The following is a 125,336-nucleotide window of genomic DNA, read 5'->3' as shown; positions in this document are numbered from 1 at the left end:
TACCAACCTGATAAAACAATATGAGAAGGAAAGTTCCAGCCAATCTCATAAGCACATACAAAAATCCTAAATGGAGCAGTAGCAAATAGAATCATGCAATATAATCCAAGATCAATTTAACATTGAAAACAGATAGGAAAAAAATATTCTAATTGATATATAAACTACATCTGGCATCCACTCCTGGTTGGTAAATACTTTTAGAAGGTGTCCCATAGAAGGACACCTTGCTAATCTGATGGTGGATACTTAGTAAAAGCTAGAGCAAATACTATGCTTAATGATGAGATGTTGAAAGGTTTTCCTTGGTGATCGTGGGATAGGAAAGGATAGGTATTGCCTAGACTCTTAAGGCATGTGTGCCAGAGGCCCCAGCCAGGGAAGGAAGGCAAGGGAATAGGGATTAAAGTCAGAGGGTTGTGAATAAAAAATAAATAGAACTCGATTTGTGAATGAAATGGCTAGGTGTGAAATACAAAAAATACTGATAAAGATTATTTAGCAGTCACTGGAAAGAGAAAAGGAGGAGGGAGGGAGGGAGAGATGGAAGTAGAGAGGGAGGAAAGGAAGGGACGGAGGGAGGGAAGGGAAAGGAGGAGGGGAAAACAAACAGCAACAGCAGTTACCACTACCACCACCACCAATAACAACAAAACAACCCATCCAAAACAGCTGGGTACTTTTTGAAACAATTCAGCATTATGATTGAAAAATCTTAGCATACGAAGTCTTTTTTTTTTCTTTTTTGTCCTGGGGCTTAAACTCGGAGCCTGGACACTGTCCTTGGGCTTTCTCAAGGCTAGCACGCTATCCTTGAGCCATAGCACCACTTCCAGCTTTTTCTGTGTATGTGTATCAAACGTAGGGCTTTGTGCGTGCTAGGCAAGCACTCTACCACTAGGCTGTGCTCCCGACCCCATGCAAAATCTTGACTGTTTTATCCCTGTCACCAGCCCTTTACAAGAACATGAGTATAGCTTGCTCTTCAAGAAAGTAATTTGGTAATTTCTGGAGGTAGAAGTCAGACTGCTTTGCCCAGAGTGGCTCCACTTTCTAAAGCAAACATTTGCTCCATTTTGAGTATAAATTCTGAGGCACAATGATGCTATATCTTGTGCAAATAACCAACTACCATCTGTCCAGCATGAACGATAAGAGACTAATTAATAATGTATTTATGTAAATCAAAGGTTACTATCTCATGCAATTACACCAAGAACACAAAGACATGTGGTTTTATAAAAGACATCCAGAAGTACCAGGCCAGGAACTTACCAAATACATTACACCAATGAGTGATGGCCCCCTCTCCTGGATTGCCCAGCAGAAACAGCCCCTAACGGTGCCACGGCACCCATCAACCTGCAGACAGGTGTCATGGATTAGTAGGTGACAAACTCCATTGCCTCCAGTGCTTCAACTCAGCATAATTTCCCTGCTTCCTTGCCGTGATCCAATTAAATGATGCATCTAGATGCCAGCTGTCTGTTTTGACACCCTTCACCTCAACAGCTCTGTTGTGGCCTCCATGACATTAGTATCTAACCATACTGAAGGACTATCAATCCAGCTCTTTTCTCTAGCAAAGCCTTTGTAAATCTTACAGCCCCTTTCATTAACCCTTTCTCAACTCTTCTGTGACACAGATGTCATTATGGGATGTGTCAGTCTAGAAAGAACTTGTGAGTGCCAGTGGTTCTGGAAGCATGTGAAATAGGTAATACTTGGCAAATCAAATGCAATGAAATTGCTGTAGCTTGTGAAGTTCTTGTTACTGACTGCTGACCGAGGAAGGACACAAGCATGTCGGTTTCTAGCATACCTCATTCATGAGTGGCACGCAGCTATAGCCCCAAGACTTGAGAGGCTGAGACAGCAGGGTTTGAGACCAGACTGGGTAACACAGCAAGACCTAGTCCCCATCCTCTTCTCCCTAAAACAAACAAAACATAAACATAATCACCATATGATTCGACAGTTGCATTAATTAAAAATTATTCAGAGAAGTGAAAAATTACACTCACATACACTGGAGTAAAATCACTTTTAAAAAGTCTGTAGGCACTATGTCTGCAATAGCTCAAAACTCAAAAGTGAAACTATGATATAACTCAGCAGTAGAAGTCTGCCCAGTGTGCCTAGGTTTGATCCCTAGTGCTGCAAAAAAAAAAACCCAAAAAATAAAAACAGCAAAGACAAGTGAATCATTAAACTATGCCACATCCTTTTTCCACAAGGAAAAGGAACCAAATACTACTATAAACAAAGTTTTATGTTTCTTGCCCCCATTGAAAAGTAAATTTTTACATGAATGTTTAGTAATGGTGTTACTGAGGGAAAGAATAGCTGTCTTGTAATATGTGGTGAAGCTCAGCAAAACAGTTTTCCTGCTCTAAAGGCCACTAGCATGCCTCTGAAAAAGCACTATTTGGAGCCAATTAAATTTGGATGTTTTGTTTTGTTTTTTGCTAGTCCTGGGCTTGAGCTCAGGGCCTGAGCACTGTCCTTGGGCTTTCTTAAAACTAGAGCTGTACCACTGGAGCCTCAGCACCACTTCCAGATTTTTTCTATGTATGTGATACCGAGGAATTAAACCCAGGTCTTCATGCATGCTAGGCAAGCACTCTACCACTAGGCCAAACTCGGGGTCCCAGAGCCAATTAAATTTGTTTTTTTAATCTGATCTCTCTTAAAGTAAAATGTAAAACAAAATGTAAAGCATTAGCCTTGATGTGATCTTTCTCAAAATGTCCAGGGAAGTTTTATACTGGCATCATATTCCCAGTGACCATCCTAACAGCTCCTTAGAGGAGCTATCTGAATTCAATAGCTGCCAAGAATTCAATAGACATTTTGGTCCAAATAATCAGGGATCATTTTTTTAATTCAGCAGTTTAAAATATTAGTCATATAGAAAGCTGGGCACATAATGGCTCAAATTTATAATTCTAGCAACTCAGGAGATTTGAGGATTGTGGTTCAAAGCTAGCCTCTGCAGAAAAGTCTGTGAGAGTCTTATCTCCAATAAATGACTCAAAAAAAAGCTGAACCTAGAGTTATGGCTCAAGTGGTAGAGTGCTATCCTTGAGCAAAAGGAGTATGGTATTTTAGACATGTGTATATTATGTTTCATCCCAAATAACTCTCAGTTGCTTTCTCTTTCCTTCCTCTCAAGCAAGAGCTCAAAGCCTTGAGTTCAAGCTCCAGTACTAATACAAAAAAAAGTATATATGGCAAGTAATTTAACCTATTTTAGATATTCATAGAAATAGTACTAGAGAGTATCTATTCCTATTTAACTCAGCATGGTTGTTTTTATTAAAGAATTTATTAACATTGATTTTTACATCATATTTCAGATGACATATTTAACAAGTATTCAAGAAGGGAATCTCCATATACAATCCCTGGCACTTAGATTTTAGAACATAATTAAAATTAGGCTGAGGGCTTGTATATCATAGATACATATTAATCAATGTAATAAAACATGTCTATAGAGTCATAAGTTTTTATGTCTATGTAGTTGTGTTTATATTTCCAATACCATGTCCATAGCATTGGGTACACAAATATTGAGTCCTCGCTTTTGTACTGTTTGGATCTAATAGCGACATATTAAGGATCAGCATGTTTTTAGTCTAATTTGTTATATATATATTAATAATTCAGTCTTTTCTTGGCAAATACTCTTCCTTGTGTGAGAATTCCAGTTGTTCCACAATTTTACCAGTTTGTGGCATTATTATTATTATTATTATTATTTTACCCATCTAAACACATACGTAGTGGTGACTCACAAAGGTTTTAATAGGCATTTCCCCAATCACTAATGACCCTGACCACTTTTTCATGTTATCAAGTATAGCTTCCAGTATAAAGTAGATATTCATGCATTTTGCCCATATCCTATGTCATTTACTGTTTGTAATAAAACCATTTTATACATTATCTGTATATAATGAAGAACAACAGAACTTTGTATGACACATGTGTTAGGTCCCTGACTTACCTATTCCTTTTTCTACCTTTTCATCATCAGAAGTTTCTAGTTACTTTCACTGGTTACTGCTTTCTGTATGTTTTTGATTTTTTCATTTCTTAAATTAGCTTTGACTGTACAAAGGCATTTCAATACAGTGGGTCAGTTCATGAGTATATCTTCATCAGCGTCATCCTTCTGCCATTCTCCATCTCTCCCAACCCTACCCTTCCCCTCCTAGTTCCATGGTCACATACGTACATGGAGTATTAGGACTGTATTTATCCTTCATTCTTCCCTCCATTCATCTACCCCCTCCCTTAAGCTGCTGCTTCATGTCTTCTTCTGTCTTCTTTACATTTTCCTTCCATCGAGTTACAAAAATGGTCTCTTGTTTGTCTTTTTTCTTTCTTTTTTTTTTTTTTTTTGTGGGTCATGGGGCTTGAACTCAGCCTGGTCGCTGTCCCTGAGCTCTTCAGCTCAAGGCTACCGCCCTACCCTTGACCCAAGCCTCGCTTCCCATTTTCTATAGGTTAATTGGAGATGAAAGTCTCAGGTTCTTCCTCAGATCTCAGCCTCCTGAGTAGCTAGGATTACAGGCATGAGCCACCACACCCTCCTGGCTTGTCTTTTTCTCTAATACCTCTCTAGCTTCACTTTGGATGGCTAGGTCTACAATCCATCTGAAGTAACATAATATATATATATATATATATCATATATTATATATATTATATAGTATCATGTATTGTAAGATATATAATATTATATATATTATGCGAGTCAGGGACCAATATTCAGTTTTTCCATATTCATGTGTAGTTGTTCCACTACTATTTATTGAAAAGGCTTTTCTTTCCCCATTCACATGACCATTTATGAAAAAAATCAGTTTAATAATAAATGTGGGTCTTTCAACACTTACTGTTATAATTCATTGATCTGTTTGTTAATCTTCATGTTATCGTGATGGTTTTGTTTGTCTGTGTTTATCTTTTTTTTAGATAAAGTAGTTTCTTTTCATTTTCATATTGATTTTAGACTCAATCTGTCCGTCTCTTTAAAAGGTCTTTGCAAGATTATATTTGAGACTGTGTTAATTAACTTGCCATCACTATAACTAATGTTTGACAGATAACTTACTGAGAGATAAAGGTTATCTTGGCTCATGCCTTCAGAGGTTTTCGTCTATGATTGTTTGGCCTGCTTGTTTTGAGTCCTGTGCCAAACAGCACAACTTGGCTGATCTCCTCAGTTAGGCACCAGTGGTTCACACCTATGATTATAGTGACTCAGGAAGATGCAATCCAAGCGATCCAAGGGTTTGAAACCAACCAAGGTAGAAAAGTCTGCAACACACGGTTGATGAAATAACAAGCACAAAGTAGGACTGGAGGTTTACTCAAGGGATAGAGCACTAGCCAGGTAAGCAAGCCAAGAAAGTGTGAATCCCTGAATTAAAACCCTAGGACCAGCAAATACAAAAAGTCACCTCTGAGCTGGGAGTTTGGCCTAGTGGTTAAAGTGCTTGCCTAGCATGCACAAAGACCCGGGTTTGATTCCTTGGTACCACATACATAAAAAAAAAGCCGGAAGTGGTGCTGAGGCGCAAGTGGTAGAGCACTAGCCTTGAGAAAGTGCAAGGACAGTGCTCAGGCCCTGAGCTCAAGCCCGGGACTGGCAAAAAAAAAAAAAAGTCACCTCTGAAATATCCCACTGCCTTCTAATAGCACTTCATGGAGCCAAGACTTTAAGGAACCCCTCTGACTGCTCCCCTCCCACTCGACTCCACCCACCCATGAAGGTGGGTTTGTTTTTTTTTTTGTACTTTTCTTTTTAAGCTCTTCGCATATTTTGAATATTGATCCTTTATCCTTTGGAATGGCTGGGGTTTGGCTGGGATTCAAATCAAATGTGGATGTTTTTCATGGGTAGAGCATTAAATCTGTAAATTGATTTTGATGTTATTCTGACAATCCATGAGCATGAGATGCAATTTACCTTTTAGTGTCTTCTTCAATTCTTTAAGGTTTTTACAGTTTTCATTGTAGAGAGTTTTTTACCTCCTTAAGTTTAATTTTTTTGCAGTTTTAAATTATTATTATAAAGTGATATGCATAGGAGTTATAGTTATGTAAGTCAGATAAAACATATATATCTTATTTCAACTATTTTTAAAGATTTTTTTCTAGATTTCTTGCTCAGCCCTTTCATTGTTAATATATAGAAAAAGCTTCCAGTTTTTGAGAGTTGATTTTTTTTATCTGGCCACATTTCCAAAGGTGTTTATCTTATCTAGAAGTTTTCTAGTATAATACTTAGGGTTTTAAATACAGAATCATGTCATCAGAAGATAGGGATAATTTGACATTTTCCATCCCTATTTGAATCTCTTTTATTTCTTTTTTTAAAAACCTATTTTCTTCTTGTTTTTTGTTTTAAGTATTATTATAAAGGATATACAGAGAGGCTATAGTTACATAAGTCAAGTAAAGTGTACATTTCTTTTAAGACAATGTCACCTTTTACGTTCTCCCAGTCCTCCCTCCCCCTTATCCTACCCCAGTTTTCTTATTCTTGCCTTAGTGCCTTAGCTAAGAATTCTTTTCCACTGTTCTAGCAAGACTTTGTTAAGAATCTGTTAATGGCTCAGAGCCAATGGCTCACACCTATAATTCTATAAGGAGGCAGAGACATGAGGATTGCAGTTAGATGCCAGCCATGGCAGAAGAACATGGAAGACTCAATGTCTAATTAACCAGCAAAATTCTAGACTGTAGGTGTGACTCAAATGGTACAACACCATCCCTGAATAAAATGAATGTGAGGTTCTGAGTTCAAACACTCTACTGGCTTAAATAAATAAATGGTGGTGTTAGCAGTACATCCCACAGCCAGCCGAGATAGAGGCTCCAATTACTCCTGTTTTTGTGAGCTCTGGCTACACTGAAGTTTTGCAACTGATCCTGGTGTACATGAAGTGTTTTGTTAGAAATTATACTTTGGGTTGCAAAGACTGGGCGACAGAGTATGCAATATTTGATTTGTTCCTGTCAGTGCTTTCTATGGTTATTTGTCAATTTATATCCCCTGTATAAACTATAATCCCAGCCAACACTGAGTAATTTCTGCTGTCTCTTGACTGGGCCCTCTTATCTCATGGGCAGAAATTGCATTTCTGTGATTAGTGATGAGGTTGGATGCCCTCACTTGCTGATAGGCCATTTGCGTTTCCTCTTTTGGACCACTGCTCTTTAACTCTGGTACAGATTTGATGTGTCTTGTTCTCACTGATTTGTTAGAATTTTTAATATATCTTGGACACTAATCCCACAATAGTAATAATTATATTTACAGGAATACATATTTATTTTGGACCTAAGAATTGAACCTAGCAACTTGCACATGCCAGGAAGCCTCTTTACTACTGTGTTACATCCCTAGCTCCAACTCTATTATTGATTTATTTTGTATAGTATTGGGGCTTGAACTTAGGCTCTGGGCAATATCTCTTAGCTTCTTCACTCAAGGCCATCATTCTATTTGAGCCACAACTGCATTTCCAGCATTCAACTGCCTGGGCTTGCTTCGAACTTCAGTCCTCAGACCTTGGCCTCCTGAGTAGTTAGGATTACAGGTGTGAGGCATCAGCATCTGGCTCTGTCTGATCACTGAGATTATTATGGTTTTTTTTCTTACTGGTTCCAAAAATAGTGATATGCCTTATGAAGACATTGTAGTCTCAGCATGCAACAAGGCACAGGGGACCCCCTTGTCAAGGGTCCCCTAACAGTGGCTGCGTCCATAAATGAACACACACACCCTGCTTCTGTCCCTGGAGATGTGTGAGAGGCGTAAGTAGTGGATGTTGGGCGGGGGGAAGGAGTTTCTGGGTTCTCAGGCCACACTAGACAGGGCAGAGGCTGCCCTGTGGGCCAGGACTGACTCTCAAGATACCTAAGGAAGTGAAGAGAAGTGTTGGAACTCTCTGAGAGCTCCAGGGTATCATAGAAACCCGGATCTTGCACTTGATGGAACTGGATACCATGTGCAAGCTAGAGTGACCCACGGTGAATAGGGACTATGTCTGTGTGGCTGCCTGACACACATCAGGACTCAAAAAATGCGTCAGTAATGAGTACATTTCTTTTTTTTTATGAGTACATTTCTTTTTGGACCATGTCACCCCTCCCCTCATTTTCTTTCCCAGTTTTTCCCTCCCATTCCCCCCCACACACAAGTTGTCTAGTTCATTTTCCACATAGCGTCTAGTGAGTATCACTGCTGCATTTGTTCACCCTCTGTCCCTTCATTTCTATGGCCCCCCTTACCCTCCCAAAGACAGATAAAAAGACAAGAAAACGAAAATAGAGCAATGGAGAAAAACTCTCGTTTCCATTTCCTGGAGTTTATTTTCTATGATCAGAGGCACGGAGACATTATGCCTCTGAGTTCTTCCACTAGGGATCCTTTGGATGTCTAGCTTTTCTGCTCAAGGCTGGAACTGCACCATCAGAGTCACAATTCCATTTCAGGTATTTTTCTGGTTAAGTGGAGATGAGTCTCATGAATTTTCCTGACTAGACTGGCTTTGAACCCCAAACCTTACGTCTCAGCCTCCTGAGTAGCTAGGATTACAGCACCCTGCCAAACTGCTTCTTAAATGAATTAACAACCAATCTATTATTAAGGATTGGACTGGTATCACAATACTGAGAGCTGGTGGGTGCATAGTGAGACCTTCCATCCTTTTTCCTTCCCTAGTGCATCCCCCATGCATACCAAGGTGGCGCCTGGAATAGACGGGCCAGAGACTGTGTGGACTGGGTTACTATGGAACTCTTGGCCTCAATGATGGTGGGGTAGGTGCCATAGGACCATGTCCAGGGAGAGTAGGAGGCCATGTGGGTACACCAGAGATGTAGCCTGTCCTGTAGATAAACCCTAGGCAGCGCTGCTTAGGGGAGCCTGGACTTTATGCTCCATGTCAACCCAACTTGGGGTATGGGCTGCCTCTGTGAAAGCACAAGACATCTGAAAGACTGTCCCAGAGATGCCAGGCTGACATCAACATTCAGCACCCTCCACACTTGGTACTAAAAGAGGAATGTGGACCGCACACACAAGCATTCGCAATGCAAGCACAGGAGACACCATCTCCACAGAGCTTACATGTGGGAACAAGTTGTTCTGCAAGTGGGGATGCACACTCAAGGACAGAAAAACTGGCAGAGATGGCCATATTTCTCCTCCATGCCTGGGAGGGAACCCGGACAAGACTGAGCAAATGTTAATGGAGCACTGACCACGTCTGAGAGCTATGCCCAGGTCTTCATGAACAACTATATATTCCATTTCCCATGAAAGGAAGGCAAAGCTGGCCAGAATATGATGCCAGTCAAGTTTCTGGGCCACTAGGAACAAAGGCAAGAAGGAGGGACAGAGAATGCAATCAAGAACCCAACATATATTCTACAAAATTAAGAAAAGCGAGGGAAGGAATGAGTACAGAGGAGTGAGTGAGGGTTGAAAGATGTTAGCTGGGCCCTGGTGGTGCACACCTGTAATCCTAGCTGCTCTAGAGGCTGAGATTTGAGGACCATAGTTAGAAACCAGCTGAGGCTTGAAAGTCCATGAGACTCTTATCTCCAATTAACCACCAGAAAACCAGAAGTGGAGCTGTGGCTCAAAGTGGTAAAATACTAACCTTGAGAAAAAACTCAGTGGTCAGACCCTGAGTTCAAGCCCCATGAACAACAATAACACAAAAGTGATATTGATCAAGACATGCTCTATTCATAAACTGCTTTGCTGAATATCAACTCCTTTGTACAATTACTTAAAGACAATTAAAAAGAAAGTTTTAAAGCTGGGCTTGCCTTATTCCTAAACTCAATGTTTTCTTGGCAGGCTTAGCCCTGTCTGGAACCCTCACTTCGGGGCACCTAAAGGCTGCCCTGAGCTAATAAACAAAAGAAAACAAAGAATTCCTGAGCCCCTTTACTCAGTTTCTCCCACCATCTTTCCTTATCATAGCTACAGAAGAGTGGCTGAATCAGTACTATTAATACATACCAGACAATATGAATGTGAAGGAACAGCTTGGAAAAGCTGTTGTCTTAATAAAGTAGTAGCTAGTGAAATGCTTGGGATCAGACATAAAGATAAACTGTATCTAGGTGAAAGTCTTCACCTCCAGCAAATGGGCAAATGGGACCAAGGCATATTTGCAAAGCAAGACAAGGTGCTGGGGCCTGGCACTGCAGACTCATGCCAGCAATCCTAGCTACTCAGGAGGCTGAGGTCTGATGATCATAGTTAGAAGCCAGCTTGGGCAGAAAAGTCCATGAGACTCTTTTTATTGTTTAATTTTATAGTTGGAGTGATGTACAGAGGGGTTGCAGTTACCTTCATCAGGTAGTGGGTACATTACTTCTTGAACATTGTTACCCCTTCCCATGTTTTTTTCCTACTTTATCTCCTCTTACCCCTTCCCACTCATGATAATAGCTTAAAAGCTGTGTACATATGGCCCTATAGGATGAGGCTAAGTGAATGAACTCCAGGATAGGGAAACAAGAGGTTTACCTTTGTGATTGTTGTTATAAATGTACTATGTGAAGCTATTTCTTTTCTCTTCTTCTCCCCTTAAGGTTTATCTCATGTTGTTACTGTATCTGACTTTGGTACCTGGTATAGTGTATACATATATATATATATATATGTATATATATATATATTTGTGTATTTGAAAATGGGAAGGTAAGGGAGAAACAACTCTTATCTCCAATTAACCAGTAAAAAGCCAGAAGTGGAGCTGTGGCTCAAGCAAAGCATTAAGTGAATATGCCAAGAGAGACCATAAGGCCCCGAGTTTCAGCCTCAGTACATCCCACAAACAAGCAAATGAAACAAAACTAAACTCTAGTGTGCTAAGATTAAAGAGATTGCCCAGCAGTCTAAAGGCCTTGCTGCTTTGCCATAAACGGTGTCTAGGCTCCTCCCCTTCTACCTAGTCCCTCCTCATTTCTTCATCAAGGTCATGGAAAAGTGGTGCTCCTGGCAAGGCAGGGCAGACACCAGCCTCTCCTTTAAATCCATTTGCCCATCTCTCTCTTTTTTTTGTCGTAATGTATAGAGGGGTTACAGTTATATTAGCCAGATAGAAGGTGCATTACTTCTTTTTTTAAAAAATTATAATGTATAGAGGGGTTGCAGTTATATTCACCAGTTATGTCTCACACATTGATACCCTTTCTCATGTTTCTGTCCCCATTATCCTCCCAATCATCTTGTTTTCCCCCCTTCCCTTTCCTATTTCAAATAAACAAATAAAAGCACATACAATATACCAGGTAACAAAGTCAGATACACTAACAATATGAGATTAACCAAAGGGCAACAAAAGAGAAGAGGAATGACACAGTATATTAAGAACAGCAATTATACAATATAAAGCTCCTGTTTCCATATCCTGGAGATCCTTTCATTTAGCCTCATCCTATATGACCTTATGTGTCTAGGTTTTTCACTATTGTAATTCCCTGCTAGGAGAGTCCTAGGTTTGCACTAATTATTACAAATGAGGGAAACCACTGAGCCTTTATTCCTTTGGGTCTGGCATACTTCAATTAATATACTTTTTTTCCAAGTCTTTCCATTTCCTTGCCAATGGGGTCATGTCATTCTTTCTGATCATTTACCCATATTTCTCAGAAAAAAACTCTGATTTTAAAGCTGAGCATAGAACATTCTAGTAAGGACTATATTTCCCAGTCTTCCACACTGCTAGAGAAGATCACATGGCCACGTCCAAGTCAATAGGAAAGAAACAGAAGGGTGTGAACATCTTTGAAGAGAGAATGTGTAACCCCTCTTCCACCTTTCTTCTTTGTGGTTGGTGGGAATACTGTCATCATGGCTGGAGCTGTAGCAGCTGTTGTGAAAATATGTTGCAAAAGGAAAGTACACATAGCAAACAAAGGACAAGAAAACTTGTGGTCTGATCCCTAAATCTGTACAACAAACTAATAGGACAAGTACACATATACAAACAGTAGAGCAAAAAAGAAAGACCATGGGTTCTTGTAGGGGTCATGGCCTGGATTATTTCTAGGCCAGTGTCTCACAACTTTAGCTCCAGTGACTTATTGTCACACATCACTGTCTGTAGGATGTTCACTGACCTGTACCACTATACCAGTGACATCTCCACCCAACTGTGACAGCCAAACATGCTGTTGTCCTCTGGGGTGAGGGGAGTGGGGGGCATGGGGAGGGGAGTCACCGCTGATTGAGAGGCTCTGGTCTCTATTAATCCAGTCCAACAGGAATATAATCTGCATGGTGAAATTAACTTGCAAAATATATTTAACCCAATATATTAAAATGTTATTGCTTGTCATTGATGGCTCGGAGTATGGTGGCCTCTAGACCAACGCCCTCCACCCTCTGAGGCCCGCTGGGAGGGGCATTGGATGGTGACAGAGTCCTCCCCAGAGTGTCCCATACCAAAACAGGTACAAATTACAGATGCTTTCTCCTCAGCCTAATGCCACCTCTAACTTACCTGGACCATTCTGGAACTCCTCCTACTCATTCCTCAAAACTATCTTCTCAAAAGGCAGACATGAGCTGGGCACTGGTGGCTCACACCAAGCTACTTAGGATGCTGAGAGCTGAGGATCATGGTCCTGGGGCAGGAAAATCCATGAGACTCTGGATCCTCCTCCTCCTCCTTCTTTTTTTGGCCAGTCCTGGGCTTGAGCTCAGGGCCTGAGCACTGTCCTTGGACTTTCTCAAGGCTAGAGCTCTACCACTTGAGCCTCAGCACCATTTCCAGCTTTTTTTTCTATGTATGTGATACCAAGGAATTGAATCTGGATCTTCATGCATGCTAGGCAAGCACTCACCACTAGGCTAAACTCCCAGCCCTGAGACTCTGATTTCCAATTAACCACCAAAAAACTGGAAGTGGACCTGTGGCAAGTGATAGGATAATAAGCTTTGAGCAAATAAGCTAAGGGACAGCACCCAGGCCCTAAGTTCAGTTGTTGTTCCCTGGGCTGGAAACAAGAGGCAAGTCTTCATGGTGTGCCTGAGGGATCTTCAGAGCCTGGGTGCTGTCCCTGAGCTCTTTTGCTCCAGGCTATTATTCTACCACTTGAGCTACAGCTCCCTTTCATCTTTTTTTTTTTTGCCAGTGCTGGCTTGAACTTAGGGCCTGAGCATTGTCCTTGGGCTTTCTCAAGGCTAGAGCTCTACCACTTGAGTCACAGGACCAATTCCAGCTTTTTTCTCTGCATGTGGTACCGAGGAATCGAACCCAGATCTTCATGCATGCTAGGCAAGCACTCTACCACTAGGCCAAACTCCCAGCCCCCTTCCATCTTTTTTTGCAGAGTGCTGACGGAGCTGGTTAACTGGAGATAAGAATCTCACAACTTTCCTGCCTGCGCTGACTTTGAACCTCCATCCTCAGATCTTAGCTTCCTGAATAGTTAGGATTACAGGTGTGAGCCAGCAGTGCCCAGCAAAACACACACTATTTTTTTTACAAGCTATGAAACAATAAATTAATTAGGACCTGGATGCCCCTTCCCTAGCATCTAGGCCTAGCAGGCTGAAACCTGTTGCAAAAGAGAAATTGTTTCAGAATAGCTTGCTGCTGTCTTCACTAATCCCCGCTAGCTTCCATAACCTTCCTGCCACCCTAGGGAGAGGATGTGCTCCAGCAACCTGATTAGGAATTGACAACTAATCAGAATGTTGTGGGATCCAACCAATAAGGTATAACCTTCTAAAACAATGAGTCAGAACACTACCCGGGATATAAGAACCCCTTGACCCAGAGCCACTAAGAAAACACAATACAGAGGAGGGATTCATGAAGATAGAGTCACAAAGATAGCCACCTGGAGAAGAGAAGGTGAATGGCTGCATCCTCCATTGTTCTGGATTTGCTTTGTGAAACTCCTGATACATGAACCTGAGGAGGCCAGAGCAGGACATCAGCATCACCCAGGATCTGGCAAAGATGAGGGTTGGGGGGAATCTCCAGGCTGCTCCAGGCCCTAGAGGCTCCCGCTAGAGGGGAGGCTATGGCCTTTGAGAAAGCCTCAGTGGCTCATTAGTGACCCATTCGTTTCCTCCTCTGATCCAGGCCCTGAGCATCACACTGGGGGACTAGACAGCATTGTGGCTGTCCACCCCACAGAATGACACAGAAATCCTCAGTAACTACTCTCCTGCCAGGACACATGGTCCCTACCTCTGGCAGACCTTTCCAAAAAGCGAATCATAAAGGTCACCCTCTTTTTTTTTTTTCTTGTCAGTATTGATGCATGAACTCTAAGCTCTTGCTCAGCTTTTTCACTTAAGCCACAACTCCACTTTCCTTTTGGCAGTTAATTGAAGTTAAGTCTCATAGACTTTCCTGCTTAGACTGCTTTGAACTTGGGTCCTTAGATCTCAGCTTCCTGAATAACTAGGTTTACAAGTGTGAGCCACCTACTTTTAATCTCCCCTTGATTACCTAAGTGTGCCTCAACACCTCTGAGTGTGAGCCCATTTTCTCTGCCTAGAACCATTTTCCTTCCAGATGCTTCCTCCACATCCCCCAGAAAGCTTTCTCTGATTATCCCCCCCTCCATCCTTCCCTCTCTCACCCCACCTCTTCCCCCCCTTTCTCTAATCAGTTCTAGGGCCCACGCCCTGCCTTCTCAGTTTACATTGCATTTACACAAGCAAAACTTAAAAGATGCCACGATTTAAGTGTTTATCCCAAGGGAAACATAAGAATAAGGCAAAGGGACCCAGGATGCTGGGGTCTCCGCTCAGTGCTTGGGTTCCAAGACATCCAAGCAGCTCCTAACCACTGCTGGGCTCTGGAACTCACCCCAGGCTGAGTGGAGCTGCCGCGGGGGATGGGGTGGGGTCAACCGGACTCTACTTTCGGGGTCCAGGGAGAGGGCCGGACCCAGTCCCACCACGCCGCGTGCCCTTGGGTCCTGCGCCCTGGAGGCCCTGGATCCCGGGAAGGCGCGGGAGCCGGAGAGCCGGGCACCGCGGCCACGGAGCCGGGAGAATGCCGAGGGGGCGGTCCGGCGCAGGCCCCGCCCCCGGGCCGCTCGGCATAAATGCGGCGAGCGGTCGGACAGTACCGGTTCCGTGCGTGGCGTTCTGGTGACCGGGAGGGACCGCGCTCCACGTCTGCTCGCAGCCGCGCCTCGCTGGGCGCGCCCCGGGCTCCAGCCATGCTGTTCTGGCACACGCAGCCCGAGCACTATAACCAGCACAACTCCGGCAGCTACCTGCGGTAAGGCCACCGCGGGACGCCCCGGGCTTCCACGCCGCTCGCCTCCTTCGGGGGACGGGAGATCCTTAGAGGCCCCGGCCCTGGAGCCCAGCGGACGGGCCCGCGGAGCCGGGGAGTCGGGCCTGGGGGACTAGAGACGCGGAGTCCGCTGCCATCCGGGCCCCCTCCCCAGGACCCTGCGTGGACGCGGGGCGCACCTGCTGGCCGCCGGGCCCCCTCCGGGTCGCTTGGCGGCCCGCGCTCTCCCTCCCCGCTGGTGTCCGCAGTCAGGGAAACTTCCACCGCCTTCTCAGCCGGTCCCGGGACGTCCTGCTCTTTGCTCCGCGGGGCCGGGGCCGCGCTCCCAGAGGCGCCCCTTCTCCAGCGCCCGCGGCCGGTCCAGGTGGTGCGAGGAGCCGCCTCGCCGGGGGTGGGGGCGCCCCCTCCCCATCCGGGGTCGCCGGTGGGTGTCACCCTCCCTTTCCGGGCAGAGATTTGACTAGGGCTCTTCAAAAGGCAAAGTAAGCCGGCCTCTTCGCCAAGTTCTCCGCAGTCCCCTGTCAGGAAACAGGACCCCCGGTTTGCTTCAGTGTCTTTTCTCTCCCCCCCCCCCCCCCCCCCGCCATGGTGAAGCTGGCTGGGTGTTAATGGCAGGCATGTCACTTTCTGAACTCGCCAGAACCAGCTTCAGCCTGTTTTTATTTCCATCCTAGTCACAGTTTATTAAATGTGCCCAATTTAACCCAAGGGGCATTTGACACGGGCGCGGGCGCAGAAAGGGTGAACCGAGAGGCCGCAAACCTCCCTCCCACCGGCCAGAAGCCGCAGCTGGGGAACCTGAGGTGCTCGTTTTGGCTCCCCAAAACACCCACTCCAATTTAATGCGACAGGTTACTCGCAGTTCTGGCTTCTGATAGGCATTTGTCTGGAAGTCTTCTCTCCAGGCATCCTCCTTCTAGAAAGCAGCCCAAGGGCTGGCTCTACTGAATGTCTGCTGCGTTTATTCAGGGTGGTAGGACTTGGCCCAAAGGCTAGGGTCTTAGGACAGGGGGCCCTCCCTGTCGCTGGGGGGCTTGGCTACTGCCAAGCCACGGGAGAATGTTAATCTCCACAGACTGTCTGCTTACAGAGACTGCTACAACCCAGGATGTTGTATTTGCCTGTGCATTACAAATTGAGTCGGGGTTTTGTCTACATTTTGGTTGGTAATTCTTAAGTGTCCTGCCATATCTTATAAATGAGTCTGAAGGTGACCTTGAGTTGAAGGTATTGTAAAACTTCCTGGCTACCTGAGCCATCATCCCAGAGGGAGGAGTTTTGTTGATTTGAGAGGTCCAGCTTTGATATCTGTGACTGCAGAGACGTTTGTTTGTGGAATAAGGACTTTCAGGATTTCAGTGTGGAGAGAGGGGCAAGAGTTGGGGATAAGAGCCATCCTAGTTTCTGGGGGTGACTTGGGGAAACCAGGGATAAGAATATCCCATGCTACTTCAATTTCACCACCTGAAACTGGGATTTTGCCTTCCTGTAGTTTGACCTCAGTGAAGGCTAAGTCTGAGGTCAGAGCCTATGTCCCCGGTCACTCACCAAAGAGAACAGGTATTGTTCTTCCTCTTGCTTATGTGTACGTGTGTGTGTGTGTGTGTGTGTGTGTGTGTGTGTGTGTGTTGGCACTGACTCTTAAACTTAGGGTCTGGACACTTTCCCTTAGATTTTTTTTTTCTCTCAATGCTGGCACTCTGCCACTTGAGCCACAGTTCTACTTCTGGCCTTTTGGTGCTTAATTGGAGGTAAGAGTCTTAACAACTTTCCTTCTAGGATGGTTTTGAACTTGATTCTCAGATATCAGCTTCTTGAGTATCTAGAATTATATGCATGAGCCATCAGTGCTTGGCTTTCTCTTTTTTGTGGTACTGGGGATGAACCTTAGCTTCATGCATCCTAAAGTGCTCTACCACTGAGCAAGCACTCTTCACTTTTCTGTATTTTTATTTTTGATTATCTCCACCCCTCATAGAACTTCTGCACATTGTCTGACCTCACCAGAAGAGTGGCCTTTACCCTCTTCTTCTCCTTTCTGTTTGATGTTCTGGAGACTTTTATTTCTTGGCAAATAAGGATGCCAAGCTTAAAACGAGTTACTGTTGAGTGATGGGTCTTAACTTTTTTTTTTTAATTTAAAGGCTGCAGCACATGGATTATTAACTTAACATGGTCTGGGTAAACATGAAATTATGCAACCCTCAGGTGAGCAGGACTGCCTGCTTCTCCTCATATTCTTAGATAACCACTTTAGCTAGAAAAAGGAAGGTGTCCTATAGGCAAAGCCAGGTCAGCCCTGTGGCCCTTTGTCCTCTTTGGGCAGCAAGCAGTGGCAGGAAAGCTTGCTTAGGAAGGCCAGGTGTGTCCAAAGCTGAGTTTTGCTTCTGAGAATTGATTTGAAGCCTTTGAGGTGTGTGCTGGGTCTGTGTTTCATAGACACTCATTTATGATGTAGAAGGAACAGGTCGTACCTGTGGCTCTGTTTATGTGGTCAAGTGGGGTCAGCTGGTCTGATTCATAACTGGAACTCCACGAAGGGTGGAGGGTTATCAAGATAGGGCATGGTGCTTTTTTGGCACCTGTTTCTGTGGCACACAGAGATCTCTCCTGCTAATATGTCGCTCATGTTCTCAGGTATTTCCTTGTCCTTTTGGAGGGTGCTTTTCTGAAAATCTAGCTACTCAAAAGGCTGTATGAAGACATCTTGGGTCCAAGCATTTGATTACAGCCTGGGTAATAAAGTGAGACCACTTTAGAAATAAGTTCCTTAATCACTAGCTGATAGAAGAGGAAATTTGTTTATTGAACTCGGGGCCTCATGCTCTTGCTTTGCTTCCCTGATTCCCTCCTCCACCCCAGGCTCTTATCCACTTGAGCCATACCTCCGCTTCCAGCTTTTGGCTGGTTAATTGTAGGTAAGTCCAAGGATATGTTTCCATAAACTGGCTTCAAATCCTGATCCACAGTTCTCAGTCTTCTGAGTAGCTAGGTGTGTATCACCAGTGCCCAGTAGAAGCTCTAGAGGTGGAATGAAAGAATCATTGGGCATCTTAGATTTTCTATTTGAGGAAGAAAACTGATTGAAAGCAAGGTTCTTTCTTTTGCATTTTGGGGAAGTCAGGATGATTCTTAAAACAAGGCCAATGTTCCCTTTCAGTCAGGGATGGAGGGGTGTCTCTATTTGTGTGAGTGAAGCTAATGATTTCTTCTTTTGCATAGTTTTCTGAGCTTCAGGCTGTTCTGAGAAGTGGGCTGATAAATGGGAGAGTTTAATTAAAAAATAGCGGTTTGTCAGATTATTATACTAAAGTCAAGTTTCAGTGAGATGCTGGGTACCATCCCCAGGGCTGAGGGAGACCGGGATGAGGGTGGAGAGGGAAGAGTGGGGAGGATGAAGCCAATTGATTCTAAAGGTCACATCCTTGCAGCTCATCTGTGTCTCTTGGAGGATTTGTGATAGGTAATATTGACTTATTGTCTCCAGTATTCTGATATATTTCAGTATTCTGATATATCAGAGTTTACCCTGTTTGAAGCATGTGGCATGCCTGTGATTTTAGGGTCAGAAGTGAAGCTGGCCTGTTGCCATGAGCTCTGTCCAGTCACCTTTGTACTGTGATCTGTGTCCATCTGCCCAACTCAGCTCTGGCTTTGTGAAGAGGTTCCTAGAGCCTGCTCCTGACCATAGCTTCCTGTGTATTGCAGTGATGTGCTCGCTCTGCCCATCTTCAAGCAGGAGGAGCCCCAGCTGTCCCCTGAGAATGGGGCCCGTCTGCCTCCCCTGCAGTATGTGCTGTGTGCCGCCACATCCCCGGCTGTGAAGCTTCATGAAGAGACCCTGACCTACCTCAACCAAGGTAGTGGACTCAGACTGTGAAAACCAAGGAACCAGGGTGTGGGGGTAACATTTGAAGCAGTGAGGAATTGATGGGAAAGACTTTGGTTTCAATTATTAAGATGTGGGTAGGTGAGGCAGGCTGGCTAAGAAATAGAGCTTTGGTGTCAGGTACTGTCCCATTGCCTTTGTAGCTGTGCAGCCTCTCTGAGCAATCCTATGTGAGTTAAACTGAAAAATGAAACCAAGGGCAGCTGGGAACTGGGGTGTAGGCCAGTAGTCCTAGCCACTTGGGAGGCTAAGACAGAAGGATCTCTGAGTCTTGGAGCACTGGGCTAGCCTAGAAACATAGTGTGATCCCCCCCCCCAACCTAAAACAAAACAAAACAAAACAGGAAGCCAGGTGCTCATGGTACATGCCTAAAATCCTCACTGCTCATGAGGCTAAGATCTGAGGATTGTGGTTCAAAGCCAGCCCTTGAAGAAAAGTCCATGAGACTCTTATTTCCTATTAACCAGCAAAGAGCTGGAAGTAGAGCTGTGGATCAAGTGCTAACCTTGAGAGAAAAAAGCCAAACAGGAATTCTAAACCTTGGTTTTTGTGTATGAAAAGTCTATAATTTGTTAGGTTTAAAAGTATGTCAGTAAATAGAGTGTCTGGGTCAACAATGATCAGCAATGGTAATTTTCCTTTTTTTTTTCTTATTTATTTGTTTATTCATTTCTGACATTGAGGCTTACTTGTTGTTCAGACTGGTCTCAAACTTGTGTTCCAACTGCCCAGGCCTTCCTAGGGTTACAGCAGGTCCTAGTTCCTTTTGTCAGATACTTGTGTGGTGTTGGTGTCCTGGTGGCTGGAGTTTTGTTTACTGTCATGATAATGCATGTGTTTAGCACAGCTTATCACTCCCCTCATTTACCTCTCTGCTTTCAAATGGGAAGTCCTGTGGGTGTAAAGTCTGGGTGCAGTTTGGATGAAACTGCCCTGAATTTTGGAATTTCCCCCTGTGGGGCTTTCTCTAGAGAACTGCATTTGGGGAGCAGTGGAGATCCATCACCTCCATCTGGCTCTTCTGTGGGCACTAACGGCCCAGAGGTCCTGGCTGCCTCCCACTGTGTGCAAATGGATGAAAGGAAGGCAGGGCTGGTCTCTAAGGGCCTGCTTGTTGGTCTGGTGCACCTGGACTCTGAGCTACAACCATGGAGGCCTAGGGCCATATGGTGGTTGGTGCCAAGCCCAGTGGAAACACACCTCTGTGAGTCTATGCTTGTTTGTACAATGACTTCTGCCATTGTTCTTTGACTTTCATGGAAGGTCAGACACTACCAACTTTGTCTCTCTTCCTGCTTGGTTTTGTTTTGTCGATCTTAGGGCTTGAACCCAAGGTCTGGTCATTGTCCCTAGCTCTTTCACTCAAGGCTAGCACTCTATCACTTAGAGCCACAGCTCCACTTCCGATTTTCTGGTAGTTAATTGAGTCTCACAGACTTTCCTGCCCAGGATAACTTTGAACTGTGGTCTCAGATCTTAGCCGCTTGTATATCTTAGCTCCTGTGCATGAGCCATCAGCACCTGGCTTCTGTTTCTTTTTACTTTCTTTCTTTTCTTTTCTTTTTTTTGCCAGTCCTGGGGCTTGCACTCGGGGCCTGGGCACTATCCTTGGTCTTTCTCAAGGCTAGAGCTTTACCACTTGAGCCACAGTACCACTTCTGGCTTCTTTCTTCTACTGGGCGTTGTCCCTGAGCTCAAGGCTACCACCCTACTCCTGGAGCCACAGTGCCCCTTCTGCTTTTCTAGTGGTTAATTGGAGATAAGAGTCTCAAGGACTTTAGAGCCTGGGCTGGCTTTGAACCACCATCTTCAGATCTCAGCCTCTTAAGTAGCTAGGATTACAGGCATGAGCCATTGCACCCAGCTGTCCTCACGTTTTACTTGGCTTTTTCCTCTACTGCTGGCTCTACGACTGAGTCATACCTTCATTCCCAGGTTTTTTACTGGGTAATTATAGATAAGAATCTCATCGATTTGCCTACCTAGATTGGTTTGAGTCCTTCAATTCTCACATCTCAGTCTCTTGATTAGCTAGGATTAGAGATGTGTTTGACACCTCCCCCCTCCCCCCTTCCCCACAACTTTGAGCAGTTTCTTTCCTCTTTCGGTCACTGCTTTCTTGATTAAATTTAGAAAGATGGAATTACACCTACAGAGTCCAGTGATCTCAATATGCTCCTTGCTCTTGGCCACACCCCACAGTGTTCTGAGTCTAAGGTTTGGCCACTAGATCCAGACATTGAACATCTGCCCCTCCTCTGAACTATAAGACATTTGATTGTTTGCTGTGCCCAACTCACTGACACTTCTGGAAGTGTTAGCAAACTAGGGTTGAAAAATTGTCTCTTGCTCAATATAGATGTAAAGAGCTGTTCCCACAGTGCCATTGGTCTGTATCTTTAGATATTAAGAAAAATTCTTGTTTATTTATTGGTGCTGGGGATGGAACCTGGGATCTCCCAATGTGAGGTCAGCATTCTGCCACAGAGCTACAGCCTCAGCTCTAGATCTTTTTGAAATTATACTTTTCTAATTGTTAATGGCATACATGTTCATTACTGAAATTTTAGAGCATTTAGAAAAGTAAAAGGAAGAAAAGTAAAAAAAAATCTAATTAAAATGGACTCTAGTTTCACCACTAATCTGATTTTTTCATATTTGTATAGATATAAAATTATGATCATGTGACTAATATATGTCCCATTTTTGTTTTACTTACAGTCTTGTGAACTTTTCTCATGTCATTAAAAGAAACTTTGGGGACTTCCATGTTTGTAATGGCTACATAAAATGAATTTTACATTTTCTCACTTTGGACAGTCTCTTGTTGTGGTCAGGCAGCTTGCAGTTGTTGGGAATTATACACCAAATACCCTGAGTTAGAAATCTTTGTCTGAAATCTTGGGTATATTCTGTGTATATCCCTACTAAGTGGAATGACAGTACTAAAGGATTTGGACTCAGGTTGTTGGTCACATTGCCTTCTCAGAAGAATGCCCCAGTGTCCTCGACAACCAGCTTCTGTGTATACTTTTATCCCAATACTGGATTGTCTTCATCTGCTTAGTGAAATATGGAAATTTATCTTAAGCTAGAAGTCTTATGATTACTACTGTAGTTATGTATTTTTAACTGTCTAGTGATCCCCTTTGTTTCTTTTTAATTGTGTCACTTGAACACTTAGCAATTAAAGAGAATATCATTGGATTTAAAAATTTTGGTGCCTGTTCCAGAATTTTAACTTAGGGCTTAGGCATTGTCCCTGAGCTTTTTTTGCTCTAGGTTGGTGCTTTACCACTGGAGTCACAGCTTCACTTCTAGCTTTTCTTTGGCACTTAATTGGAGATATGAGTCTCATGGAACTGGGAATGTGGCTTAGTGAAGAGTGCTTGTCTAGCATGTATGAAACCTTGGGTTTGATTCCTTAATACCACACAAACAGAAAAAGTCAGAAGTGGCACTGTGGCTTAAGTAGCAGAGTGCTAGCCTTGGGCAAAAGAAGCTCAGAAACAGTGCCCAGGCCCTGAGTTCAAACCCCAGGACTGGCAAAAACAGTAACAACAACAACAACAACAACAAAAGTCTCCTGGATTTTCCTGCTGAATTGGCTTGGTGCCACAATCGTCAGATCTCAGCCTCCTGAGTATCGAGGATTACAAGTGTGAGCCACCAGTGCTTGATGATCATCCACTTTTTAAGTACTGGTTTTTAAGGTATTGTCATAACTGTATGTGTGTATGGGGTATACGGTATAAGTTTTCTTCTGGTGCTGATTGTTGAACCCAGAACCTTGGACTTGCTAGGCAAGTTGTCTTATCATAGAGGTATACCCACAACTCAGTGATTATTCTTTTTAAAATTTTCTCTATAGAACTCTATATTCTTTGTTTAAAAGCAGGGCCTCACTATTTTTACCAAGCTGAGCTCTACCATTTCATCTTCCTACTTCAACCTCCTGAACACTGGGTTTACAGGGCCTATGCCACCTCATCTAGATCATTTATTTATTTATTTATTGCCAGTCCTGGGCTTGAGCTCATGTCCTGAGCACTGTCCCTGGACTTTCTCAAGGCTAGAGCTCTACCACTTGAGCCTCAGCACCACTTCTGGCTTTTTTCTATGTATGTGGTACCAAGAAATCGAACCCGGGTCTTCCTGCATGCTAGGCAAGCACTTTAACCACTAGGCCATACTCCTGGCCCTAGATCATTTATTCTTATGGATCAGTTTTTACAAGTTTTCAGACTTCCTTCTATTCGTTTTGTTTTGTTTTTCCCTGGTCCCAGAGCTTGAACTCAGGGCCTGACCTCTGTCCCTGAGCTGTATCTTGTCAGGGCTAGCATTCTACCACTGAATCACAGCTCTACTTTGAGCATTTTTTGGTGGTTAATTGGAGATAAGAGTGTCACTTTCCTGCCAGGGCTGGCTTTGAACTTTAATCCTCAGATCTCAGCCTAAGTAGCTAAGATTATAGACATGATCCAGTGGTGGGTGGTGTGTTTTTGATTTTTTTTTTTTGGCCAGTCCTGGAGCTTGAACTCAGGGCCTGAGCACTGTCCTTGGTCTTTCTCAAGGTGAAAGTTCTACCATTTGAACCATAGCACCACTTCAGCCTTTTCTTTTTTTTCTTTTTCTTTTTGCCAGTCTTGGGCTTAAGCTCAGGGCCTGTGCACTGTCCTTGGATTTTTCTCAAGGTTAGAACTCTACCACTTGAGCCTCATCACCATTTCTGGCTTTTTCTAAGTATGTGGTACCAAGGAATCGAACCCGGGTCTTCGTGCATGCTAGGCAAGCACTCTACCACTAGGCCAAACTCCCGGCCCCATTTCAGCCTTTTCTATGTATGTGGTACTGAGGAGTCAGTTATCTTGAGTGTGTGCTAGGTAAGCACTCTACTACTAGGCCAAACTCCTGGCCCCTTGATTTTTTTTTTCCTTGAGCATTGATGAAGTCATATGATATTATTTATACAATTTGTTATATTAAATATTATACTTATAGAACATTTCTGTTATTAGTCAAGTATCTTAAACATTTAAATATCTAAAAACATTTGAAATGTTTCTTCTTTCTAGGAAGGACAGAATGTTTTCATCTGTGAAATATATATGCAATTATTTTACTATTTCATTTTTAGTTGAATGGAAGCTTTGTAACATCTAAGCTATATCTTATCTTTTCATGTGCATGTATGTGAGTGCATAAGTGCATGTGTGTGTGTGTGAGTGTGTGTGTGTGTGTGTCTGTCTGTCTGTCTGACTGTGTTTGTTTGTCTGTGTCTGTACTGGGGCTTGAACTCAAGACTGGGGCTCCGTCCTTGAGATGTTTCACTCAGGACTGATGATTGAGTGAATGCTTGAGCTGCAAATCCACTCCTGGCCTTTTGGTGGTTAATTGGAGAAGAGAGTCTCACAGACTTTCCTTTTTAAAAATTTTAATTTAATTTATTGATTTTGTCAGGATAATATATAGAGGGGTTACAGTTACATTTGTCACATAGTAGGTGCATTACTTCTCACACATTGATGCTACTTCTCATGTTTTTGTCCCCATTTCCCATCCCCCACCCCTCCCAATCATCGTATCTTCCCTCCTTCCCTTTCCTATTTCAAATAAACATATAAATGTATATACAATATACCAGATAACAAAGTCAGTCTTGACCAGATTGGCTTAGATTTGTGATCCTCAGATCTCAGCCTCCTGAATAATTAGGATTACAGTAGGCTTGAGCTACAGGTACTTGGCTATATCTTCTGTTTATAACACTGTATCTCAAGCTTTAAACCTGATATATTGCTAGGAAGTGTTTTGTGACTATCCCGAAAAGTTTAAAAATAGGAGTGATGGGGCCGGGAGTTTGGCCTAGTGGTAGAGTGCTTGCCTAGCATGCACGAAGACCCGGGTTCGATTCCTCGATACCACATACATAGAAAAAAGCTGAAAGTGGTGCTGTGGCTCAAGTGGTAGAGCTCTAGCCTTGAGAAAGCCCAAGGACAGTGCTTAGGCCCTGAGTTCAAGCCCCAGGACTGGCAAAAAAAAAATAGGAGTGATTTTTTTTTCCTATTTTCCCCATTATCATTCTTTCCTTTGCTATTTTCAATAAATGTTGTATTACATACCTTTTTTTGTGAGAAAAAGATCAGGATCCAATTGTAAAAGTAGATTTGAGGGGCCAGGAGTGTGGCCTATTGGTAGCGTGCTTGCCTAGCATGCATGAAGCCCTAGGTTCAATTCTTCTGTATCATATACACAGAAAAAGCCAGAAGTGGTGCTGTGGCTGAAGTGGTAGTGCCCTAGCCTGGAGACAGAGCTCAAGGACAGTGCCCAGGTCCTGAGTTTAAGACCCAGGACTGTCCCTCCCCCCCCCAAAAATGAAAACAAAAACAACAAAAAAAGTAGACTTAAGCCAGATTTGGGAGTATACACCTATAATCTAAACTACTGTAATCCTAGCTACTCTGGAGGCTGAGATCTAAGGGTTGCAGTTTGATACTAGTTGGGGCTGGAAAGTCGGTAAGATTCTAATAATCTATCAAACTACCAAAAAGCCAGAAATGGAGTTGTGGCTCAAGTGGTAGTATGCTAACTAGCCTTGATTAAAAGAAGCCCAGGATCTGAGTTCATATCCCAGGATCAACACACACACACACACACACACACACACACACACACACACACACACACACATACACACACACACACTTACTTTGGTGATGAATGTTTCTTGTATTGTATGTCTTATATTTATTGCATTGTTTCTATATGCCTATCCATGTCTTCATCCTGGTAATAATGTGTTTAAAGTTCTCTGGACACCTATAAATCAAACATTTATTTATTAACCCTCTGAAAACTATTTCTCAGTGCAATTTATCTGGCCAATTTACCTTATTGTGAAAAAAAAATGTAGTTAGGCCAGGACCTTACCTTAATAAGCCTTCTGACTTCAAACCTGTTGGCTGATTTTTTTTTTTTGAGGGGTATTACTAGTGCTGAAGCTTGAACTTAGGATCTAGACACCGTTCTTTAGCTCTTTCTCTCAATACTGCACTGTACCATGTGATCCACAGCTCCACTTCTGGTTGTGTGTGTGTGTGTGAATTAGAGATAATAGTCTCAGGGACTTTTGTTCTTGGGCTGTCTTCAAATCTCAGTTCTTAAATCTCAGCTTCTTGAGTAGTTAAGATTACAAGCATGAACCACTAGTTCCTGGATGATGGCTACTTTTGAATGTGAGGAAAATACTTTAAAAAAAAATAAAATCTATCCTCTTCCTCTGGGGCAAAACAGTATTTTTAGGGATTAGAGAGTTCCAGAATGAAGACTAGCAAATTCTTGGACAACTTCTGTGTCCATGTCCAAAGGTTATATGGACTGTGGGCAGCCTCAGTGGGTGGGCAGGGGAGAACTGCAGGCAGTTCAGGCTTGGAGATAAGATAGAAGATATGGCTTTGCAGAACCCCTTACTATGGAAAGAACCTTGGTATTTCCACCCAAACAATGCTTGAGTCTTAAATGGAGTAATGAATGATTCCTGGAGTCTTGCTTTCTCATTCATTCACAAAAATAACAGGGGAGTGTGTGTGTGTGTGTGTGTGTGTGTGTGTGTGTGTGTGTGTGTGTGAGTGTGTGAGACGGATGCATAGTTCTGTACCAAGAGAAACAAGCTGCTCTCAAAGGCAGGAATGGGGTGAAGGGTGCTGCATTTCCCTACACATTTATCCCAGGAGCCCCAAGTGCTCCAGGATGAGTAGGTTTGCAGCATCTGGTGTGCAGTGAGTGGCTGAAAGGTAGAACAGGTAAATGGCTGAGTCAGCGGGAAGCCACTCTAGACCCTTGCTGCCTTCTGGCCTTACCTAGAAGCTTCACTCTGTGAAGGAAGTGAGGTAGTCCCTGTAGAGGACACTTGGAAAGTATTCTGATTTCTGACAGTATGATGAATAAGAATACTTCCCTGATTATATATTGGGAGTTAACAAAGTCCTCGGGTTGAATTTTGACAGTTTTTCCTCTTGTTCTTTTTTTCGGGGTGGGGTGTTGGTCATGGGGTTTGGACTCTGGCCTGGGGGGTGTGGCTGGGCTGCTGTCCCTGAACTCTTCAGCTCAAGGCTACTACCCTATTCCTTAAGCCACAGCAGTACTTCTGGTTTTCTAGTGGCTAATTGGAGATAAGAGTCTCATGGTCTTTAGTGCTCAGGCTGGCTTTGAACCTCCATCCTCAGATCTTACTCAGATCTTAGCCTCCTGAGTAGCTGAGATTACAGGCATGAACCACCATCCCTGGCTAGTTTTTCTTCTTTTTGTTTGTGTTCATTTCCTCATTCAGAGATGACTGGGGGTTGGCTGTAGGACCAAGAACAACAATGGAAACTTGGTGTCACTTTGGGACAGATTAAAAGCCAAAAGATGTGCTTATCTTCTCTTTTTGCATAGCCAGGCAATAGACATAACCCTGGGAAGCAGATATTCCTTCGGCATGGTGTTAAAATGCCATTTGAAAATGTGGTTAGGGAGAATGAACAAAAGGGCAATATTTACCAAGAAGCATCACTTTGATAACCTGATTTATGAAGTGATAACCCTTTTGTACAGCAACTTAATAATAATAAATAATAATAAAAATAAAAATGTGATCAACTGGGCACCTGTAATCTTACATACTCAGGAGTCTGAGATTTAAGAATTGCAGTTTAAAGCCAGACTGTGTAGAAAATTTCATGAGGCTTTTATCTCCAGCTAATCAGCGAAAAGCTAGAAGTGGAGGTGTGGCTCAAGTGGTAGAACACTAGACTTGATCTGGAAATACTGAGGGATAACTCCTAGTCCTAGAGTTCAAGCCCCAAGACTGGCACATACAGAAATGTGATCAAGCCTCAATTGGTAGCACAGGGTTATAAATGCAGCACTTGTCTATAGTCCAAGCACTTGGAGGTGGAGGCAGGAAGTTTGTAGTTCAAGACTGGCCTGAGCTATATACTGAGACCTTTTCTTAAAAAACAAAACAACAAAAAAAGAATTATAAAAAGCACTGGAATTTTTCACATGATGAACATTTTTAGGGTGATATACCTGTGTTTCGCACTATAGGGTTTATGTAGGACTCCCGAATTCTCTGTCTCACTCTCTTCTGTCTCTGTCCCTGTCTCTGCCCCTTCCCGCTTCCTCAGACTCAAACCCAGGGCCTTTGCATGCTAGGATATGCCACTGACTAGGCCCCTGCCCTCACGCCTCTTTTGAAAATATCGAGATTGTACTATTGCCATTGTAATCTGAAAGATAAAGTCAGAACTCACTATCCTATCCCCCTCCCAGGCTGCACAGTGGGTGAACTATGTGGGATAATACCTGACTTCCTGGAAAAAGAGGCTACCTTCCTTTTCTTTTCTGCCTGCCTTTCCTGGCAGGCAGGGTTCTAGGCTAGACACTTCCAGGATCCTGTTTGCCTTCCAGAACTGTGATACAACTCCAAGAATTGTGGGTAGGGCCAGTAGGGGCAGTCAGGAGGGACATGAAGGAATGGAGCCAAAAGAAAATGTCTCCATGAGTAGAATCCCTATTACTAGTTGCTACTACCTCTCCTTCTCCTTCACCCCTCCGTCTGGAGCTGCCTTCACTGGAGGCAGATAAGAGATCCCGGGCCCAAGGCCTGTCTTCCTGATTGTAAAAGGACAGATGCTGCTGTTTTCACTACCTTTTCTGAGAGATCACCTAATCACTAGGATTTTGGATTTCCTTCTCTGTGCAGTCAGGCCAGTTTCACTTTGGAGTAGATTTTGCCTGGAGAATTAAGTGAACAACAGCTATCCAGAAAACAGAGAATGCCTGGTTACATTTTTGCTTTTTCCCAATTATATCAGTGCCTTTGAATTTAAAGAATGAGGCAAAGGATTAGTCAGGTTGTTGGTTATCTTTTCTCCTGCAGCTGAAGTTTCATTTCAGATTAATTTTTAGCCTGAAGGTTGAGAATATAAACTGGAAAAAGTAAAGGACCCTGAAGTACATGGCTTTTAAAAAAATTGTCTCCTTTTTCATCTTTTTTTTTCTGATTATAAAAGTGGTACAATGCTCATTGTCATACAGAATAGCCAAATAGAAAAATAAAGGTTTTAGGAAACTTTTTTAATGTATTTTTTTATTAAATGATTTATTAACATTTATTTTTACATCATATTTCAAATAAGTTTAACAAACAAGTGTTCAAGAAGGGAATCTCTATATACAATCACTGGTACTTAGTTTTTAAAACTTAATCCAAATTAGTGTTTTAGGAAACTTTTGATAGTCCTGCCTCCTTGATTTTTCTTAGTGATACTTTAACCAATACATGACTAGTTATAAGATATATACATATAGCAAAAATACACATAAACACACATTTTTAAAGTATATACATCACTTTTTAAGAAAAATGGGTGCACGTGCGTGCAAACACACACACACACACACACGCACACACACACACACACGCCTACTCCTCCTCCTCCAATATAAGAATACACTACAAAGCCCTGAGACTCTTTTTTTTATTGTAATTAATAAAAGGGTTACATGATATTTGCCAGATAGAAGGTGCATTAATTCACATATATTGATACCCTTTCACATATCTTGGTCCCCATTACCCTGCCCTCCACCCTCCACCCCAGCCCTGAGACTCTTATCTCCAATTAATCACTAGAAAATAGGAAGTGGGGCTGTGGCTCAAGGATAGGGCAATAGCCTTGAGCTAAAGAGCTCAGGGACAGTGTCCAGGCAGAGTTTAAGCCCCATGACCCACAAAAAATATATTTTGGGGACTGTCTAAATTCAAAAATGTTTGCCAGGCACCTGTAGCACATACTTGTAATCCCAGGCATTCAGTAGTCTGAGATCTGAGAATTGCAGTTTGAAGTCAGCCTGATCAAGTAAGTCTGTGAAACCCTGCACTGGCCTATAATTCAGCTACCCAGGATGCTGAGATATGAGAATTGGGGTTTCAAGCCAACCAGGGCAGGAAAGTCTGTGAGACTCTTATAGTCACTCAATTACAGAAAAAAAAAAAAGGAGCCAGATGTGGAACTGTGACTCAAGTAGTCAAGTGGTAGAGCACCAGCAGTGAGTGAAAAAGCTCAGGGATAGAACCCAGGCCCTGAGTTCAAACCCCAGGACTAGCACCTATACACAAAAGAGAGAGAGAAAGAAGCAATTCTTTCTCACATCTCAACTCTCCATATAAGTCTGTGAGTTTAGGGTTAAATTAATAAAAATACTGTTAGTTTGCTTGGGTCATTGACTGATTTTGTTTATCTTCAAATTTCATTTGAATGTATGTATGCAGTGCAGTATCTTGGGCTAGACATCATTTTTTTGTTTGTATACTGGTACTTTTTTTGAACTGGGAATGGTATCTTTTTTATAATGTTAAGGGGCCAAGAATTTGGCCTAGTGGTAGAGTGCTGCATGAAGACCTGAATTCTATTCCTCGGTACCACATACATAGAAAAAGCAGAAATGGTGCTATGTCTCAAGTGGTAGAGTGATAGCCTAGAGAAAAGCCCAAGGACAGTGCTCAGGCCCTGAGTTCATGCCCTGAGACTGGCAAAAAAAAAAATTAGAGAGAATAATGTTAAAACCTTCTATGTTCTGGAAATACTTTAAAGAAAAAGCAGCCCACATTGTAAAGTCAAGAATAAACTGGGCTCATCCAAGCTGAAATGAATCCCCACCCTTGCTGGGACCCACTCACCATCAGTGGTTTGTGGGGGTGGGGTGGCAGGCAGAGACCAAGTTCAGTACACTTTGCTCCATACAAATGGGACTCAAAAGTTTCAAGGCCATCCCATTTAAGGGCCAGTTACATCAGAGGGCATAGACACTCAAACTGCTACCTTTAGCTGTTTTTCAGAGGTGTTTGGAGAAAGGAGAAGGAAGAAAGGTCAGTAGAGAGTCCCCACTTCACTCTTTGTAGACTGGGCTTCTGAACCTTGATTAGAATGGCTGCTTGGAAGAATAAGAGGACTTTCTACCCTGAGGGAGAAGGGCGATTTGAGTTGTGCATCAAAAAGCCACTCTACACAAGAAGCTGCCATGATTGTCCCAATCCCCTCATTACCCCTCAGAGAGAGAAGGAAGCCAAAAATAAAGTTTCATGTTCTGCCTATGCCTCGTGCCTGGGGTCTGCTGGTGTGTGCCCAGGGACCTTGACCCCCCAGCCCAGGGATGGACAAGTTTGGAGCTGGAAGAGACCACAGAAGAAGAACAAATGCCCTTTTGTGGTGGTTAGGAATGGGTTCTGTCCCATTAAAAGTCCCCATGGAAGTTCTTCCTGTGGAGCCACTCAGGAGAGAACCCCATTTCCTGTGTTGGAGGCTAGAGATGGACAGCTGGCCTTCTTCATGTATTCTGTTTTGTTCCTCTATTTCTTTTGTGGGGGGGGAGGGGAGGAGTCTGGGGCTTGAACTCAGGGCATCATACTCTTACTTTTTTTTTTCTCTCAAGGTTGGTGCTCTACCACTTGAGCCACACCTCACTTATGACTTTTTAATGGAGATAAGAGTCTCCTGAAATTTCCTGCCCATGCTGACTTTTATCCTCAGGTCTCAGTCTTCTGAGTAAACTAGGATTACAGGTGTGAGCCACCAGAATCTGGCACCTTCTTCTCTTTCATCACCTCCCCTCTCCCCTCCCCATCTTCTTCCTCCCCTGCCTTCTTTCTTCTGACACAAGGCCTTGATACACTGTAACCATGTCTAGCCTGAAACTACTGATTCTCCTGCTCAGTCTTCTAGGAACTAAGGCTAGAGACTACAGACTTGTACCCTACATCTGGAAAGACATCATGTTCTCCACACCCATGGTCCTGTGGGAACTTTGATTGCTCTATCTGCCAACCTCTTCAGACTGATGGTGAACCCAAAGCCTGGAGGGAGGAGTAGACTTGTCACCATGTGTAGTGGGTCCTTTCTTCTGGATTGGCTCTGGCAGGATGTTGCCACTGTTCCTAGCGTATGGGGTCCCTGCCGCCTTTGAATGAGAGAGGCTGGAGGCATCTGTTGTCAGCCAGCAGTGATTAATTCTCAGGAGAGCATGGTTACTTGCCATACTGGGAGTCTGACAGGTGAGGGTGTGAGAGTTCCTGCCCTTCTCCACCTCTCGCTTATCCATGGCAGAGATGATAGGGCCATGCAAGGAAGGTGTGAGCCTCACCCCATGTGACTCTGGGCTTTGCAGATCGACCTTGTGCTTAGCCAGGAAGGAGCTCTGGGCTGGGTATGCCTAGATGGGGAGGTGGGGGATGGTGCTTGACCTTCTCTGTCATTCTTCAATCTGTGACTGGGCCTAGCAATTCCCATGGGGTGGTTAGAGGAGGTGATTCTCCTGAATGGAGGGAACAGCCATAGGAGCTCTAGGAACTCAGGACAGACAGGATTAGATTCCTGAAGTATGTGGGCCAGAAGGAGCCAAAGATAGCATCTCTGCTTAGCTTGCTACTCAAAATGTCTAGAACCAGCATTCCAGAGAACTCATTGGAAATGCAGAGATTTGGGACTGTGGCCAGATGATTCATTCAGAACTTGCCCCTTACCAGGTGGTGATGAATATATTAAAAGTAGAGCAACATGCTTGCACTTTTCTACACTACTCATACTTGATAAGGGAGGAAACCAAGGCCCCCAAGTGTGCAATTCCACATTCACTTGTTTAGCCAACTAAAAATACTGTACCATCACTGCAGCTTCCTTTAGAATACCTTTTCCTTCCTAAAAGAAACTCACAGCTCTTAGCAGTCAATCTTCATCCTCTTCCTTTTTCTCTGCAGGCCCTGGGCCATCATTAATCTCTTTTTTTTAATTAAAGAATTTATTAACATTGATTTTTACATCATATGTCATATGACAAGTTTAACAAACACGTGTTCAAGAAGGGAATCCCTATATACAATCACTGGCACTTAGTTTTTAGAACTTAATCAAAATTAGGCTAAGGGTTTGTATGTCATAGATACATATTAGTTTATGAAATAAAACATTATGTCTATAGATTCAATTTATTTGTATTTGGATATTTGAAATTTGATAGGGAAGGGGGGAAAACCAAGACGGGTGGGGGGTGTGGGCGGGGGAGGGAAACGGGTACCAAGACATGTGAAAGGGTATCAATGTATGTGAATTAATGCACCTTCTATCTGGCAAATATCATGTAACCCTTTTACTAATTACAATAAAAAAATAAAGCAAAAAAAAATAAAAAAAACATTATGTCTATAGAGTCAAAGGATTAATCTCTTTTTAAGTTTACCTCTTCTAAGCATTTCACACCAGTGGTGTAATGCTTATGGTAACTGGCCTCACTTTGCATTGGATCCTCCATAGAAGCCACATGAAAGAACTTCCTTTTCTGGAGGTACTACTTTATTTAGCCCATCTTTTTTTCTTTGCCAAAGGTAGTTGAATTGTTCAATGTTTTTGGAATCTCAGAACTCATGCTTTGATGAGCCTTCCTATGCAAGTCCTGGTGTGGAACTGTGTCTTCAGCTTCTCTGGGGCTCTGTGTAAGAGCAGAATTGCTGGGTCAAATGGTGAGCATGTCTAACATTTTGAGAAGCTGCCAGACTGTTCTCAGAGCCACTGCCTGTTGTGTATTTCATATTCACCAGTTATCCACATCAGTACTTCTTATTTATTAGGCATGGATGTTGGTGAGCTCTGCTGGTGGCTACTACTGGCCTCCTGATGCTTATACCTAGTAGAGCTGGAGGCTCCACCTGTAACAGACCCTCAAACTGGAACCAGAGGCTTATGCATCCCCTCTGGAGATGTGCCTTATGCTTCGCTGCCACCAGTCTCCCTGCCTTGCAGCCCTCTAGAGGGCAGATCGCAAAACCACCCAAAAGTTCTTGAGCACACAGCCCTCATCTACCCTAACAAATTGGCTCTCTGATTTCTTGCTCTCCCTGGGAGGGAATTCTTGGTCTGGCCACTGACTCAGCTGGCCCAGTTATAGCATAGCTGGGCTCTGTGCTGAGAAGGCTGCTCCTGCCCTCTTCTTCCCTCAAGCCTTTTTTCTAAGAGGCTGCTTAACTTCTGTTGGAAGATTAGTCCCTGTATTCCCAGTACATTCTTAGGTACTCACACCTTCAGGTGCAAGATGAAGAGGAGGCCCTATTGGTCTTAGCAGTAACTGCTCCAGAAAGTTCTTTTGTCCCAAGATACTGAGACAGAGAATGGGTATGCCCAGGGCAGGAAAGGGTAGTTAGCCACTTTATATGAGGCAGTGAGAAGTGAGAACTGGGGTGATCTTGTTTCATCCTCTGAACCTTGCTGATGGGGTGGGGTGGGGGATGGGGCAAGGAGGGGGTCTGGGGCTGTCCCAGCCTGGCACAGGGTTCTCCTGGCCCTAACCATGTCCCCAAATCCAGTGGACCTTTGAGGCTGGACAGAGAGGGAGGGAGGGGTGTCTGCTGGTGAGTCACCTTTCTACTTATCTTCCAGACTTGGTTTTCCACTCCATTCTCTGTCCTTTGTCCTACATGGTAGCTTCTTCTTTTTTGACTACAGAATTTACTTTTCTGGAATTTATTTTTTCATCAAGTTGATGCATTTACTTGGTGAAAAATAACAATGGTAGCAAACAGCTAAGTTCCATCTCTCTCCCACTATGCCCTCAGGTACCCAGTTACTCACAGAGGCCAATTCTGTCTCTGTTGCTCATGTAATGCTTTCTTTTCTTTTCTTTTCCTTTTTTTTTTTTTGGTTGGATGTGGGGCTTGGATTCAGGGCCTGGGGCCTGGGTGCTGTCCCTGAGCTCTTTGCACTCAAGGCTAGTGCTCTACCACTTTGTGTCACGGCTCCACTTCCGGTTTTCTAGTGGTTAACTGGAGCTAAGAATCTCATGGCCTTTCCTGCCTGGGCTGGCTTAGAACTTCAATCCTCAGATCTCATCCTCGGGAGTAGCTAGGATTATAGATGTGAGCCACCAGTGCCAGGCCTCATTCAATTTCTATCTGCTGATTATAGCATCCATTAGTAGATCTTGAGTATGATTGCATTTGCCTTAGGTAGTTTTCAGTTTATTTTTTACCTTTCTACACTATTTGAAATACTCTTGTAAAAAATAGTTTCCACCCCAAGAAAATGTATTTATTCACTTTGTTGTATCAGTGTAGGTTTGTAGTATTTATTTTTTTCCTGTTATTACTTATTTATTGCTCATGTTGACAACTAAGAGCCCCTGCTGTCTGGCTTCTCTGTTACCTCCTCCTTTTCTCTGAGCATGCCCTCTCTTTTGTCACTGTGAGCTGCTACAGGCTCTCCTGTGTCCCCCTGCCCTCTGGGTACTCTGGAAGCACCCCTTTCCCTAAAGAGTATCTTTTTTTTGGGGGGGGGTTAGTTATGGGGCTTGAACTCCAGGCCTGGGTGCTGTCCCTGAGCTTTTTCCGCTCAAGGCTACCACTTTGAGACACTGCATCACTTCTGGTTTTCTGGTGATTCATTGGAGAGAACCATCTCATAGCCATTCCTGGGCTGGCTTTGATCCTCCATTCTCAGCCTCCTGAGTAGCTTCTGAGTAAGGATTACAGTGGGAGCCACTGGTGCCTGACCTGGCTTATCATTTATTTATTTTTACACACAAGCAAGATTTTTCTGGGGATCTCCTTGTGTGCCTGGAATACTGCCCAGACTATAATATTTGAAAGCTAGAATAAGGTAAAGTACTGGCAGGCAACAGCCCTTCAGGATTAGGGCTTAGGTCTGCAGATGGCAGGGCCTTTCCCCTTGCAGGACATTAAGTGTGAGTGCTCTGTGTAACCACCATAGACACTTATATAATACTGAACCTAAAGGGACCAGACTATACATGGAAGGCACTCTGGGTATAATATTCTGCCTCTGCCATTCTTACAGAACTGTTGGTGTCCTGTCCTCCATTCTTTGGGGGGGGGTAATGATTGCTTTTACTTTGTTTTCTGTGTCTGTCATTTTGATGGTTTATTGAAAATAGGGTCTCTCAAATTTGTCTGACAAGATTGCCTTTCAGTCTCAATCCTCACATCTCAGCTTCCTGAGTAGCTAGGATTGCAGGTTCCCAGCATATCCAAATATTTTTAGGCATCTGTACAGGCTGTTCTAGTGTCCTGGTGATAGAGTGGCAGGCTCTCGGCTGTGTGCATTTTTAATATTGATAGACATTGTTAAAATGTCCAGTAGACCAGGATCCAAGATCTCCCCTTCCTAGCACTGGTTGGGAAGGGTCCTCTTCCTCAGGTCTTTGTCTTAGGAGTGAATAGCAGTCTGTTATATGTATTTTTCCAGCCTGATGAGAATCAGGCATTGGGTTGTTTTCATTTGACATTTCTTTAATCATTAGTGAGAGTGTGCAGGATTTCACGTTCTTCTTGGTTTGGATCACTAGCTATCTTGTTGCTTTAGGGGATTTACTGTCAGTTTGACCACCGTTAATGAGCAACCTATCACCTGCTCCAACTGTAGAGAGAGTTGAGGTTTGGGGGCAACGTGAGGACTGGTCCAGGGAAGCTAGATGACTAGAAATGAAGTTTGCCTGAAGAGAGCTGTGCCCTTCTTGGGTGGTTTGTATCTGGTTCCTAATTATTATAGCAGAGCAATTGTGAGATCTGATGACCCCTTGTACTCAAAATAGTCTGATTTGTATGAAATCTTTGCCACTGCCCTTGGACCAGGTTTTGGATATTGTTGGATTGCTTGAGAAAAGAAGAGGGAGAGACCAGGTTTGTTGAATGCCTGACAGGGGCTAGGCACAGTGCTCTCCCCATCTTTGGCCCTTAATTGGTCAGAGTCAGAAAAGACAAGTGCCTTGAGTCTGAGCTCTGCCCTGAGGAAGGTAGAGGACGCTTTCCCACCCAACCCTGTGGCTTTTGGACAGGCTCTGAGCCTCTGTTCTGAACAGGCAGTGGGCTCAGCCCATAGTGCTAGTGGGCTAAGGGTAGTAGGTGGAGCCTGACTGCCCCCAGCTCCTCCCACTCCCAGGTCACCTTGGCTCAGGAAGTTGGGTTGGGAGCTACCTGACAGGGCTAGTTGAAATTCATGACGTGGTGCTCTGTTCCCTCTAGCCTTGGAAAGGCCTTTAACACTTTTGAAATCAGTGGGAATTACCTAACCACCACCTGTACTCCCCCATCCCCCCTCATTGACAGTCTACATCTCCTTGCCAGGCTGGCACTGCCTTCTCCCCTCCAGAACCCCTCCATTAGTGTTAAAGGCACCACACATTCCAGAGATCAGAAACCTGGAGGCTGAATGGAAGCCAGGCTCCAAACCCAGGAGCTTTCCCAAGTTTTCATGCCAGCTGCAGAACTCTCAGGATCACTGATGCTACTTAACTGGAATTTGTTTTGCAGTTATTTATTTATAGTGTACTGTAGATCTTTGGAGCCCATGGGCCTATGATTCCAAGAACACTGTTAAGGAAAAGCAATATTCTGGATGCACTAAGCCCAGAGCTCTACAATTACTCAAATTTACCTATGCCTGTATGCACAATAGTCTGAGCTCCCTCAACCTGAAATTGCAAGGAATAGGTTACATTACTCTCACAAAAACTATTACTATACATATACTAGTAGTATGCACCAAATATCTCAATACTGTGGGTATTTGATTCATTTTTTTTTCAGAATGCTTCCTACAGTAAAGACATGTCGTGTGTGTGTGTGTGTGTGTGTGTGTGTGTGTGTGTGTGTGTGTGTGTGTCTGGGCAATGTCCCTGAGCTTTTTGTGTACAACGTTTGCTCTACCACTTGGGCCACAGCTTCACTTTTGGCTTTTTGGTGTTTTAATTAGAGATAAAAATCTCATGGACTTTTCTGCCTGGGCTGGCTTCCAGTTATGACCCTCAGATCTCAGTCTCCTGAATAGCTAGGATTATAGGAATGAGTTACAGGTACCCAGCCAAATATTCCTTCTTTTAACTTATCTATAATTTGCGCTTTATCACCTCAGCTTATTAGCACATCGACTTTGCTTGGCTTTTGGTGCCTAGATAAGCCATCTTTAAAGAGATCACTTGTAATACTGAATAAAATGTTAATGTTAATGTTAGAGAATAACAGTGAGGAAAAAGTCTGTTCCTGTTAACAGGAGTGTCTGAATATTTCCATCCCAGCTGCTGCTGGAATCCTGTGGGTGTGAAACCATGGATTCAGTACATCAGCTGTATGGGGGTTGAGTGGGAATGGATAGAAGGGAGAAGACAATAAATGAGGCAAAAATAGGAGAGAATCAGTGTGCTTTACTGAGAACTATGATTGTCTTATGTATGTGTGCGTGCATGCACGCATGCACGTGTACAAGTGCACATGCCTCTGAGCCTGTGTGAGCATATGTGCATGAGTAGTATGTATGAACAGACTCTTGTGTGTGTATGCTTATGTTAATGTGTATTTGTGTGTGTGTGTGTGTGTGTGTGTGTGTGTGTGTGTGTGTGTGTTTGAACACATGGTTATGTGGGGGGAGAGGGGGAAGGGTGGAGAGAGAAGGAAGGAGGCTATACTGATGTAGAGCCATGAACTTGCTTATACCCCCAATAAAGGTGGTAAGGTGTGAGTGAGATAGCACGAAAGGGCCTCCCCCTCTCTCCTTTTCTCTTTTGTGCCTTACCAGGTTTTGAACTTGGGGTCTGGTGCTTTCATCCAGCTTTTTAGCTCTGGTGCTGGTACTCTACCAATTGAGAAACATCTCCAGTTCCAGAACAGTGGGTTTTTAAAAATTATTTATTTATTTATTTACTTTTACTTTATTTTATTTTATTGTTGGGGTAATGTATAGAGGAGTTACAGTTATAGTCATCAGGTAGTGGGTGCATTACTTCTCTTCCATTGACCCCTTCTCATGTTTTTGTTCCTGTTTCATTCCCCCTAAATTATTTTTTAAGTAGTTGTACAAAGGAGTTGCCATTTAACAAAGCAGTTGTTTGAGGTCAGCCCTTTCAATATTCTCACCTATCCCTCTCCTGTCCACCCCTTCCCTCAGTCTTCTTGACTACCCTTGACACCACACACCTCTTTTGAATGCCCTCTTTCTGGTATTTTCTTTTTCTTAACTTTGGTTTTGCCTTTCTGAGGAATTGCACTATTTCAGTTTTTCCTTGAATCTACCAAATTTTAGTTAACACATCTGTGTACACTAGATACCACCCAAATGTGTTTGTTGACTTACAAGTTTATAAGCAAAATCTAGCTTCCCCATATATTAAAAAAACAGGTATTCTTTGTATCTCTGGACCTGACTTACTTAACCTAACATAATATTTTCCAGGTCTTTCCTTTTTTAAGAATCAGATAGTACACGATCACTCTTTCTCCTGAGTAAAATTCAGTGCACCGTGGTTTCTGACGCAGCTGAGCCTGAGTGCTGTGTGAAGAGCATGGTCAGTGTGCTCCCTGTACTTAGCATGTAGCATGTAGCTGAACAAGTTGGGGAATGGGGTACAGTGACTGCCAAGATTTGAGCCCAAGGACCCCGCCTTTAGAGAAGAGTTGGTCAGAAACAGAGCCAGTATAAATTAGCATAGCCACCAATCCACCTGCTTCTCTGCTATATTGTGTGTGTGTGTGTGTGTGTGTGTGTGTGTGTGTGTGTGTGTGTGTGTGTGTATGCATGGGCTGGATTGTGTGTGTTACATGCATGGGTATGTATACACATGTGTGACTTAATTCCAAATTCAATAGATAAAATGCCATACACTCAACATACGATTTTCAGCCTTGCTAAATTTGCTTCTGATGTTAGCTCTCTCTGACTTGGTTGTTCTTCTTGCCCCAGAAGCAAAGCCAGTCATGTGAAATTTATGCTGGTGACGTCCGTGTACATGCAGAAATGTCTCCCCTATTCCTATTTAGCTATAAAAAGAGCAGTATTTTGATTGTCTTTGATATAATCATTGGTAGTTTTGTGTATGTCAAGTGTCTTCCACCTCTGGACGTTTTCTACATTGTCACTCTCCCTCTCACCTTCCAGCCTTTGCCAGTACTGAGGCTTGCACTCAGGGCCTTGTGCTCTCAATTGTTTTTTTTCACTCAAAGCTAGAACTTTACCATTTGAGTCACATAGCTTTATGCCTGGCTTTTCACTAGTCAATTGGAGATAAGAGTGTTACAGACTTTCCTGCTTGGGCTGGCTTTACCCTGTGATCCTCAGATCTCAGCCTTCTGAGTAGCTAGGATTACATGCAGGAACAACCAACACCTGGAACGTGTACATATATATTATATACACATGTGTATTTTATTACATATGTATATATATATAAAATGAAAAGTCCAGGATTAGTTGTCATCACTCAATTGATTTCTCAATATAGTGTGAGGTAGGATTTATTTTCCACACGGATAACCAGTGTCCCTCATTATTCTATATTCAGTTTCTACATATGTGGATCTAGCTGGGCTACTTAGTCTGATTTTGGTGTTCTGTTTTCATTACAAGAATGACATGGGTTTAGTTACCATAACTTTACAACGTGTTAAGAGCATTGTAAATGGTATGGGAACAGTTACTCATGAGTTGACATGGTACTTGTGATTAAGTCTAAACCTTTAAGGTCTGTCTGGGTTCAGAGAACCAGGTTCATGGGCATTGAATATTTGAGCTGCAAAGAGAAGGAAGGGCTTAGTGTTTTGAGAAGACTGAGAAAAATATGCCCATAAAGGAGCTCAGCCAGGTCCTGCCAGATGGATGGCAACTAGATGAAGGTTATTTTATTTGGTTTTTGTGCGAGTTCTGGGGCTTGAACTCAGGGCCTAGGTGCTATCTCTAAGCTTTTTCACTAAAGGGTGGTGATTGACCACTTGAGCCACAGCTCCACTTCTAGCTTTTTGGTAGTTAATTGGTAATGGACTTTTTGCTCAGGCTAGCTTTGAGCAATGATCCCCAGATCTCAGCCTCCTGAGTAGCAAGGATTATAGGTGCCATGCTGGAGGTTATTTTGACATTATATATATATATGTATAATATATTATATCTTGTATTATATGTATATAATGTATGTATATGTACATATATAATGTACATATAATTCTAAGGCCAGTTTTTCTCAAGCATAACATAGTTTTATAATTATAACTTTATAATCGCTTCCTTTAGCGATGTTTTCCTCTTAAAGAATTGTAGGAAACAAAATCTTCTTTTTTTTTTTTGCCAGTCCTGGGCTTGGGCTCAGGACCTGAGCACTGTTCCTGGATTTTCTCAAGGCTAGGGCTCTACCACTTGAGCTACAGCACCACTTCTGGCTTTTTGCTATGTATGTGGTACTGAGGAATCAAACCCGAGTCTTTGTGCATGCTAGGCAAGCACTGTACCACTAGGCCAAACTCCCGGGCCCAGGAAACAAAATCTTAACAGGGGAGCAAGTTATGCTGTAGGTCCCTGAAGGCAGAATGGAAGCAAGTGCCTTCCAGGAACAAGTTGAAAGGGAATCACGTACAACTGCCTAGCTTCATCTAACTAGCCATGTGAGCTTGCACTAGGTGGATAGCTGCTCTGTGACTTTACTTCCTCCTGCTCAGTAGGACTTAGGATTCTAAACATTGCTATTGACTTGTTCGGAGACTCAGGGGAGTTAACACCTGTTCATATTACCTGTTAATACCTGTGTGCCTCATGAACGACACTTTTAGTTACTGTTTGCTCCAAGTCTTGCACTTTTGCTTGGGAATCCTAGCTTATTCATTCTTTCCCTTGATAACTGAAATTCTGTCCACTCTTCAGATTCTCTCTGCCATGTTCCCTCCTGTTTGATCTTTGCTTCCCTTCCTTATCCTCCTGATACGACTGAGTAGCATCCACCTTTGCATCTCTTTTATCTCTTGGTGAGATTTTCAATGTCTGTTTTATCTTAGCCTTTTTCCTGCCCTACTTGAAGATTATCCAGAAGACTGCCAACCCTTTGAGGACAGGAGTATGGTTTTATACATCCCATAATTCCTGCAGTGACTAGAAAGTCACAGGGAAGCATTTGTTTGAGTGCTTACTGTGTGCTGGACAGTACAGTGATGAGCGGAATAGACATGACCCAGGTCTTCACTGGACTTTATAGGGGTCCATGGCTCTTACTCATGTGCAGAAGCCATGCTGATCTGGCAGCAGGGTCTACATTCTCTGGATGAGTCCAGATTACATGATATAGTGCATGACTGTGGAGGAGGGCCCACTGGGTGGCACCATGCCATGGGGAAGAAGTCTGTTTACCCCTCCCCCACACGTTGGGTTTGGGGCAAGCTGGCTGGATTTCCACCTGCCTGAGCTGAGCTGGAGGTGTAGTGTGACAGGAGAGAGGCCCTAGGGTGGGACTGTGTTGTGATGGCATGATCCTGGCCTGAAGCCCTACTCAGTGCATCTCCTCTGCCAGGGCCTGGCCCTCAGTGAAGGCTCTACCTGCCCTCTAACCCTCCTGCTTGGCCTGAGTTGAGGCTGCTCCTCAGAAACTGGGGTCAGTGCTAATTGGTCTCCAGAGCTGCCTGTAAATTCACATAATGACCATTTGGGCCTTGGGCCTCTGCCAGTGTCATCTACGTTTTCATCAGGGGAAAGTGGAGGACACTGGAAAAACCAGTTTGGGTGTGGATGGTGCTTTGCATGTCCATGCAGGGAGTGCTGGACTTTTGGTTCATGAGCCAGGAAATGTCTCTTAGAAAACCACCTTTTGCAGAAAGTTAGATGAGTTGAATTAGTCAGCAAGTGCCCTTAACGAGTCATGTTCTCCAAGTAGGCAAAGTAAGGCAGGATGGGTTTGGGGCTCGCTCCTCTTCTCTGTGATGAAAAAAGACACTCAGCAAAACCCAGAGCACTGTTGGGTCTTAGATTGAAGAAGCATTTGCTGGTCGTGTTCTAAGATAACCCTGTGAGAGCCCAGAAGGGCCAGGCTGAGGAGGCCTGGCTGGGCTTGGCTACCATCGTGTTCACCATAGTGCTGGAGAACTCTTTGGTACCCACACCAGCTGAGTTGCCATTCCCCTCTGTGGCACTCAGCATGCAGTTGTTGCTCCTCAGATATTTGGGCAGAATGGTTTAATTTCCTATTTATCCATTCCATTATTCATTGGCTTATTTCCTGGACTGATAATGACAGAAGAGAATTCTCTTAGAAGTCCAGGAAGCTGAAAGATTGTTCCTACATCTGGTGTGACTTTCTGGTGGCTATAGGCATTCCTTAGCTTGTGCCACATCACTGTGGTCTCTGTCTCCATGGTCACTTAGCATCCTCCTTTCCTCTGCCTTTGCTGTATTTCGAGCAGATACTTGTCATCAGATTGAGGGCTCACAGAGATTTTTTTCCTTTGTAGTATTTCCTCTCAGAACCCTTAATTGTATTTCCTAGGATCGCTTCTAGCTGAGTGCTGGTGGCATGCCACTGTAATTGTAGCTACTCCGGAGGCTGAGGTCTGAGGATCTCCATTCAAAGCCAGCCCTGGAAGAAAAGTCCTTGCAAATCTTGTCTGCAATTAACGGGTAAAAAGCTGAAAGTAGAGGTATGTGGTAGAGTGCTAGTCTTGAGTGACCCTGAGTTCAAGGATCCTGCTTCCCCCACCCAAGTTTAGCCCCTCCCAACTTTCAAATGAGAGGTCAAACTCCCACTTCCTGCGATTAAGGCATGATGTACTTGTCAGAGACCACCATTCAATCTACTAAAGGGGAAGAGTCTACTTTTCTAGTCAACTGCTTTCGCCAGTTCTGGGGCTTGAACTCAGAGCCTGGGCACTGTCCTTGGACATGTCTTGCTCAAGGCTAGTGCGCTGCCACTTCTGGCCTTTTCTGTGTATGTGGTATTGAGGAATGGGACCTAGGGCTTCATGCATGCCAGGCAAGCACTCTATCACTAGGCTATAATCCTGGCCTAATCAATTGCTTTTTAAGCTAATGTGTTAGCCTGTTAGGTTTCAAATTCATTGTTAGCAGGTTTTTTTTACATACATGTGTTTATAATTTAATTTTTTTATTGTAATGTGTAGCGGGGTCACAGTTACATTTGCCAGACAGAGGCTACATCACTTCTCACACATTGACACCCCCTCTCGTGTTTTTGTCCCTATTTTCCTCCCCCACCCCTTCTCAATCCTCTTGTTTTCCCCCGTTCCTTTTCCTATTTCAAATAAACAAATAAGCATATATACAATATACCAGGTAATAATATGAGATTAACCAAAGGGCAACAAAGAGAAGAGAAGTTAACATAGTACCTTAAGAGTAGCAATCACATAATACAAAGCTCTTGCTTCCACATCCTGAAGATCGTTTCATTTAACCTCATCCTATAACACCTTATGTATCTAGATTTTGAGCTATTGTATTCCTCTGCTAGGAGAGTCCTAAGTTTGTACTAATTATTACAAATGAGGGAAGCCATTGAACCTATGTTCCTTTGGGTCTTTTACATTTACTTGCAAATGGGGCGATGCCATTCTTTCTAATGGCAGCATAGAATTCCATTGTGTATGAGTATCACATCTTCATGATCCAGTCATCTACTGAGGGGCATCTGGGTTGGTTCTATATCTTTGCTCTGGTAAATAGTGCTGCAATGAATGTGATTGTGCTAGTGGCTTTAGTATGTCCTTGTTTCTGGACAATTGGATAAGTGCCAAGTAGTGGAATTGCTGGGTCACAGGGGAGCTCTATGTTTAGTCTTTTGAAGAACCACCATACTGCTTTCCATAGTGGTTAAACAAGTTTACATTCCCACCAGTAGGGTAGTAGTGATCCCTCCTGGCCATATCCCCACCAGCATCTATTGTTATTGGGTTTTTTTGATCTTGACCATTCTGATTGGAGTGAGGTGGAATCTCAGAGTTGTTTTGATTTGCATTTCTTTTATAGCCATATAATTTTAAATTTTATGGCTAGATTTTCTTTTCTGTTGACTTCAGGTTCAGAAAATCTTTTCCTCTGAAGTGTGTGATAGTGAGCTAAAATAAAACCATGCAAAGCTGCTTTTTAACATTGATCACTTAAAGCTGTACATGTTTGTCATGTACAACATTATGTTTGAAACATGTTCATAATGTGATAATTAAGTCACATGGGGTATGAGTGGCTCATGCCTATAATCCTAAATACTCAGAAGGCTGAGATCTGAGGATCACAGTTCAAAGCCAGCCTGGTTAGAAAAGTTTATGAGACTCTTATGTTTAGTAAACTACTCAGAGAATGCTAGAAGTGGCTCAAGTGGTAGAGTGCTAGTCTTGAGCTCAAAGAGGATCAGGAATAGCACCTACGCCCTAAGTTCAAGCCCTGGAACTGGCAAAATAAAAATCACACTAATATATGCATTGTTTTATATGTCAGCAAACTTCAGAATTCAGTAGGCTATTGTTAACTGTAGTCATTATATTGAACTTAGTCTTCCTACCCATCTGAAATTTCTATCCTTTCTTCAGTATTTTGTCTTCATCTTGACAAATTCATTATTTTATCTAGTAGTACTTATTTTGCTGTTTGCTAGACGACAGTCGTCTGTGGCTTAGTGATAGAGTGCTTGCCTGGCATGCACAAAGCCCTGGGTTCAATTTCTCAGTATCACATACACAGAAAAGAGCTGGAATTGGCACTGTGGCTTAAGTGGAACAGTGCCAGTGTTGAGCAAAAAAGAAGCTCAAAGACAGCACCCAGGTCCTGAGTTTAAGCCTCAGGACCAAAATAATAATAATAATAATAATAATAATAATAATAATAATAATAATAAAAAGAAAATAAAAGAAAAACAGCCTTGAAATGGAATAAAATTTCACATACCTGTGTACATCTGTATGAGAGATAAGTAGGAAGATAGATAGATAGATAGATAGATAGATAGATAGATAGATAGATAGATTTATGGATTAGAGATAGAGGTGAAATTCAGATCTAGTTTTGTACATTATTTTGTGCCAGTGCCAGGCCTCAGGTTGATAATGTATCATCATTATATTAAATGCCAGCATTGAAGTATATCTTCTTAGGAGTCTATAATTATTTAAAAAATAAAATAAAAAGGATGCCAGGTGCTTGTTGCTCATGCCTATTCGGAAGGCTGAGATCTGAAGATTGTGGGTCAATGTCAGCCAGTCAGGTAAGTCTGTAAGGTTTGAACTCAGGGCCTGAGCACTGTTCCTGAGCTTTTTTCTTTCTTTTTTTTTTTTTTTTTTTTTTTAAGACTAACAGTTTACCACTTGAGCCACAACTCCAGTGTTTTGGCTGGTTAATTGAAGATGGACTTTGTTCAGGCTGACTTCAAACCATGATCCTCAGTCTTAGCCGCCTGAGTAGCTAGGATTACAGGTGTGAGCCATGGGAACCCAGCTCCATTTATATTCGTGTGCCAGCTTGTGTTGGTTATATGTCACTGAATAGAATCTCCATACTCTTTGAAATACATGGAATTCTTTTAACTGGGGAAAATGCTTCTCATTCTGCCACTAAATACAATGTTTAACAGGCTTCTTGGTTCCTTTACACCTGCTCTCAGGAATGGCATGGTAAGTTAAGTGGCTATGCCCCCCAATGGAGATGTGCCCTAGGATTTTAATGCTAACTGTATGTTCTTGGAGTCTATCTCTTCGGCAAATGTCAAGGTACTATCACTGAAGGAGCCGCATGGTATGTTCCTTGGGGTCCCCTAGATCCCACCAGGCTGAATGGACAGTCAGAGTATGGGGTTAGTCTAGACTTTCTTCTGTAATTCTTCTGACTTTGAGGCCTGCGTGGCCACAGAAGGTATTGAGAAGACTGCTAGCTGGGTGAACCCCAAATTAGGACACTCAGAAATAGAATATGTACTGTTAATCTCTCTCCAGGTCAGTCCTATGAAATCCGACTGTTGGAGAACCGGAAACTGGGAGATTTTCAAGATCTGAACACAAAATACGTGAAGGTCAGCCTTGAGCCTGGGGCCTTAGGCCCTGGTACAGCCACCTGGGTGAGGGGTAATGTTGGTGGAGATGGGGAAAGACCTCAGAGGGAAAGAGGGGGCCTTACTTCACCCCCAAGCTATAGCTCTGGTTCTCTGGAGCATCCTGTCCTAAGATTATATAGCACCAAGGGCTCTGAAACCAGATCTGAATCAGACATTTGTAGTTCAAGCCTGGCTTCGCCAGCCTCTGAGCTTCAGTTTGTTTGCTCATCTGCGCAAAAGGTCCATCCATCACATATGCATCAAATATTTTTGTAATCCTGGAAATAATGACATTTTTCTTTAGTCTTCCCATTGGTAGTATGTGTGGGTTCAGAGGAGAAAGCAGTACATAGAATCAGAGTTTCAGGCAGGAAATCCCCAGAGGTGGGCCTTGAAGTGGGTGGGGTCCCCTGGCTGAAGACAATGAAGCAAGTTTCCCGTGGTCCTCCACTGAGCTGTCCACCCCCCACCTCCCCTCCACAGAGTATCATCCGAGTGGTTTTCCATGACCGCCGGCTGCAGTACACAGAACACCAGCAGCTGGAAGGCTGGCGGTGGAGCAGGCCAGGGGACAGAATTCTGGACATTGGTGAGTCAACTCAGCCAAGCACTTAGAAGCCTTTATGGGGCTCTTTGTAGATGCCCTGTGGATTCGAGTTTACAGGGCATTTATTTGAACACATTCTTGCACTGTGTTAAGCCTCATGGGAAGCTGGACATGGCAATACACACCTGTATTCCCAGCTCTCTTAAGAGGTTGAAGCAGGTGGCTCAAGAATTCAAGGGATAGCCTGGGCTACCTAGAGGGGCCTTGTCTTAGAAAATCAAAAAAAAAAAAAAGGAAAGAGAAAAGGTTGGAGGGAGAGAGAGAAGGAGGGACAAAGGGGGGAAAGAAAGAAGGAAGGAGAAAAAAGAAAAATAAAAAGAAAGAAAAGAAATGTTGGAATTCTGACTAGCTCTTAACCTTCATATGACTTTCAAGTGGCTAGTTCTGCCTTCAAGAAGTTCTCTTTATCTTTGAAAAACAATTTTTTTTTTTGGTCATGAGGCTTGAACTCAGCCTGGGTGCTATCCCTGAGCTCTTTAGCTCAAGGCTACTACCCTACCCTTGAGCCAAGCCCCACTTCCTATTTTCTAGAGATTAATTGGAGATAAGAGTATCAGGTCCTTTTGTGCCTGGGCTGGCTTTGAACTTTGATCCTCAGATGTACCTAGGATTACAGGCGTGAGCCACCTCGCCTGGCTGAAAAGCAATTTTTTTTACAGAATATAAAGATCTTTTATTAGAGAAGAATTCCAAGAAGGCTCTGTAGAAAAATACTCAGTTGGACAGGATTTTGATAATGGAAGTGGAAATTTGGGATTTGGGTACTTGACCAAAGTGCTTTGTTGCAATCCCTGAGGTTAGATGCACCTTAGGAATCAGCCAGAATGGTAATGGGGTGTGTATCCCCATGGTGGCAGGGAACACTTCCAAAAGGAAATCATGTCCCATATTTCCACAGCAAAATCAAATGACTGTTCACATAAAAAGGATAAAGTCTATAAAGAGCTTCACGGCAGTTCAAGCCAGGCTGTGTGCCAGGGAAGTTCTGCCACACTTTCCAGGGCTTTTGGCAGTGCAGATTGTGCAGGAATTTGGCCCTGTGTGGCTGATCCTTGTCTGAGTACTGGGAGAGGCTGACAATTGCATTTTGTGTGTGTATGTGTGTGTACACAGATATTCCACTGTCTGTTGGTATCTTGGACCCCAGGGCCAGCCCAACCCAACTAAACGCAGTGGAGTTTTTGTGGGACCCTGCGAAGAGAGCATCTGCCTTCATTCAGGTGAGTGATTGAGTGAGTGAGTGAGTGAGTGAGTGTTGGAGGCCATCTTGTAGCTTCTCAAAACCAACCCATCCCTAAAGGTCTGGATGGGCTCCTATTCTCTGTTGCTGTGGGAGAGAAGAGGCACGGGTGCTGCTTCATCTCAGGCTAGTTGAGAAAGGACTTGGAATATTGTAATATTCTGTTTGGACTTAGTTTATATAGGGAATATGTGAACTTTCTCCAAACCAGCATAAATAATTGGAAAGTAAACATTTTCCCCATTATAGTTGCTGTTAATTGAATGAGTTTATTATCCATGTCTACTGTCATCTCCCATTGTGTGAAAAGTCTCCACCAGGCTATCTGGTCAAGCATGAGGCTATGGATTTGTAGTATGTTTCTGGGCTGGATCCTGGCTCTCTCATTGAGTGTCACTTTGTTTTCATGTGGATACTGAGGCTTGGACTCAGAACCTCCCACCTTTGCTTAACTTTTTCACTCAAGGCTGGTATTCTACCACTTGAACCACACAAGGCTTGACTCCTGGTTTTTTGCTGGCTAACTGGTTATGAGTCTCACAGATTTTTCTGCCCTGGCTGGCTTTGAACTTCTGTCCTCAGATATCAGCCTCCTGAGTAGCTAGGGATGGGATATAGGTATGTGCCACCAGTGCCTAGCTTTCACTGTGTGCTCTTGAGCAAGTTCCCCCTACCCCTATTTTGATCTTCTTATGTCATACTGAAGCCACTAACCCAATACCCATTCTATGGTATTCACTCAAGAAAAGTTACTGATACAGCCCATTTTCCTTTAAAAAAAAAACAATATTCTTTTTGTTGTTGTTAGTATTGGGATTTGAACTCAGGACCTTGTACTTGCTAGGCAACTGCTTTACCCCTTGAGCCATACATCCAGTCTTATCATACTCTTACTGTATAAAAATTCTTATAATGCTGTCATATTATAATAGTGATGTATTTTGATTTATTGTGGTATATAGCAATAAATCTGTATCACACCTTCTATGAAGCAAGCACTTCTCAGAGATAGAGATGGTCCCAGTATTTTGGTCCTACACTAGTCTTGCCTGAGGAGACCAGGATGGCAGGGAGTGGTTAGGGCTGTACTGGGTTCCCTGCTCTCAAGTCTGTGGGATCTGTCAAAAAGCGGGTGCCCTGGGTGAGAGGTAGGGGAGGGGCTGAGGTCAGTGGTCTGGATCAATGCTGAGGACGTAGATAGTCAGACTGAGCCCCCCTGAGACAAAGCTCAGAGATAGGAGAAAGTGTCTTGTGCAGGTAGAGGACAGGGAGGCCCTTGGTGTGAGGGAGTGGGCCCGGTGTGGGGGACTGCTGGGAGGAGGAAGAAGGGAGGGACACCTTTATGTAGAGAACAACCTTGGGGGTTGGGGGACACATCTGACTACCCACCAAATGCTCCCCTCCCAGGTGCACTGTATCAGCACAGAGTTCACCCCAAGGAAGCACGGGGGCGAGAAGGGAGTACCTTTTCGAGTTCAGATCGACACGTTTAAGCAGAACGAGAATGGCGAGTACACGGAGCATTTGCACTCAGCCAGCTGCCAGATCAAGGTGTTCAAGGTGAGACCCTCCTTGCTGGGCCCGCAGCCACATCTGCCTGCAGTGACCCTGCTGTTCAGAGAGGTCCAGCCAGAAACGCAGCACCTCAAAGGGGGAAAAATGAAAACCTCTCAACACTCCAAAGTGTTAATCGCAGAGAAACATCCTTATGTCTTTCCTTTCTTGTATCTCTTGTCTCTACCTTTTATCTCTGGTTATTTCCTGAAAATGGTAGGCAGCATTCCAACTCTTTCCCATATGCCCTTGGGGCAGGGGTGGGGGGGAGGTGGGGAATGGAGTCATGTAGTCATTCTCCTCCTCACTCTCCTCACATAGGGATGACTGGTGCCTGCAGGTTTAACCTGTCTTGCTTATCTGGGTGGCTCTAGCAGGTGCTTTGCAGAGTAGGAGGTAGAGCCACTTTCGCAGGAATTGTCTTGAATGCTAGCCCCAATAGCCCCAAGGCCCATGGGGCGCCCTATGTCAGTTTGAAACCCAATGAAAATGTCTGCCAGTAGGAGCTCAGACAGACACATTAGACAGACCACTGTGTTGTTTTGGTGGACCTGAGCAGGGATAATTGCAAATATAAGCAAATGTCCACAGGGGACACATCACAGCCTGGGTGGACACAGGGCCTGGCATTCTGAGCCTGGCAGGGGTTTGGGCAAGGCACCATCTCAGCAGCTTTGGGGGAGGAAGCAAGAATGGTGTCTGTCCTAAGGATCCTGCAGTGAGAGATCTGATTCCTGACAATTGTTGACAGAGGACTCCATGGGCCTGGCAGTACTCTGGGCAAGGCCACCTTGGGTCGCCTTTGGGGGGGAGGAGGGGAAGGGAGAGAGAGAGAGGGGAAAAGAGAGAGAGGAAGAGAGAGAGGAAGAGAGAGAGGAAGAGAAAGAGGGGAGGGAGAATATTTGCTTGCCTTTCTTGCTCTTTAAAACCTGGGACATAGAAGATCAGAAAGGAAGGGCTCAGAAAAGCTGGCTTCTCTGCTGCATTTGCTTCCTGATGCTGCCTTAAGACTATACTCAGGAGCAGGGTAAGTGACTCATACCTGTGATCTTAGCTGCTCAGGAAGCTGAGATCTGAGACTGTGGTTGGAAGCCACCTCAGGCAGGAAAATCTGCAAGATCATATCTCCAGTTAACCACCAAAATGGAAAAAGGAACTGCCAAAAGTGGAGGTGTGACTCAAGTGACAGAGTGTAGAATAAAACTAAGGGATAGAGCCTAGATCCTGAGTTCAAACTTCAGTACACACATGCAAACCTGTACACATGATTAAATAATCACTTGAGCCCAGGAGTTTACACCTGCCTGGACATTATAGTGAGACTTTGTCTCAGATATCAAGTGATGCCCCCCACCAAAAAAAACCCCACAAACCTCTAAGCACTGATTATCTGACAATGCTGGCCATTAGAGTCTGGCGTGGGCTTGCTGGCTAATGATGTCAATGTTCTACATTTTCTTTCTCATCCTTCCTGCACTGCCCTGATCCTTGCTCCTTCTCTATTTTTAAGAGTCCTGTGATTACTCAGGGCTGCTCAGATAATCAAGGTCGCTCTCATCTTTGAATGTGGCTGGTAGTTAGTCCAGTCACCCTGAGAAACAACCTGCATCCTCCAGAGCAGCAGCTCCCTTCCTTGCTCAGCATGTCTATTTCATTCTGTCATTCTCCCATGTACAGTGGGGATGAGATACTGTGCCAAGTATTAGACTCTTTTGTTCCCCCCCCCAGTCCTGGGCCTTGAATTCGGCCCCTGAACACTGTCCTTGGGCTTTCTCAAGGCTACAGCTCTACCACTGGAGTACGCCACCATTTCCAGCTTTCCCCTGGTTGTTTCTAGCCCCCCCTTTCCTCCATGCCAGAATCTTGGCCATGAAAACTCTGCCTTACCTGAATTCTCCCAAAGAAGGTGCTGGTATCCCCTTTATGGGGGAGTAGCCCCTGATGACCCAGAATTAGCCTTCCAGGCTGTCCTAGGAGGTATGCTTACCACCCATTTCCCCCACGCATAAAAGCAGGTGACAGAGGTGTTTTTGCACCAGGGCAAGCTGACCCAAAGTATCCCCCTTCTCTTCTGTCTCATTTACCCATTTGAGTTACTGAGAGCCCCTATGGGGTGGTACCACAACCTGTATAGCTCTGTATAAGGTGTCAGAGTTTCTGAAAGAAGAGACCAGCTGTGCCCTGTGCTCTGACCCGCCAGGCCCACAAAGGCCTCATAAGGGGAAGTGCTATGCCTCCCCCCATATGCTGGCCTGGCCCTTGCCTCACTGTAACCCTTCTAGCCTTGGGTTTCAGGGTGGGGAGAAGGGGCCATACGAGGGACAGGAATTTGGAGGTGGAGCAGGGTGGCTTCCTTGGAACCGTGTCTGGCTCTCACACTGCCACTGGCTCTATTCCACATGATCTCCTGTACCCCTACCTCCCACAGGCATTACCAGGAGGGATTGTCTCTCTAAAACCCTTTGGGCTGGAAACCAAAAGTGTCAGCAGGGGAAAGCATATGCTGAAATAAACACCCTCACCCCCCAGCCCCCCAAGGAGCCACAGAGCCTATGCTAATTTTTTTGTGTTTCTTGTTTACCTCCAATGCTTGCTAAGTCAGCCCTCAGTTCCCAATCAGTAAAGGGGGATAATAGTGGCTGTGAGGTCTGGACTCCCTTTATATGAGGGGCTTGGGTTTCCTAGGCATGGAGGACTGGGGCCTTCCACTGTAACTTAGTCCTGGCAGGTCTTCCCTAGGAGGTCACCCTTCCCCTGTGTGTGGAGTGTGAGCCAGGGAATCTGTGCCTCCTCAGGTGTCTTCACCAGCTGAGTACAGTGGCATGGCTCATGATCCCAACTCTGGTGGTTGAGATTATAACCTGACACAAGGAATTTCAAATGTGAGGCCAGCCTGGGTTACACAATGAGTTCTAAGCCTGCCTGAGCTACATAGCAAGGCTTTGTCAAAAAACAAAAACACAGAACAGTAAAAGAGATTATCAGTAAGTAATCAACATTTCAGAGAACATAAACCCTGGCCAGAAGCCACCCATCTTTTCCTTGTGCTGTCCAATGGCTGCCCTAGGAATAAGCTCATTGTGGTTTGTCCCACAGTGCTTATCCATGAGTATGTGGCCATCTGTAGCAACCTTTTCCAGGTACTTCCCAACAAGCAACCAAGAGCCAGGCTTGGAGTTCCCTCAGGTGAGAAAGCATGCCAGGCATAGACATATGTTAGCGTATGGAAATAGTGCTGCCCCATTTGGGCCATCCTGCCTCTGCTTTGGGGTCTCAGGGCCAGGCAGGGAGCCTGTTGGCCTGGAGTATTCCCTGGCTTTTTGTGGACTAAGTAGACCCTGTGCTATATGCTTATAGCCAAAGGGAGCTGACCGGAAACAGAAGACTGACCGGGAGAAGATGGAGAAAAGAACTGCTCAAGAGAAGGAGAAGTACCAGCCATCCTATGAAACCACTATCCTCACAGAGGTGAGCCCAGGGACAGTGCTGAGCCTTCCAGCCCAGGGCCAGGAGGATGCCAGCTGTTCAGTCTTGGAAGGTCACCTTTCTGGGTGGATGAATGACTCTTTTTTTCAACTGTGGTGTGTACCTTGTGTTTGGAGCTCCCTGTCCACCCGAGACCTAGACACAGTTCAGATGTCACTCTGAGCTCTATGCTGCCTTTGACTGTGTTTTCCCATCTCAAAATTTGAGTACTTGTATTATTTTTATTATTTGGGTTTTTTTGTTTTCGTTTTTGTTTTTTTGGTGGGTCATGGGGCTTTAACTCAGCCTGGATGCTGTCCCTGAGCTCTTCAGCTCAAGGCTACCACCCTACTCTTGAGCCAAGCCCCATTTCCCATTTTCTAGATGTTAATTGGAGATAAAGAGTTTCAGGTCCTTTTGTGCCCGGCTGGCTTTGAACCTTGATCCTCAGATCTCAGCTTCCTGGGTAGCTAGGATTACAGGCATGAGCCACTGCTCCCTGTAAGTACTTGTATTATTTTGAAAATATTCATTTCCCATGGTTCCAATCTCCAGAGTGTGGAAGCAGAAGTATTTTCCCATTTCTCACTTCTCCAGGTGCCTCTGATTCTGGGCAGATGTGATTTGCCTCACTTTCGTTGCACACAGGGCAGATATACACACTTTGTCCTTTTGTGTGTAGGTGTGTGTACCACAATTCACACACATGCATGTACTGCTCTGTCCTGTGCGTTTGCATCAAATAGCTTATTGGGCATCTATTCTCAACCCCTTCATGAACAGCTTGTAGCGTTCGTGTGGTGCCAGTGTGCTCCAAAGAACCAATCCGGGGCCTCGTGTAGACTAGGCAAGTGAGTAACACCCTGAGTCCCACTCCTGAGTTTTTCACTTTGGGTGGGTCTTGACATTCTGGCTGTCTGCTGAAGCCATCCTCAGGCTCAGGGGGACTTCTGAGGTACTTGCTGCCATGGGCCTCTTCTTCCTCTTTTCCTCAGTCACAGATGGCTCCTGCACTTCGACTGGGCTCTTGTTTTCTTTTTCTTTTTGTGTCAGTTGTGGGGCTTGAACCCAGCGCTCAAGGTTGGCACTCTACCACTTGAGCCACAGCTCTACTTCTGGTTTTCTGGTGATTAATTGGAGAGCTTGTGTCCTTTTGTGCCCAGGCTAGCTTTGAACCTTGATCCTCAGATTTCAGCCTACTGAGTAGCTAGGATTACAGGTGTGAGATGCTGGTGCTCAGTGGCTCTATTTTCTTTAAAGAACAATTGCACTGTGTCCTGCAATGAGCTACCTAAATAGTGCTTACATTTTGTGCTGTTATAGTTGGACTTACCTCAGAAGATGTGGGCAAGACTTGTTCAGGCTGTGAGAGTTGAGGCTGAGTTTAGAATGATGTGTGGGCATAGAATGTCCAAGAAGAAGATGGCTGGTTCTTGACTGTGCACATGCAAGATGCACATATATATAAAAGCCATTTGCACGTGAGCATTCACAGTAAAATAAGACAGCATAACAACTAACATAGTGCACTTTGGTGTACTGGCATTTTTCTGCCTGATGGTAATTGTAAAGGACAGTGGCTAAGTGGCCTGAGACAGGAAGAGCCCTGCTCTCCAGCCAGCCGAAGAGTGGCCAATGTCAGGACTCCATTTCTTCTCATAGTTGGTCCCTGCTGTGTTGGTGCCACTGCTGAGAGTGTCCTCTGCCTAGTGACATATGCCTCTCCCTGGCTGAGCCTCTGCTTCTCAGCTCTTGTGTTGGCTTTCCAGATCAGAAGGTGCTGGTGAGCTTTATGCACTACAGTGGCTGCCCAGCCATGGTCACAGAGCCTCTTATTGGTGGAAAGCCTTCGGTTATGACCTTGAGAGGTATGGGTGCCCCTTCTATCAGCTCATCAGCGTTCCTGGGGCCAGAGGATTTAGCATCAACAAATTCCAGCCCAAACCTACAGCAGTTAAATATTTACCAAGCCTGGAAAGTTTCAGATCTGCCTTCACTAGCATGGAAGGGAAGGAGTGCAGGAAGGGAAGGGAAAGGAAGGGAAGGGGAGGGAAGGGGAAGGGGAAGGGGAAGGGGAAGGGGAAGGGGAAGGGGAAGGGAGGACTCAGTTCCCCCAGAAGGCAAGGCCTGCAGGGCTGGGCTCTTTGGGAAAATCCTGAATGGCTCATTTTTTACTTCCAAACTAGCAGTTCTGCAAGGCTTACAGTATGTGTGCTTCTGTGTCTCCAGAAGCCCAGAAGGATGCTGACATAGACACACACACACACACACGCACACAAACAAGTGCTGAAAGGAGCTACTCTTGGTAAAATGCAAAACTCCTGCCTGACAAGTGAAGTTTGATTTTTACTTTGTTTTGTCCTTATTTTTTTGTTTCTGTTGTTAGTTTTTCCCCAAGTAGTATGGGTTTTAGCACTGAATTATTTTACTGTTCATGTTTTTTCTTCAAAAATTGCCTAATCTCCTTATAGTAGTCATTTACTCACATTGGTCTGTACCAGGAAAGCCTATTTCTGAGCAATGAACTTCTTTTGATTTTCCTCTTTGCCTGTGATCTCAAGAATTACAAGATTGTGGTTGTTTTCTTGTTTGGCTGCCAGGAAGCTCAAGAAAAGAGACTCATTTCACCATTTACCTGCTCCAGAATACCTTCTTTAAGTCTCTGTAATATGGTTTTCCATTCATGGAACTCTATTAACCCTTCTCGTTGTGGATCAGTATGGACACTCAGTGAATGCTTGCTTCTTGGGGCCTGAGGAACAAAGGCCAGACCTTCTGCAGCCTCTTGCTCATCCTGAGGAACACTACCAGTTTTGTCATATTGTCTTGTCTCTCCTCCCACAGTGTTCTCCATGGCCAGATGTGGCCTACCAGGCGAACAGTGCCCCATCCCCAAGCTACAATGGCTCTCCCAACAGCTTTGGCCTTGGCGACGGGTATGTCCTACCTCCATTCTTTTGCGGTCCTTGTGCTAGGTTCCTTTCTTGATCTGTTTGGGCTTCAGTGTGACTAAGTGGTGTGATAGTTACCATATTTAGCCCACACACTTAGGGATCAAGTCTGGGGTCTTGCTGATATTGGGCTAGTGCTCTACCCCTGAACTACTGAGCCTGTCGTTGATATTTGGATAACAGGGTCGCACTATAGCCCAGGCTGGCCTTGAACCCCAGATATTCCTGCCTGGCCTCCTGAGTGCCTAGCTCCCTGAGTGCCCAGCTCCAGGGCCCATGACAGAGCTCCAGGGCTCTGTCAAATGCCAGTGGCTCACACATATAATCCTAGGTACTCAGAAGGCTGAGATCTGAGGATCAAGGCTCAAAGTCAGCCTGAGCACTAAAGTCCATGAGACTCTTATCTCTATTTAACCAGAAAACCCAGAAGTGGTGCTATGGCTCAAGTGGTATAGCACTAGCCTTGAGCTGAAGAGCTCAGGGACAGAGCCCAGACCCAGAGTTCAAGCCCCAAGACCGACAAAACAAAACAACAAGAACAACAAAAACAAAAACTTGAGGCTCTGCAGGTGTGTTTCAGGGTGGGATGGAGGCAGAGAGAAATTCTGGCCAGGTGCCTTTAACAAGTGAGGACAGAGCTGAGTGTGTTCTGGCTGCCTTGTCCCTGTGGACTAGAGAACTTTCTTACCAATGAATAAACAAGGTTGCCCATGAACTTGATTTTACCAAGATAAGGTCTTCCCAAGAAAGTGAAAGAGACATAGAGAAAGGATCATATTTAGATTAGGCAAGCCTACTGTTTTTGTTGGCTTTGTTTTGTTTTTAAGACAGGGTCTCACTGTATAGAACCCAGACTGGCCTCAAACTCATAGTTCTTTTGCCTCAGCCTCTGGAGCGTTGGGATTACAGGGCATATATCTAAGCTCCCAACTCAAACCTTGTGTCAACCTTTTTGGAGATGATTTTTAAAAAATTTCTCTGCACCACACCTGGGCTTCCCAACTAAAGAGGGGGAATGAGATCCTACAGAGTCAAGAAGAGAACCTACAATATCTGTACTCTGCAGAGAGTTCAAGGACAGCCAGTGTTGCTGATGGCTGGCACAAGTGTCATCCCTGCCAGGGTCTGTATTGTATTTTTTGCTAGTCGTGGGGTTTGAACTCAGGCCCTGGACACTGTCCCTGAGCTCCTTTTCCCTCAAGGCTAGCCCTCTACTACTTGAGCCACAGCACCACCTCCAGCTTTTTCTGAGTATGTGGTACTGAGGAATCAAAACCAGGGCTCATGCATGCTAGACAAGTATTCTACCACTAAGCCATATTCCCAGCCCTTTATTTTTTATTTTTATTTTTTTGCCAGTCCTGGGGCTTGACCGCAGGGCCTGGGCACTATCCTTGGACTTTCTCAAGGCTAGAACTCTACCACAGGAGCCACAGCATCACTTCTGGCTTTTTCTATGTATGTGCTACTGAGGAATTGAACCCAGAGCTTTGTGCATGCTAGACAAGCACTCTACCACTAGGCCATGCTCCCTGCCCCTATTTTCTTTTTTAATGGTAAAGCCATAACACTTATCATTTCCACCATGTTTGAGTATACTGTACAATGGCAGTAACTATGTTCCCACTATTATAAAACTCATCTCCTCCATCTGATAAGGTCAGTTTGGAAAGGGTCTTTCTCTCCCTCTCTTCTTCTTTCCCTCCCCTACCACTCTCTCTTTATACTGGTACTAGGGCTTGAAGGCACAAGATCAAGGCCTCCTCCTTTTACTTGGCTTTTTCAACTCAGAGCAGGAACTTTACCATTTGAACTACAGCTCCACTTCTGGCTTTTTGCTGGTTAGTTGGGGACAAGAGTCTCAAAGACATTTCTGCTCTAGCTGGCTTCAAACTGTGATCCTCAGAACTCAGCCTTCTGAGTAGGTAGGATTGCAGATGTGGCCATCACCTCCTGGCTAGAGGATCTTTTTCTTAAAGAGCAGGTGCACAAGTCTTATCCTTCCTGAGTCAGTGCTTAAGGAACTCCATTTGTTTTCTTTCCCAATTGGCAAACCCTGATAGTATTGTCTGTATGATGCCAACCTGCAGACATCCAGTGTACTGGTTTGCTGATGACTTTGGTTTGATTGCAGCTTTCCAGGCTCTGAATTACGCAGACAGGGTTTGGAGCTGCAATCAGCCCACCTTCTCTTGGACTGGGGCATGGGATGGAAACTCCCAGTGGGAATCCATCTGCTTACCAGCAGGGGTGGCATCCATGTTGCTGCTAAGTGCTGGGGTACAGAAGTTGTTGGCTGGGACCATGCTTGCTGTGAATTTTGAGGGAATGGGCATTGTGCATTGCTCATCATGCGTTCTCAACTCATTTCATTTAAAACAAGTCTCGCACCTGACAAGATGTAGGTCCCTGACTCTGTCTCCAGAAACTCTCCACCCTCATTGCCTGTCCATCTTCTGTTACAGCAACAGTTCACCAACCCACCCGGTGGAGGCCCTTCCCTTGGGCAGTGATGTAAGTGTGTGCCGGGCTCTGGGGCTGGCGGTTCCCCCAGGCTGCAGGCAGCCTCTCAAGGCCTCCTCTCTCTCCCGCAGCACCTGCTCCCATCTGCCTCCATCCAGGATGCCCAGCAGTGGCTGCATCGGAACAGGTTCTCACAGTTTTGTCGGCTCTTCGCCAGCTTCTCAGGTAAACATCTCTCCATCAAACCCCACAGGCATTTAGGAAGTACTTAGCAAGACCAGCTGCTGCTCCCAGCTCCCAGGAGCTGTCTTGGGGAGTGTGAGATCCCTCTCTCACTGTGCTGGCCTGGGGCCAAATGGTAGAGGCAAGAGATGCCACAGGCCAAAAATGCTACCCCTCTGTGTTCTAGGCAAGTGTGACTTTACAAGGACTGTTTGGATAACTTGAATTCTGATTCCCTCACCTGTGGGCATAGGTGGGTCCTGGCCTGTCCAGGAAGAGTCTTCTTCTACAATCAGGGAAATGTGCACTCAGGACACCTTCATGTTTCCCACCAAAATACTGCTTGTCACCATCTCTAGAGCACAGCCTGGGATTTGTATGTGAAGTGAAAGGAGAGGCAGGACAGTTGCTTCCTCCTTTCTTAAAAGGCAGGAGCAGTGGGCATTCGTCCTCTAGCATTGTCCCTGTGAGCCGTCCTGGTGTTAGGTTGGAGGTGCAGAAACAAACAACCAATGAATGGAGTGGATTGTTCTCAGAGACTTGAGCTTTTGAGTCAGTACAAAGGCATGAAGTGGCATAGGGGTGAGGATGGTCAGGGAAGGATCCTGACCCGGACTGGTGGGGAGGGGAAGAGGAGGAGAGTTTCCTGAAGTATCCTTGAGCAAAAGCTAGAAAGAAGGGAGGGAGGAATAAGCAGGCTTTGAGGAAGAGCTTTCCAAGCAGAGAGAAAGTACAGAGGTCAAAAGGTGGGCACCTGGTGTGGTCAGAGAATAGATGACTGAGGGGGCTGAGAGCAGAGGCGATGAGATCAGAGAGACCATGGGGGACATAGGCTGACTGAGGGCCTGGTAGAACATAGAAAGGGAAGCCATTGTGCCAGTGGAATTGTACCTTAGACAAGGTCTGAAAGTGAAGAGCTTTCCTGGGCAGTGGGATCTGGGGATGGGGCAGTTGGACTTTAAGAAAGATCTTGCTTCTCCCCCACCTCCCGATTGTGCTAACCTAATTCTCCTCTGTTCTAGGATATTGCCACGTTTCTCTGCCCCTGTCCCTTAAAATATGGAGTGGGGGCTGGGTGTCAGTAACTCATGGCTATAAATCCTTGCTACTCAGGAAGCTGAGATCTGAGAATAGAGCTTTGAAACCAGCCCAGGCAGGAAAGTCCCTGAGACTCTTATTTCCACTTGGCCAGCAAAAAGCTAGAAGTAAAAGGCACAATGCCTATGCGCATCTGATCATACAAACTAATATTTATTGAAATGAACTCCAAGAAATGGTAACAAGAGGTTGTTTCTTTGTTGTTTTTGTTTTCTTTTGTCTTGTCTGTTCCCTCATAGGGTTTTGGGAGGGCAAGATGGGGCATAGAAATGGAGGGAGAAAGGGTGAACAAATAGAGCAATGGTACCAGCTAGACACTGTGTGGAAAAATGAAGTCTACAACTTGTGGATGGAGATGGGAGGGAAAACTGGGAGAGACTGAGGGAAGGGGTGATATTGACTAAAGAGAAATATACTCTTTACCTGACTTATGCAATTGTCATTGCTCTGCATATCATCTTTATAATAACAATAAAAAATTCAAAACAAAAAACCTGAAAGTAGAGCTTGGCTCAAGTGGTTAATGTTTTCATTAACTTTGAGCCAAAAATCTGAGGGACAGTGCCCAGGCCCAGAATTCAAGCCCAAGTACCAGCATCTAAACAAGCAAATAACAACCACAACAAAACAAATAAGTAAATTGGGAATAGGTGTGTATGTGCACTGTGTGATTATACCGCTTTGGGAACTTTGGAGAGTAACTGCTAAGAGCAAAACCATATGTCCAGCAGGCATGCCACAACAATTTTCTAGAGCTTATTTCCAATAGCTCCAAGCTAGGAAGTACCCCACAGCTTTTCAACAGAGAGTAGATGCGTGGGTGTTCATGAAGCATGGCATACCTTATAAGGGGCATGACCACTGTAATCGCGTTATATGCAAGAAGCCCTGAAACAGGCCAGCCCTCACCAAGTTCTCACCATTTGGCGCCATTTCCCTAAACATCAGAGCTGGAGTAAAGTTTGTCAGCACCCTTACGGCGTTAGGACAGCGGGTCTCTAAGAGTGGGTGGGGTGAAGAGGATGTGGCTGCCAAGAGGTCCTAGAGGCTCATAAAGTGCCACCCCTTGGTTGTGCTGAGTCTTCAAGGTGTGTTTGGATGGTCAGCCTCCAGTGAACCTTATACTTGTACCCAGAGACAAGCACAAGTAGTTACTGCTCCCCCTCTCCCCGCTGATAAAATCTTCCGTACCTTGATTAGTGCTAGTGAAAAGCACAGAGGGAGGGCCTTTTACGAGCACTGGCATCTAGCTTGAGTCTCATGGGCTATGATCTCCTGGAGTTGTTTAGCTCTTGACTATTTCTGTCTATGGAGTGTTTAATGCCCACCAGGGGTGGGTCTGGCTCTTCCTCATTCCTTACTCTTGATATGAGTCTGCAGGTGCTCAGGAATGGAGCCCTCTCTCTCTCTCTCTCTGGGTCCCACATAACAGGGTGGTGATCTTCCCGCGTAGGTGCTGACTTGCTGAAGATGTCCAGGGATGATTTGGTCCAGGTCTGTGGCCCTGCAGATGGGATCCGGCTCTTCAATGCCATCAAAGGCCGGTGAGTGTTGGTTTTTCTGGGAAGTCAGCTGGAAACTGGGGTCTGGCCATGTGTGGCAGACAACCTTTCTCCATCTCAGCTTGTGGACTGTGGGTGGGGTTGGCTGGTGGGGACTGAGTAATGGGACATTTTTCTGCTATGTGGGGGCAAATGGAGGTGTCAGGCAGGGGCAGGGGAGCGAGGTGCTATGTGGTTCTTCTTTCTCTCCTGTTTGATAAGAACACCAGACAGACCCTTAGCTTAAGCCTAGGCTCCGGAATGCTTGGAAGCTCTTAGATCAGAACTGCCACTTCCAGAAAGTGCTATTACCCTCATCCCCCATGCTCATGGCAGAGCGTATCAGGATGGTGCTGTCCCATAGAATTTAATGCCCAGTGGAAGTGTTCTGCTGCAATGCTGACCAGTCCAGGAGCCTCTGACCATGGTGGAATTAATGTGATAATCAGATGGACTTTTAACTTCAATTTTATTTAGCTTTCATGTTCCTATATTTTCCTGCTATTAGGAATTGAACCCAAGCCTTCTGCATGCCATGCATGTGCTCTGCCTCTAAGCTACAACCCCAGCCCTGAAGTTAAAATTCACACACACACACACACACACACACACACACACACACACACACAGCAGTTTTAGAACAAGAGAGCATGCCTGGTTTGAATCCCAGAGCTGCCTCTTAAAAGCTCCGCAACAGTGAAAACATCATCATCATCATCATCATCATCATCATTATTTTGTCAGCACTGGGGCTTGAACTCAGGGCCTTGCACTCTTGTTTAGCTTTTTGTTTATGACTGGCATGCTACCACTTAAGTGACACCTCCATTCTTGGCTTTTTGCTGGCTAATTGGAGATAAGAGTCTATTAGATTTGGCCACATGGCTGGCTTCAAACCATGATTTTCAGATCTCAGGCTCCTGAGAAGCTAGGATTACAGGTAAGAACATTTGGTGCTTGGCTGAAAAGTTCTTTACCTCCCTGAGCCTTAGTTTCTCCATCTGTGATATGAGGGTAAGCATAATTACCTTGAAGAATGTCTGTCCGTCACTCTTCCTCCAGATTATCCTATATAAAGCCAGAAAATTTGACCTGGCCTAGATTCTTTCTCCTTTCATTGTTCCATGAAAATTAGTCTGAATCTCCACCCTGCATCTCCCTCCCTAGGTCCTACCCACTTCAGGTTCCCCTCTGTGCTCTGGAACATTCTAGAACAATGGAGCTGGGTGCATCACACCTGCTAATTATTTCCTTCCTCCTGTCAGGAATGTGAGGCCAAAGATGACCATCTACGTCTGTCAGGAGCTGGAGCAGAATCGAGTGCCCCTGCAGCAAAAGCGGGATGGCAATGGAGAAAGTGGCCTATGTGGTGAGTTGTGGGAACAGAGCCAGGTCCTAAGCCTGGGAACCCTGCCTGCCTTCCAAGCCCAGTGCTTCCCTGAGAATATTCAGGGCCTGGACCCAGCTAACTTCAGTCCTTGATTCTCACATCTCAGCCTCCTGAGTAGTAAGACTATAGGCATTAGCTACTAGCTGGGGCTTGTGCTTACAATTCTTTTTGTCCACGGTAGAGCTCGAACTCAGGGCCTGGGCACTCTCCCTGAATGAGCCACAGCTCCACTTCCAATTTTCTGGTCTCTCATGGACTCTCCTGCTTGGGCTGGCTTTGAATGGAAGTCCTTAGATCTCAGCCTCCTGAGCAGCTAGGATTATAGGCATGAGTCATCATGCTTGGTTTACTTTTGAGGGACCTGAGTTCCCCTTATAATTGAGCAATAGTGCCAGGTGTGGTGGTACACTACTATAATTCCAGCTACTCAGGAGGTTTTGAGATAGGATGATCAAGATTTGAGCCAGTCAGTCACAAAAATAGCAATATCCTGTGTGAAAAACAAAAGCAAAAAGGAAGGGCTGGAGTGTAGCTCGTGTAGAGAGCCAGCCTAGCAAGCTGAGGCCTGGAGTTCAAACATTGTGATCCACCCCCACCAAAACAAATTGCGTAAGCTACCCTGGTTGTCCCAGGAGTTTTTCTGGTGGGTTTAGGTGTATTTAATGGAAGCATTTGCAGGTCTTTTGACTTGCTGAGAGTGTAAAAATCCCTCCTTACCCTTTGGGGTCACAGTGCTAGGCTGATTTGTGTTTGGGAAGGACCAGATCTGTTCCCTTCTGTTACTGAGTAACGATTGCCTTAAATACCAGTCCCCCCCATGAAGCTATTTAGTAACTTGTTTAGACAGTGGGAAAATGGGAAGGGTGGCACAGGCCTTTCTTAAGCAGGATGCTCATGTGGCATACATCAGAATCATGTGATGCTCCTGCAGCCTCATCTCCTGCTTGGTAGCCTTGGGCTGGGGGGCAAGGGGAGGGGCAGGGAGCACTGGAAGTGCCTGAGAGAGATAGAAACAGGAGCATGGAGCCAGGGTCTGGCATCTGCAGCAGTGTTCTCAGTGTGTGGCTGCAGGCAGATTTGTGAACACCACCCTTGCAAATGAGTTGCGTGGTAGAGGGGCAGAGGCAGGTTCACGCTCATTTAATGACTGCCTAAGAAGAAGGTGCTTGTTCTCCCTTTTTCTAGTATACCAAGCCATCTTTTTGGAAGAGCTGACCACCTTGGAGCTGATTGAGAAGATCGCCAACCTGTACAGCATCCCTCCCCAGCACATCCATCGAGTCTACTGGCAGGGCCCCACAGGCATCCACGTGGTAGTGAGCAATGAGGTGAGGGCCCACCATGGGGCTTTGGCCTTCTGGGAGAAGTCCTAGATGCTTACACCTTTGTAGAATTTGAAGAATGGGGCCTAGGTTCTAATTACCCTTTCAGGGGTACACCCCCCAGTGACCCAACTTCCCTCTCCTTCTCTCTCTCTCCCTCCCTCCCTCCTATCCTTCCTTCCCCTTCCTTCTTTTTTGTTTCTTTCTCTTTCTTTTCTTTCTTTTGCCAGTCCTGGGGCTTGAATTCAGAGTCTGGGCTCTGTCCTTGAGCTTCTTTGATGCTCAAGGCTAGTGCTGTACCACTTGAGTCACAACTACAATTCTGACTATTTTGCAGGGGGGGGGCTTGGTAGTTTATTGGATATAAGAGTTCTTATGGACATTTATGCCAGGGCTGGCTTTGAACTGTATTCCTCAGATCTCGGCCTCTTGAGTAAGCTTTCTTTTTACTGTATCAGATATGTGGGACAATCAGCTTGCGAAAGCAAAAGGCTTACTTTAGCTCACAGTTTTCCAGTTTTCATGGCTGGTTGTTTGGGGGCCTGGGTGAGATAGTAGTACATCATTGTGCAAGCATATGGCTGAGGAAGTAGTTCACTTCATAGTGGCCAGGAAGCAAGGTGTGTGTGTGTGTGTGTGTGTGTGTGTGTGTGTGTGTGTGTGTGTGTGTGTGTGTAGAGGATCTGGGATCCCATTGTTCTCTTCAGGGTCACTCTGCCACTGACCTAACTTTCTCCCATTAGACACTACATGTTGCAGGTTCTTCTGCTTTCTCAATCCCCTTCCTCCTTGTAACAAGACACAACATGATGGCCTCTAGGGAGGAAAGTAAAGAACAGAACTATAGCAAGTACTTATCGTGCTCTGGTTCCTGCCATATGTAGACATATTACTTAATATTTGACTCTATTATTTAATCCTGGCTGCCTCTATGAGGTAGATGAAGTCACTGCATCTCACATATAGGAAACTGAGGCACAGTGAGAAAAATTGTCCCAGGTGACACAGCTAGAAAGGAGTAGAGCTGTGTTGAGAATCTGGGTGAACTAGCTGCAGAGCCTGAGATTGGAGCCCATCAGGTATCCGGTAGGATCTGTTGAAATAAGAGCTATATTCGTAAGTACAGTAGTGGTTTCCTGAGCCCAGCTGTCCCCAGCCAGGTTCTAGAGTCCTGAAATCCATGGTGTAGAGGATTATGAAGGAAACCTGGCACTGAATGGTGGCTGGAAAAAGTAGAGAAGCTATGGGCTTTGGGGTTGGACTGGAATCCCCATCCAGAGCTGTCTCAGAGAAATGCTGGTGACCTTGGTTTCTGCAGTAGCAGAGTGAGGATGCGAAAGGATGAAATGAAAAATCAGTGTTGAGTTCCAGGAGACCTTAGATCTTGGCACTGGCCATCCTCCAGCTATGTACTTATGTTGTTTTCAGGCAAAATCTCTCTGGATTTGGCAGTGCGCATGTAAGTCTGAATGCCGGGTGCTTCCTAAGTTATCCGTGTTAGAAATAGTCATTTGACACTTATCACTTCACTTGTCAGAGTCCTTTACTGTTACGAGTTTCTTCAGGCCTGGAGACTGGCGAGGAATGGTGGGAGAATGCAGTCACAATACTCAGTGTACACACATGAAAATGAGACAAGGAAACTTGAAGGGTTAGGTAGGGATGGATAGATGTGGGGCGGGGGTGATGGACAGGCAACACTGATCAAGATGCGTAACGGACACTTAAAGCCCCTCGAACAATTATGTGAAGACAATAAAAAAGAAAAAAATGGAATTCATAGCTAGTATAAATTGGAAGTGTAGAATCACCGAAGACACCAGCCAAAGGACCTTCTCTTCCCATCTCTACCCAGAGGAACTAACATTAAGTTTAAACACATGCACATGTGGATCTCTTTGTGTGTGCATGTGTTGTATATATATGACATGGATTTTGTCATGTGTGTGCATGCACACGTGCATGTGGATAGCTTGTGTGTACTGTGTGTATTCATGTATTTCGCATGTTTTGTGCATGCATGCGTGTGTATGCATATGTGTGTTGCCTGGTTTGGGGTATGTGCATGTTTGTTTAGCATATATTTTTAAAAATATTTAACACACAGCTTGGTGCCAGTGGCTCATATCTGTAATGCTAACTACTCAGAATACTGAGCTCTGAGGATCTCAACTGGAACCCAGGCCAACCAGAAAAGTCCGTGAGACTCTTATTTCCAATAACCATTATAAAGCCAGAAGTGGAGCTGTGACTCAAGTGGTAGAGCACTGGCTTTGAGCATAAAAGCTCAGGGACAGCATCTGGTGACAGTCCTGAACTCAAGTCCCAGGACCAACTCACACACACACACACACACACACACACACACACACACACACACACACACACACACTAAAATACTCAACATGCATCCAGCTATCTGCACCTATTATCAGCAACTCAGACTTCTCCCACAAGTCTCAAGCAGGTGTTTTTTTGTTTGTTTGTTTGTTTTGCCTCATTTACCAGTGAGGAAAGCAAGGGTCATAGCTTCTATGAGTGCTTCTTTGAGGGTAGCCAGGAAAGTGGTGGGGTCTAGTGATGGGCAGGGGTGGTAACACAGGAGGCATGTCACTTTGTACTGAAGAGTGACTTTGTTTTGGTGACAAAAAGCAAGAATGTGGGGAACCCTGGAAGTTTCACAGCCCCTGAGGAAGTTCCTTCCTTGGTTTGCCCTGTGCCCTCAAGAGCAGGCAGTTAAACAAGTGAAGCAGAGAACAGAACTCGAATGCCACCTTGGCAAAGCAGGCGATTCTCATTCCCTGAAGTCACAGAATCAATTGGAAAGCTTGGGTTCTAAATTGCCCAGAGCGCTGGAGGCAGCCTGGTCAGCCGCAGAGCCGGGCCCTGCGGTGCAGGGGCATTTAATTAAACAAGAGAGTTATTCATTAAGCCCATGTGGGCCCTGCTTAGGGTTTTGCATGCCCAAGTGGCTGGGCTGCTGGGAGGCCTAGATGGGGCAGGCTGGTAGTGTAAAATAAATGTACTTCACACATCATTACGTCCTCAGGGAGGGCGAGGGGTTGACAGGCGGATGGATTTCTAAGATTTGAAGTTGGCAGTAATGCAGAGCAGGTGGTAAAATATGTTTTTTTTTTCTTTCTTTTCTCCCCCCATGGTGCTATAAGTTGAATCCAGTGCCTTATAGGTACCAGGCAAATATTGTACCACTAAACCACATCCCTGGCCCAGGGATTCCTTTTTTCATTTAAAAATTATTATTTTGTCAGTACTTGGGTTTGAATACAGGGCTTCACACTTGCTGGGCAGGTGTTCTGCCACTTGAGCCACATTCCTAGCCCTTTAAAGCTTCATTTCTTTTTTTAGATAGGGTTTCATGCATTTGCCTAGTGCTGGCATCGAGCCACGATCATCCTGTCCATGCCTTCCTCAAAGCATATGAGAGGGGAAGAGTACCTCAATGACCAAGGAGCTAGGGGTACATACAGATGCCCACACACATGATGCATTTTTTTAATTTGAAAAGGGCTTTTTTTGTCCCCATTGAATGTAGTGTGCATGATTGTATACACGTATATATTTTTTGATATTCTTCAGTGCATATTGCAGGACACAGCATGGTTTAAAAACTAGGCCGGGAGTTTAGCCTAGTGGTTGAGTGCTCACCTAGCATGCATGAAGACCCAGGTTTGATTCCTCGGTACCACATAGATAGAAAAAAAAAAGCTAGAAATGGTGCTGTGGCTCAAGTGGTAGTGCTCTAGCCTTGAGAAATCCCAAGGATAATGCCAAGGCCCTGAGTTTAAGGCCAGGACTGGCAAAAAAAAAAAAGTGCCCAACTCACTGCTCCTCAGGTTACTTGGATATTATGTTAGAAATTACTGTAGTTTATTTCCTATGCTGTTGTGAAGTGCATATTTAGCATTTCCTTTTTCCTGTCCCATATGTTTGTTTGTTGTTGGCAGTGGTGGTCATGGGGCTTGAAGTCAGGGCCTAGGTGCTGTCCCCGAGATTTTTCATGCAAGGCTAGCATTCTACCATTTTGAGACACAGTGCCACTGATTAATTGGCGATAAGAGTCTCATTTGGGGGGCCAGGAGTTTGGCCTAGTGGTAGAGTGCCTGCCTAGCATGCACAAAAACCCCATCTATGTAGCACCACCGGAAGTGGTGCTGTGGCTCAAATGGCAGAGCTATAGCCTTGAGGAAAGCCCAAGGACAGTGCTCAGGCTGTGAATTCAAGTCCCAGGACTGACTGGCAAAAACAGTCTCATTTGGCCTGGAGGGTGACTTCATGGTAGAGTGCTTGCCTCAGTGCTTCCTCAGTACCACATACACAGAAAAGCTGGAAGTGCTGTTGTGGCTCAAGTGGTAGAGCGCTAGCCTTGAGAAAACTCAAGGCCAGTGCCCAGGCCCTGAGTTCAAGCCCCAGGACTGACAAAAAAAAAAGTCTCATAGACTTTCCTGTCCTGGTTGGTTTTGAATCTCGATCCTTAGATTTCAGCGTCCTGAGTAGCTTGGATTACATGTGTGAGCCACTAGCACCTGGCTTAATGTGTTGTTTCCTTCTCCCGTTTTATTCTGCTTCATGGAAACAGTATTCTAGTGTGTATTTCTGCAACTCCCTTCTCATTGAGTCTCAGGTGTGCATGAATGGAAGTCTCTCTGTTGCCTTGGGACATCGATGATAAAGATCAATTGATTCGCAGTTCTGCTATTGATCGAGATTAGGATTGGTTCCGGTTTTGTGTTAGTACAATGCTACTCTAAACATTCTTTCTTTTCCCTTTTTTTTTTAATTCCCATTCCAGGGCTTAAAGTTAGGATCTCTTGCTTGTCTAGCTTTCTTGCTCATAGTTGGATCTCTACCACGTAAGCCACACCTCCAATCTGGGTATTTTGCCAGTTAATTAGAGATGAGTCTCACAGACTTTTCTGCCTAGATTGGTTTTGAACCTCAGTATTCAGATCTCAGCCTCCTGAGTTGCTAGGATTACAGGCATGAGCTACCAGTGCCCAGCCTAAACATTTTTATATGCACATTTGTTTGTATGCAAGAGGAGTTGTATGCCTAGTTCCTTTAGGTCATACATCCTAGAGGAAAATATACATGTTACTCTTGATCAGGTTACACGAACAGTTTTCTGGATTTCTACTTCTCTAGCAGCAGGTAACAGCTGATACTGCTCTACACCGTGGTTGTATGTTCATCATTGAAAGCAGCCCCATTTACAGATGGGGCCATGGAGACAGAAAGACTTGTTCAAGGTCACTGCATAGTTAATAACAATTAGAATTCCAGAGAGATGGCTTGTGAATCATGAGTTTCATACCACATCAGTAGACAAGGGGTGTCTATCCTTCTATAGTTCTTTATTATAGGCTGCTGATATGCAGACCTCACTAATTACCATTTTTCTTTAAAAATAATTTACTGACACCAGATACTGGTATAATACAAACTACTTGAGAATGAGAATTAGAGGATTTGGGTTTGAGGCAAGATTGAGCAGAAAAGTCCATGAGGCTCCTTCTTAACCATAGGTAGGTGCAGTAGCCTCTAAGCTGTGTGGGAGAATGGAATTGGGGAGATGATGCCCAGGCCATCCTGGGCAGGAAAATCTGTCAGCCTCCGTTGAATGAAGAGGAGAAACAGGATGCAGGGGCATGCACCTGTCACCCCAGCAATGCCAAGAAGCATAATAGAGGCAAAGTGTAGTCCAGACACTCATGATGGCAGGAAAGGAGACTATACCTCAAACATAACTGGTGAAAAACAGGACCAGAGACATGGCTCAGCAATATAGTTCCTGCCTTGTAAGGGGAATACCCTGAAGTTCAAATTCTAGAACTGCAAAAGCAATATAAAACAAACCGATTATAATCATATAAAATGAGATAGATATCTTCTGTCAAAGATTCCTTAGGAATTTGCACCATTATACAGACACCCCAGGTGGTAGAGACACAAACACTGATGGTCTGGGTCAATCGCTCAGTGTGATCCAAAGGCATAGCAGACCTGAGGTATGCATGGCTGGTTCTGGCTTATCCCTATACACTGCTTAAAGAACACTTACAAGTAGAAAGAACTCTCTCTAAAACAACAATAGAACAGAGAGCATGGGAATCATATAAATCAACACCATTGTCCTCTTCACTAACTAGTGCTGTGTACTGTATCTAATTGTACCCACAACACTGACAGCAAAGGAGGCTGCTGAACCCAATGTCAGCACATATGTGAACATTGCACTGCAGCTGCCACCTTACCATGGTGACAGAGCCACTGAGTAGTAGGAAGTTTTCAGCTCTGTTATAATACTATGTATGGCACTGCCATTGTGCATATGGCCCATTGTTAACCAAAATGTGACTAGTTCTTTTTTTTTTTTTTTTTTTTGTCGGTCATGGGACTTGAACTCTGGGCCTACGCACTGTCCCTGAGCACTTCAGCTCAAGGCTACCACCCTCCCCCAGAGCCACTTCAGATTTTCTGGTGATTAATTGGAGATAAGAGTCTCATGGACATTTTAGTGCTCAGGCTGGCTTTGAATCACAACCTTCAAATGTCAGCCTCCTGAGTAGCTAGGATTATAGATGTGAGCCTCCTTGCCCAGCTTACATACACTTTTTTTTTTTTTTGCCAGTCCTGGGCTTGAGCTCAGGGCCTGAGCACTGTCCTTGGACTTTCTCAAGGCCTCAGCACCACTTCCAGCTTTTTTCTATGTATGTGGTACCAAGGAATCGAACCCGGGTCTTTGTGCATGCTAGGCAAGCACTTTAACCACTAGGCCAAACTCCCGGCCCACATACACGTTTTTTATAATGAGTTCTTCACAGAGATTGAAAGCTGCAGTAACAACAGCAAAAAAAGGCAAAATAAATGCAAACAATTCACACCCCTGTGTGCAATGATACTGTCTTGAAGTGTCCCTTGTCAGGCTGTTTCTTTTCCATCTGTCATGAGCAAGCTACTGTTACTTAGAATTGCAGTTGTATCACACACTGACTCTGAGTCATCTGTCAGTTGTGGCTATAGTGATCTGTCTTCGTGCTGATCCAGTGGTAGTGTTATTTGTATAACTGGGCTCCATGTTATAGAGGGTTTTTAAAATTAGGAACTGATCAAGCCAAGAACTGGTGCCTCACCCCTGTAATCCAAGCTACTCAAAGACTCTGAGATCTGAGGATCACAGTTTGAAGCCAGTCTTGGTAAAAAAGTCCATGAGATTCTTTATTTCTAAGTAACCATCAAAAAGATAGAAGTGGATCTGTATCTCAAGTGGTACAACACTAGTCTTAAGTAAAAAAGCTAAGAGACAGAGCCCAGGCCCTGAGTTCAAGTTCCAGTACCAGCACAGATAGATAGATAGATAGATAGATAGATAGATAGATAGATAGATAGATAGATAGATAGATAAATAGATAGATAGATAGATAGACAGACAGACAAATAGATGGGTAGGTAGACAAATAGATGGATTTGATGATTGAGGAAACATGTCTCTTCTTTGCCTTTCAGATGGTGCAGAATTTCCAAGATGAGTCATGTTTTATCCTCAGCACGTTGAAAGGTAAATCCCCTCGTGCTAGCTTGTTTAATTGAAGTGTGTTCACTACATCCCTTTGTCTACATCCATGGCGTCTTGGGCAAGGTAGAGTGAGGTGGATACATGAACAGGTCCTGCCTGAATGGGGCCCCTTTTGAGGGTGGCTTCCTGAGATCAGCCTTTGGGAGCAAGGATGCACAAGTTAGAAATTCCAGAAGAAGCATGATTGAACCATAGGCACTTCTGAAGGAAAAACCTTGTCCAAGCAATCTGTAATCCCTGAACCTGAGTTCTAACTTTTCTTTGTCTCTAGGAAGCAGAGTGTGTTGGGGACTAAAAGGGAGAACAGGTAGAGCCAGATAGCCTGACAGTATCAGCATGCCCACTCTCTGCCCATAGGGAGGTCTTGTGGGACTTGAGCATGTCATTTCATAGATGGCAAAGCATTACTATAGTTTGTCATGGGAAAAGTGAATGGATGGGCTATTTTGGAACAGAAGCTTGGACCACAGGGCTTGTTCTGATCTGTGGGTCTAGCTATTAGTCAGCTTTCCATTATTATAAAAAAAATACCTGAGATAATCAACTTAAAGAGAGGAAAGGTTATTTTTTGTTCATTATTTCAATGCTTGCAACCCATGGTCAGTTGGCTCCATTGTTTTTGAGCCTGTGGTGAGGAAACATCATGGTGTGAGTATGTAGTGTAGCAAACTGCTCATCTCACCACAGCTGACAAGAGAAGAGAGACAAAGAGGAGGGCTATATTCCAACATCCCGTTCAAGGGCACACCACCCTTCTTCCACTAACCCCATCTCTTATAGGCTTCTCGACCTCCCATAGGTTGATGACCAGGCCTCTCACAAATGAGCTTTGGGCACATTTACAATCCCAATCACAAATATAATTTCAAAGTCACAGCTAATGTTATGGGCCACGAAGCCATAATATCTATGAAAACCATAGTTGGCCCAAAGCATCCTTGGACATAGATGCTTTTGCCTTTTGGTGCAGGCCTGTGATGGAAAGGCCCATTGTCAAAAAGAAACTGGATGGCAGGGAGTTTGGCCTAGTGGTAGAGTGCTTGCCTAGCATGCACTAAGAGCTGGGTTTAATTCCTTGGTACCACATACATAGAAAAAAGCTAGACTCGGTGCTGTGGCTCAAGTGGTAAAGCTCTAGCCTTGAGAAAGTCCAAGGACAGAGCTCAGGCCCTGAGCCTAAGCCCAGGACTGGCAAAAAAATAAAAAATAAAAAGAAACTAGAGTCAGGTACTGTTTTCTAATACCTGTATCCTAGCTACTCAGGAGGCTGAGATCTGAGTACCATGCTTAGAAGTCAGCCCAGACAGAAAAGTCCATGAGATTCCTATCTCTGATTAACTACCACAAAGCTGGAGGTGGAGCTGTGACTGAAGTGATAGGCTGTCAGCCTTGAGCAAATAAGCTAAGCGAGAGCATGAGATCCTGAGTTCAAGTACCTATAGCACACACACACACACACACACACACACACACACACACCCCACACAAGCACACATCTAGGTATGCTGAGTTGTGTATTGGAATAAATTTATGCTTTTGTCAACTATCTTTCATGTGGCCTATTTGATATGAACTCCTAAATAGTACTGCACTGGTTTGGTTGCTTTGAAGTATGCCCAGTGTTTCTCTCTTGCAGCTGAGAGCAATGACGGCTACCACATCATCCTGAAATGTGGACTGTGAGCAGAAGTGAGACGTATACCTACCCCAGCCCCATGGACCCCTGGGATGTTAGAAATTTCACCACTGTTCACTGCTGTCTACCTGACAAGCTGAGGCTAGGAGGAATCCTGCCTGCCACAGTCCATGAAAGCTGCAGACGATCAACCAGCAGAAATCTGGGACACAAAGGCCAGCATGCAGAATAGTCAATGGCTTCCTCTTGGCCTCCTGTGTTTGAACAGTTGTTTGTTCTGTTTCTCAGCTTTGTTTTTCTAAAAGAGGCAAACAGTGGAGTTATCTCTGAAATCCCAAGCCCCTTAGGTGGAAGCTCATTAGGTATCTTGGTGCCACCTCCATGAGTCCTTTCTGCCCACTCCCCTGCCTTCAGAAGCCATCCTCACCCTGTGCCTTTTCCTCCCTCCCCAGTGCTGGCTTCCTGGCCAGCTCTGCTGACCTTATGCACTTTGACCCTTTGTTCTTCCCCTCTAAGTGACCAGTGTACTGGAGTTTATTCTGTGCCTTCCCCCCTTACCTTTACCTTATTTCTAAAGATCTCCTACTGCCAGACCACAGGGGTATTCATGGCTCTGCACTAGCATGGTGGCTAGATGTCATTATGTACCTATACAGTCTGTCTCCTGGAGCTAATCCCAAGGCCTACCTGAAGGGCTGGGAGGTGGGGTGGAAATAGAAAGATGCGTTCAGATATATCCTTGTATCAATGAGAACAAAATGATCCCTCTGGAGCGATTTTGGTATAGTTCTGTTTCCTAAGCAGTTATAGGTAAGGAGGACCCGAAAATGAGCATTTCTTTATAGTATCAGGTGACCTTGGCTATTAAAGCATCAGACTTTTGGGTTAGGGGGTAAATAGCTAAGTGGGATAGCATTTGCTCAACATGTGTGAGCTTCTGTATTCCGTTCATGGCACTGTAAAACAAGCAAATCAACACCCTTAAAAGGACTGACAAAATTCCATTTTGAGAAGGCTTCACAGTTAGTCACCGATATAGGGGACAGTTTCCCCTGTGACACTGTGTTTTCTGTGGGACTCTATTCAAGTTTGTATCATTTTGTCAGTCCTGGGGCTTGAACTCAGGATCTGCCAGTGTCCCTGAGGTTTTACATTCAAGGTTAGCACTCTACCACTTTAAGCCACAGCACCACTTCCTTTTTCTGTTTTTAGTGGGTATATATGCCTGTATTGGAATAGTTGGATCTCCTTATCTGTGAGGAATAGACTTAAGAACCTGTATTTGTCTTGCCTCTGTTTGGGCATTGAATGAGCTGTGCTATCTTCTAAGCCACTGTCATCCCTGTGGTCACTCAAGTGGATTCCACAGCTTCTGAAGTAGAGCTTTTGTCAGATCTAATGCCTGGCTCAAAGATAATCAGAAGTAGGCTAACCTTGTTTCACTGATGGGGCGACTGAGGGAGATATCATGTATAGACATACAAACCAGGACAAATCAAGGATTATGTGGTATTGGTATTGTCTAGGGTTTTGTTTTTTTTTTTTTTTGTGGGTCATGGGGCTTGAACTTAGTCTGGGCACTGTCCCTGAGCTCTTCAGCTCAAAGCTACTGGCCTCCCCCTGGGCCTGGGCATTGTCCCTGAGCTCTTCAGCTCAAGGCTTCTGCCATACCCTTGAGCTAAGACCCACTTCCCGTTTTCTAGAGGTTAATTGGAGATAAGAGTCTCAGGTCCTTTTGTGCCTGGGCTGGCTTTGAACCTTGATCCTCAGATCTCAGCATCCTGAGTAGCTAGGATTACAGGCGTGAGCCATGTTGCTCGCTCGGCTAGTCTAGTTCTTTATCAGATTAGACACAATATTTGTGAAAATGTTTCCTCTTCATGCTAGGCACTGGTAGCTCACACTTGTAATCCTGGCTTTTCAGGAGGCTGAGATCTGAGGATCGCTGTTTGATGCCAGCCAGGGCAGGAAAATCCATCAGATTCTTATCTACCAGTTATCTATCAAAAAGCTGGAAGTAAAGCTGTGGTTCAAGTAGTGGAGTATTAGTTTCAAACAAAAAGGCTCCGGGACAGCACTCAGGCCCTGAGTATAAGCCCCAGGATGGACACACACACACACACACACACACACACACACACACACACACGCACATTCCATATTCTGTAAGTTGTCTTTACTTAATGGTGATTGAAATACAAAAGTTTTAAATTTGGGTAATGTCCAAGTTTCCTGATTTTTCTTTTATTTATGCATTGGGGCCCTCTCTTCTTAGAGGGCCCTAATCTAAGGGAAGACAAATTTTCTTCACAGTGGTCTTTTCGCCCTTTTTTTTTTTAAAATTGAGTTTCATATGTGAAGAAGTGATTAACTTTTTATTGGCATACATTAGCTGTACATAGAAGGATTTGGTTGTGACATTCCACACATGAATGCAATGTTTTCTAGTCAGTCTCCCTGTCACTCCCCCTTCTTAACACAACTTCAGCAGGTTTTGTTGCTCTATTTCATGCATTCCAAGAACATATTTTGACCATATTCATCCTTAGCCAACCATATTCACTCTCCTTAGCCAACCCCCTCCTCCCACTCCCCTCCCCCAGCCCCCATTGATCTCAGCTTTCACTGAGGTTCTTTATGCTGTTTTCATATAGAGTTGCTCAAATACTCATAGAGTATTTCAAAATTATTCCTTTTTTTTCTTTTTTGCATGTGGGCATTTACTTATTTCACCACTGTTTACTGAAATGTTTGTCTTTACTTGAGGAATTGTCTTGGCTTGTTGGCTAGAAGTTTGTGGTTCTTATTAATTCTATCCCCTCCACTTCCCTTGTCTCCCTCCTCCTTCTTCCTTCCCTTCTCTTCCCCTCTTCTTTTCCTTTTCCTTCTTTTCTTTCACAGGATCCTGTCTTCAGGAGGTTCACCTCCTCTTGTCTCCCCATCCCCATGTATATTTGGCTCCCCCATTTTTGTATCTCCCTTATTCTGTTCCTACTCTCTGTTCCTTTCTTTACCTGTCTCAGTACTTTGGGGCTGCACCTGGCTGGTATTCTGCCATCTTTCTTGGTGTATATTCCACATTTTAGTCCTGTGGAAGCATCAAGACCAATCATTCCCTTCTTTGGATTATTAACAAACTGAGACATGTAGAAGTGAAATGACTCTCTCAGGATCAAGTGAAATGACTCTCTCAGGATCGATCACACAGCTCAGTAGTGGAAGGTCGGGTCTAGACCTATGGTCGCCTTCAAGGCTTCCACAGCTACCATATCAGTGATGTCATTATCCAGGCCAACTGAAGGCAGGCTAACGTTTGTACTCTTAAGAAATTATTTTTTTTTTACATCTTAGTTCCAAAAGAAGGTCTAATAAAAGTCTGTTATCTAAAGTCTGCTGTTAGTAGAGTGACATCTTTTCTCCTTAATCTTCCAGTGGTTAAAATCAGCTCTTACAGCTTTCAAAGGAAGAAAAAAATACCCAAAGAGTACTAGTAGTAATTTAATACCAGAACATCACAGATGTCTAGTAATTCATTTTGCCCCTTGTATGAGAGTCAAAAGCTAAAACTTTTGGTTTTATTTTTCATTTTATTTAAGTACAGAAAGGTACCAGGCCTCTCATTCCTGTGCATTTCTTATGAACTGTGAGTCTAGAGGTGTGGGCTGTCTGGTCAGGGTGGTAGTGCCTTCTAGGGCCCCTCTGTACCAGCCTGCCATGTATTTTAGGCTTAGGCCTTTTGATAGCAAAAGGTTTTTAAGGGGATACATGTACTCATTTCACAGCTCAGACTGCCATCTTGTATTAGATCCCAAAGCTAAGTTCTTTGCTTTGTGGCCATCCCGATTGTCCATTCTGTCTGTAAGGTTGTCTGTCATCAACCTTCTTTGCCTACCTTTATAACAGGGGGTTATTGTCTACGATTGGAGGAATCATAGGATTATTGAGAGAAAAGGGGTGGCATACCTTTGGTAAGAGCAGTGAGGAGATAGGAGTTCCAAGTCCTAACTGGGTGGCAGGGGAGGTCTTAGGTAAAGATTGGGTATTGTCCTAGTGACCTCTCACCTACCCTGGGAGCTTCTGGCTGCTCCAGCAGAGCTGTGAACCTAGAGAGGGCTTTACAGGAAAGGAAAGGGTCACACAGAGTCTGCAGGTCCAGTGTTGCTTCAGGGGCTGGCCAGAATGACTGAAGGTCTGAAAATCATTAACGGGTTGATAAAGTAAATGGACTGGGTCTTTTGCTGTTGTCAGTGGAAATAAGGGAGAAAGCCCCCAGGCTCTCAGGAACAGTGGGGAGAGCTGACTGGAGGTGGGGGGAGAGACATAGGGATGTTGGCACTGCCTCTGGTGCAGAGGAGAATGGGGGCCAAGAACAATAAGTCCAGAGCCTACACACAGCAGGCTTGCCTTTGTTTCTCTGGGATATCTGTTCCCATTAAGAATACCAGCTGGGTGCTCAGCGGGTGGTAGAGCTCAGTGGTAGTTAGAGCTCTAGGCTTTGGGTTCCAGCCCTGGAAATACTAATAAAAGGAAAGCTTAGAGTCCTTGAAGGGTGCCAGAGCTTGCCTATTATTGCCCCTTTCTCAAAGCCACACAGTGGGCCTGACCTGGTATGCAGTGCCACCAGAGCCCCTGTGTGCTGGGTCATTTCTGTCAAGTCTCTAGGAATAAACTAGCTCCCACCTGTGGTGCTCATACTAGTCCCACAGGCATGGCTATTCATTGGCTATGTCTGAGAAGTGTGTGTGTGTGTGTGTGTGTGTGTGTGTGTGTGTGTGTGTGTGTGTGTAGTATGGCATGGTGTCAGTCCAGATTACCCTTGCACTTGGGAAGAACACTCTTCCCAGGAAACAGGGTTTCTTTTGGTGTTTGGGTAGCTCCTCCTAGAGGATGGAGAGCTGGTGAGGGAGATGTGTATCTAAGTCGTCTCTTTGAGGAGTGTGTGTGGTGCTGGGCAGCTGGCATCTCACAGCAACCTTGTGAACAAGGTCCTGGATTCGTCTTCCATGTGGTTGTCCAGGCAGCTGCCTCTTCTCCTCTCCCTCTCCCCCTCAGGTAGCACCCTCTGTATCTTGCTGGTCTGGCCGGCTATTGTGGAATGTCTGAACCTTCTCTCTGCAGTCTCCTGTCCCTTTGAGACCAGGGCAGTGGGGCCTGAGGGCCACTGAATGCTGGTCAGGTACCTCCTTTTGTGAGTGGAACCTCTGAAACCTGTCTAGGCTCTGCCAAAGACTCTGAAGGGGGAAATGTCCACTCCCTCTTCTGAAGTCCAGAGTGCCTAGGTCCTCACACCTTTTGGAGACTCCCTCCACCCCTCAGCTGCAGAGGTCAGGGGACCTCGTATCCTGGGACATGCTCAGACTCTCATCAAAGAGAACACTATAATCCTTACCTGTTCTCTTATGACAGGTTGGCTAAACCAAAACTGCCTTTTTCTGACAGCAATCAGATGATAGGAGCAGTGTTTTCAAATTCAACTAAGAAAAAAAAATAGCCAGGCACCAGTGGCTCACACCTATAATTCTAGTTACTCAGGAGGCTGCGATCTAAGGATCTCAGTTCAAAGCCAGCCTGGGCAGGAAAAGTCTTGAGACTCTTATCTCCAATTAACCACCAGACAAAAACAAAATAAACAACAACAAAAAAACCCCACAGAAGTGGCATTGTGGCTCAAGTGGTAGAGCGCTAGCCTTGGGCTGAGACAGTGCCCAGGCCCAGAGTTCAAGCCCCCAACTGATCAAAAAAAATAGTCCAAAACCAAAAGAAACAACAAAAACCACTGTTATTATTGGTAAGCCTGTATTGCCAAAATGAGCTAAATTGTTATATTTTGAATTGCATAAATTAGACTGGGAATATGGTTCAGGGGCGGAGCGCTCCCCAGCACTTTGAATAGGGACCTGAGTTTATCCCTAGTATCAAAAAAAATTTTTTTTAAAGGAAATAGCTGAATGTGGTGGCTCATGCCTGTAATCGTAGCTACTCAGGAGGCTGAGATGTGAGGATCAAGGTTCAAAGCCAGCCCAGGCACAAAAAGACCTGAGACTCTTATCTCCAGTTGATCTCGAGGCAGGCTACCTGCCTGGTGTCTCACTTCCTGTGTGGCTGGAAACACTCGGAAGGTTCTGGTCCTCAAACCCCAGGCTCCTCAACAGACCATCGAGTCCTGTGGGGGAGGGGAGCTATGGAAGCCTCTGGGACCTGTCCAGATGCTCTTCCTGCTCGGGGTGGCATTGTCAAGGGCAATTTCCTACCTTCCTGGGGCCTGACTTTCAGGGTTGTTTCTTGGCCCATGAGAAATCTCGCATGGAATGTTGTAGCCCAATGTCGCCCTAGGGTGGCCTCTTCCTCCATGCCCAAGCATCCTCTGGGCCCCTCTGTTCTCCGTTCTGTCTTGCACAAGCTGCAGCTGTGCAATCTTCCCTTAGTAACACAGGTAGTGTCCACTGCTAACCAGCCTCCCTGTGGACCAGACCTTGTGCTTCCTTGCCTCTCAGCTTCTTCTCCCTTCCCCAGGGTTATTGGGAGGGAGGCTGCCATAGCCCAGGCCTTCTGATGAGGAGACAAACATTGATAAGCTAGATATAGGCCCTAAGGTCCAGTTACCACTCTCCCATCCCCACTGTCTCCACATGCAAAATGGCAAATTGAGTATTGCTATGAAGTCATTCCACAACTGACCTCATGAGATAGATAGGTCATAGTTTATGAAGGTGATATAAATTTACCTTCAGACAATTTATATATGAAACAAATGAATTTCATTTCTAGATTTGGAACTTACTCCCCCCCTCCCAGACATCTCATTGTGTATATGTAGATATTCCAAAGTCTGAAACAGCTTGCTCCAAGTGTTTTTGGATAAGAAATGGTCAACCTGTAATAAATTGAGCCAGGATGAGTATCTCATTGTCCAGCCTGCATCCCTGCCCAGGCCACAGCCATAAATAATGGGGCAATCTCATGGTTCACATGCAGGGCTAGCCTGTGCCATAGGTAGGCTTCATCCCTGGGTTGGGTGGCCAGCTATAGGGACCTTTGGGTCTAGCTGCTGAAGATTGTGAAGGAGATTGCTTGTGAGTATCCCCCCGCCCTCCCTTCACATCTGGGTAAAGCCTGGTGACTGTTTTCTAATGTTTGTGTATTTAAAAGTGATTTTTTTCTTTCTTTCTTTCTTTTTTTTTGCTGCTCCTGGGCTTGATCCTGGGCCTGGGTACTGTCCCTGAGATTTTTTGCTCGAGGCTCATGCTCCATCACTGGAGTCACAACTTCACTTCCAGCTTTTCAGTGGTTAATTGGAGATGGGACTCTTTCAGACTTCCTTATCTGGACTAGCTTTGAACCACAATCCCCAGATCTCTTGCATAGCAAGGATCACAGGCATGAATTGTTAGTGTTCATCTGTATTTGCTTTCTTAAGATGTGTCCCACCCACCTTTCTCCATTCTGGGTGGTACTTTTCCATAGATGGTGGGGTGCTTGATGGGATCAAGTGCAGATGACATGTCATGAGGAGGTAGCCATCAAGACCTAAATATCATATTGCCACATTGTTTTTGTACCTGGAATAAAGCATATTTTGCACTTGTTACTGAACCTTTGTGCTGACCAGAAATCTGTATGTGGGATCTGAGCTTGGGTCACAATGCAAATAAAACTCATTTGTAAGAAAGCGCCAAGTTCTCCAGGTTTATTTATTGAATTGTGACATAATTGTTATCACTTTTGCCCTACTCAGATGTGCATCTTGGTAACACAAAGAATATTCAAATTATATAGCCACTGCTGTCCAGCTCTCTTTCATTTTCTTGTAAAACTGAAATTGCACCAGTTAAATAGCAACTCCCCAGTTTCCTCCCCAGTCCCTGGCAACCCCCATCTACCTTTCTGACTCTGAATTTGATGAGTCTAGTGCTTCCTATAAGTAGGATTATCTAAAGTTTGTCCATGTTTGGCTTAAGTTGCAGCATGTGTCAGACTTCCTTCTCCTTTTAGGCTGAATAGTCATTCATTGTATGGCCACACTTGCATTTTGTGTGTCTATGTACCCATCATGGACACCTGAGTTACTTCTCTCACTGGGCTACTGTGAATAGTGCTGTTATGTGCAAATGTCTCCTCAAGACCCTGCCTTCAATTGTTCTGGGAATAAGCCCAGAGCAGAGACTGCTGGAACCTATAGTAATTCTGCTCTTGCTTTTTGAAGGATGCGCCATACTGTTGTGTATAGTGGCTACAATGTATGTCCTATCAGTAGGACTCAGGTGTAATTTCTTCACATCTTCTCTGTTAGTTGTGTGTGTGTATGTGTGTGTTCATGAGTAAGTCTGTCCTGAGACTTGAGCACAGGGCTTGGGCACTGTCCTTGAGCTTTTCAAATAATTTATTTATTTATTGTTACTGCAGTTTTTTTTTCAAACCCCAATCTTGGGGCTTGAATCAGGGCCTGAGCTTTCCTCAAGGCTAGCACTCTACCTCTTGAGCCACAGCACCACTTCCAGATTTTCTGTGTATAGGTAGCAAGGAATTGAACCCGGGTCTTCATGCACGCCAGGCAAGCACTCTACCAGTAGGCCAAACTCCTGGCATATCCTTGAGCTTTTTATTTTGTTGTTGTATAATGCTAATGCTTTATCACTTGTGACACAGCTATACTTCCAGCCTTTTCGGTGGTTAATTGAGGATAAGATTCTCACAGACTTTCCTGCCCAGGCTGGCTTTGAATCATGATCCTCCAATCTCCATGATTGTAGGCATGAGCTACTGGTGCCTGGGCAGTTTATTTGGCTTTTAGTATAGTAAATCTAATGACAAGCCATAACTCCTTGAAACATGATTAGTGAGTGGGCAATGCCACCATACCCTCCCCTTACCATCTCCTGACAGGGCCAGAATGGAAGCTTCGACCCCCATTGGCCTCCTGGCTCTGTTCCTCTCAAGCACTGCCTTGCTTGGGGACCTGCCTCCTGAGATCATACCTTCACAAGCTTGGTCCCTTGTGTCCCTTCCCTGCATACCACATCTTGGTTAAATTGCCCTCCCTGTTCACCTTGTCTGCGTGCTCCCAGTCCTCGTGAGAGGCAGAAGATGCCACTCATCCTCTCTACTCTTGGTCTTACCTATGACACAGGAATGCCACTGCAAAATGTGTGTGCGTGCGTGCGTGCATGTGAAACTGCAAGCACACAGCCAGCACAAGGCCAGGCTCCAAACACTGAAGCAGCTCAGGGGGGAATGGGGTATAAAACGGCTGGTGTTTTCCAGGATCCTACAGCTCATGCTGTAGCTCATGCTACCTGAGGGAATGATGAGAATGCCGCATTAGCAGGTGGACGAGGGCCAGACATGGGTGATAACTGAGCTGTCCACAGAGTTTTCAGTGTTGTGCCCATATACTAGAAACTTCACAAAGCAATAGTTGGGCCTTTTCATTTTTTTTTCTTCACAAATGCAGGTTCTTACCTGCTGGTATAACTAACTTCCTGGCTCCCTGATGGGCTCTGCTGTGCTCTGACCAGACAGACATGGTCTGAAAGACTGTAGGTATGTGTGCATGGGTGTGGGCATGTATGTGTGCACAGAGTGGGTACAGTATATGTTCTGAGTACTCTGGGAAATCTGAGGCCATCAGCATGGTCAATCTATTCAGCTGCAAAACACCATATACAGTGTGACATAGAAAACTTAGTTGTGGCCAAGAGAATGGCCTACTGGTAGGGTGCTTGCCTAGCATGCATGAAACCCTGGGTTTGATTCCTCAGTACCACATACACAGAAAAAGCCAGAACTGGTGCTATGGCTCAAGTGGTAGAGCACTAGCCTTGAGAAAGCCCAAGGACAGTGCTCAGGCCCTGAGTTCAAGTGCCAGAACTGGCAAAACAAACAAACTTATTTGTTATTTTTATTTAAATAGTTGTACAAAAAGATTTCAATACAATATGTCAGTTTATAAGTCCAATGAGTCTTGATCAATGGGAAACATTGATCATGGTTCTAGAGAATGAGAATTTTAAAGTCCATGCACCAGAGGACCCTGGGTCTGGGGAAGGAGCCCTTCCTGGTCCATAAATGGCAGAAGGGGAAAGGTGCATCCTGAGCTCTCTTTTAAGGGTGCTAATCTCACCCTCATGACCCAACCAGCCCAAAGGCTCCACCACCAAAACCCCACCTTGGGGCCGACGTATGAATTCAAGGGAACACAAACATTTACCCTGTAGCAGGGAGGTTGGGATGAAAACCCCAGAGCAGAAGTAGGGATGATCAAGGCTATGGAGCTATCAGAGCCACTAAGAGACCCCTGTTTTCTGCTCCATCACCTGCTCATCCTCTTCCTTACAGGAAGCCTAGACATGACCAGGAGTACACGGGAGCTAAGGAATGCTCAGGAGCACCTCCCGCAGCTGAGGCTAAGAGGGGCGCAAGGTTCTGCGATAGTAGTGGCTCCTTATTTTCCCTGGGTAGGCAGGGTGCTGATACTGGCCACAGCCCAGCTACTGCACAGTCCATCGTGGGTAGGAGCAGAGGCAGGATGGTCTGTTCCAAGCAGATGTCCCCAGCTGTGAGTTTAGGGAGAGCTTATTTTAGGGAGCAGGGTATTCAACAGATGCTGGCCCCATGAGAAGAAAGAAGGGAAGGAGGGAAAAATGGAGGAAGGGAGGGAGGAAGGGAAAAAAGGCAAAGGAAGGAAGGGAGGGAGGAAAGTGGGGGGGATGTATTGTGTGGGAGCTGAGAATTTCCTTTTCCTTTTGGTGGTCCTGGAGTTTGAACTCAGGGCCTCCTGCTTGCTAGACAAATGCACTGCCATTTAAGTTGATGATCCCAGACCTTTTTTGCTTCAGTTTTGTTTTTCGATTAAAGTTTCTTGGGTTTTGTTTGTACTTTTCTTTTTCTTTTTGCCCAGGCCTACAACCTTAGACTGTGCTCCTCTTACCAGCATCTCCTGAGTAGCTTGGGTTACAAGTATACACCACGATGCTCAGATCTGAGATTTGGATAGGTTTAGGGGGACTGGTGCCACTGGTTTCACCTTTACTCTGGGTTTGAAACCTTTAAGAGGAGACACAAATCCTTGCAAATGCAGACCTGGTGAGAAGTAAGCATGTCTGGGGACTCTGCCACCCTCACTTCAGAGGGACCTGATTAAAATTGGGACTCCTGTGGAAGAGGATACAGGTGGCTGCCAGCACGCCACCCCATCTGCGGAGGCCAGCAGGCCTGGAGAGGGCTTGGCCCTGCTGAGCATTTCTCCAGAGTCCTGAAGTGGGGGACAGAGTTCCCCACCCCCATTGCTGCTGGGGAGAGGAGGTAAGGGATGAAGAAGACCAGATAGGTAGAACACCCCCTTGGTAAGACTGGAGATTCCACCAGGGAGTCATGAGGCTATGTCCCTGGGAAGCTGCAGAACCTGATGACGGTCTGTCGGAGGGAGAAAAATCAGTCTATCTAGATCTGGGGATTCCTTGTCCCCTGAGGACACCATGAGATACCACACAGACACCCCCCCATCCACCCCACCCCACCCCCACCCAAGGAGAAGTATCTGACTAAGTTCTCCCATGCTAGCTGGGGCTACAACAGGGGCTACAACAGACTAGTCTTTTCATCTGTGCCCTGGGAAAGGGGCTCCACAGGGCAGGCACAGATGACAAGGTGATAGCCTTTCTTCAGCCTCCCCTCCCTTCACCCCAAGGAAGAAGGCTTGGCTGCAAGCTCAACCAGGTTGAATTTTAACCTGCCTTGATTGGGCAGGATCAATATTTAAACTCAATGACAAGGAAAGAGGGTTATCTGGAGAGGGCTTGTGGCAGGGGCCACTATCGGAATATCTGATAATCCCAAAGGCTGACCTGTAGTTGGAGTAGGGGCCATGGACTGGACCCAACACAGTGGGAGACAAAAATGGAGGGAAGAGAACCAAGCAACTTTCTTCCTCCTTCTTTCCCTCCCTCGCTCCCTCCTTCCTTCCCTCTTTCTCGTCTTTCTTTCCTCCCTCTTTCCCTCCTCCCCTTCATATTTCCTTCTTTCTCTTTCTTCTTCCTTCCCTCCCTCCTTCCTTCTTACCCTCTTTTCCTCCCTTCATCCCTTTCACTCCCTTCTCTCTTCTCTCCCAGCTCTTCTGCTCACACCTGGATTTTGAACACCAAGGGCCCTTTAAAAAATTGTTATGCCTGGTGTGGTGGCTCACAAGTGTAATCCTAGCTACTCAGGAGGCTGAGCTCTGAGGATTGTGGTTCAAAGCCAGCCTGGGCACTAAAGTCTGAGAGACTCTTATCTCCATTTAACCGCTAGAAAACTGGAAGTGGGGCTGTGGCTCAAGGGCAGGGCGGTAGCCCTGAGCTGAAGAGCTCAGGAACAACACCCAGGCCCAGAGTCTAAGCCCCACAACCAACAAAAAAATATTGTTATTATAAAGGTAATGTACAGAGATGTCACCGTTACATAAGTCAGGTAGAGTACGTTTCTTTTGGACAATGTCACCCCTTCCTTTGCTCTCTCCATTTGTCCCTCCCATCCCCACCCACAAATTGTAGTTAATTTTCAACATAGTACACCAGGGACCTCTTTTTGTTTTAAACACTAGCACAGAAATTTCCAGATCCCACTCTTCCTCTGAGCCTGTGGTATGGCTGAGCCTGTGAACCTAAGCTTGTGGCTGTCAGTTTGTCTGTCTGTTCCTGCTGGGTGTAGGTCCTGGACCACAGAGTTGGATCAACCTACCTGGCTGTTGTCCCTCTGGTAGGGAGAAAGCTGATAAGAGTGTTTGTTGAATGAGTTAATGATAACAACATGGTGGCTGGCAGGCGAGGGATGTCATCAGAAGATGCTGAAGAAGGTCCTGGCAGGAAGTGAGGATCACAAGACCTCAGGTCAGGAGCATAGATAGCAGCCAACTGTAGCTGGCGTAGTAACTGGGAAGGATCTCAAGGGTCCAGGGATCTGCAGAAGGATGATGACCTGAAAAGGGCCTCACGTGTCACCTCCTGCAGGCCTCACAGACTCTGTAGTGTGGTCCCTGTGAGAAAGGCAGGTGACACAACTGCTGGAGGAGAGCTGCTCTGTCGTCTAGATCTCCTGTATCCTCCCCTAAGCTGCCCCGCGATGCCCCTTCATCACCCCCTTTCTAGGAGCTTTGAAACAGGGAGAGGACTCCTGCCCCCAGAGAAGTTCAGTGGGACCCCGGGTGAGAAGCCAACATAGACTTGGTCACCATGTCACCCTCATTGTCCTCTCGTCTTTGTGCCTCCTCTTCCCTCCCCTAGGATGCTGCTTCTACTGCCTTGCCCAGTCACACTTTTTATGGGAACTCACTCTCATTACATGTTAATATAATCCATCATTTCTCCTGCTAATCTATCTTTAGCTTAATTCACAGCCCCCCACTCCCCCCGCCCCCGGGTGAAGGAAACATTTTCCATCTTGTTGAAGTTTCCACTCTTCCCATGAGGAGAGTGAGGCTCAGCGAGTCTGAGCAGCTTCTTCAAGGCCACACAGCAGTGGGCTTTTGACCTGTGTCTATCAGCTCTGAAGACTACAGTCCTTTTGGGATGTGCCTCAAGGCCGTGGGGAGGACTAGTGGGCTGACATGGAGAGCAAATGTTTCCAGAATGGGTTGACTTGGGAGGTAGGGAAGTACAGGTACCCTTCCCCAGATGTTCTACTCTCGGGAAGGACAGACAGGTTTTGAGCCAGGTAACACCACAGGTGTCCTCTCCCCATGCCAGTCTGTCTAACTGTACCCCACCACTGTGGAAAAGGACTGGCTAGAACCCCCTCCCCCCACGGCTTATCTCCTCCCCTCCTCCCCAAACCCCTCTCCTTGCCCAGGGAAGAGCAAGGGTCTACAGCTTGCTTTTAGACTAGCTGAATAGGTTACACTTGGGGGCCAGACCCAGGTGGGTGAGCCTGGGACCTCACCTCATTTATGGTCACGGAGTACCCATCATCTTTACGGCTGTAGTATCCCTGTGCCGGCTCTGCTGCTGTCATCTGGAATACGAGCAGAGAGAGGAGACTTGGCTCCCGATTTCCACAGGGGCACTCCAGCCCCTGGGCCCTGCACTGCTGGTCTAGGGCTATGGCTTCATGTGCCAGCTCCCCAGAGGCCCTGTTCAGCTTGGCCTTCAGATGCTACAGCCTTGCAGGCCCCTCCCTGATGACTACACACGGGGAAGAAAGCTAGAGTGGTCCCTGGGAGAAAGGCAGGTGATACAACTGGCCCGAGTGACTGCTCTGAGTATCCTCTGCGTTCCTCCTTTGCTTTACTCGAGGAGAACTAGGAATATCTACTTCACACAACACCATGGCAACAAATAAGTGTGTTTTCACTCTGTGTGTGTGTGTGTGTGTGTGTGTGTGTGTGTGTGTGTACTAGGGCTTGAACTCAAGGCTCCAAACGCTTCCTTAGCTTTCCTTGGCTCAAGGCTGGCACTCTATCACAGGAGCCATAGCTCCATTTGGTTGTTAATTGGTGATAAGAGCATCTTAGATTTTTCGACTGACCTGGCTTTGAACTGAGATCCTTAGATCTCAGCCTGAACAGCTAGGATAACAAGTCGTGTGAGCCACAGGCACTCGACTAAGTCTAATTATTCAAAACTAATGGACAGTGAAGGCATTTCCCCCCCTCAGACCAGGTAGTTTTTTAGCCAGGGTCATCAGACTTTTGGTCTGGGCTTACTGACATGATTATTGTCATGGAAGACAGAAGCCCCCTATCTCCTCTAGGACATGGCTCTGAGGCCCCTATAAGTTTGGCCTGCTCTATCACGACTCCCGTGCCTTCCAGCTCTGACTGCAATTCTGCTAGGCCCTCAGGGAAAGGGACATCTGTGTTTTGAATTCAATCTGACTCTTAAAAAGGGTTCGTGATAGCCTGGGCAGAACCTGGCATTTCGCAGTAGTGTTTAGAGTACTGCTCTGTTTGTTGCTAGGAACTCTGGAATTATGAGAGTGGGTCTGGAGACCAACTAAACTACCTGGAAAATGTTCCACTCAGATTGATATTAAAAAGAATATTCCAAAGAATATAAAAAATGTTAGATATGAAGTTGGAAGTCTGGAAGTCAGGAAGTATAAAACATTCTCCAATTAGGGCCACAGTAGGCTAAGTGCTGTCACCTGCCTATATCTGCAGAGGCTGGTCCCAGGACCCCATAGTCACTGAACCCACAGATACAAAATGTTGTGTATCTACATAGCAAACTCACCCCCCTCCTGGATACTTTAATGCAACCCCAGTTGACATGGAATTCCTTATACAGTGCCAATGGTATGCTGTTCTACTATTTTGTTTAGGGGATGGTGACAAGAAAATAGTCCTTCAGTATTTACTATACATACAATACTTGCCCTAAATATTTGTGTATGTGGTGGGGGAGTGGGGAGACTGGGATTAAACGCAGGGTCTGGACACTGTCCTTTGGTTTTACTTAGGGCTGCCTCTCTATCACTGGAGTCACAACTATACTTCTGGCTTCTTGCTGGTTAAGTGGAAATCAGAGTGTCATGGACTTTCCTAAGCAAGCTGGTTCAGTTCTGCGATCTCAGCCTCCTCAGTAAGTTAGGATTAAGGGCTTGATGTACAGTTGGGTAAGTTCTCAGACATGGAGGTGTGCATGCAAAGGGAGGATTGTAGTGCTAGACATTGAAAAGCTGACTCTCAAATGGCTGTGACCAAACACAATAAAGATTTGTTCTTTGCCGATCCTGGGGCTTGAACTCAGGGCCTGAGCACTGTCCTTGGGCTGTCTCAAGGCTAGGGCTCTACCACTTGAACCACAACACCGTGTCCAGCTTTTTCTATGTATATGGTACCGAGGAATCGAAACTCCCAGCCAAACTCCCGGCCCTACAATTAAGAATTTTATTTTTCACATCTCAGGCCTGTGTGCATCTTTGGGAGTGGATTCCAAGGGCTTGTGCCCATTCCTTCTTCCCGCCTACTGTTTATGCCATTTGGGGGGTGGGGTGGTCTCAGAGTCCTGCTCTCCACCCTTAGCTTCTTCTTGTTGAGGAAGGGATGAGGGAGAAAGTGGAGGGTGGAAGGACAGATTCTGGGAGCCTGCGTGGATATGGCTGCCATGTCTTCAGCCCATACAACGTAGGTAGGACATGTCTGTGTGTCCCCCCACAGTGTGTCGTGTAGTTGGGCCAGGCAGGCCGTGAGCCTAGCATCCACTACTCAATAGTATTTAAGGAAGAAAGAAATCTCACCAGAAAGAATGAAAGACACCGTCAGCCATGACAGCATCAGCTCTGTGCCAGGCTCTGTCCTGAGACTGTAGGCCAAGGTTCATGGCAGCCCCAACCAATGGCACTATCAGCTCTACTATAAGAGGAAGACTCTGATACAGGAGAGGTTAAGTTGGAAAGAAGAAGGGGAGTGGGAGGGATGGAGGGAGAGAGAGAGAAGGAGAGATAGGAGGAGAGAGGGAGACAGGAGGCAGAGAGGCAAGGTGAGAGGGAGAGAGGGAAGAAGGAAACAGAGATAAAGAGAGTCACTGATCTTTAGCATCAGGTTTTTGTTTTTGTTTTTGTTTTCCCCAGCCAGCTGTCATTTCCAGCCTATAGCAGGTGCTAGGCACATCAGTGTGAGGGGTACACGGCAACCATGCCTACTCACCCCTCTACCTGGTTGGGAAGATAAAAGAATTAAGAGGGCATCATTGGTCTTCTCCAACCTTAGAAATGACTTGTGTGGCAAACACAAGTGCCTTTAAAAAATGTGCACTGTTATTGAAAAGACAAAATGAATGGGTTTCTAAGTTTCCAAAGCCCAGTGGGGTGTTTATATAGGAAACAGAGGTGGGCCTGGCCTACTACAGCAAAGTGCCACTGTTGGGCAGGACTAAGGCCTCCCTTTGTCCCTACTGCAGGACAAAGACTTGGCACTGTGGCAGGATTCCAGCTGCATCCTCGTGTCCCAGTCCTGGAGAAGTGATGTCAAAAAGAGTCCTGAAAGCTGAACACCAGTGGCTCATACCTGCACTCCTAGCTACTCAAGAGGCTGAGATCTGAGGGTCACTATCTATGCCGGCCCGGGCAGGAAAAGCCATGGGACTCTTATCTCTAGTTAACAATCAACGTGTCAGGATTTGTAGTGTGGCTCAAGTGGCAGAATGCCAGGCTTGGGCAAAAAAGCTAAATAGTCGCTCAAGGACCTGAATTCAAGCTCCAGTACTGCCCCACACACTCCACACAAATGTACACAAAAATATACAGATAGACACACAAAGGAGCCCTAGATGTTGCTGCAAACTCAACCCTCTCAGCCCTCATTAAAGGAGATGACACACAGGGTGGTACCTTCCCAGCCCAGAGCTCCTCCGAGGGCCAGATTGGGGTGCAGTGGGGCAACCAATTTAAGGGAGAGGCTCTGAAGACTCCAAGAGGACCCTAGGGCTGTGTAAGGCTGTGTGGGAGAACTCTGAGCCAGTCTAACTCTCTGCAAGCTTGCTGCTGCTGCTGCTGCTGCTACTGCTGCTGGGGAGATAGAGGCCTAGAAAGAGAAGCCACATGCAAAGGTGGCTGGTGACTTGGTGGCTCATCCAAACTGAGCAGGAACCTTGGGCCACCAGGTGTATGGGAAAAGTAAACTGCTTTCTCTTCACTACATCCTCCCTCCGTCCCTCCCTCCTTCCCTCCCTCCCTCCCTCATTCCCTTCCACGCTCCCTTTCTTCCTTCCTTCCTTCCTTCCTTCTTTCCTTCCTTTCTTTTTCATGCTGAGCATAGAACCAGGATCTGGAATGCCAGTGTTCTACCACTGAACCACATCCAATCTATGTCGGGTGCCTTTAAGGAAGTAGTGCCAGCCCACTGGCCCAATCTCAAGCTCTTCTCTTGATGAAGATAGCTCAAGGGCTGGAAATGCTACACTTCTAGTCATGGCTCTGTCACCCTGGTGAGCAGTCTCCATCCTGGAACCCACAAACATCGCTTTGTTGGAGTAAAAGATGCTGACAAGGATGTCAGAAACTGTCAAAGCCAGATATGAGGGAATTGATGTCCCCCATATCCATAGTACAGGAAATCACACGGATTTGGGGGACTCTGCTAGGCCATAGCCATGGGCCAGGTAGATGCTGATGTCACGGGCCAGATCCCCAGAATACACTCAGGGGCCTGCAGGACAATGTTGTGCAAGGGCCACAAGTAGGGAAGGAGACAGGCTGGTTGACACTCGCCATGCATGTCAGCATGGAAGTGCCGATACCAGGAACAGCAGACGTGACCATGTGGCTCCCACTTACCTAATGTCCCATATTGAGCCTGGCATCTGTTTTGAATCTTCCTGTATGACACATTTAGTAAATAAAAGGTGCCATCCTGCAATGTGGGGACCTGCCTTCAGGGTATAACCAGTTGAAAGAGACAGTTCCTGTGACCCAGGACATGTCTTCATGGCCTGTCACTTGCCACATTCATCCACAAGGGTGTTGGCAGGGCCTGGATGCAGGCTGTATTCCTGGTACTGGCTGGGTGGGTGCCCTCCCTGGGGTCCTCACCTGCCTCCCATACACCTTGAGCAGCTATGCCAAGACAAGGTTAGTGTGTTCCCCATTATCGTTCCCCATGAGTGCTGCTCTGCCTAAGACCTCTAAAACAATGACGAAGGGGAGGAGTGGTGACTTCTTTGGATGTGTGAGCCAGTTTTAGGCCTTGCAATCAGGGCCTGGGAGCTGTCCCTATGCTTTTGTGCTCAAGACTGGTGCTCTGGTGCATTGAGCTGCAGCTCTACTTCTGGCTTCCTAGTGTTTAATTAGAGATAAGCATTTCGTGGACTCTCCTACCTGGGTTGGCTTCAAATCCCAATCAGGTCCTCAGCCTCCTGAGCAGTTAGGGTTACAAGTGTGATCCACTGGTGCCCAGCCTGGAGCACAGAGACTCTCTTGTTGACCAGAGCCTGGATACATCAGGAGTTATCCCACCCACGGTCCTCGCTAAAGGAATCTTGGAAGGCCAAACATGGTGCACACACCTGTATCCTCAGCACTCAGGAAGCAGAAGCAGGAGAATGAACTCCATAGTGAGACCATGGTTCACGTTTCTCTCTGACTCTGTCTCTATTCTCCCCCCGACCCCCGGCCCACATACATACAGATGAAATCATTGGCCTAGGAATATGGCTCATTAGTAGAGCATTTGCCTAGTATGTGCAACGTCCAAGTTCCATACCCTACACTACAAATAAGCAAATTCAGAAAGAGAGTTAATGAAAGGCAGTGGTGATGAATTAGTTCTTGGTATGGGAGTGTGAAAGTTCATCGATACCGAAGTCCACTGTGATGTCAGAAAATGCATAATTTGGTCCTCTTACTCTTATAATTTTTCCTCCTGAAATCCTTTCCCCTCTGTCCTCTTTTGTACTGCAAACCTGGCTTTCTTTCTTCTTTCTTTTTTCCTTTTTTTGTGGGTCCTGGGGCTTGAACTCTGGGCCTGGGCGATGTCCCCGAGCTCTTCAGCTCAAGGCTACTGCCCTACCCCTTGAGCCACAGTCCCACTTCCCATTTTCTAGTGTGATTAATTAGAGATAAGAGTATCACATTCTTTAGTGCCCAGGCTGGCTTTGAACTGCCATCCTCAGATCTCAGCCTCCTGAGTAGGTAGGATTACAGGCGTGAGTCACCACACCAGGCCAACCTGGCTTTCTTTAAGGCAGCCTCAGCTTATCACTGGCACTGGGCCATCACTACAGCAGAGATGACTTGAACTGCATTCTGAGGACTGTGTGATGCCAGCTTGGGGCCAAGCTGGTGAGGGTGCAAGGCTGTGGAACGGCCAGTGAGCATGTAGGACCAGGGAATGGCAAGAATTGCAGGTGAAGAAGAGAGGACACAGAGTTGTCAATATCCATCACAATGCCCTGGGAGGAGGCTCAGGGTTGAACTTGACCCCAAGGCACTGAGCAGTGGGAACTTCACAGTTGAGGCAGGGGTGCCCTTTAGCCTGGTGCTCTTAGGTCCTTCCTGACCAAGGCCAAGGGATCAGAGCCAATGATCCCAGTTGGCCAAGGGCCCTCAGTCCACCAGAGGAAAAGAGACTACCCACTCAGAGAACACAGTGTCCCCAAGTACCCTGGGAATGGGGAGTGGAAGGGCAGGGAAGGAACAGAAAACAGCAATTCTGAGAGAATATCTGGCAGCAGCCTGGTCTGTTTTGTAACTGATGTGTCTGGTGAGTCACCTCTCCTCCCGCAGCCTGCTCCTTCCGTGTCGCCTCTCTGAGTGGCATAGCTCGGGTTATCCACAATAGCCTTCATGCTTCTGGTCCCCCTGGGGTTGAATAATTCAGATCTCTAACAGAGGGCTCAAATTAGCCCTGTGGCTGAGCTCAGAAGAAGGTGCTCTGAATCCCTGTCCTTGCCTAGTCCTTTGTGCTGAGAGCTTCAGGTTCAACTCCAGGTGTTCTGCGCAATGCAGGCCCCAGGCAAACAATTGTGTGTTGGCCTTCAGGTGGGTCAAGCGTCAACTTCTATGCTTTCCTTCCCAGCACTCAGGCAGCCCTGCCCTTCCACTGAGGACCCTGAGAGCCAGTGTGGGTTGGGCGTTCCTGGACACCCATGCCAGGCAGCGTGCAGGGATCACAGGACCCAAGGCAGGCAAGCCCTGCAGTGAGCTCGCAGCAACCCTTGAGGTCTGTTCAATGTCCCTTGTGAGGCCTTTGAATCAAAACTGCTCCCCAGAGAACCTGCTCAGAGGAGCTGACCACACTCTAGATAGGTGAGCTCAAGGACTGGCAGAGTCCAGTAGACCTAATCGCTGGGGCTAAGGAGCGGAGGCCCAGGTGTGGCCTTGAGGGTTAGAAGGTCATGGCTGGGGCTTCAGAGGCCAGCCTCGCTACTCACTATACCCTGATGAGCACGGGGAAGACTGGACAACAGGCAGGGACAGGTGTGGGATGGGGTAGGGATGAAGCCTTTTCTCTGCCCCTGGGATAACCCAACAGTGGGCCACCCTTTTGTTTCTCACCTTCTTCTCCCAATTGCTTCAATTGCAGCTTGAAGGCACTGCAAATAGCTCTGTGATGTTCTGGGGCCAAACCATGTCCCTGGCTCACAGCCACCACCCCAGGGCTTGGCACTAGCTGCATTGTCCCTGGAAGACAAGCTGTCTTTGAGGTTTGGAGGTTGAGGCTCTGGCTTGGTGGCATCTCCTCCTGGCTGTCTGGAGGAGGAGTCTACCTGGGGGTCACCAGAGTCAAGGTGCTGGAGTGATGGATTTATTGGTTAGGGGATGTGCTCTGAGCCAGGCAGATGCTGCCCTCACTGGCTGAGTGTGACCTCTCTGTGCCTCAGCCTTCCTCTCTGTGAAATGGACTCTTCATGATTCTTACGTTATATGGGAATTCAATCTCCAGAAACAGAGAAGCCACATCTTGAGAGGTTAAATTGGGAGGCTTTATTACAAAGCCTGCGATTGCAGTAAGACTCCTGTCTCAAAGACCTGCAGCCCAGAATGTAGCTTGCATAAAGCTTTTAAAGACAAAAACCATGTGCCCAGAATGTGGCCTAGTGGTAGAGTGCTTGCCTGGTATGCATGAAGCCCTGGGTTCCATTCCTCAGTACTACATACACAGAAAAAGCCAGAAATGGTGCAGTGGCTCAAGTGGTAGAGCACTGGCCTTGAGAAAGCTCAAGGACAGTGTCCAGGTTCTGAGTTCAAGTCCCAAGACTGGCAAAAAAAAAAGGACACAAAAACATATGTTTAGGGTGGAGCTTTAACCCAACAAAAGCAGACCATATAAGGGAAAATTTAGGGACAAACAACATTTTTCAGCTAGGGAAATATAGCACTTTCTGTTGTATTCTCAGAGGCCAGCAAATCAAACCACTTAGGGAAGCAGTCCGGGGAGCATCTTTTGTAGCAAAACTTTCCTAGAGCTAAGCACAATGACATTTGCAATTCACAGAATGGCAGGTCTCATCTCTAGGCTTTTTGGAGCTGGGTGAACAGCCCCATCCACCCAACAAGGCACTAAGCTGTGAGAACAAGGGATGATGCTGAGACCCAGTATCCTTATCTCACTTGTCACCCAGCAATGTCATTTCAATGTCTCATCAAATGAGCTAATAATCCAGGTCCAGGCCTAAGTCACCGGGAGTGCCATGCAAACAGGCCCCATTATGGTAACAACCTAGATTCATTCCTAAAGGTGAACGAGGACAGCTTCTTTTCACATCACCCTTCGCTTCTGTGATTTGAGCCCCATCTATTCTCCAATGCCTGCCTGTCTGCCTGTCTGCCTCCCTCCCTCCTTCCCTTCTTCTCTCCCTCCCCTCTCCCTTCCCTCCTTCCCTACTTCCCTCCCTCCTTCCTTCCTTCTTTCCTTCCTTCCTTCCTTCCTTCCTTCCTTCCTTCCTTCCTTCCTTCCTTCCTTCCTTCTTTTTCCTCCTCCTCTTCCTCCCCCACCTCCTCCTTCCTTTCCCTCTCTCTCATTCTTTTTTATTTTTGGTAGTCCTGGGGCTTGATGCCAACCCAAGCAGAAAAGTGTGAGACTCTTATCTCCAATTAGCAACCCAAAAGCTAGATGTAGAGCTGTACCTCAGGTGATAGAGAGCTAGCCTTGAATGGGAGAAGCAAAGCCAGAATGTAAGGCCCTGAGTTCAAGTCCCAGTACCATGACACACACATATGCATTCTCTCTCTCTCTCTCTCTCTCTCTCTCTCTCTCTCTCTCTCTCTCTCTCTCTCTCTCTCTCTCTCACACACACAAACACACACACACACACACACACACACACACACACACACACACACACACACACACACACAGCAGTCCTGCCTCTGAGCACTTAAATATAAGCTCAAGAGACATCTGAGAGAGTGTAGAGTCCCTTGAGGGGCCCAGCAACTCCCAGCCCAGCCTTGCTTGGCTGCAATCTGTATCTCCACTGAGGGTGGTCGTCTAGCTTCCATCCACTTCCATCATCCTCAGCCTTCCCTGTTGAAAGTTCCAGAACACACAACTGCTCAATTATTTACTCTTCTTTGGGTTTAGGAGTAGGCATGTGACATCATTAGTCTGAACAGCAGGATTTGTCCCCAGGGAAGGACAAAGTTTTACCAGGAAGCAATTTTTTGGTGCCTTTACCTTCCCTTTACTCTGACTGGTGAGTCTGTGAGTCTTAGACAGCAGCAGCCATCTTGTCACCATGAGTCAATAAGTATGAGGAGAAAAGCTGTCACAGTCTCTAAAGCCAAATAAAGTTCTAAATTGCTACACCATGCCGTGCATGTTGGGAGTCAGTGGCCGGCAGGTGGATGGACTGCTGTTGGGGGCCAGGCAGCTGTTCCTGGATAATTCTCCTGGATCCAAACCTTTGGGGCTTCCAAGTTGAAATTAAGGTTAGATAATGGCTAATGCTACAGTTTGGGCTGGGGGTCAGCTTCTAGGGGTCCTGTGTTCCTACATCACATGCGATGAGACAAGTTGAGAAGGATTCAAAGGCCCGGGGGCCTACGAGCTCATCTTGGAGCAGCTCAGGTCCTTCTTGACCGGCCCCCACCTTGGCACCTACTGCTCTGCTTGATGGAGGCTGCCAGAACTCAGAGCTCCCTTCTGGTGTGGGTTATATATGTAGGTGGTAGTGCCAACTTCCTGTAGACAGACCCTGCCTTTCATTTATTTGGATTTATTATGCCTTTGGATACCTAGGGGGCTAGTGGTAATGCGGATTCCATTTGCCAGGGAAAAATTCTCTCCCTGACATGGATTTGCAATTCAGTTTTCATTTGCAATTTCATTGCAATTACCATTTTCAAAGTTTAATGTATGTAAGGCCATCTACCCACCCATTTTCCATCCATCCATCCATCCATCCATCCATCCTTCCATCTGTTTATTCCATAAACTTTCCTTTGGGGGAACAGTACTGATGTTTGAACCCAAGGCCTCACACTTGCTAGGTAAATGCCTTGCCACTTGAGCCAGGACCTCAGTCCATTTTTGTATTTGTTATTTTTCAGATGGGGTCTCAGCATTTTCTTTGGGATCAGCCTTGAATCATAAGACCCTCCTGCTTGCAGCTTTCCTCGTAGCTGAAATAACAAGTGTGTGCCACTATACTAGGCTTCTAGTTAAGATGGAGTCTCACTAACTTTCCCCTCAAATCACAGTCCTACTGATCTCTACCTCCCAGGGAGCTGTGATGATGGGTATGGTATAACAGGTCGAAAAGGAGTGCCAGTTCTGAGGAGGTGAGAGGAAGCCACACTGCTTGACCTGAAGGACTTGCATCATGGAAATGTCCTCAAGATGAAACCTGAGTCTTGCAGGACAAGTAGCCGGCGATTGGTCAGGGAAGATCATAAGAGTGAACACAGCATGCCACAGTCCATGGTGGGGTGAGGGTGGGGGTTGTGTGATGCAGCCTCTGGGCATGGGAGTGGGTAAGGACTTTATCCTGAGTGCCTGGTGAGCAATGAAAGGACTCTGGTCATGGAATCAGCCTGGTGTGAGCTGGGGTCTATGTCATTCATCCAAGACTTGGGTTTGGCAGACTTGGGCCTTGGTGTTGGGGCAGGGAGGGGGGAGGACCAGGGCAGCAAGGGATGCGTGGCAGTGAGGACATGCTCTTCACCATCCTGACTCCAAAGTCCCCTGGAGATGTGCAGCCTTGGAGGTGCTGGGCAGCTGGGGCAGGGGGCGGGGATTGGGGGGACGGGAAACCTTCCCGGAGAAAGGCAAGTGTAGGCTGAGCAGAATTTGTAGCTGACTCAGGCACGCACATGGGTCAGTGGCTGCAGACAGAGGGCTGGGGTGGGGGGGCGGTATCAGGGCATGACCACCAGGCCATGGATGCTGCATCTGCACAGCAGACCATATCCTGAGCCTCCTTCCTGCACCCAGCCTTGTTCCTCCCTAGGCTTCCAGCTTGGCCTACACCTCCAGAGTATCCAGATGTGCTTGGTGATGCTGTCACCCCATGGGACCAAAGCATCCAGGGGCTTAGACACTGGCTCTAGGCATGGTGTACAGACACAGGCATTGTCCAGTGCAAGTGGAACCTGCTGCACGGAGAGATGTCTTCAGGTTTTGCCCTAGGCTGCAGGGGGAGAAATTAAGGGAAGTGTAGAATGTCTAAGAAGCACAGGGCTGGGCTCTGGAGGCTCTCTCCCTCTGAAAGAAAAAAAAAAAGTGTTATCTGTATATGATCTCAACCAGGAAACCCAAAGCTTGTAGATCTTGATTGCTGCTGCTGCCACCAAGGTTGGTCCTCTTTCTAAGTTCCAAAATCCTTGTCTGTAATGCAGGGTCAAAGCAGCTAGCCTGAAATATCACTAAATGGGGACTGCGCATGCCTAATTCTTAGCTTGGTGATTGTGATGGGGATGGAGAGGTACAAGAAGTTGGGCATTTCTCAGGGTGCTCTTGGCAAGGTACTGACTAGGTCAGGGCAAGCATTGTCATCTCAGCACAAACCACATTCTTGTGTGCTTAAAGATCTCAGCCCAAGATACCTCCTCCCAGAAGCCTTCCTGAGCTTCTCCACCCTCTTCTGGGTTCCTCTTTTAAACTTAGATTACATCCCATCCATCTATTCATTTTAGTTCTTAGTCACTTCAAGAGTATTGGTTAATGGGGCGGGCAAGAGATTTCTTAGCCTGCTTATCTAACTCACTGTTATCCTAGCTGAAATGTGTGGATCGTGACTCAAAACTAACCAGGGTAAGAAAGTCCATGAGATTCTTTTTTTTGTTTTTTTTTTTGTTTGTTTGGGTTTTTTTTGTTTGTTTTTGCCAGTCCTGGGCTTGGGCTCAGGGCCTGAGCACTGTCCTTGGACTTTCTCAAGGCTAGAGCTCTACCACTTGAGCCTCAGCACCACTTCTGGCTTTTTGCTATGCATGTGGCCATTGTGCTAACCCAAGCAACAACCTGCGGTTATTCCGAGAAGTATTTTGTGCAGATGACTCAACCAGATGCGATTTGCTCAAGGCTAGAGGGTCTTTGCTTTGTTCCGTTTAACTCCTTGGTCTCTGACAGATTTTCACTAAACAAATGACTGCATGCTGGCTCTGAATCTTGGTCTTCAGATCTCAGCCTCCTGAGTAGCTAGGAGTCGTGGCATATGTCATTTTCTTTTGTTGTTGATCTTGTGGCACTGGTTATGGAACTCCAAGGCCTCACACTAGGTAAGTGAGCTATCACTGAGCTATATACCTAAGCCATTTTTGAAATTTTATTTTGAGTCAGGATCTTGCTATGTAACCCAGGCTAGCCTTGAACTTGCACAACTCCTGCCTCTGCCTCTCAGATGCTAGGGTTATAGGTATATGCCACTACATCCAGCTTACAGGTTTTTGTTTGGGGGAGGGGGGATTGAGGTTTGAACTCAGGGTCTTGCTCTTGCTAGACAGGCACTCTACCATTTGAACCACATCCCCAGCTCTGAAATTTGTTTCTTGAGAAAAGAAATAACGCCAAAGCCAAAGAACTTAGTCCTTCAGAACTATCAAGTTTCTTGGGAGAAAATGGACCCCCAGATCCATACAAGTGGGATCCATTCACAGATTTGGTTTGGCGTCTTTTATTTGTCTAAAGCATGGTGCTCAATCAGCTGCTAGACTTCAGTGGGCTCAGCCTGCTCATGTGCAGAGAGCCTGCTTTGGCCCTAGACTGCCTTAGGCTTAAGTCCTCATGGAAACCCTAGTGAATGCAACTTTGGCCACATTCCCTAAATTCTCCAAACTTCAGTTACTTCCTCTATAAAGTGAGGATGACCGAAACTAATTCATAGGATTATTGTAAGGGACAGAAATAATATGTGAAGTTTCTGGAATGTAATTTCCATTTGATATGTGTCAGCTATTATTATGAGAGTCAAACAACTCCAGTATAAATAAAAAGTCTCCAATGTAAATATTTGAAATAGTGTGAGGCGTGTGCGTGTATGTGCACACATGCACACTGGAACACATACACACGAGTTAAGTTTTTCAGTGGGCAGGACTGAAGTGCCCCTGCCAAGTTCCAGTAGCTCCTCTTATTCTTCCTCAACTCTCCATAGCTTCTACCACAGAACTTTTTTTTTTTTAATTTTTATTTTTTATCAGTCATGGAGCTTGAACTCTGGGCCTGGACTGCCCCTGACCTCTTCAGCTCAAGGCTGGTGCTCTACTCCTTGAGCCACGGCACCACTTCTGCTCTTCTGGTAGTTAATTGAAGATAGGTGTCTCACAGACTTTTGTGCTCAGGCTGGCTTTGAGCCTCGATCCTCACATCTCAGCCTCCTGAGTAGCTAGGATTACAGGTGTGAGCCACAGGCGCCCAGCTCCTCCACAGTACTTTTCATTTATAGGCACGGTTCTGTTGTTCTCATTTTTTTCCATGTTACATATTTAAGATGCTAAAAAGTCCTTATGTCTAAGCATGTTGCCATCTTCTAGCTCATAGGTAATCTCCGAGACACATGGTATAAAGGGATTTCTTCAAGTTAAGGGTCTCTCAGATTAGGGAGAGGAGGAATGGGTGGGTCAGTACAAAAATAAAAGACATTTTTTCTTTATGCACACTCTAATGCCACTTTTCCCACTATTTCTTAATGAGTGTACTATGCCAGGAAAGACTACACAGTTAATCTGAGCTTAACTGTTTGTAGTCTTTGGATTCTATTTCATTCACCATTGAAAGGCTTGAACAATTCAGGCATATGGGTGAATCAAAGGTTGACAAGTAGATTTCATCCTTGAAACCTTTTCTGATTGATTTGAAAGGCTGCCTGGAGAAGTTTATTGAGACAAATTGCAATACCTGGTTCAGGCCCAGCTGAGAAGGAGAGCTGTGATCAGTTAGCCATGTCTGCAAAAGACCAAATCATGGAAGAGCGAAGTATGTACTAGCTATTTGTTTTGTCTGTCTGTTGTGGAGTAGGGTTGGCAATTTTTCTTTAAAAGGTGATGGAAGGAAAGTGAATACTTTAGCCTTCTCCATTTTCTTCTTCCATTGTATTGATTTATTTTTGGATTACGGTTCCAGGGTTTAAACTCAAACTCTTATGCTTGCTCTGCTTGCTTGCTCATGGCTCATGCTCTACCACTTGACCATCCCTTCAGACCAGATTTTTACTGGTTATTTTGGAGATGAGGCTTCTTGGACTGCCCAGGCTGGCTTCAAACCTGAATCCTCTAGTGTCAGCCTTCTCAATAGCTGGGGTTCACCACATGAGTCATCTATGCCTAGCTCTTTCCCCTCTTTTTATAAAGTAAATGTTAAGGAATCAATGACCAAAAGGTAAAAATTATGGAGAACGTGAAAAGAGAAATGATCTTTTGACAAAGTACTATTATTCTGTTCATGTAGACTTCAGTCCATTTTTCTATGTGTACATTTTGTATTTATCTTGCAGCAAGCTTCCTTGGACGTTCTCACTATTCCTGCCTCCGCTGGGCTGGGGTGGCAGAGCTTCTGCCTGTGTGGGTACCTCCTCTCCAGATCCACTGGTACATAACATGCAGCAATTTGCTAAGATGAGATGTCATTTATAAAGTCCCGTTTGGCTCAAAAATACATCTAAATTCTTTTTTTTTTTTTTTTTTGCCAGTCCTGGGCTTGAGCTCAGGGCCTGAGCACTGTCCTTGGACTTTCTCAAGGCTAGAGCTCTACCACTTGAGCCTCAGTACCATTTCTGGCTTTTTTCTATGTATGTGGTACCGAGGAATCGAACCCGGGTCTTCATGCATGCTAGGCAAGCACTTTAACCACTAGGCCAAACTCCCAGCCCTACATCTAAATTCTTTCACAGAAAAGCCTTTCTCTTTGCTTCCCTTTCCCTCTTAATTAAAATAGAACAAAGACATGATCCACAATTTGCATTTCATTGGTTCTTGTTTCCCAATTACTCTAAAATGACATAAACACATAATCTTACTTATGTAAATACGTTGTTTTAGTGGAGAAAATTATTGAATAATGAACCTGTGTGTTCCTCTCTGCGATGCTTCTTGTAAATCCTTGACCTTGTTAGGAGCTTCAATCCTGAGCTACATAGGAAGACATTTCTGGGTGAGTTATTGTAGGGTGAGTACATTGACTCCTCCAATTGCCACGAAGGTATAGGCCAACATTCGCTATTCTTTGGGCCTGGCATGTTCTCCACAGGCTCATGCATTGAAGAGTTCTTCTCCATCTTGATGCCATGGGGAGATAGTAGAACTTTTACCAGATGGAGCCTGGAGGGAGGTCTTTAAGTCATTGGGGAAGTGCCCTTGCTAAGGATAATGGCACTATGTCCCATTCTTCTTCCTCTCTTTCACTTCTGGGACATAAGATGGGCAATTTATTCAGCCACACCCACCCACCATAACATACCACTTTGTTACATGTCCTAAAGCAATGAGAAATATCCCAAGGTGAAACAAAATGAAACATTTCTCCTTATGAGTTGGTTTATCTCAGGTGTTTGTTATTAGGATGGAAAGCTGACGAACACATTATGTTGCTTTATAGTGTTGACTTATAAATAAACTTTAGAAAGAGTTTTTTAAACCAATGAGTTTTGGAAAGTGGAGCTAAACAATAACAGGCCTTGAATGCTCAGTGAGGAGACTGGACTGTATCTGAGGTAGAATAGCCCACAGGTTTTCTTTTATAACTCTCTTTTGACATATGATAATCTATATATATTTAAGATTCCGATTCTGATTATTAGTTTAAAGCATAATTACAGTTATGTTTTGGTTTACATATACTTGAAAGGGATTACTGATCAAGTAAATGAACATATTCCCTCCTATAGAGATTCCCTTCCTTTCTATTTCTCCCTCCACAGCTTGTATTTTCTAACCATATACTCTCTCTCCATACACACACACACACACACACACACACACACACACACACACACACACACTTCTTGGGCTTTGTTTTTTCAGCATAGTTAATATGAGTTGTGCTTATGTTGGCATGCTATCAACTATTAATAGTGTTTGCTGTTGAACATTTGAGTTTTTCACATAAATAAAGCTGCTTGCAAATTTTACAAATTACAAAATTTGTATTTCACAGCCTGTAAGTAAAGCTGCTGTGAGTCCTTGTGTACAGATATTTGCACAGTCCTTCTGTACCTCCCTACCCCATCAGGTTGAAGTAAAATGGCTAGATTATGTAGCAGGACCACATTTACCTTTGTCAGCAATCCCTGTTTTCTAGACAGTGCCAACAGATGTACAGAAGAACTACAATGTCTCCACATGCTCTCCAAGTTGGTAGAGCCAGTCTTGAGGAGGGCCAGCCATTTTAACAGTGCAGAATGACTTCTCATGCTACTTTCAAGTGACAATTGAGCACTGGCACTTGAGTATAAGATAGTTATCCCCCCTCCCCCGGGGTATTTTTCTCAGGGAACTGTCTCTTTACATTTTTGCCAATCTTCAAGTTGTGTTGTTTGCCTTCTACTTACTGGATTGTAACCATTATTCTTTCTCTAGAGTACAAGTTCTTTGTGCTTGCCTTTACATTATTTGAACAATGTCTTACAAAGAAAAGACCATTCACATTTTGGTGAAGTGTAATTTAACGATTTGATTTTTTTCATGGGTCCTTCCTTTTTGTTGTCATAGCTACAAACTTTGTTTAATCTAATATTACAAAGATTGTCTTTGATAGTGTCTTTTAGGTTTTTAGTTTCATCCACATCACATTTAAACCTATAATGCTTCTTAAATCCTTACATTTTTTGTGGTACTGGGGTTAGAACTGACGGCCTCGTGCTTGTCAAGCTGGCTCCCTACAGTCAAGCTTTACATCCAGCTTGGCTTTTTTGCTGCCTATATTTATGTGTGTGTGTGTGTGTGTGTGTGTGTGTGTGTGTGTACACACTAGTCCTAGGCTTGACCTCAAGGCTTGGGTGTTTTCTGTCCCTTAGATCTTTTTTTGGTCAAGGATAGCATTTTACCATTTCAGCCATAGCTCTACTTTTTGCTGATTCATTGGAGATAAGAATCTTATAGAATTTTCCCCCAGGCCAAGCTTCAAACTGTGATCCTCAGATCTCAGTACTTAGGTTTATAGGCATAAACCATTGGGACCCAACATTGCCAGTTATTTTTTAGAAAATATTTTTATTGTTATTATTAAGGTGTTGTACAGAGGGGTTAGCATTTCATAAGTCAGGTAATAAGTACATTTCTTTTTTTAGACAATGTCAACCCTTCTTATGCTTTCCCCCACAGTTGATGCTGCTTATATTTAAGCAAGGGTCTTGTGAACTCTTTTGCCTGGGCTGGTCTTAAACTGTATTCTTTCTGCTCTCAGACTCCCCATTAGTTAGAAATACAGGAGTGAGTCACCGATACCTGGTTTAGTTCCTTGTATCTAGAATTTAAGGGTATTACTTGTCTTAAGTTCATTTTACTTTATGTTTGAGATGAGATCAGTTTACTTTTTAAACATGTGGATATTGAACATTATTTGATAAACCATCCTTTCTGCACAGAATTGCTTTTAAATCTTTGTCTAGAATTTGTTTTCCAAATGTATATGGTACATTTATGAATATCATATTTTCTGCATTTCTGTACTTGTCTGTTATCAGTTAGAATATCTCTTATCAGGAAAACTAACAATAACAGATTATGGTGGGGATTTGGCCAGGATGGAATGCTACTACCCTACTGGTAGAATTGTAAACTTGTTCAACTATTCTGGAAAGCAGTATGGAGTTCCTCAAAAGACTAAACATAGAGCTTCCCTATGACCTAGCATCTATTCCTAGGCATTTATCCAATAGAGCACAGACAATAAAACCACCAGTACAATGTCCATTGCAGCAATGTCTAACATAGCTAAAATATGGAATCAACCTGGATGCCCCTCAGTGGACAAATGGATCAAGAAAATGTGCTATGTATACACAATGGAATTCTATGCTTCCATGAGAAAGAATGACATTGCTGTATTCATAAGGACATGGAAATATTTGGAAAGAAATATATTAAGTGAGGTAAGCTATATCCAAAGAAACATAAATTGCATGTGTGTTGAAATGCATTATGAGTCATAGTTATGTCTTTTTTTCCCCCTCCTTTCTTTTTTCCTAATACAGTTGTTTTGCCCTTTAAAGTATAAAATACTTGAAGGTTTTATTTGAGCCCATTTATATGATGTTTTGGCTGTTGATGGTTACTCTAACAACACAAATATTTCCCTTGTGTTTTCCTCAGAAGTCTAATGTGGGTCTGAATGGGCTAAAATTAAGGTGTTAGCAAGGCCTCATGCCTTCTAGTGGCTCTGAAGGAGAATATGTTTTACTGTTCTCTCTAGAGGCTTCTATGATTCTTTGACACATGGCCATTTCCCTGTCTTCAAAGCCAAACATGTTGGGTCATAGAACCATCTTTCTGGTTCATTCTCTCCTGTCTTCCTCTTATAATACCTTTGTGATTGTACTTGGGCTAGAATATCTCCCCCTCTGAAGTCAGTTGATTAGTAACCTTAATTCCAGTTTTTGGGTGATCCTATATGTTCAAACATTCCATCAGTTAGAAGATAGATGTTATTTTATCTACCACACATGAATTCAGTCTTTTTAAAATATATTGGAACCTATGCTCAGAACACAGCCTTATTTTGGTAAATACTACACTGAAAGGAAGGTGCATTTAGGGTCGGAGGAATGGTCAATTGGTAGAGCCCTTGCCAATGAGCAAAAGCATCAGGTACTGAGTTTGAGTCTCTGTCTCAGATCTAAAAAAGAAAAGAGTGTACATTCTACTGTTGTTGGGTGCATTACTTTATAAATTTGGTCAGTTTGGTCAATATGGTTAGTTTGTACTTCCATAATCCTGTTTTTCCCCCTACTCTTGCTATAAGTTTGTATGAGAAGGATATCAGAATTTCTGATTATGATTTTGGACTTGATTATTTCTTCTTCTGTCAGTTTTGCTTTACATATCTTGGTGTTCTTTTATGAAATGCATAGACCTTTAGGGTGGCTGTGTCTTCAAAGGGAAATGCAGGCTCTACAGCCCCAGCTGGCCTTTAGCTCAGGATCCTCCTACCTCAGCTATGTGCTACCATGCCTTACTCTAAAGATGCATTGTTCTTCCTCGTATTAGAAATAAGGGCTTTATTTTGTGGTACTAGATATTGAACCTAGGGCTGCAGGCATACTAAACAAATACTCTACCACTGAGCTATACCTCAAGTAAGTGATCTCCTTTGATTGGACAGATGCTAGACAATGCTAATTTTGCTTGTTAACTACTGGTTGTTTTAGTGTTACAGTAGTGTGTGTGTGTGTGTGTGTGTGTGTGTGTGTGTGCTGATCCTGATACTTGAACTCAGGGCCTGGATATTGTCCTTGAGCTTTTTCTTTTTGGTTGTGGAGATTGAACTCTGGGTTTGGGCGCTGTCCCTCAGCTCTTTAGCTCAAGGTTATTGATACCACTTGAGCCACAGTGCCACTGGTGATTAATTGGAGATAAGAGTCTTTCATGCTCAGGCTGGTTTTGAACCATGATCCTCATATCTCAGCCTCCTGAGTAGCTAGGATTACAGATGTCAGTCACTAATGTCCAGCTTACAGTAAATATTCTTAAGACTTATTGTGACATGTAGTTTACTTACTTAAGAACAGTTTGAAACAGAGACAAAAACATGAGAAGGGGTATTAATGTGTGAGAAGTAATGCACATACTACATGATGAATGTAACTGTAACCCCTCTATACATTACCCCAACAATAAAAAAATAAAATAAAATAGCTACAAGAAAAAAGTAAAAGAAAAAAGCTGGGTCCATTGGCTCATGCCTGTAATCCTAGCTATTTAGGAGGCTGAGATTCGAGGACCAGGGTTCAAAGCCAACCCTGGCACAAAAGGACCTGAGACTCTTATCTCCAACTAAACCTTAGAATATGGGAAATGGGGCTTGGCTCAAGAGTAGGGTGGTAGCCTTGTGCTGAACAGCTCAGGGGCAGCACCCAAAGCCCCATGACCCACAAGAAGAAAACAACACCCCAAAAAAGTATTTTTTTTTTAAATTTTGAGATAAAGTTCTGCTATGAAGTCAAGACTGACTTTGAATTCATTCTTCATTCTCTTGCTTTAGTCTCTTGACTGCTGGAATTAGAGGCATGTGTCACCATGCCCAACCTTAGGGTTGTTTTTTATTTTTTTAGGTCTTGTTTTCATGAGCTGGAATCATGACTAATCAAAGTTTAATTGTTTCCCATGACTAAGGCAAGTCCATTCTGGGTGATACATTCAATGTTCGTGAATTGTGTTTCCTCAGCTGTGGACATGAGCAGGCATGATTCCTGATGGTGTGTTTCCCTCCTTCCAGGTCTTCAGGTGCCTTCAGATCTCCAGAACCCTACCCTGGCAGCTCTTGTCTCTGGCACTGGGTGCTGTGATCTCTTGCTACCTGTTCTCCTGGGACCTTTAGCCTTGCTTCAACCCACAGAATCCCAGCATCTAATCCTTCCTCTGCTTCATGGCCCATGAAGTCTTGAGCGGGTGGTGTTAGAACTTGCTCCATTCATCATTTCTCATTTCTCAGAAATCACTGCCTGCCTGCTTACTGCCTTGCTTCCCAACCATTGTGTTTGGGGCTAGATTTCCAGTGCTTATCAGATTTCCACAGCTAATTGGGTAAGCTAGGTTCTTGTGACTCCATCTTCATCAGAGACAGAGGCACCGGTACTCCTTGAGCAGGAGGGTGAGCTTCCACGGCCACCTGTGAGGAAGTCTAGCACTACACAGTGGCCCTGGGCAAAAGAGGAGCAGAAGATGAGGAAGAATGAGGGGCGTTGGGGATCATAAATTAGCCCTAACATGGGAAAAACCACATGTGGCAAAGCTAAGTGCCAAAGGCTTTGTTTATGAACCGAGTCTGTGAACTAAGCCAGCTCCCTTCCAAATCAGCATGTTCTTCCTGTCTGGGATCAGACTCATCTTTCAGTGAGCTCATTGTCACCTCCTGAGGAAGCCCTCTCAGATCTATACTTAGCTGAAGTGCTATTCCCTCTGTCCTCTGGTTCCTGTGCTCCCGTTGGCCATAGCACTTATCACACTACAAATAGTCATCCGTGGGTACCACTGAGTCTCTGATCAGATAAAGAACTCCAAAGAACAGACTTTTAAACACTTTACTGCCTCCATACCTAGGTCACAGCTGGCTCAGAGCAGATAGCCTAAACGCTCCGTTTCCTTGTACACTCGAGCTCTTTGTCATCTTCCTATAGCTCTGGATAAGTGAGGCCCTGGCCCTGGTCTAGCCCTTATCAATGAGGTGGGAGGAAAACACAAGACACCCCAAATTCAGGATGGAGATTGAAGCCTGGCTGCCTTCCTTGAGACAGAAGCCTCCAGGCCATCAACTCTCATGTGAGACAGCCTCCACCTTTCTCTTCCCTTCTCGAGTGGAAGGTGCAGTGGGGATGGAAACAAAGGTAATGTAAATTGTACTCATGGGAAATGTTAAGAGTGAATGGCTTTTGAGGCTGCAGGCCCTGTCTTCCAGGCAACGCGTCACCTGGTCAGTGCCTCCTAATTCTAGTGCTTCCATGAAGGGTCAGAAAGAAACATCAGTCCCCCGGGAGTCAAGCTACGTGTCTAAAAGCACAGAGTAGCTCAGGAAGGGATGTCTTGAACTTTCCAAGGAAATGAACCATGGACCTGGGGGTGAGCCTGTAGGGGGCGACATCTGAGTGGTGGGAGAGGAAGCCTCTTCATGGCCCAGGAGCTGACACTAACTGCAATGGCCAACAAGTTTCACATTTGCTCTTGAGTTGTCTCCACTGTTGGTAAGTAGTCCTGTACACACCTGGCATTTGATTGATGCTGTGTGTGTGTGTGCAGGTGTGTGTGCAGACATGTGCGCGTGGACCAATGCTGAAGCTTGAACTCCAGGCCTTGCACCCTTGTTTGACTTTTATGTTTAAGACTGGCACGCTATCATTTCATCCACACCTTCACTTGACTTTTTGGCCTGGGCTGGCTTCAAACTGTGATTCTCAGATCTCAGCTTTTTGAGCAGCTAGGATTATAGGTAGATTACGGGCAGCCTATTTATTGACTTCCTTCCTTCCTTCCTTCCTTCTTTCCTTCCTTCCTTCCTTCCTTCCCTCCCTCCCTCCCTCCCTCCCTCCCTCCCTCCCTCCCTCCCTCCCTCCTTCCTTCCTTCCTTCCTTCCTTCCTTCCTTCCTTCCTTTCTTCTTTCCTTCTTCTTTCTTTCTTTTTGCCATCCCTGAAGCTTGAACTCAGGGCCTGGGTGCTAAACCTGAACTTCTTTGTGCTCAAGGATAGTGCTCTACCACTTTGAGCCACAGTGCCATTTCCAGGTTTTTTTAGGTGGTTCATTAGAGATAAGAGTCCATGAGCTTTTGTGCCTGGGCTGGTTTCAAATTGTGGTCCTCAGATCTCAGCCCCTGAGTAGCTGGGATTACAGGCATGAGCCACTGGTGCCCAACTTTGATTGACATTGTTAGTGAGGGTTTGGTATGCATACCAAGTTTGGAAACTTCAGGATCCACCCAAGAGTTTTCAGGCCAGTTTCTTTGTGCCATGTGCATAACAGGAGTGCTAGGGCTGCGAGGCTGCTGGGTGCTCCTGGGTTTGCCTGTGTTCTCAGAGGCCCAGCCTGACGCTAGCCAGGCCCTGCTCCCTCCCCACCCCTGGGCTCTTCAGCTGCATCCCAATCCTGCCTGTTCATGCATGAGGAAAACCACAGGCTTGAGTCCTTTCCATCTTCTGGTAGTTTGGGTGCCTTGGCGAGGGGCCTATTTCCCAGCAGGCTCCAGATCATTGAACACCTGGGAGCTGTCACTTGATGCTCTGACTCTCCCTGCAGCAATTCCTGAGCTCTGTGTCCAACAGGGGAAGCACCAAACATGGACTGAGCACCCATTCGTATTCTATCCCAGGAGGGGTGTGGAATGTGTCTCCCCCCACTCCACACACACATCTGGACTCTCACATTCTACCTATGCTAAGGCAGCAGGAATGCAGCAGTGGGGAAGAGACTTGGGTTCTGATTGAGTTCTCAGCATGCTAGGGATGCATTCTTTAGCCTCTCTGTAAAGTGGGGATGACAGTAGACAGACTTGTGAGTAGCGGAAAGGATTGAAGAAGAGCTAGAAGGGCTGGGCTCTGAGTCTACTGTGCAGTTGCTGCCTCAATCAAGAGGCAGTAACTGCACAGTTGAGGTCTTTCTTCACATCTTCCTTGATGAACACCCCTTGGATATATGCTGATGTATTGAGTCACTGGGTCACATACCTGCTAGCAGGGAAAGGAACATTGGTGGGGAATAGGGCGATAGGGGTGACTGCAGAGTGGTAATAAGGACAATGATGGGAATGTGTCAATGTGTGTGCATGCATGTGTGCATGGGTATATGTGCATGCATGGGTATATGTGCATGCATGAGTGTGTGCGAATGTGAGCGCATACGTGTGTGTATGTATATATGAGTGTGCACACAGAGGAGACAGACCTTTAGCAAACACACTGGAGTTCAAGATAATTCTTACATCACAGAACATTCCAAATTCCATAAGGCTATGTGAGCCTCCCAGGACCTAAGCATCACCCTAGAAAAAGAAATAATCTTAACCGATCCTTTGAGGATCTGCTGTCCCAATGAAATGATGTTTCAGACTAGAAATGAATGAGAACTATAGGACATGGGAGTGATATTTTGGTACACTCTGCATCAAGAGATTAAAATCCATGCCCATCTCAGTTCCCAAATCGTTTGTAGTCTACATGTGAGCCTTGATCTGAAATCCTTCAGGGGAGGTGGGTAGTGGTAATTCATCCCCTCTTCCCCATTTTATTTCCCAAGCAAACATTATGCCTACTCCATTATTTGTACTCAGTAAATACTGCCCTCCCAAAAAAAGAAAAAGAAAATTTTTTAAAAAGAAAGAAAACACAAGAGCAACACAATGAAGAATCACGTGCCCAAGGTACACATTTTCTTGGGGTGGCTAAGAAAATGATGAACAGTAATCCAACCCCCACAAACAGCAAGGCCACCACCCCAAAGGACCCTTTATTCCTTGAAAGATATATTTCTTTGTTAAACATGAGTTAGACATTCCTGAGCACCCCTCCCTACCCCAGACTGTTTTTTTCATATATTTTTATTGTAATTAATAGAAGGGTTACATTATATTCAACAGATAGAAGGTGCATTAATTCACATACATTGATACCCTTTCTCATGTCTTGGTCCCCATTTCCCTCCCCCCACCCCCACCCTTCATCTTGTTTTCCCCCCTTCCCTATCCAATTTCAAATAACCAAATACAAATATATCCAATATATCAGATAACAAAGTGAGATACTGTAACGATATGAGATAACCAAGGGACAGCAAAAGAGATGAGAGATAACATAATGCATTAAGGACAACAATCACTCATTATATGGCTTTTGTTTCTATATCCTAGAGATCCTTTCATTTAGTGTCATATTATATGGCCTTATGTATCTAGGTTTTGCTCTATTGCAAATCTCTGCTAGTAGAGCCCAGGGTTTCTACTGATTATGACAAATGAGGGAAACCATTGAGCCTAAGTTCCTTTGAGTCTGGCTTACTTCACTTAATATGATCTTTTCTAAGTCTTTCCATTTCCTAACAAATGGGGCTCTGTCATTCTTTCTGACAGCAGCATAGAATTCCATTGTGTACAAATATCACATCTTGTTGATCCACTCATCTACTGAGGGACATCCCCAGACTGTTTTCTGGGAAGTTGCACAGGGGCTTGTCCCAGCACAGTGCCTGAGTTCTCTGAGAGGCAGGTGGTGTCCTGGCTGAGCTGAGCTCTTTGTTTCCGGCATCAAGGTAGCCTGCGTGTTGTTTGGCCCTCACCATTGCCAGGTGGGGCTTGCCAGAACAGAGGGATAGGGCCAAGCCCGGGAGTGTGCCGGGAGAGATTCCAGAAGGGAGGGGGAGCCCTCCGAGAGCCCTCCCACGAGCACACCTGCACTCCAAGTGTACAGGGTCAGGCTGGGCTGCCTCCTGGGCCAAGAGCCCCCAGCAAGGCAGAGAGTACGGGAAGGATCCATCCCAGACAGCCCTGATACGAGAGGTCATAGAGGGAGCCTGCATGCCTGTGGTTCTCCAGCCTTGAACCCTGAGGCACACACCTCCAGCTTTGCTACTTTTCATTTAAAAAAAAAAGTCACCAAAACAGTACCCTTCAGCCAGGTCCTGGTGGCTCACATCTGTAACCCTGCCTACTCAGGAGGCTGGAATCTGAGGTTCATAATCGGAAACCAGCCTGAGCAGACACATCTGAGAGAGTCTTATCACTAACTCATCAGCAAAACGTCAGAAGTGGAGATGTGACTCCAGGAGTAGAGTGCCAGCCTTGAGTGGAAAAGCTAAGGGGCAAGGCAGTGTCCAGGCCTGAGTTAAAGCCTCAGCTACACCTCCCCCCCGCCCCCCACCCGCCGCCCCCTTCTTCTCTGACTTCCTGATATTGGGGATAAGGCATGCAAACCCTGTATCTGTGCTGCCAGCTGAATCTATATGAGGGCCAGCCAATAGGGGGCAGTAGAGGATGAAGATCAGGACTGGCGCAAGAAGCCAGGGTTTGATATTTGTCATTGATCATAGTCCCAGACATGTTTCTTCATCCCAAGGGCTTCCAGCCCCCAGAAGTAGAGGCCTGGTGCCCCAGGCTTTAGTAACCAGAGGCTCATGTCGGTAGACCCTCAGTTTACAGTCTCATTGCTGAGTTCAACTGCCAGGGACCCAGGCACTTGGAAGCTATTGCCATCCTTATCTTTCAGCAGTAAGTCTCAAGAGTGAACAGCAAGCAGGGCCCGCTAGGGTCACAGCTTCTGAGCAGGTCCTGGGGGCTGGAGCCCAGGGCCTACAGCAGCTAGTATTCAGTGCTTTAGGCCTTGTTGTTGGAAGCCTTGGTCCTGGAAGCAGCTAGTATTACAGTTCTTGATGGCTCTTGGAAGTCTTGCAGTGGCAAGAGTCAGGAATTTCTTTAGTTCTTGACAGCTTTTGTGCGGATCCAGGAGTTCTCTGGAGCGCTTCAGCACACTTGCTGCTGCCGCTGCCACTTTTGCTGCTACTAGCACTCCATGATCACACTGCTTCCGCTTCCACCACCTCTTCTTCCTGTCACCCACCACCCTGCTTCACTGATGATAAAGAAGAGCATTGGAAGGTATGACTTGAAAAGTGAGCAGAAGCCTGGTGTGGTGATGGGTACCCATAATTCCAGCATTTAGGAGGCTTGAAGCAAGAGGATCTTGAGTTCAAGTCTAGTCTGTGCTACACAGTAAAACTCTGTCTCAAAAAAAAATAAAAAGGAAAATAAAGGGAAGAAAAAACGAAAGAGGAAGAAAACTGAACACACACAAACACATGCATACATATGTATAGCTATGCATATACATATATACATATATCTACATACATGCATACTTATATAGCAAGGGCAGAGAGTACGGCAAGGGTGTTTGCACCAGTCATGACTCAACCCTTCATGCAAATGAAGAGCTTCATTTATTCCAATTACAACAGTTTCACCAGTCACACATCTCGTCGCCTGGGCTCCCATTTAGGAGGGCCCAGGAGAATGACTCACCAGGAGAATGACTCTCCTCTGGACTAGGTAAGATGTCTGCTCCAGTTTACTGCAGCTTAAGATGGCAAAACAATCCTGTACAAGCTAAGATGTGGGGGGTGAGGGAAGTTGAATCACTGAGAGTTGTACAGCCTTTTTCTGGTGCCTGGTTGCCTCCAGTGGAGGAGTGTCCCCCTGCAGCAGCCCCTCTTTGGCATCTGGCAGGATTGCCTTCATGTCAGCATGGCTTGGAATTCTCCATAGATGTCTAGAGGAAGTTACCAGGAAACCATAGCTGCTTGCTGCTGAGCACAACCCCGACTGTCCCCAGGACCGTCTCTTCATGTGAGTGTCCAAGGACTACTTTATCACCACAAAGACTCACCACCACCACCAAAACTCTAATGCTACAATGATCCAAATGATTCCACCACTCCTTCGTCATTCCAGTCATCTTCTTCCTTGCTTCCTAAGTGAACTACACATCTAGTCTTCATCACTGATTTTGCTCTTTTGACCATCTTATATTAATGGATCATTCAGTGAGATTACCTTTCTCAGTGTAATAAATCCTCAATCTTTGTTAGTCAGAATTCTACAGAGAAATAAGACAGTAGGATATGTATGTGTTCAGGAACATTCATATTTATGTATGAATGCACATATACAGATAAAAGGGAATTATTTTAAGGGATTGTGTCCCATGGTATTAGGAATTCCAAAGTTCAAAACTTTGTAGGACAGGCAAGAAGTTCTGAGACCTAGAACAACCCAGGTGACAGACAGATCCAAAGGTAGTCTGAGGATAGATTTCGATCTTTCTTGGGGGGCTTTCGTGTTTTCTCTGAAGGCTTCAATGAGGCCCATCCATAGAATGATGAATACCTTTTTCGCCTCACAATCTACTGATTTAATTATCTTTCTGGGAGATTAGCTTTCAGTAATATCTATTGACATTTGACCAAATAACATGGCACTGTGGCCTACACAAGTGTATAAAATCAACCATCACAAGACCCGTGTGAGCTGTTGCATGTATCAATAGTGCTTCCATCTTTTGTTTAGTATCATTTCATGGTGTGTACACATCAGTTTGCTTAACCATTCATCCATTGAAGGACACTGGATCGTTTCCAGTTTCTGACTATTATAAATAAAGCTGTGTGAACAGTTGTGTATAGGTGTTTGAATGGACAGAGGTTTGATTTCTCTGAGTTTTCTGGGCTGTCTGGGTAGGTTTTTAACTCTTCAAGAAACTCTCCAGGTGCTGATAGTGTATGCCTACAACCATAGAAGCTGAGATCTGAGGATCATGGTTCAAAGCCAGTCTGGGTGGAAAAGTTTGTGATACTCTTATGTCCAGTAAACCAGCAAAAAGCCAGAAGTGGTGGTATGTCTCAAGTGATAGAACACTATCCTTGAGCAAAAAACCCTGGTAGGAGTCCCTGAGTTCAAGTCTCATTACACAGACACAGACACAGACACAGACACAGACACAGACACACACACACACACACACACACACACACACACACACACACACACACACACCAACATTCATGAACTGAATTCAGAGAGGCTATGTCATTTTAATTTAATTTATTTTATTTTTTATATATTTTTTATTGTAATTAGTAAAAGGGTTACATGATATTTGCCAGATAGAAGGTGCATTAATTCACATACATTGATACCCTTTCACATGTCTTGGTACCCTTTACCCTCCCCCCCACCCCCCATCTTGGTTTTCCCCCCTTCCCTATCAAATTTCAAATAATCAAATACAAATAAATTCAATATATCAGATAACAAAGTGAGGTACTGTAACAATATGAGATACCCAAGGGACAGCAAAGGAGATGAGAGATAACATAGTACATTAAGGACAACAATCATTCGTTATATGGCGTTTGTTTCAATATCCTGGAGGTCCTTTCAATTAGCTTCATACTATATGGCCTTATGTATCAAGGTTTTGCTCCATTGCAGATCTCTGCTAGTAGAGCCCAAGGTTTCTACTGATTATGACAAATGAGGGAAACCATTAGCCTAAGTTCCTTTGAGTATGGCTTACTTCACTTAATATGATTTTTTCTAAGTCTTTCCATTTCCTAACAAATGGGTCGATGTCGTTTTTTTCTGACAGCAGCATAGAATTCCATTGTGTACAAATACCACAACTTGTTGATCCACTCATCAACTGAGGGACATCTAGGTTGGTTCCATATCTTTGCTATAGTGACTAATGCTGCAATGAACATTGTTGTGCTAGTGGATTTAGTATGCCCTAGATTCTGGATGGTTGGGTAAATGCTAAGTAGTGGAATTGCTGGGTCATAGGGGAGCTCTATGTTTAGCCTTTTGAGGCACTGCCACACTGCTTTCCATAGTGGTTGAACGAGTTTGCACTCCCACCAACAGTGTAGTAGTGATCCCTTCTGGCCACATCCCCTCCAGCATCTGTTATTATTCGTTTTCCTGATCCTGGCCATTCTAACTGGAGTGAGGTGGAATCTTAGAGTTGTTTTGATTTGCATTTCTTTTATGACCAGAGATGTTGAGCATTTCTTCATGTGTCTATAGGCCATTTTTGTTTCTTCTTCAGAGAAGACTCTAAGTCTTTGGCCCATTTTTTAATGGATGGTTGTTACTTTGGAGATTAGTTTTGGAGTGATTCAATTTTTTTTGAGTTGTTGATATATTTCATATTGAATAATAAAAGACCCCGTATAGCAAAAACACTTCTTAGCAGAAAGAACAGCGCTGGAGGAATTTCAATTCCAAACTTTAGACTCTATTACAGGGCTATAATTATCAAAAACAGCTTGGTACTGGCACAAGAACAGGCCTGAAGACCAATGGAATAGAACTGAGGACCCAGATATTAAACCACAGACCTATGGCCACCTAATCTTTGACAAGGGAGCCAAAAAAATAGAATGGAAGAAAGACAGCCTCTTCAACAAGTTGTGCTGGCAGAACTGGTTAAGCACCTGCAGAAAACTAAAGTTAGATCCTTCTTTGTCACCATGCACTAGAATTAACTCCAAATGGATCAAAGACCTGGAGGTAAAAGCTGACACACTGAAAACTTTACAAGAAGGAATAGGAGATACACTAGGCCTCCTTGGCACAGGTCGAAACTTTCTTAATAAGGACCAAGAAGCACAACAAATCAGAGAAGGCTGGATAAGTGGGACTGCATTAAACTGCAGAGCTTTTGTATGGCAAAGGACATAGCTAGTAAATCAATTAGGAAGCCTACAGAGTGGGAGAAGATCTTCATTTTAAATTTTTATAAGCATTTGGAGGGGTCAGGATTTTCCCCTCCTTGATAGAATCTGGAATTATGATTTTTTTATTTTAGTCATTCTAATGGGCATGCAATGGCATATTATGGTATTCATTTGCATTTCCTTGATGGCTAGATATGTTGAACATTTTTTCATGTGCTTACCTCCCATTTGTGTGTTTTCTTTGGTTAAGTAGTAAGCCTTTTTCTCATTTTCTAATTGAGGTTTTTGGTTTCTTACAGTTCACCGTTTTGTTTTTTAATGCATACAAGTTAGGTAAATATTTTTTCCCAGTCAATAGTTTATCTTTTCTTCTCAATATAGTCCTTCATGAAGCAAATGTTTCTCTTTGTTGTTTTTGTTTCTTTTTGTTTGTTTGTTTTTAGTTCATTAATGTTAAGAATGTTTAAGAAGTTTACTCATTTTATTTGTGTGTGTATGTGTGTGTGTGTGTGTGTACTATGGCTTGAACTCGGGGACTGGGGTGTATTCCTTAGCTTGTTCACTCAAGGCTTGTGCTCTGTTATCTGAGTCAGAATCCCACTTCCAGATTTTTGCTGATAAGCCTCATGACTTTTCTGCCAAGGCCAGCTTTGAACTGATATCCTCAGATCTCAATCTCCTGAGTAGCTAGGATTTCAGATGTAAGCCACTGGTGTCCTGCTTTAAAGGTCAAAATATTTTAAAATGATCTCCAGCATTCCACTCCTATAACAAATGCCAGAAACAATCAACTTATCAAGAAGAAAGGTTGCGTGTGGCTCACAGTTTACTGAGGGTTGGCTGTGCTATAATAGCCCATGATGGCAGGAGTGTGTGTCAGGGTAAAGTAAAGAGAGTAGAAGGGGAGGAATGAGAGCCCTAATACTCATTTCAAGGTCATACCCTCCTGTGACTTCCCACTAAAATCCTAGGTCCAAAAATTTCCACTGCCAATTATTCAGGTTCTATTCAGGTCTCACACAGTGAGACCAAGAGAGGATACTCTTAGCGAGAAACCTAATGGGGCAATGTCTATATTCATCTCCCTACATATACAAACTCCAGAAACATGAAATCTCATTAAACAGTTTTTATGATTCTGTCTTTGTTTCTTTTTTCTTTCTTTCTTTTTTTTTTTTGGCCAGTTCTGGGGCTTGAAACTACTAGAAAACTGGAAGTGGCACAGAGGCTGGAGGGGTATGGCAGTAACCAAGCCTGACGACCACTAAAAAAAAAAGACAGAAAAAGCTTGAAGTGATGCTGTAGCTCAAGTGATAGAGCTCTAGCCTTGAGAAAAAAGCCCAAAGACAGAGCTCAGGCCCTGAGTTCAAGCCCTGGGACTGATGCATGCGCAGGTGTGCACATGGACGCATACATACACAGATAAAGTGATATTCTTCCAAGGTAAATTAACAATATTTAGCATGTGCTCCATGGATTCTTAGGGGAGAAAGAGCTACATAATAATGAACATACTGCCAGCTTAGTGAAAAGAAAGTGAGTCCAATTTATGAGAAAAAAAACCCAATGTTTTCTTCTTGCTATGTCTAAGAACTCTTTATCTAGCCTTTAATCCCAGTATTTTCTCTCAGTTTTTAAAAATAGAAATGTTACAGCTTTACATTTAAATTTATTGACTTGTTTCAGATTGGTGTCAGATGTTAGCATTGTTTTTTGAAAAGATTATCCTTCCTTCATTGCCCTGTGTACTAAAAAGAGTCTAGCTGGGCACAGTGGCTCACATCTGTAATCCTAGCTACTTAGAAGGCTGAGATCTAAGGATTAAGGTTCAAAGCCAGTCTGACACAAAAGGACCTGAGACTCTTATCTCCAATTAACCTTTAGAAAACGGGTGGTGAGGCTTGGCTCAAGGGTAGGGTGGTAGCCTTGAGCTGAAGAGCCTAGGGACAGCGCCCGATTACTCCAAAATAAATAAATGAATAAATATGAAAAGTCTACTGCTGGGTTCTCTCTTCTGCCCGCTGATTTTTGTGGTTGTCTCTCTGCCCACATTCTGCTGTCTTGAGCTGTTATATAGTAACTCTGACTATTGGCATAAGGATTTCTTTAATTTTATTCTCCTTTTTATAAAGGTTTTTAGCTATTCACATTTTTTGCACATCCATATATAATTTTTAAAATCATCTTTAAGTAGTTGTGCAAAAGAGTTGACGTTTAACAAAACAGTTTATAAATATAGTATATCTTAATCAATGTTACTCCTTTAATATTTCCTCCCATCCCTTCCTACCCATCTGTCCCCTTGGTCTTCTTAATTTTGTAGGATATAAATTGGATTCCAGACTGCATTCTCCCCTTCTTTTCATTTATTTACTCCTTTCCCATGACCCTCCTCTACCCTCTTTGAATACTGCTTCCTGCTGCTATATTTTGCTGCTTTGATTTTGCCTTTCTAAGAACTACCCTAGTTGAGTTCTCCCTTGAATCTGCATATTTCAATAAATACATTTATATACTCTTACATACCACCAACTTCCATATAAACTCAAAGAGAAGCTTGCTTGCATCTACAATAATCTTGCTATATATTGATAAAAATGCATTAAACATACAGATAGATTGGGGAAGGAGACCAATATGCTTAGTCTTTTATACTAACTCCTTTCAACTTCAGATCTTTCATTTCTAGGACCATGTCAAAAGTGTCTTGGGAGTTGACAGCCAGTGGCTCACACCTACAATCCCAGCTACTCAGGAAGCAGAGGTCTGAGGATCACAGTTCAAATGCAGCATAGGCAGGCAATTCCTTGCAACTCTTATCTCCAATTAACTAGGAAAACAACAACAACAACAACAACAACCAGAAATGGAGCTGTGGCTCAAGTGGCAGAGTTCTAGCCTTGTGTGAAAAAGCTATGGAAGAGCCCCCAGCACTAGCACAGGGAAAAAAAATAACAATAATAAAGGAGAATAGTGTTTAATCATTTCTGCCTCCTAGGCTGTTTCTCTGTGAGGTATAGGTGGACCCAGATGTTCAGCGGGTCCCAGATGGAGAGGAGAAGCTCTTTCTAAAGACCCCCCTCCACCGTGGTTCAGAAAAGGGGTGCCTCTGTGTGTGCGGTTCTTGCTCTTGGAAGGTACTAACCTCTGCAAGTCTCAGTCCCTTTGCTTGTAAAATAAGAGGAAATCACTGCCTAGAACAATCACTGTGACATTGGAGATGCCTGAGGTTTTGTGGGGTCACAGAGTCCTGTACAGATGGTCCAGCCTGCCTGCCCAGTCTACTACCGCCTGCCTCATCTGTGAGGAGGCCCCAGAAGCAAGGTCCCAGGCTCTCCTCCCCGATACCCAGAAGACAGAGAATTGGCCCCATCCAGGCCCTGTGTCTCCCCCCACCCCAAAACAAAGGATTCCTGAGTTATGGAACAAGTCCACCTGGCAGTGTGAGCCCTGGCCCAAGCTTGTGGTGTTTTCTGAATCACACACACATGCGCACTGCCCTGTGGAAGTGTGGGCCTTGAGCTCAATGATCCTTTTTCTGTAGGACAGTGACAGAACATTCTATGGCTCACAGGATGAGCAGACAGAGGCACAGGAGCATAGAGAAGTGTATACCCATCCACTCCACAGCTCAGCCTACTGCATCTACTGTCTTCAGATCTGTGGTTGGCTCCATCTGCATAATTCAGGCTGGAAGATGGATGAACAGACAAGAAAATGCAGGCAAGAGAAGGGGACCACTGGCACACCCTGCCTCTAACCTCCAGAACAGAGCCACAGCCAAAGAGCCCAGCCGGTGGTTGCATCTCTTGCTGGTCCCAAGTGACAGGGAGGCAATTGAGCTGCCTGTTCCTTGCATAGATGTGAGAGCAGATGCCTCCTTTGTGCTGGGCCCAGGGCCCCTTGCTCATCTCTCCTGAACCTATCCAAATGTTGCTGCTTAGCCTTCCACTTGGGTGGTGGGATAATGAGAAGAGGTGGTGGACACAGCTATGGGAAACTGGCTGGTTAGGGCTGAGCTCAGGCCAGACTGTAGATTCCTTTCATGATGTCATCACAACTCCGGTGTTCTGCTGAAGAGACTGGTGCAGAGGGAGGGTGAGCAACTGGTCTTCGGTCACAAAGCAGGTAAGAGCCAGGCTGAGACTCAGACCCTCTCCTCTGCTCTTTGCAAAACATGGAGCTAAGCTATAGACAGAGGGACTGCAGATGCCAGAGGTCCAGCCAGCTCTGGTTTTGTTTGGGTTGTTGTTTTGTTTTGTTTTATTTTTGAGACAGGGTCTTGCTCTGGCCTCAGATTCATGATCTTCCTGCCTCTGTCCTTGATTGCTATGATTGATTATAGGCAGGGCTGAGAGGCTAGGCCAGGCCAGCTCTCTGATCAAGTGGGGATTAGAGTTGAGCTTTGGAAAATGGGATCCCGCTGAATGAGAGGAGGTGGGGACAAGGTCGTGCAGGTGGGAGTAACCTGGTCACCAGCACAGGAGAGGCTAGACAAGGGCAGAACCTACCAGTGACCCCAACCCTGCAAGGAGGCAGGGTGAGGCTATCTGATCTGGCCTTTATGCATATGGGAGGAGGTGAGGCCCCGCCAGACAGGGCCATGCCAGGAACCTGTGTTTTCCCATCAAAAGCCATAGCAAACAAAGTCAAACCAAAACAGAGTCAAAACCACAGTCATTGTGGTTACAAAAGAGCCAGCCTGCCATTCATGCGGGGCCTTGTAGGCAAAACAGGTGGCCATGTGACTTTACCCTTCCTTTGCACCCAGTCCCACCTGGCCCCCTCTCCTCTCTGACTCTCCCCTGTACAGATGGCAGGGCCCCACAGGGCCTGAGGCCACTCTGCCCCCTAGACCCAAGGGAACAACAACCTGAGGGAAACCTAGGTTCTGCACTGAAAGTCATGTTGCCAAAACAAACTTCTTCTGTCTTTCTTCCGTGTTTAAATAATAATAGTCAGAAAATGAAGTCATTGTCCTCCTTGGCTCCTGCCTGCCCACCCCGCACCCTTCCTGAGCTGAGGATTAGGTAGCAATCAGTGCTGGTGGGGTGCGGGTAGCCTATCTCACTAGGGTCTTACTCCAGGTGTCAGACCTCCCCCTCTCCCCCTCCCCCGCATCATTTCTTCCTCCACTTATGGAAACTTACCTGGGCATCTTGCTGTTCCCAGGGGCCTCCTCCTGGGAACAGTGGGGAGTTGAGGGTCCGAGTAGCTGACAGTAGGAATTTGCACTAGAGGAAAGGGATTGGGGGCTTTCTTTCTCTACCTGTCCTGACCTTCCTTTTGCTTCCTTTTGCCTTCCTTTTGCTTCCTTTTCCAGGGAAGGGCAGGGCGGGAAGGATTTCTTGGGCTTTGGTCCTTGGTCTGGGCCTCCAAAGCTCAAGAGGTCCCTTAACCATAGGGCTGCTTTGATACTATCCCTGTTGCCTTCTCTTCCCAGTGACCTCTGCCAGAGGTCCGTCTCTGGGACCCTTATTCTGTCCTTCACGTTGCACTGTACCAACCTAGGCTGGTATGCAGTAGGTGCTTCAGGGATTGCAGAATCTGGATGAGAACCAGATCTGCGCTCCCTGACTTCTGGTTGGCTGATGGACATTATAGTCCTTCCCACCTCATCTCTAATGTGTTCCTATGAGCCTGAAGGACTGTGTTCAGAGACTCAAAGGCTCCTGGTTGTGGATGAGATTGACCAGGGACCTCCCTGTGCCCTGGCTGGGTCCACCACAGGGGCCAATGTCATAAGCTGCTCTGCTGGGCTTCAATGTCAGAAGGGTCGATAGTTCTCATTCTCCTCAAAGCTGAGATGCACTGGGAGTGCACCCCAGTGGCTAGGCCCCATCTGAGGAGTCTTGCAGCCCACAGTGGTGCTGCAGATTGGGTGGACACCTCATTGCCCACGCCGTCCCAAAGAGGTCGCCTCCCTTCATGGCCAAGCTGTGGATCTGCACCCAGGATGGGTGTCTGTCACATGCTGGAGGCTTTTCCTAAACTGTACAGCCCCGAGGCAGCCTGCTGTTGGCTGGGAAGCACTGGGAGATGGAGGCTTTTTCCATCACATACTGGGAAGGAGGGGAGGAGAGCAACCCCAGGCTGCAGCCTTTGCCCAGAATGAGACACAGACCCATGCACGCAGATATACACAAAGATGTGAAGATGCAAAAAATGCACCTGTGTGCACAAGAAGACACAGAACATACACAGACACACAGATACCCGGTGAATGCATGCTCGTGTGGCACAAACACACACATACACACACATATCCAATGGACAGTGAAAGCTTAAACAGGCGAGCCCATGGAGAAACAGAACTTCGCCTGGTGATGCTCCCTTGATGGGCTGGGCAGCAAGGACTCTCCTTGTCATCAGCTGTCCATCTCTGGATGGGAGGTGTGCGTTTTAGAAAGGTCTAGATGGGCAGATGAGGGCAGGGTGTTGGGTGGGGTGTGCAACTGTCTTTGAGGGTGGAGGTCGAGCTGGCCATGGAACCATAGGAATGTTCAGCTCTGAAAGTAGGAGGACCTGCTCAATAGTACCTGGCAGGAGCCACTGAACCCTCCACTGCCCCCCACCGAGAGGAAAGGGTTAACTTGTCATTCAGCAGTGCATGCTGGAACTTTCTACCAGGTGGGAGGAAATGGTCCAGTGGAAACATTCTATTCTATTTTCAACTTAATTTCATTTCACTTGAAGTAGCCACACAGGTTAGTAGCTGCCACATAGTAAGGCAGAGGGACAGAGGACAGAGCTGAGAAGGGATGCCCTGGTGCCTGTGAAATGCCCCCCCACAGTGCCTAACATACCCATGTCTGGATGGACACAGCTTCCTGTCACTTGCTGGGCCAGAGGCTGCCCTTGTGCTTCAGTGCCCTGCCTGTAAACCCAGGGAAGGACAGCTGGGGTCATCTAGCTGTGACTCCAGCAAAGACCTGAGGTCTTGCAGGCTGTGGCCACAGCTGAGCATGTGTCCACACAGACTTAAGAGCTGCACAGCCTTCACCAACAAATAGCTCACAGGAGGGGATAGCTAGAGGGGTCCACGATGTCTTGGGCCAGGCATTGCTCAGGGGGAGTATGTACAGTTAGTGTTTATTAGAGACCCCTGGGGGCCAGTGAGGCATTCACAAAAGGCAGGAAAAGCTTACTGAACTTTCATTCTAATTCCTTCCCATGCTGTCAGTCCGGGTGAGTGTGTCCAAGGGAGCCTTCAGGCAGTAAAGAGTCCAAGGTGGGCTTGAGATGAAGGCTTAGGGAGGGCATCCTGAGTCTCAGTTTTGGGCCAGGGGTTTACCAACAATTCACCTTGTAATCCCCTGTCTTGTCACAAGAGAAAGACCCAGCAACTCCCCACCAACCTTTGTAGTCCAGTTGTCACCCAGCTGTTTTACAGAAG

General features: G+C 45.2%; 1 protein-coding gene across 1 annotated transcript; it reads left to right on the top strand.

The window, feature by feature from the left end:
• Positions 1-15,166: 15,166 nt before the first annotated feature.
• On the top strand, positions 15,167-77,496 carry Tfcp2l1 (transcription factor CP2 like 1). The gene is made up of 15 exons (XM_090342972.1): positions 15,167-15,299; positions 19,026-19,177; positions 46,992-47,068; positions 47,573-47,678; positions 48,810-48,916; positions 50,344-50,496; positions 53,848-53,958; positions 56,800-56,891; positions 59,372-59,420; positions 59,501-59,594; positions 62,143-62,233; positions 63,496-63,599; positions 64,806-64,948; positions 72,467-72,518; positions 74,173-77,496. Exons 1-15 carry the CDS (start codon positions 15,238-15,240, stop codon positions 74,217-74,219), a joined length of 1,440 nt encoding a protein of 479 aa, XP_090199098.1. The 5' UTR covers positions 15,167-15,237; the 3' UTR covers positions 74,220-77,496.
• Positions 77,497-125,336: the final 47,840 nt, after the last annotated feature.

This window comes from Megascapheus bottae, chromosome 12 (genome assembly GCF_031878675.1).
Source record: "Megascapheus bottae isolate mThoBot1 chromosome 12, mThoBot2.hap1, whole genome shotgun sequence".
In the NCBI taxonomy this organism is placed as follows: domain Eukaryota; kingdom Metazoa; phylum Chordata; class Mammalia; order Rodentia; family Geomyidae; genus Megascapheus; species Megascapheus bottae.
The sequence above is the reverse complement of the archived record's forward strand: the minus strand, read 5'-3'. Positions and strand labels throughout refer to the sequence as shown.

What these genes read in the sequence shown, in the direction of transcription:
- Tfcp2l1 (XM_090342972.1), top strand. Translation starts at nt 15,238, where the DNA reads ATGCTGTTCTGGCACACGCAGCCCGAGCACTATAACCAGCACAACTCC. An exon ending in TGAACACAAAATACGTGAAG is followed by an intron (nt 47,069 to 47,572) that starts GTCAGCCTTGAG and finishes TCCCCTCCACAG; the next exon opens with AGTATCATCCGAGTGGTTTT. An exon ending in AGCTTTGGCCTTGGCGACGG is followed by an intron (nt 56,892 to 59,371) that starts GTATGTCCTACC and finishes CTTCTGTTACAG; the next exon opens with CAACAGTTCACCAACCCACC.